The sequence below is a fragment of the Acomys russatus genome, chromosome 11 (assembly GCF_903995435.1).
Source record: "Acomys russatus chromosome 11, mAcoRus1.1, whole genome shotgun sequence".
NCBI classification, from domain to species: domain Eukaryota; kingdom Metazoa; phylum Chordata; class Mammalia; order Rodentia; family Muridae; genus Acomys; species Acomys russatus.
In genome coordinates, this window is record NC_067147.1 from 52,872,501 (window position 1) to 53,014,940 (window position 142,440).

Here is a 142,440-nt window from a genome sequence, read left to right on the forward strand (position 1 = left end):
CACAATAAAAACCTTCCCCTCGACCATTCTGGGAATGACACTTGCCAGCAGTCCCCAGAGACTCCACCAGAGCGATTAACACACAATCAGCTCCCAATGCTCCTCGGAGATAAAAAGACTTCTCCTCCACCAACCTGCCTGAAGATCAGCATTCCTGGTACCCACAACCCCTGCTTCCCTTTATAAGCCCATTTTGCCCTTGAAGCTCAGGGTCACTCTCCTAACTTGCTGCATCAGGAAGGATTGTGATCTGAAGCTCTGAGGCTGTAATACAGGACGCTGTGTTTGTTGCATCGGTATCGAGTGCTGGTGGTCTTTTCTGGGGGGGGGGAGGTCTCGCAATCTGGGTGATCTCAGCATTACACTGAGCAACCTCGGTTCAAAGGTGTGGTCAAAGGGAAGGTATTTTATTGTAGATATGAGTACAGAGGTGGTGGCCCATGCCTTTAATCTCAGCACTTGGGAGGCAGAGGCAGCCAGATCTCTGTGAGCAAGTCCAGGATAGTCAAGGCTACCACAGAAACCCTGGCTGGAAAAACAAAAACAAAACAAACACACAGAAAGAGCACAGCTAGAGGCATATGGACGTATCCAAAGCAGAGAGAGCATGCAGTAGACTAAAACATGGTCAGGACACGGAACATGGCCATGAGAGAAAACGGAGGATGGGGGAGAGAGGAAGGGAAGAGAGCGAAGGCAAAGAGGAGAGCGCCAAGAGAGCAAAGACAGGGCCTGGCCAAAAGGGCAGGGTTATATGGGCATGGGGAGCTGAGGGGAGGGAAGCCCATGGGAAGATTAGAGTAGGGCCAGGGAGAAAGAGCTGAGAAGAGAAGAAGTACTGAGTGAGCCTGGAGGCTGGCATGAACTTCGGTATGCTAACAGGCACCAAGGTAGCCATTTGTCCTGCGTTTCTTTTGGACTGACAGCTACTACACAGGAAAATCTCTGAGACCTTCTGGGTCTGGCAGGTGAATGCTGGTGCTGTTTTGGGTAGCAACTGAAGATCCAGTGCTGTCCTGTGTGACAGCTGAGGACCGAAGACCTCTGCCTCAACAAAACCATCAAGGAGCCTAGGGTAGCCACCCAGGTGGAAGGGACGTCTCTGTTGTTTTATTTGATGTAGGGGCCATTTGGATTGTATTTCCTGCTTAAACTTATCTTTATCATGTCTCTGTGGGTGTTGATGGCCAGATACAGATTTCTCCGTTAACTAACAGCGAGCAGCCAGCACTCTTTTGTCTTCCTGTCTTGATGCCTCTCTCTTGCTCCTCTCGCAGTCATCTCATCCTCTTCTCCTGCTCCCTGGCCCCTTTCTTCTCATGGCCACATCCATTCTGTTGGCCATGATCAATGACTACTTTCTTTCTCTGCTCTTCTAGATGCTTCTGACTATCCCCTCCCTCATATCTACAATAAAAGCCTTCTCCTCAACCACACCTGGACAGTCATGAGCTCAGTTTATATAGTACCCACCCATAATTAAAATTGCCTTAATTTCTGATTTTCTTTGTCCTGTAAAACTACACACATATACGTATATGTATATATACATATATGTGTGTGTACATGTATGTCGATATATGTATCATGTGAAACTACCTCCATGTTGGAAAATGGAATTTGGGGTAACCTACATCTACATTCCCGGTTCTTGGTCACTCAAAACGCTTTCTCCACATTTTCATGCCCATGTTTTTCAAAGAAGAGACCCTCTTCCAGTAGGTGTCTTGGTCTTCTGGTTTTTACAATCTTTCTACCATCCCCCTTCCACAATGTCTTATGAGCCTTAAGTGCAGGGGTTGTGATGTAAATACAGTAGTTAATAATTGGGAGAAGACACTCCACGGTCAGTTGATCTATGCATTGTGACCGGTTCTGACTTTCTGCAATGAACTCTGGAGGAGGATGCTCTGACGTCATACTCCTAATGCCAAGCAGGTGTCTACAGTGTAGCCTGGATCCTGAGCCATGAGGACCACCGGCACATGGCTGCAGGTTCATTCACTCTTCAAAAGCCCTGCCTCTCTCCCTATACAGCCTCGCCCACACCCTTCTGCACGTGGGTCAGGTGGCGTGGCTTGCCCTTTCTGCACAGGCTGCAGGGGTCTTGATGTGGCCAACACCTTAGTCCACCTGTTCTGGGTAAGCTCAGTTTCAAGGGGCAGGAGTTAGCCAGGAGTTCCATCCGTCTGATGAGGAGCCTCCACCGTCCATCCCACCTGACTTTGTCCTGCCCTCCTCACTTCTCCATTGCCTTACCTCCCTTTGCGTGGCCTCGTGCTGGCCAAATATCTTAAATACCTCACTCCATCTTCAGTGCTCATACTCAGCGCTGGGTTCTCTCCTTGGTTTTCCAGTTCCACCGAGGCTGGCACTCGTCACTGTAAGGTGAGCGCCTGAGTGTGCAGGAGAGGGTTAAAGGTCTCCTGTGGACAGATACGGCCTTGTTTCCCACCTACCTGGGGCTGATCATTAACTTATTACTTATATATAAAGACCTGTCAGTGCTGGCAATGGGGACAGCGCTGCCTTACAGCCATGGCCACCACAGCAAGTGCCATTACCAGCACTGAGGGTTCAGAGTTGTCTTCGTTGTCACAGAACATCAATAATGCTGCTGACATCTCTGTCATTGTCATCTATTTTATGGTGGTGATGGCTGTTGGAGTGTGGGTATGTGGGCGCTCAGTGGGATTTCTGGGTGGACACTAAGAGTGCAGAGGAGAACATGTCACGTTGATGTGTGATTTCCAAGTATCATTGTCATTCTGCCTGCATAACCGGCTTGTGTGTGTAGGAATAGTGCTTGCAAGACCATCATTTGAGCACAGCTAGGGCTGGGTGCTTGCTCTGCCTGGCATGCCCACAACCTGTCATCAAAAAAGGAATTGCTGCTTCTGTTAGCTCATTTTAGTTACTTCCCTTTGTTGTTTATTCACTTTCTCACTGAGTGAGAAATTTAGACCATTTGTATTCTGTAATTCTCTCTTTTTAGTATCAAGTTTGAGGCTAAAAATTTTCTTCCAAAGACAGCTTTCAAGCCACATACTATGATTTCATGAGCTAAAATAAATACCAGGTTTTCAAGTATAATTTCTTGAAGTCCTCAGCTGCGCCATTATAAAACCATGATTTGTATGTTCCTCAAAACCTGATGCTGTGTCATTCTATGTAAAAAGGCATGTCTCTGGGGGGAGTGCAGAAATATCTGTCAGCCTGCTGAGTGGAACAGCTGGGGTGTGTAGGGGTGGGGGAGTCTCCTTGCTCTTGGATGCACCTGTGGTTTCTAACCTTCCAATGGTTTCCTTTCTGCTCAGGCAATGGTGAAGACGAACCGGAGCACTGTTGGAGGCTTCTTCCTGGCGGGTCGAGCTATGACTTGGTGGCCAGTAAGTGGATCCAAGGTTTCTGGAGATGTGCAGTGACTGACAAGTCATGGTGGTGGCACTTGCTTCTCTCTCTCTCTCTCTCTCTCTCTCTCTCTCTCTCTCTCTCTCTCTCTCTCTCACACACACACACACACACACACACACACACACACCCACACACACACACACACACACACACACACACACACACGAGTGGGACTTGGGGTTCCAGAAAGACTCTACCATATAATCTATTGAGAAAGCTTTAGTCTGGCCCGGGACACCTACCGCTTCAGTTCTATTACACTAGTTCTCATGAAAAACCTCCTTAGCATTTATTAGCTCCCTGAATTTCTCCTCTGCTCCCAACCGTGAGCGAATCCTGCTCCTCTCTGGGAGATGACCTTCTGGGACCACCCACATTGGCGTCATCTCCCTCCCTGATCACCCAAGTCCTGCCTTGGGCATCCTGTTCTTCTGTTCTGCACGCTTACTGACTGCAGCTGTGTTCACTGTGATAACGTTTACAATGATTCTCTTGGACCATTGTCCACCAGTATTTTCTTTCTGAGTTTTGGTGTACAGCTTCCTCAGCCAGTTTTTTTTTTTTTTTAATTGCAGTAGAGGCAGCATGTTCCTAGACCACATCAGGGTTAGGTTCGGTATAGAGTAAGTGCTTAGAATACGCTCCTTTCAACAGATATTCTGCCTTATTTAGATAACATAAAACTATCTGGTGAGGAAGGTAGGAACAGATTTCCTTGGGTTACACAGGCAACTAGGTGCTGCCTTCCTGCTACTCTTCTTGTGAAACATGTGATTCTCAACTAATCCTAGTCACAATCCAGCTCCACCCCTTCCTGACCCCAAACACTGCATACAAAGAGTGAATGTGAAGGATGCAGAACAGAGGCAAAGATGGTGCCACAGGACCCCATGTTCCAGTTTGGTTCCCAGGGCCAGTGCTGGTCTCTGACCAATGAGGGGGCGCTCTCTTTAAAGTCTCCAAACTTTAAAGACACAGAGCAGTGTGTGGAAAGGAGAACTAATGAGAGTGGGGCTATTCCCATGAGGAGAGAAATCCCCTCTGAGGAAACTTTGGAGTCTGTCACCAACTCAAGAGTCAAGTGCTGGCAGGAGATCTGCAAGTTTGGGCTCCACTCACAACACATACAGGGAAACAGCCATGTTCCCCTAAGATGGGCTCAGCAGGTCTTTCTGTTAAAGGCCTAATTGTTAAGTATCTGGTGCTTTAGAGGTTGGAGTCTCTTATGCACACACACAATGTGCCTCCAACACATGCACCTGTAGTCGGTATGCTGTGGCATATGAAACTGATGGCTGTGGTTCCTGTACAAGAGGATGGGACGCTGAATTTTAAATTCCACATAGTCCCAAATTTATACATCTTACTCTTCACATTAAAAATAAATTTTTTTATTAAACTATTCACAGTATAGGAAGTGTTCTTGGCTCACAGACCACAGAAGAGCTGGTAACCGGCTAGCGTTTGTCCATGCACGATTACTTGTTGCTTTTGCTCCCAGAAGCAGCGACTGAAACATCTCGACACCTTCCTGTTTCCTAGCGCTCTTGTTTCAGGCTTCTGAACCGAGCTTTGGTCTGATCCCTTGCCTTGCAGATGGGCGCCTCTCTGTTTGCCAGCAACATTGGCAGTGGCCACTTCGTGGGCCTGGCTGGCACAGGTGCAGCCGCAGGAATCGCCGTTACAGCATTTGAATCCCACGTAAGTGTCAGCAAATTCTTTTTTATTTTAAGTCAAATCCATGCCTCTGTATTTTCAACAAAACTTATCTCGGGGTTCCCTGGGTCTGTGTCAAATGTGCTCCTTTTGTTCTCCTTCTTATTTTCCCCTCAGGAGTCCACTCTTTGTAGCCTCGTTCTTTCCCTAGGCAGTTCTTCCTTCCAGAATGTCACTTTTGTGCAGTCCAAGCACAAAGAGGAGTGAGTGGCACATGACATGTTGGAAGGGGAACAGAGGAATGGAATTGACTGGACTAGAGCATGCACGTAGGCAATCCTCAGGAACCACTTTTGAAAGAGAGATCACACAGGAGGCCCACCCATCACAGACAAGAGTAGGGGCTGTTGGCATGTACCGTGAGGTTTTACAGATGCTTGGGCCAGGATGAGTAGGAACTCCAGTGAGCTCTGACTAGGCAATGGCAGTGTGGTATGGAATGACTGTTTTCAAAGATGGCGCGTCAAGCCTATGGGACCTCATGACTGACCTCCTAACTGTTCCATTGCCATTTTACAGAAAGCTCTATCCCTTAACCACACCCAGATTCTTAAGAATGAGGAACACGTCTTCTCTCCACGCACACCACTCTAGCACACAGCTGGGCGTGTGGTGAGGGTGTCATATGCAGTTCATGAGTGTTGTTTGAAAGAAGGAAAATCCCAAAGGTTCAATTTTACCAATAGGGACTCAAGAGCCAGATGCTGGGGTGAAAGACTGCTAGCTCAGAGAGGCAGAGAAAGCACCCGGTTGACCCGGTTCTGGGACTCAGCCCACGTCCCAGAAGGAAAAAAATTTCTCCACATAGTCTTGAAAACCCTTCAACTCAATGTCCCTCCTTTCTGTTTACAACTGGTCAGCTGGTCCCTCTATCTGACTCTTGACCTGTGGCTAATTTTATTTAATCCTATGTACAGAAATCTCTTGGATTGAAAGTGTGTGTTAGGGCTGAGCCACACTACAAGTTCATGTGGAGGTCAGAGCACTCTTTTCAGGATTCTGTCAGGTGGGCCCAGGAAGTGACCTTGGGTCACTTACAACTGCCTCTGCCTTTTCAATGCTAAAGGTTGTTTTGTTTTGTTTTTTCTATTTTTACCTCACAAATATCAGAACATACCCAGACTTTGGTCAGTTAAGCCTTGTGGAGTGGGATTTTTTTTGATAGTGCCATAAACCGTACAATGAAGACTGCTTCCATAGGCATGAAGAAAATGAACTATAACCCAATGAATACACTATTAGGTTGCAGACATCTAAGTTTTATTTATTTATTTGCTTGTTTGTTTATTTATTTTAGCTTTTGATGTTGAATTTCTTTATCCGGATGAAGCTCAGATCCTTCCTGCCCTTGACATGACAATGATAACTCTGCTGGTCATACCTGCCTCACTAGCTGTGGGAGAGTGTCAGTGCCGTGTGCAGATGCCATCAAATCTGCACTTTAATTCTGTGCTATATCGATAGCTCTACTAGATTTGGCAAGTCTTAAAGAGAACTGGGGGTGCTCTTCCCTTTCCAAAGGGCACTTTTCTCATTGCTTTGACACACATCTATGATTCTCCAATTTAAGTTCAATGCTTTGACAGAGGTTCTAGAATATTTTATTTTAGTCCAGCTCAACTCAAAACTCCTTATCTTGTGCTTGCCAAATATCAGATATTATATTGTGTAAATACTGTGTTAGACAGGAGCTAAGAGAAGTGGTTGTTTGTTGTTTGTTTGTCTTGAGATTCAGAGGTCAGAGGTCATAACAGAAGGCCACAGGCCAAACTCTCTTTAACTTAATGTTGCTCTTGGTTTGTTACAGTCGTTTCTCTTGCTGCTGATTCTGGGGTGGTTTTTTGTCCCCATCTACATCAAGGCAGGGGTGAGTACGTGACGCAGCTGTCACACAGTTACCAGCCTACTTGGTCTCCATGTTAAATATTCAAACCTGGCTGTACTAATGCTAATAACATACAGAAGGAAAAATATCAAATCGCTTGCCCACAGGGTCTCCCAATATAGAATGTGTTTGTCACTGGGTAAATTTAGTGGTGGCCCTGCCTAATGATCACTATGATAAATGTAAGCCTGAGCAGGGAGCAAAGCTGGAGTCACAGGCATGTTTCAAGAGAAATGGTGACCTGGCTTAAGTCTTAGGGGATATGGCTGGCTTCTTCAGGTAGAAAGACTCACTGATGGAATCCATATATGGAAGCTGAAAATCTTCCTTGTTGGAGTATTTGGAGGTCAGTTAAAATTAAAGCTAAAATGGCGAGTTCTGTGGGAGAAGAGTAGGGAGAAGTGCACGTGTCCGTAGGCACAGTGGGGTTCAGTTATGAAGGTCTCATGTGCATCCTTACCTGGGAAGAGGAATGAGGGCGATGGAAGAGGGGATGGGACAGAGAAAGCAGGAGAGGGAGACGGTCAGAGGATGCTATGTACACGGGCAGAACTGTCACAGCGATGGAAGAGGGGATGGGACAGAGAAAGCGGGAGAGGGAGACGGTCAGAGGATGCTATGTACATGGGCAAAACTGTCACAGTGAATACACCGCTTCATATAAGGAAAATGTGCTGATAAGAACGCAGTGATAGAGAGCCTGGAGAGAGATGGAGCAATTGTTAAGAGCACTGGCTGCTCCTGCAGAGAGCCCAGATTTGATTCTCCACACCCACAAGGTGACTACAACTATCTGTAACTCCAGTCCCAGTGACACCAACACTCTTTTCTAACCCCCTCAGGCACTGCACACATAGAGTACACAGACAGGAATGTAGGCAAAGACTCATACACACATAAAGTAAAAAATACAGTGAAATGAAGTTAATATATACTTAATATAATGGCTAAATTTTTAAAATGATTTTCTATTTTAAAAAGGTGTTCTAGGGTAAGAGAGATGTCTCAGTAGGTAAAGGCACTTGCTCCAAGCCTGACCACCTGAGTTCAGTCCCAAGGACCTGTGTGGCAGGACAGAAGCAACCCCTGCAAGTTGATTCTGACTTACACACACACACACACACACACACACACACACACACACACAGAGAGAGAGAGAGAGAGAGAGAGAGAGAGAGAGAGAGAGAGAGAGAGAGAGAGAGAGAGAGAGAGAGAGAGAGAGTTGATTCAGCTCCCCTCTGTCATTCTTGCTCCGTTGATGGAGGAACCATGCATTCTGGCCCCCAAATTTCAAACCTGAAATTATTCATGCTGCCTTTACTTCTAATCTGCTAACTGCCATGCCACAGGTAACTAAGACGTGGCTTCCCTTCCTCCCTGTTTCCTTCCTTGAGCCTCACAAGGGATTGTATGAACTTTTAATCATTATTTTTGGGACATGGTCTCATGTAGCCCAGGCTAGCCTCAAACTTGATGTGTAGCCGAGGAGGATGTTGAACTCCTGGTCTTTCTGCCCATGCCTCCTAAGTTCTGCAATTACAGGCATGTGCTACCATTCCTAGCCAAGGCTTCATGAGCATTAGAGAGAGAGAGAGAGAGAGAGAGAGAGAGAGACAGACAGACAGACAGACAGACAGACAGAGACAGAGAGACAGAGAGAGAGAGACAGAGACAGAGAGAGAGAGAGAGAGAGAGAGAGAGAGAGAGAGAGAGAGAGAGAGAGAGAGAGAAAGCCAGAGGACAGCCATGGGTGTCGTGCCTAAGGAACCATCCACCTTGTCTTTTTGAGGAAGGGCATCTTACCAGCCTGGAACTTGGTGATTAGGCTAGACTATCCATATAGGAAGTCTGAGGCATCTGCCATGTCTGCTTCCTCAGTACTAGATTACAAGCTCACACTACCATGCCCAGCATTTAACATCGGTGCCGTGGATCTAACTCACGTTCCCCTGTTTGCATGGCCAGCACTTCATTATCATCCCATCCCCAGATTGTGTGGACTTTTGATCAAGTCCATTGTCCAACCAGATGCCCAAGTGAAACTTCATAAAATAGGAATATCTGATCATGACCCTTGAATCCTTGAATGCCCTGCACCTCCCGTTTCCAATGTATTTAATTATTTTTCTATGTGTATGCATAGATATGTATGTATATTTGTATAGTGTGTGTGTGTGTGTGTGTATGTGTGTGTGTGTTGGTGCCTGTACTATGTACATGCAGAGATGAGCAGGTTGGTCAGGACAGAGAACTCTGGGAGAACCAATATGGCCACCCTGCTCTCTGGAAACATGGCTTAGGGGCCTTGTATGACTCTGAGGATGAGCAGTGAACAAACCACTGAAAAACCAAGTGGCCAGGTGAACTTTCTTCAGGATGGTTGTCTGAAAGCTTACACTGGATGAGGAGCCCCTCCCGTGCACAGCCACAGGTGGTGGCAACTTCATCTGTCCCTGATATCCCTGTTGAAAGAACGTGTCCTTGTTTTCAGAGCTCCTGCCCCAGGACACATGTGTGGATTGTGCTGTAGCCTGCCATCTCCTCAGGGCTCTCAGGTGGCAGCCAAATATTTTGCTGTACTGCAGTATTACTAGTAAAGTTTTCTTGTTGCGTGTCATCCGCTGAGTGATGCGGCAGGTTCTTTATCTGTACTTTTGTGCTACCCTTCTACTTTAGGAAAAGGGAAATTCAGAGACTGTCATTTGCTAACAGTCACGTGTGTGGTAAACAGCAGAGCCTGGAAGAGACTGTCATGCTGCCTCCAGTGCCTGAGTTCATCCCAGAATCGTCACTCTGCCAAGGAACTGTGTCTTTCCTGCCTCTGTACCCTCCTGATGTCGCACACGGTGTGCAACTGCAAATCTCACATCATCTCAATGCACTAGGCTCGGAGGTGAATCCCCGTTGCTGTCTCTCTCTGCAGGTGACGACCATGCCAGAATATCTCAGGAAGCGGTTTGGTGGGAAGAGACTCCAGATCTATCTCTCCGTCCTCTCCCTCTTCATCTGTGTGGCGTTGTCAATCTCGGTGAGTTCCCGGCCTCCTGGCTATGGAGAGTCCACAGTTGGCTTGTTGGGGCCAGCTGCTAGAATCAGAGACTGGTGTGCATCGACTGCTGATTGCTTCTGCCTTGCCCGCTGCACAGTCACTTTCGTTACAGTTTGGTTGTCAAACACTTGATCCAGGAGGGACGTGCTTTGTATCATTAAACCCACATGAGTTTGCCTTATCAAAGGCTGCACTTGCAAAACTGTATCATGAACGAGGATCAAAAGTGATTATTCCCTTGAAATTATCTCTGATGACAGCTGTCAGGATTTGAACTTTGGGCAGCACGTGCAGAAAGAAAGTGCCCTGTTTATCCTTACGTATCAATGTCCAATTAAACACCTGGGGTCACAGCCCGGGCACAGGTGTCAGTGCGAGGAGAGAACAGTTGCTTTCCCCGTTAGGCTGTCACTGTCATGAGAAAACCAGCTGCTGGCCTAGATGCTGCAGGCTTCCCTCAGCCCTGCGCACACTTTTACCCTTTACTGAGCTGAGATCGACATGAACAGAAGCCACCACACTCCAAGAGACAAGAGTGCCTACATTAATGCATGGCTACTTTTGAAGATATAAGCACAGCCAGGGAAGGTGTCAGTACCTGCCAGGGGGAATTGCAAATGGCCTTTCCTTTACCCAGTCCCTGAGGCTGGACCCTTAGTAGAAGCAGAAGAGCCTGCAGGGGCCTCGTGCTTCTGCCTTGTCCACTGCACAGTAACTTTCTTGGTGCCAGAGACACTGTGTTCGCATGTTCTCTGAGTGGGCGGGACTTGCTAATCTCCCAGGTCCTCTCTGACATCTACAGCTTTATGGTTCCAAAGATCGTGAGTGTGTGTCAAAACAGAGGGGCGGCAGTTAGAGGCTCCCTCGAGGAAACTGGCCTTTGGAGTGCAGGGTTCTGGGTGGTAAATGAGAAGTGGGATGCAGGTAAAGCTGGGTGGGGTACACGGAATTCGTGCGCAGGTGTTTCCATGTGTGTCTGTGATCGGCTGGTGGTGCAGCAGATGTCCTCTTATGCCTACAAGGTTATGCCTGGAGTGACGCTAATGAGGGTTACCTGAGACATGTTTGTTTATATACACTAATGTCCTGATAGCCAATTCTATCCTGGCTACTCCTTAAACAAATCATTATAAGAACTTAAGATGGAAGAGTTTTCAGAATCTGGCCTGGCAGGATTGAGAAAAGATGGACCCTGGGTTCTCAACCCCAATAACATGTGATAGAGGCTCATTAGTGGGCACGGCGTCCTGGAATCCCCAAGGACTTCAGTTCACAGTCCCTAAAATGCTGCTGTTCTTCTGTAAAACCACAAAGCTGGGAAATCAACATATCTACAAGCTGCTATTTTACTGAGATATTAAAATGGCCCTTCTAGCAAAAGAAAAGCCTGTGCCACTAAAATTCCTCTTTATTAGGAATGTTTCTTTTTCTTTGTTTTTTCCTTTTTCTTGAGACTTTTTATTACTATATTTTTAACTTCCCACCCATAAATTTATTATTTTATTGAAAATAAATTTTTTCACACAATATATTTTTATTTTGGTTTCCCCTCCCCCAGTGCCTCCTAGATGTTTCTATTTTCCCAGCCACACAAATCCACAAGCTTTATTTTCTCTCTCATTAGAATGAAACAGCCATTCAAAATAATAAGAATAAAAGGGGAAGGAGAAATAAAATAAAAACAAATCATATTAAGACAAAACAAACAGAAAAAAGGGCAAAAGAAAATACACAAGAAACATGGAGGCACACACATTTGCACACACAGAAAACCTATAAAAAACAAAATCAGGAACCATAATATATAAGGAAAAGATCTATAATGTTAAAACAATAAATAAATAATGCTCAGATGAAGCATTGTGAGACAACACAAAAAAAAAAAAAAAAAACCTCCAAAAATTCCATTGAGATTATATTTCCTTTAGTAATATTCTTTTGGCCATCTACTGCTGGCCATGGGGTTTGCCCTGAAGTATGATTTGTATAGTCAGTGGGACTCCATTGGTGAAAACTAATTTTTCCTTAGTGAGCGGTTACCAGTTGGTGGTAGCTCATTGGGTTAGTTTGTCCACTTCCCCCATCAGTGCTGGGACTCTATCTAGCCAACACCTGTGCAGGTCTTGTGCATGTAACTACACTTTCTGTGAGTCCATATGTGTGTCAATCCTGTTGTGTCTAGACGGCTTTGTTTCTTTGGGATCCTTTGCTCCGTCTGGCTCTTACAATCTTTCCTCCACCTCTTCCTCTTCTTAAGAATTCCCTGAAGCCAGCCTGAAGGGAGGGATTTGATGGAGACATCCCATTTAGGATGGAGTGTTCCAAGGTCTCATGTTCTCTCAACATTGCCCAGTTGTGGGTCGATTATCTGATGATGGCTGAGTGAGACACTGACTTATGTGTATAGCAGAATGTTGTTGGGAGTCATTTTATTGGTACGTTCCTTTAGGAGAATATTAGTATTTGGTTTTCCCCTAGGACCTGAATATCTCAGATTCTTGGCCACTCAAGTAATGTCATTTATGGATTCCATCTCATGGAGTGGCCCTTAATCCAGACCTGGTAGTGGTTGGTTACTCACACAACTTTGGTGCCACTACTACACCAGCGTATCTTGCAAAGCAGGTCACAGGGTTTGCAGCTGGGTGGGTGTTTACATTTCTTCTCTGGTAGTGTGCAGAGTACCTTCCAGTGCTATCAACACTATCAAAGGGGGGTGAAGGCTCTAGGTAGGCACCAGATCAGCGTCTCTGTGTTCAGTGGGTTGTACAGATGTTGTCTTCAGCAATAAGGCCTCACCATCAGTTTGTGGAGACCAAGCAGTACTTCTGGCAATAGTTGTTTAGGGTTTCCATGTGGCCTGTTTGCCTAACAACTCAATTAGCTGTAACCTGTTCCTGGAACTAGAGGTTTCATTTGATGGAAAGAGATGTTTAATTGGGGCTTTGTCTTTTTTGTTCTTTGGTTAGCCCAGTTTAGATATCTTTCATACATGTGAATATTTTAAGAAGTTTCTGCTGTAGTAGATTTCCACATGACCTCTCAAGCAGCTCTTATTTTTATTTGTCTTTCCCCACTTTCCCTCCCTTAGTCCCATCTCCCCACCCCTTCCCAATTTGATCCTCCCACTCCAGTCTCTCCTAATCATCCATCGAAATCTGTTCTATTTCCCCTCCCTAGGGATATTCACTTCCTTCCTAGTCCCTTACTCTGTACCTAACCTCTGTGATTATACAGATTGTGGCCTGCTGATTGAAGACTTAACAGCTGTCATCCACATAGGACTTTATACACACCATTTTTCTATTTTGGGGTCTGGGTTACCTCATTCAGGATGATTTTTTTTTTTCGTAGCACCATCCGTTATCTGCAAATCCCTGATTTCATTTTTTTAATGGCTGAGTAATATATTCTATTTTGTGAATGTACCACATTTCATCTGTTTATGGTCATCTAGTTTGTTTCCAATTTCTGGCTACTATGAATAGAGCAGCCACAAACATGGCTGAGCAAGTGTCTCTGTGGTAGGCTGCAGAGTCCTTTGAGTATATGCCTAATAGTGGTATAGCTAGGCCTTAAAGTAGATCTACTCCCAGCTTCCTGCAGAGCCACCACACGGATTGCCATAGTGGCGGGACACATTTACAGTCCCACTAGCAATAAATGAGCTGTCATTTGTTGTATTGATCTTGGCCGTTCTGACTGGACTTAGATAAAAGCTCAAAGTAGTTTTGACTTGCAGTTCCCTGATGATGGAGGATGTTCTGCCTTCTTTTCAGCGTTTCTCAGCCATTTGTCTTTTCTTAGCTCTCTGTTTATAGATGTACCTTATGTTTAATTAAGTTACTTGTTTCCTCGATGTTGAGAGTTTTGAGTTCTTTGAATATTTTGGGTATTAGCCTAGATCTGTAGTTGCTAAAAGATAACTTTCGCCAGCATTTGCTTGGATCTCCTGCTGGGTGGAGTCTGTCAGAGGACCTCTATGGTGGGCTCCCTTCCTGTTCTCTCTCTTCAACTGCTTCCAGAGTCCATTCTATTTGTCGTTCTGAATGAGAATTAAGCATTCTCCCTAAGGCCCTCCTTGTTATTTAATTTTTTTAAAGTCTGTGTATTGTAGTGTGGTTATCCTGTATTACTGGGCTAATATCTGTGTATATGTTAGTATATACCATACATGTCTTTCTGGGTCTGGGTTACCTCACTCACAATGATTGTTTCCAGTTCCATCCATTTGCACACACCTGGAATCCCAGCACTAAGGGAGGCAGAGGCAAGAGAATCTCTGTGAATATGAGGCCAGCCTGGTCTATAAAGCAAGTCTAGGACAGCTAAGGCTACACAGAGAAATCCTGCCTCGAAACAACAATTTTAGTTTTAGTTTCATACACACATATATTTAAATCTCAGAAGCTTAATTTAGTGGGTTACCCTTTATTTTACTAAATGTGGGGTTTACTTCTAGAGGTTTCTCTTCTGCACGGGGCCCTTTTCTGAAAGACAATTTTGTCAGTAAGGTCTGAGAAGTCATTTGGCTTCTAGTCATCTCCTTTCAGAACCCACCACGAGGGGCGGGGCTGAGGCTCAGGGAGCAGAGGTGCTTGTTGCCAGGACTGACAGCAAGAGTTTGAATCCTGAGACCCACACGATGGAAGGAGAGAATCAACTCTCACAATCATCACCCACATGTGCATGGACACACACACATACACAACTGTAATAGTAAAGATGCCCAGTGACTGCACATACCGTGTTTCCAGCTTCCACTTGGGAGGCCAAGGAGACAGGATGATATTTGTCCAGGAGTTTAAGGCTAGCCTGGGCAAGATGGAGAGACACTGTCCAAAGGGAAGACAGGAAGAGAAACCCAGAAATATTTACTTTCATCCAGCAGTCATTAGGTCAAATCCTCCACCAGTCTCAGCTGTAAACCTAAGACTGGCCACAGTCTTTGTAAGCGAGTGCTGCTGGGTACTGATGCTGCATAATTCCAGGGCCCTCGGGTAAGTTTTGTTTCTCCTTGCATCCTCTCTAATCTTCATGCCTCTCAGATCTTGCAGCTGGGGTTGGTTTCCCCCACATCTTCTGTTACTGACCCCATGGACTTACCTGGACACTGTACTTTAGTATTTCCTTGCTGTTTAGTGTAAAGATTCCTAGAGGTTCACAAACTATCATGCTAACCCCATCATCTTCCCAGAAAGATTTCCCTATATTTTCAGTTATTCCAGATTTATATCACTAATTAGAATCCCGTGATAGCTTTACAACGAAGTGCCTAAAAGTGTGACCTTTGGACATAGGAACCAATGAGCCCCAACATTACCACTTGCTGCCCGTGTGATGTCAACCCCATCCCTTAAGCCTCACTGTTTTTCTGACATTTGACACATTCTTCAAAGGCTTAAACATGCATTTAACTCTATGGCAGCTAAAGTATTTCCAGAATGAAGAATAAAAATATTAGCTCATTTATCCCTTGAAATAGACCAATCCCATATAAAATTATAAGGGTGTGTGTGTGTGTGTGTGTGTGTGTGTGTGTGTGTGTGTGTGTGTGTAAAGTTTTCATTGGTAAACAAGAATACTAACACTAATTTGAGGCCTGGGCATGGTGGTATATAGTCTTAATCCCATCCCTTGGGAGGTAGAGGCAGGTGGATCTCTGAGCTGGAGACAAGCCAGGGCTACATAGTGAGATTCCCCACAACCCCGCATCCCCCCAAAAAAGAATTCTATGGTAAGAATGTATGTTGAGAGCTGGGGCAATGGCTCTATGGGTACCAAGGCTTCCTGTGTCAGCATGAGGACAGGAGTCTCAATACCTAGCACCCAAGGAACAATCCAGACATGGTCCAGACACAGTGAGCGCCTATGACTTCAGAGCTGGGGGACAAAGCAGAGGAAAGCAGGAAAATCGGTGAGCTGCTGCATCACCCATCTACTGTGGTTCTCTGGAAGATCCTGTCTCAAGGAGGGTAGATGGAGAATGACAGAGCAGAATATCTGATCTCCTCCTCTGCCCTCTATGCACATGTAGGTGTACACACTGGCATGCGCACACACACACAGACACACACACACATCACTCATACACACTACACACACTTATAAAAAGAATATATTTTGTGCCAACATAGCCAGACATTCCCATAAGCGACTAATGAGCATTCTTAAATCTCATGGTACAGAAATTCTTAGGCTATGGACCTTACATAACAAGTGCCTCAACGGTGCAACAAACTAAGCACTAAAGATAAACAGTGAGTGAAACTGCTGTGCGAACATCTTCCTGTGGGAACGTTGATGTTAGCGTCTTTAGGGATGAATAGGTGTGACAGCATGGACTCATGCTTTCTATTTGATTGTTAACTGTGTTGCTCCCCGACACTCATGTACTCCAAGTTTGTTGTGTAACCTTGCCTCCCTGATAGCAGGGTAATGAGAACAGCCATGATAACTACAGGTTTTAACTACAGTATCATTAGCTACTTTTTTTTCTTTACTTCAACAAATAGGAGATCACCAGGAAGAGAGTGGGGAAAGAACCCAGACCCTGAGGTGCACGCCTCTCCTCATCATCTCTGTCCCCTTTCTAGGCAAACATCTTCTCCGGCGCCATATTCATCAAGCTGGCTTTCGGGCTGGACCTTTACCTGGCCATCTTCATCCTCCTGGCTATCACAGCTGTTTTCACAATCACTGGTGAGTCCGCTGTGTCCTCGCCCTTCACTGAGCTGTGCCACCCTCTGCTGATCCCACACACGTGTGTGCATACGTGTTCGTGCCTGTGCCATACTGCAGAAAGCATAGCCACCAAACAAGACGGTCAATGGAGGAAACGGTGACATGTTCCCACACTAGAGCGAAAATGGTCTTGCCAGATAACTTTGCACGGGGACCTGCTCAATGGGGGAAGCTGGGGGATTATTAAGGAAAACTTTGTGATAGTAAACTTTTGCCCTTTCTCCTACTTATCATTTATAAATAAGCCTAAGAGGGAAACTACCCTGTAAGAGACACTTTGAATTAGACAGATACAACATAAGGCCATATATGGTGTCATGTCCTCTAATCCCAGAGCTAAGTAAGGAAGCTGAGACAGGAGGATTGAGAGTTCAAGGCGAACCTGGGCTACAGAACAAACCCTGGATATAAAGAGACAAAGGGTAGGAGGAGAAGGAAAGGGGAGATGAAGAGACGGGAGGAGAGAGAGGGGAGGGACGGGGAGGGGGAAAGGGAAGAGAAAACAGAATAAAAAAGAACAAAGCAGGGCTGGAGAGGTGGCTCAGAGGTTAAGAGCACTGGCTGCTCTTCCAGAGGTCCTGAGTTCAACTCCCAGCAACCACATGGTGGCTCACAACCATCCATAATGAGATCTGCTACCCTCTTCTGGCCTGCAGGTGCACATGTAGGCAGAGAACTGTACACATAATAAATAAAATCTCTAAAAAAAAAAAAAAAGAACAAAGCAAGAGAAACAGTAGAACTAAAGACAGAAGTATAGAAAAGATAATGGTGTGGAAACAGTTATTTAGGCAGGTATTGTGGCTCACACCTATACTCCCAGAAAACGGAAGCTGAGGCAGAATGATTTCCAGGAGTTCAAGACAGGCAAGGCCAACATAGAGACTCCAGGCTGGCCTTGGCTAAAGAGTAAGCCCCTATCTCAAACAAAACAAAACGAAACTGAAAGTCAAGCTTGTGACTTAGCCAGGTGATTTTTTTTATTCTCTTGCTTTGTTTTTGGTTACAAAATCTAAGTTACTCTGTCTGTCCTTGAATTGATTCTGGGAATAAGATGACCTTAAGGGAATTGAACTCAGGACCTCTGTAAGAGCAGCCAGAGGTCCTGAGTTCAATTCCCAGAAACCACATGATGGCTCACAACCATCTAAAATGTGATCTGACACCTTCTTCTGGCATGCAGGTTCACATGCAGATAGAGCACTCATATACAAAAAAGTAAATAAATCTGAATTTAAAAAAAAAAGAAAGAAAAGAAAAGATGGCCTAAGCCTTGCAATACTTTTACCTCAACATCCCAGGTAGCTGGGATAACAGGCTCACTCCTGGCAGCCAGGAGCTTGGCCATTCCTCCTTGTGTTTAAAAAAATATATATATATGTTTCTTTATGCATTTGGGCTGGAGGAGAAGCCAGCTATGAGGGCAAATGCGTAACTACATGGGAATGAAACCCTGGCTCCTCTCCGTTCCTCCACAGGGGGCTTGGCATCCGTGATTTACACAGACACTCTCCAGGCCGTCGTCATGATTGTTGGATCTTTCATTCTCATGGTATTTGGTAAGCCAGGACCCTGTGTACAGATGCCCGGACTCTTGTGTCTGTCTGTCTGCTCATCAGTGCTTCCTTCAAAGTCTCCTGGGTCACGTCTTCCTGTCACTTATGTCATTCCATCACAGAAATATTTGCCTAGCTTCTTTCTTGGTTTATTGCATAAGAAAAAAAAGAGGAACTAAGAGAGAGTTTTATTTCCTTTAAACACATTGCTTGGGACAATTATCTGATTTAACCTGTGTTCCTCTGTGTTCACAATGGATGAAAGCCCTTGGTTGATAACTTGAGAGGAGTATCGGCAGATCAGATTGAAAGCATAAAAACTGTTGATTTCTGTTGTAGTTCTATCAATAGGGTAACAACTATTAAAGAGGCCATTGTAGCTGAGTGCAGAAAAATCCTGAGCTAGACCACTCTGTAAGTAGAAAAGCAGGTTAGTGGAGAACAGGCTGCCAGGCCATCACACAGGAACTGAGAGCAGCAATTCAGCAGGAAAGCAAGTGGGTTGTATTTGGCCCTCAGCAGGACGGGGTCCTTGAGCGGCTGCAGGCTGTTCTGGGTGATAGGGAACCATACGCACTGTACCCCCATCTGTGGACTGTTAGTAGCTCCACACGGAAGTAGTGGCTTTCCTGACAAACAGAACCCTGAAGAATAAGGTTTTCTGGGGAATGCTGCTTCTGTTTATTTGGTACGAATTCTCACATTCATCTAGTAAGAACCAGACTGGGTTGGACCCAGGCCCTCATTTAGGACATGGTCAGCACTGCCATTTTGGGGCCCACATTATGACCTAAAAGCTATGCATGTGAGAGAAAGAGCAATGAGGGGTACAGGGCAAGGATTATAGCGGAAAAAAGAGAAGAGGGAAAATGATGTTTAAAAAAAAATTTTTTTTTTGGTTTTTTGAGACAGGGTTTCTCTGTGTAGCCTTCACTGTCCTAGACTTGCTTTGTAGACCAGGCTGGCCTCAAATGCACAGCAATCTGCCTGCCTCTGCCTCCTGTGTGCTGGAATTAAAGACATGGGCCACCACTCCTGGCTTATTTCAAATTTTTAAAAAATTACTAAAATAAAAAGTATTTTGATTTATCTGGAACTTTCACTAAATAGAGGAGTAAACATTAAAAAAAGTTTCAGGTAACTATCAACTAGTTGTATTTATTTTATATAGCAGTCTATTAAAAGGGAGTGTCTCTGACTCTTTTGCCTGCTCTTGGGAGCCTTTTCCTCCTCCTGAGTGGATATGAGGGTTTGTACCTAGTCTTATTGCATCTTGTTACACTGTGTTCAGTTGTAAGGTCTGCTCTTTCCTAAAGGGAACAGGAGGAGCAGTGGAGCTGGAGGAGAGGGGAGGTGGGGGGGGGGGACTTGGAGGAGTGGCAGGATGGGGCTGAGCTGGGATGTACACTCTAAGTGAAAACCCACTTCATTCAGTACATTGTTAGAATGCACAAACATGGCTTGGCTATTTCTTTCTGATTCTCACTGTATCTTTCACCAGCTCATTCTCCTATCTTGTTGGCAGGCAGCAGTAATGAACCATCAATGTGCAGGTCTTAATTTTCTTCTACACTGAGGTGGCTTAGCCAAGGTCAGGTTACCCTGACTCCACCTCCTCCCCACTGGAGCCTCATGGGCCTTGTAAATCAGTGCTATCTCCTGGCTTCAAGGGGGCAGGCATTCCTTCTTTCCTGCTGGGAGAGAATGTTGATACAGATAAAGGCATCTCCCTAAAACAGGATCTTGTGTGATGTTTTACAGATTAAAGGGGGTCTTTTCCTTCCCTGCCATGGAAAGGTACATTGTAAAAATGAACAAACAAAAACAAAAAGCCTCAGCATGCACCTGGTGCTGGTGTGATTGTAGCCTTTTGACTTTAAAGTCCTACCCTGCCCTGTTTTAGCTGCCAAGAGCTTTTCTGAGGTTCTGTTCCATTCTTTGTCAGTGAGCTAAGTAAAGGACCTACTATGTTCTTAGTTGGTTTAATCAGCATGGTGATCTGTACCCTTCTTGCACAGATTATTTTAAAATGATACTTTGCCTAGATAATCCATGAATGTTGCAGAAGAGGACAAGGTGAGAACAAGTGTCTCTCCCTGGTCTGAAGTCGCCAGGTTCCGTGCAATAAGCCACATGAAAACAACCCTGAGCGTGCAGGTATCCACACCCGTAGCTCAAAGTATATGAAGCAAAAACTGAGAAAACAGCAAATCCACACCAGTATGGCGACCTCAACACAGTCTGGATACATTAGCCATAGGGCTATGGAATGAAATCCAGTTCCTTTACCCAGCTGTACGTCAGATGTCTCATGGAATACTAGTCCCTCCCCATCATAGACAACAGGAATTCAAACAATCCCATCATGCACAGCAAAGGTTTTTCCACCGCACAGTGCCACACTGGAGACAAGTGTTAGAAACAGTTCTCTGTGTACATTATGTGCAGTTATCCAAAATGTCTACCCTCTTCTCATTCCTTGGTCTTTGTGTTTTGAACTTAGTGGTGACATCAGAATAGTTTCTCCAGGCCTCACTAGGCTGATAAATGTTTGCATCATCTGAACTCAGTAGCCCTGATGGACAGGCTCATCTTTCTCATATCAACTGTTGTTGACTCCTGTCTAGCCACTGCAGACCCACGATGTCTCTCTCACCATTTCTCCTCAGCTAACTCGCTGCCTCTAACCCCCTTCCTCTCTTCCCATTCTGCATACATATGTATATATACATATATAATAATCACAATTAAATATATATCATAATTATATAACAGAAAACATAGTCATATAAGCAAAACTTGATGTGCACAAGGAGAGCCATTGCTTTCTGTTCCTCTCAGAGGAGTTGAGATTCCTGGTGCCTAATTCCACTGCGATTGCTCTGCAAACTTAACCATCAGGCTTGTTTCTGCTTTGCGTGGCTGTGAGACACCAATGGCAGCCTGTTGCTCAATATTTTTAATTTTACCATGATGTTAGATAATAAACACACATGGTGAAGAAATCATAAGCAAAAAGTGCAATAATTATTTGTGTTGTGAGCTTTGTGAAGTTTGACCTGTTGCCAGTGGAGAAAGGCATGGGTCAAGAGGGAAGGTCCCTGAAGGTTTGAGGGGACCCCACTTCAGCGGATAATCATAAACAGCCGCTGTCTGCGATGTGCAGGAGACGTTTTACTTCTGTGATGCTTTTGCAGCATTTATTGAAGTTGGAGGCTATGAAAATTTTACAGAGAAGTACATGAGCGCCATCCCATCTGTGGTTGAGGGGGACAACCTGACCATCAACCCCAGGTGCTACACGCCTCAGGCAGACTCCTTCCACATCTTCCGAGATGCTGTCACTGGAGACATCCCATGGCCAGGGACTGCGTTTGGGATGGTTATTACAGCTATGTGGTACTGGTGCACAGACCAGGTAAGAGAGTAAGCGTGTGTGTGTGTGTGTGGTGTGTGTGTGTGGTGTGTGTGTGTGTGTGTATGTGCATTCAATATGTGTATGCTTGCGTGCAAGAGAGAAGGGGAGAGGGTGATGGAGAGGGAGAGAGAGACAGAATTTATGTTGCTCTTTTCATCTCACAAAAAGCACTAAGTTCTACTTTCTACACACAAACATCATTTTCAAATCCAACCATTTTTACAAGACTTATGAAGAACAGATGCCTGGTGCCATACCCTGTCCTATATCATGTTCCTCAGAAGGAAATCACAGCAGGCTCCTCCCACCAAGTGTTTGCTGTTCACCACCATTCTTGCACAGAAAGAATGCTCTGTGAACCATAAGCGCAGACGTGACCTCAGATCTCACGAGAAATAAACGGTTTCGGGTCCCACCCTTTGCTCAGCCCAGTTTAGAAAGAAAGCAGGCTGAGCAGAGCAGGAAGCAGAATTCCCCCATAGCCTCTGCTTAGGCTCCTGCTGCCATGTTCCTGCCCCGAGTTCCTGCCCTGGCTTTTTCAGTTATGGACCTATAAGCTATAAGATAAAACCAACCTTTTCTCCCCCAGTTACTTTCGGTCGTGGTGTTTTATCACAGCAATAGAAACATTAACTAAGACAGAAATCCGGGTCATGGAGTGTTGCCATGACAGACCTGGCCATGCTTTTTGAGGAGGAGTGTGGTAATATTTGAACGCTGCACTAGAAAACACACTGAGTGCTCAGAGCTCAGTGGGCTTCTTGCACAGAAAGAGTGGTCTTGATCCATAAGCACAGACTCTGAGGAGATTAGAAGATAGGACTGTGGAGAGAGGGCAGACGGTGGAGGCCTGCCCTAGGAAGCTTCAGAGGGAAGTTTGAGGGCCCTTCAAGGACCCCATCAGAGCCGTTAGATGTTTTGAATTCAGAAACCATTGAAATGAAACTTTTGCTCCATTAGGAAGTAGATGCTGGTTGGCTGGGGCTGAGAAATCAGCTGTGATTAAGAAGCAACCAGCATCAATGAGGTAAAATCTTCCGGGAAGTCTTTTCTTAGGGTCAACGCAGATGCTGTGGTCCAGAGGCAGTCCAGGCTATAGCGAGCACTAGCAACCAAACTGAGACATGTGTAATGGTTTTCCAGGTAGTTCTGGTTCTGAAGGCATAAAGGCGTCATGGGGAGCCTCTGAGACTTGGCTGTGTGAGAGTCTAGGAGAAGCTATTGGTAAAAGTGCAGCCTGGGTTACAGCAGGGCCATGGAAGAAGCGGAGGCTTGCTACGATGCGACAAAGTCAGAGTCGCCCAAGAGGGGCCAGACCATGATTCTGGTGAAAGCGCAGCTCAGCTGCAGTGGAGACGCCAAGATCATGAGATGGTCACCAAGGACAGAATCGGGCGTGGGGTGGGACCTGCCTGATCCCAGGCGACAAGCTGGAAGACAGCGTGGACGTGATTTTCGGGTTGTCTCACGACTATACTGTGTTCTTCCGGCAGGTCATTGTGCAGCGCTGCCTGTGTGGCAAGAACATGTCCCACGTGAAGGCCGCCTGCATAGCGTGTGGGTACCTGAAGCTGCTGCCCTTGTTCTTCATGGTGATGCCAGGGATGATCAGCCGCATCCTGTACACAGGCAAGCCACGGACGCACCTCATCTCCATTTTACGCTTGAATTCTTATGAGGGTGTTTTAAAATCTTATTTTAAAAAAAGACTTATTTTCTGTGTAAGGGTGCTTTGGCTACATGTATGTCTGTGTGTCGCATGCATGCCCGGTGCTCACAGAGGTCAGAAGAATCGCATGAGGTCCTCTGGAACTTGAGTTATGAATGGTTGTGATCTGCCATGTGGATGCTGGGAACCAAACCCAAGCCCTCGGCAAGAACAGAAGTGCTCTTTCTGGACTGCTGAGCCATTTCTCCAACACACACACACACACACACACACACACACACACACACACACACAGACACACACACGCCATACTATATAGCCAAAGGACCTGTAAGGTAAAAACTATCCTTTCAAGATCATTGAAGAACTGTGTTGGTATTTTGGTGGGGATTGCACTGAACCTGTAGGTTGCTCTTGGCAGGATGGCTGGTTTTACCATGTTAATCCTACTCACCCATGAACATGGGAGATCATTCCGTATTCCGATAGCTTCTTCTGTTTCCTCCTTCAGCCTCTTGAAGTTTTTATCATGCAAGTCTTTCACTTACTTGGTTAGAGTTACCCCAAGATAGTTTATATATTTTGAGTCTTTTGTAGAAGGTTTTTCCTTGGTTTCTTCTCTGTCCGTTTGTGACTTGTGCGTAGGAAGGCTACTGATTTTAGTGAGTTAACTTTGTATCCAGCTACTTTGCTGAAAGTGTCTAGCTGGTATGTGAGAGATTCCTGGTGGAATTTTTAGGGTCATTCATGTATGCCCTATCACACCCTCTGCAAGTAAAGATGCTTTGACCCCTCCCCTTCTGATTTACAACCCCTTAGTTTGCCTTATTTCTTCATCTAAAACTAAAGTCATGATATTTACTAGGTGTGGAGAGAGTGCCCAACCTTGTCTTGTTCCTGGTTTTAGTGGAAATGCTTTGAGTTTCTCTCATTTAAGTTGATGGGGGCTATGGGCCTGCTGTAAATTGCCTTTATTATGTTGAGGTGTGTCATTTGTATGCCTAACTTCTTTAGGGGTTTTTATTGTGAAAGTCTATTGGGTTTTGTTAAAAGCCTTTTCTGTATCTAGTGAGATGATCATGTGGTTCCATCTTTCAGAATATTTCCATGGTGGTTTAATTTTTAATTTGTGTGAGTTGAACTATATATGCCTATGACTCAGGGATGAAGTCTGCCTTATTATGGTGGGTGACACTTGTGTGTCTTCTTGTATTTGGTTTGCAAATATCTTATTGAGAATGTTTGCATGTACGTTCATAGGAGAAACTGGTCTGTAATCACCTTTCTTTGTTGGGTCTTTATGTGGATTGCGTATCATGGTAACTGTGGCCTCATAAAAAGAATTGGGCAATGGTCCTTCTGTTTCTATTGTGTGGAATAGTTTGAGAAGTATTTGTGTTAGTTCTTCCTTGAAGCTCTGGTAGAATTCTGTGCTCAAACTATCTGGCTCTAGACTTTTTTTTTTTTTTTAATTTGACCAACTTAATTATTCCTTCAATTGCACTAGGAGATATATGTTATTTAAGTTGCTTTTCTGCTCTTGATTGACTTTGGTAGTTGCCATCTATTGAAAAAATTACTCATTTCTATTTTCCAGTTTGGTGGAATACAGGTTTGTTAAGTATATTCTTATAATTCTCTGGAGTTCCTCGGTGTTTGTTACATCCACCTTTTCATCTCTGAATTTGTTAATTTGCATCTTCTCTCTGCCTTTTAGTTAATTTGACTAAGAGGTTGTCAATCTTACTGATTTTCTCAAAGAACCAACTCTTTGTTCTCTTTTTTTTTAGTTTTTGTTTCTAATTTATTGATCTCATTCCTGATTCTTCCGATCTCCTTTTGGGTGCTCTAGAGCTTTCCAGTGTGTTGTTAGTTACTAGTATGTAGTCTCTCTAAATATTTAATGTAGACATTTGATGCTGTGAACTTGCTTCTTAGAATCTCCTTCACAACATCCATATATGTCATTGTGTTTTCATTTTATTCAGTTCTAAAAAGCTTTGAGTTCAGTTGTTCAGTATCTTTGAGTTTGCAAGCTTTTTGTTGTTCCTGTTGTTATTGGTACCCAGCTCTCATCTGTGGCACTCAGGTAGGGTGCAGCGTGTTATTTCAGTGTTCTTGTATCTTGCTTCATGTCTGAATGTGTGGTCAGTTTTCCAGAAAGTTCCATGAGCTCCTGAGAAAAAGGCGTATTCTGTTGTGTTTGGTGAAACGTTCTGTAAGTATCTGTTAGGTCCATTTGATTTATGACATCGGTTAGCTCTGACATTTCTCTATTTAGCTTTTTGTCTTGATGACTTGTCTATTGGTGGGAGTGAGGCACTGAAGTCACTCATTATCACTTTATGAGGGTCAATATGTGATTCAAGCTGCAGAAGTCTTTCTTTTATGAACTAGGGTGCCCTTGTGTTCCGTGCATACATGGCAAGAATTACACTGTCCTCTCAGAGTTTTCCTTCCACCCCTCTTCTGATTAGTTTTGCTTTAAGATCTATTTTGTCAGATGTTATAACAGCTCTACCTGCCAGCTTCTTAGGTCCACTTGTTTGGAATATCTTCTTCCATCGTTTTACCCCAGGGTTGTGTCTATCCTTGATGTTATGGTGTATTTCTTGGATGCCGATGAAGAATGGAGCTGTTTTGGAATCCATTCTGTTCATTGGTGTCTTTACACTGGGGAGTGCCTGCTGTTCTGTTACTTTGCTGTGCTGGCTGCGTTTCCCCTCTTTTAATTTGCTGGTCTGATAATGTTTATTCCTTGTGTGTGCTTAACCACTTCAGGTTGAAGTTTTCTCTCTGGTACCTTCTGTAGGGCTTGATTTGTAGGAAGATACTATTTAAATTTGGCCTTGTTGTGAAATGTCTTTCTTTCTCCATCTATTGTGAGTGGAAGTTTTACTGAGCATAGCAGATTGGACTGGCATCTGTGGTCTATAAGACTTTGTAGAGGGAAGAGATGACTCAGAGGTTAAGAGCACTGGCTGCTCTTCCAGAGGTGCTGAGTCAATTCCCAGCAACAGCATGGTGGCTCACACCCATCTATAATGAGATCTGCTGCCCTCTTCTGGTATGTAAGTGGACATGTAGATAAAGCATCATATACATAAAATAAATAATTTTTTTGTAAAGAGAGAGTTTGTAGAAGATTAGTCCAGGCCATTTTTGCTTTTAGAGCCTCCACTGAAAAGTCAGGGGTTATTCCAATAGGTCTGCCTTTATATGTTGTTTGGTCTTTTTCCCTGGAAACATTTAACAATCTTTGTTTATTCTATACATTTAATGTTTTGACTATTATGTGTTGTGGACAATGACTTTTCTGGTCCAACCTATTTGGTGTTCCTCTTTCTTCTAGTACCTTGATAGGCATCTCCTTCTTTAGGTTGGGGAAATTTTCTTCTACAATTGTGTTGAAAATATTTTCTGGGCTTTTGACCTGGGAATACTGTTGTTAATAGATTTGTTCTTTTCATAGTGTCTTGTTTAGGATTATTGTTGCTGTGGTGAAACACCATGACCAAAGCAACTTGGGGAGAAAGGGTTTATTCTGCTTCTGTTTCCACATCACTGTTCACCATAGAAAGAAGTCAGGACAGGAACTAAAACAGGCAGGAACCTGGAGGCAGGAGCTGATGCAGGGGCCATGGACACTGACTTGCTTCTCCTGGCCTGCTCAGCTTGCTTTCTTGAGGGGATGGGGGCTTTTGGGTTTTTTGTTTTGTTTTTGCAACAGGGTTTCTCTGTATAACCAGCCTAGCTGTCCCAGAACTTGATTTGTAGAGCAGGTTGGCCTTGAACTCACAGAGATCTGCCTGCCTCTGCCTCCTGAGTGCTGGGATCAAATATGTGCCCCACCATGCCTGGCTTCAGTCGGCTTTCTTATAGAATGCAGGACCACGTGCCCAGGATGGCATTGCCAACAATGGGCGAGGTTCTCCACCCTCAATTGCTAATTAAGAAAACACCCTACAGAGAGATCTATTGGAGCTGTTTTCTCACTTGAGGTTCCGTCCTCTAAGATGACTCAAACTAGTATCAAGTTGACATAAAGCTATAAAGTTTTACTAGATTCCTTTCATGGTTTGTGCCTAGATTTTGTTTTGTTTTGTTTTTGAGATTTAGCATTTTTCGTTACCAACACATCCATTTCTTCTCACTTGTTCTCAATGCCTGAGATTCTCTTCCATCTTTTGTATTCTGTGGTGATGCTTGCCTCTGAGGTTCCTGTTCAAACTCCTACATTTTCCATTTCCATATTTTCCTCAGTTTGGGTGTTCTTATTGATTTTATTTCAGCTATAATGTCTTGAACTGTTTCCTTCCCGTGTGTGTGTGTGTGTGTGTGTGTGTGTGTGTGTGTATGTGTAAGGGAGAGAGAGAGAGGAGAGAGAATGTGTGTGTGCAAGCATGTGCATGTATGTGGTATGTGTGTTTTCATAAAAAATATCTATCTAATATATGTTGTAACATATAATACAATTCATATCCCTTTTTAAGGATGTCTAACATATCCATAAAGGCATGGCCCCTTTCATGTGTTTCAGCTGTATTGCTTTTCCAGAGCCTACTGGAGTAGTTTCTGGACTCTAGTGGAGACATACTGCCCTGGCTGTTGTTGACTGAGGTTTTACCCTGGTATCTGGACATCTGTGGTTGAGATTATTGTAATTCTTGATGCTAATATCAGTTCCTGTCTTTGGTGGGTGTTTTGTTCCTTGGATGCTGTTGTTCTCCTGCTTCTTAGGAAAATGTAGTGGATGTGGGTTGCCTGCTCGAGCGCCTCTGACATTCTGACATGGGTGGCCACTGGGGTACTGCTTAAAATGTTTCTCTACGTTTTGTGAAATGACTGAGAATGGAAACGAGGTAGACGGGCAGGCTGAGGAGGTCTACCAGAGGGAAGAAAGTGGAGTGTGCCACCATGGTCTCTGTAGTCCCTTGAGAATGGGGAGGTGGGGAGAGGAGGGGTTAGAACAGTTGATCTGCTACAGAGCTAAGCATGGGGGGAGTAGACTTGGAGCAGAGGAGGAAGAGTTAAGATTGCCTATCTGACTCACAGGCCTTCATGGCTGGCGGGTTTCTAGCCTCCATGTTGCATGGCTGAGAAAACAGGATGCGGTAGTGAGGAAGGCTGCAAGATCGATCCATCAGAGGTTGCACAAAAAGGATGGGGAGACTGTGGCAGGTGGTAGACTCCAGGGATGGGAGAGGGGAGACCAGGGACTGGATTTGGAGGGGAGGGAGAGAGAGTGAAGATCCTCAGCTGCTTCCCCCACACTGGGTCCCCATGGAAAGCTGGGGTGTGATGGGGTCCTTCCATGTGCTCTAAAACAACAGCTGGGACAGATCTTAGGGACCATCCTGCCTGTCAGGTCAATCCATCGGGATCTACGAAAATGAGACAATGACAATGTCCTATTCTGGGTAAAGAGGTACCAGGTCTTTGACATAAAATCCAAAATGTATCTCTATATTTATTTATTTTTGTTTTTTTGAGACAGGGTTCTCTGTGTAGCCTTGACTATCCTGGACTCGTTTTGTAGACCAGGCTGGCCTCAGACTCACAACGATCTGCCTGTCTCTGCCTCCCGAGTGCTGGGAATAAAGGCGTGTGCCACCACCCCCTCCCCACATGGCTGTATCTCTATTTTCTATCAGGTGCCTTTCCTCCCACCCATGGGCTTTCCTCTTTGTCCAGTGGTTGCAAACTGTGCCTGCTGGAGTCCCGCTCACTGAACTCATCTCTGAATATCTCCCCAGATATGGTGGCCTGTGTTGTGCCTTCTGAGTGTGTAAAGCAGTGTGGTGTTGATGTCGGCTGCACCAACTATGCCTACCCCACACTGGTGCTGAAGCTGATGCCCATGGGTAAGTACCAGCCTGGGCTCGCACAGCCTCAGATGCTTGGTCTGTAGATGAGCACAGAAAGGCTGTGATAAAACCCTCGGCTATTATCACTTTACCGCCACTGATTCAGCTCTGTTTGCAGACATTTCCTGGGCACCTTTCACACATCGCCACCCATGTGCTGAGCCTAGATGACCCAGAGATGGACCAGGTGTTTAGTGTTAGGAGAATCTTGACCCTTTAGGCTCAACACTCTTAGAAGAAAATTAACAATATTTATGTGTCTCTTTGCTAATAAAAAAAGCAATGTTGTTAAACATATATATCCAGGTTAACTGTGAGCCAGGGACACACATATATTTGCTTTCAGTCTATTCAATTTGCAATCACCCATTGAATGCACATGTCCTGGACTTTCGTGCGGGTGCCCAGAAACACTCATGGATGAAGTTGCAAACATAAATCTCACTACCATTTAGAATTCACATTTCAGTTTCCTAGCATGTGAAATAGGTTGCACATGTGAAGTAAGTAACTTATTAAGATGCAGGAAAGTGACTGTGGTGAACAGAAGCTGATCAAGGTAGAGAGCTCAGCTGGGACCAGTGGACAACATTTCCAAGGCCCTTTCTCCATCCTGGCACGCATGAACATTCTCAGGATGACAGGAATATAGCCCGCAGATCGGACACCACATTCCCCATATTCTGTCCTAGCAGATGTCGGGCCAGAGGGAACTAGAGCATCCGGTTTCTGTAAGGATTCAAAATGCTGTTTTTCCTCTCCAAAGACAGCAGATACACTAACTAGATGTTTCCACTAAGTCTTTATGTGGTCAAGAGATCATCACAAGGAAAGATGGCATGACACGGTTTCTTCTATTCTAAAACTAGGTTCTAAAAGATGTCATCTGAGTTTCTCTTTGAGACTAAATTCCCCCGTCACATCATTTTGAGATCACCAAGAAGGATGTGGGAAGCTCCACACGCATTTCTATTATATGAGTAATACTGATATCTGCTCAATTTTTCAATGTTTCAAACAAATCCATTGTGTTGGAGAAATCCCCTATTTTTATCCGGCACTCATAAGCTAGGGCATCCTGTCTAACCAGAGCTTGACCCTCTCCTGACCCCAGGACTGCGAGGCCTGATGCTGTCAGCCATGGTGGCTTCTCTCATGAGCTCCCTGACCTCCATCTTCAACAGTGCCAGCACCCTCTTCACCATGGACCTCTACACCAAGATGAGGAAGAAGGCATCAGAGAGAGAGCTCCTGATAGCTGGACGGTGAGGGAACCCGGGCTCTGCCTAGACTCCTCTCGAGAAGGGGAGATGTAGAACTAAAGTTTGCGTATCTTTGACCTCAGTGAAAATAATCATCAATCTACCTTGGGAGGAGGAACGCTAGGGACAATCCGTATTTTTGGTTGTGTGCCTGGGATTTAATGACTGAGCCATTTTTCCAGACCTGCTAGGAACAATTCAACTTATCCTTTCATACAGCCAAAAACTGAGGCATTTAAATGTAATGGTTGTCTTTTCTTTTCTTTCCATTTTGTTTGTGTGTGTGTGTGTGTGTGTGTGTGTGTGTGTGTGTGTGTGTGTGTTGTTTTTTTGAACCAGGGGTTCCCTGTGTAACAGAGCCGAGTACTGGGATGAAAGGCATGTGCCACCAGGCCCGGCTGTTTTTTCATATTTTAAGTGTTTCATGGGGGTTCACATGGTTTTTTGTTGTGAATTTTCCTTCCAGAAGCCCCATCCAATCACATCTTTACAAATTACCACCTACCCTTGATGCTTCATCTTTCAATGTCTCCAGTAATATCACGGAGAAGGGATGATAAATTAAGTTGTACCACCGATGAGATTATAAACTTCACATTCATTAAGGATTGGCTAATAGAAAGGGAAAGACACAGCTAAGGGACTAGGTCAAGAAGTTGCTTAGAAGGTTACGTCAACCACAGAATCCCTAAGCTGTCTGGAGGCCCTGAAGACAAATGAAGTAAAAACAAATCATCAGGACGAAAGGCAGACCCTATTTCCCTCTTCACTATTTTCAGGTACACCCAACATTGTCACAGCATTTTGTAACATGAGTTAGAGGTCACGTATGGCATACACACAGAGGACATGGAAACTAGCTATGCAGTTCAGTGATGTATCTGAAAAGGCGCATGCGTGTAGTGACTGCACACGCTAATAGTGAAAACGATGACCACCCAGAACTGCCTCAGTTTTCTATCTTTCCAAAGTTAACGCCATAACTGCGAATGCTGCTAAGTTGCCCCACTTCACATTGTCATAAATACAGTATAACATCATGTATTGCTTAATGTATGGCTTCTTTGGCTCACGTTAGTTTTGTAACAGTCAGTCATGTTTTCATGTACAATTTGTCTCACTTCCTTGCTGTACGGTATTCCAGCATCTTTCAGTCTCACCATGTACCTGCTGTGTTGTTCATGGACATACTGCTTTGTTTTTAATTCTCACACCTGATCTTCTGCTGCCATCAATCATATTACTATGAAGTAGCTTTCGTTCTGGGCCTGTTCAAACTTACGGTTCTATGGAATGTGGATAAGAGTCTTAAGGAAAAAAAATTGATCATGACAGGGTATTGTGGTAAGATAACAGCAGTTATCTTTTATAGTTATGAATTTTTAGTAATATATTTAGCATATGTTTCCATTAATGAAAACAAGTTATCATTTCCCTTGGAGAACCACTGCAAGTTCCTTCCAGGACTTCTCAGCTAGTCAGAAGAGAACCGGAGCCCTCGCCTCCTCTCTTGTGTGCAATCTGCCCTTTCCCTGTGGCTTTCTCCCTGGGGCACTGGATAGACGCGCTCTCACATAGTCCTGAGAAGCAGTGTTTGTCCAGACCAGTCTTGGAAGAGCACTGCCTGCTTTCTTGTGACGTTCATATCAAGAGAAACTCACCACCCATTTCCACATTTCTCTTGGTTTAAAATACATTTACTAAATTAAACACTTGGAGATGGAAACCTGACGGGCCTAACGTGGTCCAGATCCTGACTAGATAAGGGATGTAGGAGAGAAAATAGAAAGGCACACATAGCTTTTTGTTTCTCTGTTTGGCTGGTTAGTTGGTGTGGTTTGCTCTTCTGGGATGGTATTCAAGATACAGTGTTCCAACCATTCAATACATAATTGGACACAAATCTCACTGAAAAGATAATATGCTTCTTCTTTCTTATCAAATGTTTATCTCCCAAGATATAAATATGGAAAAGGCACATTACAAAAATACTTGCTTCATATAAGCAAGCTGTGCCTCTGTAGATTAGGGAGTTAGACACAGCTACAGCATGTGAGATCACAATCAGACTATATTTTATGAAAGAAATCTAGTTTCAGTAAAAGGAAAATAGAATAGCAAAAGGGATAAAAGTAAGTCAGAGTGAAAAGATGGCAGTGACCTGGCAAGATGTCAGGAAATCTCTTGTGGAGGTGGCACTTGAGCAAAGTCCTGAAGTGGGGGAAGGGGAGGCCAAGGCCCTGTGAGTCATGTGTGTGGCAGTTTTGCTAACGCGCCCAGGGAGCAAGTGAGAAAATAGAAAGGGCTCAGCTGACCAAGGTCTTCAGGCGCCGGGTCATGCCAGGCCATGTCAGTGTGTGACAGGAACAGTAAAGTGGGCTGGGAAGCATCTGGTTTTCTTTCCAGAGGGACAGCAGCAATAATAACAGTGTAATTTATTCAACCTTTACTGTGTTCTGGGCTGCATGATTGTCACATTTAAGCTGTGTTACAAGGTGGCAGAGATTTTGTAGAGTGTAGTGGACATTAGTGTCTCAGTCTTCTACCCAAAGACGCCTTCCTCTGTTCTCCATCACCTTGTCCATATTTCAGATGAATATGGAGATGATGAAATTTCATGCATAATCTGGTTAACCATATTTGCTCATTTATTTATACACAAAGCAAACCCTGTGTTTAGAAAACTTTACAGCTCATCTTTATGAATCCTAGGATCTTCTAGTCAACATTTTAACCAACCCTTTCTGTCAAGAAAACACAGGAACTAGTATTTGTCAATACATGTATTGTTTTTTATCAATTCATCTAGCATTATGGGAAAGAGAGAGGATGTTTTAATCCTTACTTATGGAAACAGACTTAGTTATCTCTAGCTTTAAAAAAAGATAAAAATTGGATTCTACTTTATTATACAAATAACTACTGATTAAGAGAACTAATACAGTGTTTATTTCTGAGATGTACATTAAATAAATATTAACCAACACTGACATTTGACTGTTTTATGAGGAACCATTAACCTTAGATGAAGCCTTTATGCCTTGTGTAGATAAGTATTGTTGCTATTGCATTAACAGATAAGTAGCATAGGATGGGTTCGTATCAGATCAGGGAGCGTAGTTTCGTTTTGAAATAGAATGAATGGCAGGAGGATAAATTCAAGCACTCAGCAAATATGCCTGTGGTGCTGTGGTTTACTATCTGAATTATTTTTTTATAGGTTGTTTGTCTCTGTGCTAATTGTCACCAGCATCTTGTGGGTCCCGATAGTAGAAGTATCTCAAGGTGGACAGCTGGTCCACTACACAGAGTCTATTTCTAGCTACCTTGGGCCTCCCATTGCAGCTGTCTTCCTGCTCGCCATCTTCTGTAAAAGGGTCAATGAACAGGTAAGTGAAGAACGGGGAGGGGTTTCCCTGCTGGTCTGAGAAGTCTGTTCCTCTCACTGGCAGCACAGGATGCTTTCTGGCTACTCTGTGTGTGCGCCCAAGGCCTGCCTCAGTTTCTGCTGTGGTCACCACAGTGTCTGGTACTTACTAAGTCATGAAGATGTTCCTGCTCCCCGTTAGCAGCATTCATAAAATGCCATGTGCACGGTGCAGTGCTGGGGAGCACTGGCGCAGCAACTGGACTGCCAGCGTCCCATCAGGGCTCCACTCTGTGCAATGAGGATGGTAATAGTGTCCATTTTATAGGAGTTTCCAAGCGCATTAAATGAAATAGCATAGAAAATACTTTCTGAATCACTAGTTAAAAATTAAAATATGGTCATTGTTATTGCAGCATGAATAGTTGATCTAATCCCTTATATGTTTCTGTTTACTGTGTTATGTGATTCTTCAGGCAAGTGACAGGCTAGTAGTTCTTAGTATCTAGTGATTTTTTTCATCTCTTCAATATGTGTAATATGGATCATAATCCTCTTTGGTCTACAAACTAAAGCACAGGTTTTGATTCTACACATAAGAAAAGAGTGAGGAAAGTTTTCAGTGTTGACAGTGGAGTCCTGCAGTTGGACACTCAACAGTGTAAGGTTTTCCAGAACCACAGAGGGCGACATCCCACTGACAGCTAGTGTTCACAATTCTCCCTGTGTGCTGGTGTGCACCTAGGAAACCGGTGGTGATTAATTATGACATACTTGAGTGAGCGACTCACATTCCCTAAGCACTCTGTTCTTGCTTTGTTTTTAACAGGGAGCGTTCTGGGGTCTGATGGTTGGACTCGTGATGGGCCTTATCCGCATGATCGCAGAGTTTTCCTATGGGACGGGGAGCTGCCTGGCGGCCAGTAGCTGCCCCAAGATCATCTGTGGAGTGCACTATCTGTATTACGCCATCATCCTCTTCTCTGTGTCTGCATTGGTTATCCTGGGAGTTTCTTTCCTAACAAACCCCATTCCCGATGTACATGTGAGTGATGCACAGGATGGAAGTCACTCGCTCTCAACAGCTGTGTAATGACAGCTTCAGCCAATGCCGGGCTAGTGCAATTATTCCATTACTCAGCTAAACAATTTGAACGAGTGTGTGTGAAGCAACAGTGTATTAACAAGAGGCTAAAAATTGGGCCTATGTTTTCAAGGCCACTGAAATGTTCCTACAGGTAAAGGGGCTTGCCAAGTCCCTGAGATCTACATAAAGGATGCTAGGAGGGTACCAACTCCACAAAACCATCCTCCAACTGCCACGCATGCCTATGAAAGCACCTACCAACACGCATTGCACAGAAATAGTGAAAACCAATGAGCATACTATCTCACAAGCTTCATGATGCAGGTGCAGAGCACAGCTGTGCCCTTGTCACAGACATTGGGAAGGAACTGTCACTCTTGTCAACAGACGGAGAGAGATCTTACAACAGATCCGTCCATCTGAGCCTCTCCGGGCGTGAGTTGAAATTCAGATTCATTATAGAAGTTCATGTATATATGTCTTTTTAAAAATCAGACTATCAGTGACCAAAGAAAGGAAAAATAGAACAATAAGGTCCATCTTTGTCTTTCAAGATGGCAAAAAAAAATGCTTAATATTACTAATATAAAATGTTGGAAGAGATTTAGTAAAATTTCAGCATCCAAAATTACTGATAAGTGTGGGAATTTATGCTTGGTAAGAATGTCATCATGAGCTATTTAACAAGCGTTAACTCTCACAGTTTGTTAGTCCTAATCGCAGTTTCAGGAGCTTATGCAAAGATACTTGTACAAGTAGGAAAAATATGTGAGTCAGCATTATCTGTGCAAATGTCATTGACTTGAAAACTGGAGTACAACCCCAACTGCCATCACTAGAAGATGACTCTGTAAAACAGTGTGCTAAGTATTTCACAGGCAGTTGAAGGCAGCTTTTTACTTGCTTTGAGACCATCCATAAATCTGTTCAGTGGAAAAAATGCACATAGGATAACATGAGATCTTGTAATATCACTTAGGAATATAATTGAAATTGTGCAGGCACGTGTGTGTGTGTTCACGTGTGTGTCTACATACAAACACAAACATATATATAGACAACTGAAAATTTCAGCACCATAACCTCTGGCACAGTAGCTATGACAGTGTGAAAGCCATACAAATGTTTGTCATTTTTCAGCCTACATGTAATAAACAATATTACTATGTAAATATCTATTATAGTTATATTTTATATATTACATATTGTATTTGCATAATAATATTGTTTGTTACATTTAGTATATAATATGTACATGTGACACATTTACATACTAATGTTGTTTATTAGTAACATATTTATGCAGTATATACCTTTCATGTATTTTCTACCCATTGCTCAATCTTGAAGCAATACATGTTTGCAGTTTTAAGGAGGGACCAGTAGATAATGTGTGAAGTTGCAATTCAATGCCTAAAGTTGTGAAATGACTTTACCAGTGACATGTCATCAGAATTCATAACTAAATGTTTGCTCTGAGTCTTGGATATAGGCTGAATGAGCACCAGGAAATATGTCATGGTTTCCAACCCAATGCACATAATATTGGGTTCCTTTCTGCTAATACAAATAACCATAATTTATTATTGATTTTTCTTTATAAAACTTTTGTCTAGAGTTCATGTTTTGTTTTATGCTTATGCCAAAGGAGTTGAACTTTGAAAGCAGGTATGTTGGTATCAGCAGAGATGTCGTAGGTGGTCGTGTAATGCTGTAGGCCTCACCTAGGAGAGCAATACTGAGATATCCTGGGACAGAAGCTTTGAGCCAAGTCCGTGGTAGCCCAAACTAGGCCAGGAGTCAAGAAGTCTCTCAAGAAGATAGCTTTAATGAAAAAGTAGAGGGCATGATGGTGCCTTAACCCCACCCCTTGGGAGAGAGAGGCAGATCGGACTCAGAGTTCAAGGCCAACCTGGTCTACACAGTGAGTTCCAGACAAGCCAGAGGTACATAGTGAGAGCCTGTCTCACAAAAGAATAAAGAAAAGAGTGGATTTAACACACGAATGTGGTGAAGCCTCTGGAGCTCTGGCAGGGCATCCCAGCGTGATGTGAAAGCGACAGAGCCAATAGCACATTTCAGTAGGATTGGGGACACTGAAGGGAAGCGTGACTTTGAGACTATGATGGTTGTAACCCTGTGGACATTTGGACCAATTTCCTCAGAATAGCCTTGGGTGTGTCTTAGTCATCCATTGGATCCAATCACACTCCCTGCATGAATGATAAAAATATTACGTGCCAGCACATATCCCGTATGTTTTCTGAAGTGTCAATCAATACACAAAGCAGGAGAATCATGATCACACAAATGCTAGTCAAAATTCTATGAAACTTAAAATTTTAAAATAACAACAGTGGGCAAAGTCCCTAGGCAGGATAGGACTGAGATGTGTCATTACACGTGGAACTCAAGAACTGAACAAAATAGCCGTCTAACCCCAGTAGATGCAGAATTACAACTTACGATGTGTCGAGGGACAATAGAAGCCCTAGTCATCACGGAAGAGGAAGAGGAACGAGAAGGGAGGAAGGTCACACACACAGGTCGGGTCAGAGAAACAGCTTCTTGCGTCCTATAGAGCAGTGGAGTGGAGATTCCGCACAGCAATTTGGTGTGTGTTTATAAGGAAACAGAGCAAAGGAGTTAAAAGTTCTTTAACCTCCATTTCCTCCTCACTCACAAAAGTAAATGTTTAAGGAAATGAAAATGCTAATTTCCTTGATTTTGTAATTACATGTTGCATATATGTATCAAATTAGTGCTCTGTGACACGTAAGTATGTATAATTATTATGTGTTGAGTTAAACTTTTAAGCTAGGAATGATGCTGCACCAGCACCTGGGATGTGGGGGTGGAAAGATCAGAAGTTCAAGGCCATCTTCAGCTACATGGCAAGGACAAGGTCAACCTGGGTTACTTACATGAGACCCTGCATAAGATAGATAGATAGATAGATAGATAGATAGATAGATAGATAGATAGATGTAAAAAGCAGTCTCTAGCCAGACTGAAAATAACAATGAATTTACTATTAACAGTTGGACAGTAAGGACAATGAAATAACAATAAAGTCACTATCCCTGCTAAACTGTAGGACAATGAGTGAAGCCACGGTGTAAGGCACCCTAGCCTGGTCCCCTACTTTTCTGAAAGTAAGAGGTTTAGGAATCTTGAGCTTTTAAATGCTTCCTGAGGAATGAAAAACAGAAATGATTTTAACTGGTTCCTGGGTTTTGGAAAGTGTGATATGGCAGAAGGACCTTCCATTACAACCTCTTTTGTGCAGCCCAGTTTTTTAGTTATACAAACATGAGCCTATTCTTTGGTGTTTGCTAACGTGTACCTTTTGCTCATGCTTGCTGTGGTCTCCGCTCAGCTGTATCGCCTGTGCTGGACTCTTCGGAACAGCAAGGAGGAAAGAATTGATTTGGATGCAGAAGAAAATGAGGAGAAAGGAGCTGATGATGGGCGTGAAGGAGGTAACGCCTCACTTACATGTTGGTTTTCACAGTGTGACTTAGTGAGGATTTTTATATACCCTCTTAATTAAAATATAATTACATCACTTCCTCCTTCCTTTTCCTCCCTGGAGCCCCCAATCCCTCTCCCTCCAAATCCTCCCATGAATTATAGCCTCTTTTCTTTAATTAATATTATTACATATATGTATGTGTATTCACAAATACATCAGTACAGCCTGCTGAGTCTGTTTCTGTTGTGTGTATCTGGTTTCAGGGCTGACAGCTTTGTATTACATAACCAATTAGGGGCTCATCCCTGGGAGAGGTTATTTCTCCCATTCTTGGCCGACATTAGTTGCCTTAGATTTTGGCCTAGGAGTGGGACGAGTGAGATTTTTATTGCCCCTTTCACATTAACAAATCTATTATTATTGCCATTGTTCTTGTCTTGTTTACATAACCTGAGATGGCTGGTTGTATGTTAACTTGACACAAGCTAGAATCATCAGGGAGGAGGGAGCCTCACTTGAGAAAATGCCTCCATAAAATAGGGTTGTAGGCAAGCCCAGAGCACATTTTCTTAATTAGTGATTGAAGAGGAGGGCCCAGCCCACTGTGGGTGGGGCCATGACTGGGCTGGTGGTCCTGGGTTCTATAAGAAAGCAGGCTGAGCAAGCCATGAGGAGCAGCCCAGTAAGCAGCATCTTCCATGGCCTCTGCATCAGCTCCTGCCTCCAGGTTCCTGCCCTGCTTCAGTTCCTGTCCTGACTTCGTTCAGTGATGGATGGCTACCTGCAAGTATAAGGCAAATAAATCCTCCCACAGCACCCCCAACTTGATTTTTGTTCATGGGGTTTCATCACAGCAATAGAAACCCTAACGAAGACACAGCATCTTCTGTGAATGAACATCACAGCCGACTTCCTGGTATTCTGGCTCTCACGGTCTTTGTGATTCCTCTTCCCAGATGTTCACTGAGCCATAGACACAGGAGCTGTGATGCAGACGCAGCCGTTAGAGCTTGGCTTGATCTCTGCATCATGTCAGGTTGTAGTTTCCTGTAATGACTTCATGGACTGAGGAGATAAGCTTCTTTGATGAGGGATGACCCCTGCAGTTATCCAGTTCCCAAGAAGTTTTTGTTTCCATAACAAACTAGAACATTAAAATCTCACCAGCCCAATAATGAAGACAGCTTGATGGATATGAAATCCACTCAGCGACATTAGCATCCCCTGTCCATCCATGTTCCTTACTACACGCTGGGTGCTGAGATGACTTTCAGTTACCTGTTAACTTCTCCATCTTCATACCTCGTGATTAAGTCTCTAGCCCCAAATCCTCTCCAGCCTCGTTTCTTACTATTCTTTCCAATACACCAAAAGCAGGAGGGATGCATCAATTTCTCTACATACACCAAGATCCTTGCATATTGTCACAAAGATTCACTAGAATAGTTTCACAAAGCACAATATTGAAATTGTATCACCAGTTTTGACAAGGGTGGGGGGGCATGTTTTGAGACGGGGTCTCTTGGTGTAGCCTTGGCTGTCCTGGACTCTTTTGTAAACCAGGCTGGCCTCGAACTCACAGTGATCCACCTGCCTCTGCCTCCCAATTGCTGGGATTAAAGGCATGCAACACCACTTCTGACTTAGTTTTTTAAAACGAGCTTAAGATCATCTTTTCTTCTGTTAACCTGCCTATCAACTCAATAGTACGTTTATCTGGATCTCTAAACGCTCTTTCTTTTTTCTTTAATTACAGAAACCTATTGTATATTAAGGCTAGTAAAGCCTCTGTAGTATTGCATGCAAAGCACTCCCCATGTCCCTCTCATTTTGCCACTTGTGTTTATTTACTTCTGAGTATATTTTTCAGAATTTTATATATTTATATATGTACATATATGTATGTATGTATGTACGTACGTATATGGGTGTTTTGCCTGCATGTATGTCTGTGTGAGGGTGTCAGATCTTACAGTTACAGAAAGTTGTGACCTACCATGTGGGGCCGAGAATTGAACCCAGGTCCTCTGGAAGAACAGTCAATGCTCATAACTACTGAGCCATCTTCTCCAGCCCAGTTTTCAGATTCTGTATAGTCAAATTTGTACATACTTTCTTGGGATTCTTGTAGTTTTTATAAAAATAAACACTCAGTGTTTAAGACATCTGTAGAGCATTGGACAAGGCATTCTACGCATCTTTGGTGATAGTTTATTTTTCTTTCTTGTTCCAGACCAAACTGAAAAGCCTCATGGATGTCTCAAGAGGACTTGTGACTTATTCTGTGGTTTGCAAAATACAGAGCCCAAGCTGACGAAAGAGGAGGAAGAAGCTCTGAAGAAGCAGCTGGAAGACACTTCAGAGGATCCCTTCTGGAGGACAGTAGTGAACACCAATGTCATTGTCCTCCTGGCTGTGGCAGTGTTTTTCTATGGCTATTTTGCCTGAACACTATCTCATCCACAACAATATTGGTTAAGCAAAGGATCACTGTGTGCATTTTCATTTTACAGTTTATTATCTTGCAAAGGGGCATTTGCAACTGGTAATTTTATCTAATAAGGTGACGTCAGACTTGATTTTTGTTGTCACTCCTTGTAAACAAAATAGTTTACAATTTATAAAACCACTAAAGTGACTTCATAATAAGAAAGTGAAGTAGGCAAAGAACCTAAATATCTTTTTATACTTTTATAAAGTATCATTACCGACTAAAATTTTATAGATTTAAGAAGCATAATGTGATGGTTTCACATATATATGTTGTGAAAGTGTCACCACAACAAAGTCAACTGGCACATTTGTTGTGGAAATTTTGGTTTATTTAAAAATTCAGTTATGGCCAGGCATGGTGGCACATGCCTTTAATCCCAGCACTCTGGACCCAGAGGCAGGCGGATCTCTGTGAGTTTGAAGCCAACATGGTGTATAAAGTAAGCAAGCCTAGGACAACCAAGGCTACCCTGTCTCAAAAAAAAAATTCAGTTATATTATATAAACATGTTTTTGTTTTAATCACAGGGGTGGGGTATGGGACCTGCTCCAATTTGTCCACAGCTGCTAAGTCTCCTGAGAGGGCACACGATCTTTATCAACAGGAAACTGCCTCATGGGGAGGCATGGTCTTTGCCAGTTGGAAAACATCCTGATATGGACTTTGAGAGGGTATAAATACAAGAGCCCAAAGAGAAAAAGAAAGAAGAAAAAGGGCTGCAAGAAGAATGCTTGGAGGAGATGGTCAGAAGAGGAAGAGGGTCTCCTGCTGCATCTGCTGGCTGGGGATGCTCATGACGACCCTAAGCAGCAGGAAGCAGCCAAGGAAAACTACACCCCATCTCCTCACTAACCTTTTTTCCTTCCTGCGTGGTGCTGGGGTGGTGGAAAGGACTGGAGTGGAGAAAGGAGAGAGATAAGAAACCAAAATAAAAATAGATTTAAAAAATATGCCTGTACATCCATAACCTAGCATACTTGCTCTTTTGTATTAAACAAGGAGAAAATACTTAATATGCTCTCAGCAAATTTGAAATACACAGTACATCGTTACTTTCCCTAGGTGTATAGATCTAATGTGTTATTGGATCTCCATAATGCACTCATCTTACAGCTAACACCTGCACCCTTTATCGGACACCTCATCTTTCTGTCCCATCTTTGAGCTCCTGGAATGCACCACTGCTCTATGCAGTTTGTGCTGCTGCATCAAACACAAAATATTCAGAATTATGAAAGAATTTGGTTTTTATAGATCTTCAGATGAGAAAAGACTGTACTTAAGAGCCAGAATCTGGAGAGGAGATGTTGCTACATCATTCCATGGCAGATGGTGGGTGATGGAGATCATCTGTGAAAAGGGAAAAGGGACTAAATTTGTCTTTTTTATCAGGAGCCCAATCCTGCAATAACACTAATTCATTCCTGAGGGAAGAACCCCCATTAGCGCTCACTGCATTGAGGTTTCTCCTCTTTGCACTGACACTGAATTGGTTTTTCAACATATGACCTATAGAGGATCTATTCAAATATAGAATTACACGCTATCCATTACATTCAAATTATACCAGTTTCATTCTGGTAACACCAAAGGCCCTAATTTGTTTGCAGAACAACTCAGAAGTAAAGAAAATATTTGTGTGACATAGCTAGGAATGAGACTCAAGGAATAACACATTCTAAAACAAGTCCCTGCTGCCATCCTGGGAAACCAAACATGCTGCTTCCAAAGCTCAGAGGTGGAGTCATCACAGCATAGACACATGGCATAGAAAGCAGTCACTGGTCGCTAGTTGGTCTTAAGCCCACAAGGTAATGGCCTTTGCCCTTATCCCCTGCTTCTCTGGCACACTGGGGCAGAGGCTGGGCCCCCAGGGCCTCAGGCAACTATGTCTGCACCCTCTAGAAATATAACCATCCATGGGGATCTACGTGTAAAGATGATCACTGCTGCATTGTTTGCGATGTCCTAAGATACTTGACATTGTCTTCCCTTTGGAAACAAATCCCTTAGTCCAACCCAGACTAAGAGAGAGGATTACACTTGGGCATAAACAAAATGCGGATCACACTACTGGGATCTCTCTTAGAGACTGTGAACCACAGCAGAGACACTCTAAGGAGCCTAAGAAGAAAAGAGATCTAACTAGTTCACAGGGCGTGGCTGAGTGAACAGAGAGTACGGCATACGCCTAGAGGGTAATAAAACAAGCCAGCATGGATTGATACCGAGCATTATGTAAGAGAAAAAACATGCACCTGTTTCAATGATGCCATAGATGGGCCAAACCTAACCCGGAGCAACAGTTATCACAAGGCTTGCCCTTGGGGACATTGACAAAAAGCAGTAAGAGTCGGGCCAGTGCTGTACATGCTGATTGGGCTGCAGGCTATGGGAGAACAAGCCTGTGGAAAAATTCATGGAGCTCTACAGTGAAGGTTGTGAATTCCACTGTTTATACTGTTTCAAAAATAAAAATAGAAGAAATAACATAAAATCGATGTTATACCTTCAACCAAACCACCAACAGCAACAAAAACAGATTTTTTTTTTCTATCATTGTCCTGGTATAAAAGGAATAATAAAGATTTGTCTTTGAGAAGGTAAAAAAAAAAAAAAAAAATTGTCCATCAGTAAGCTATCTGCAAGAAATACATTGTGAAGAAAATAGCAAACTGTAGACAAATATATAAATTAATGATAAAATAAGGATGACAACATTGTCTGCTGATGTTTAAATATTGCACTATGAGCTCGGGAGATGGCGGAGCAGTTACACACTCTGGCTGCTTTTGCAGACAATCTGAGTTTGGTTCCCAGCATCCACTAAGGTTGCTCACAACTCCATGGAACGCCACGTCCAGGGAATGTGATGTACACGTACATACGCTCACACACACAGAGTCACACACACATAGAAACGTATCTCTAAATAATGTGCGTATACATATGGCGACACTTGTGCGTGTGCATGTGAACATGTATGGAAGATGCCGATCATTTTGATCAAATAGCTGCAGTTGAAGATAAAGGCACAAAAGCCTTTGGAGTGGGTTCGCTAGTTCCCTGAGCAGAAGAAAATGTGCAGAGAAGATGACCCATGAGGAGCTGGGCCTGATTCCACACGGCTGGCAGGGAGGATGCTGTACAGGAGCAGCCAGAAAGGATGCTGGAGAGCAGAGCTGGAGAGATGAGCAGGAGTGTGGCCTCCAAACCCCCGGGAGCCAGGCCGGCAGAGGGGCAGTGGAGTCCATTGAGCAGCTGGAGCAGAGAAAGACCAACCACACACCTGGATGTGACTGTCTTCTATGCCTTCTATTAGGACTTTGATTTTGATATATCATTGCTTCTCAACTTTTTTTCAATTACGACCACTTATCGCAGAGAAAACTTTTATATAAACATACAGGATTTTATACGAGTGAGAGCATATATTCATGTTTTATAACAGTAGTATTTTAGGGACATTCTACTTTAATAGGATCTTTAACTATTTCAATAACTATCACATAACATACGCATTATAATTTATTTGTTTAATCAATATCATATTTTCAGTTTTCCCAGTGTTGTCTTTTATAAAGACCACTATCATCATTGAGTATACACTTATTTTTCAATTCTTTCTGACACAACGCATCCCCAGCAGACTTTCCTCTCCCTTCTCTCCTCCCATCCCACCTCTTCCTCCCTCTCTCCCAGATCCACACCTCCTCCATTTCCCTTGAGAAACAAGCAGGCCTCCCAGGGGTATCAACCAAACATAGCTCTCCTAGTTAGAATTTCTATTGCTACAGTGAAGCACCTTGACCAGTCCAAGCATGGCTCCACCCACAATGGGCTGGGCCCTCCTCCATCAGTAACTGATTAAGAAAATGCCCAACAGCTGGACTTCATGAAGGCAGTTTCTCAACTCGGGTCCCTCCCTTCCAGATACCTCTAATTTGTGTGTCAAGTTGACACAAGACTAGCCACCATGAATGACCTCTTTGTCAACTCACACACACAACACACAAACACATCTCTAGTAAGTCATAAGCTTTGTCTCTTACTCGTCCCCAAGTTCTCACATTAAAAACATAAGTAACTGAAGTCCTGCAGTCTTTACACATTCAAGCACATTAAAATTTGAGTCTCTCTCTAAAATAGCCAGTCTCTCTAAAAATCCAAAATTTCTTTTAAAAGTTCAGTCTTTCAGCTGTGAGCTACTGTAAAAATCACAATTAAATTAAATGCCTTCTTTCAAGAGGAAAGAGCCAGGGTACAGTCACAATCTGAACAAAGCAAAAACAAACTCTAAAAGTGTAAATAACTCAAAGTCCAATATCTGGGATTCACTCACGGTTTTGTGGGCTCCTCCAAGGGGCTCAGGTCACGCCTCTGGCTCTGCCCTCTGCAGCACACACAGCCTGTCTTCTAGGCTGGTGGCTCCACTCCTCAGCTGCTGCTGTTCTTGGTGCTCTTCTCGTGGCACTGGCACCTCCAAAACGCTGGGGTTTCCTGCTGCAACTGGGCTGCACTTTCACCAACAGCCTCTCATAGGTTCTCTTCACAGTGCCAAGCCTCAACTTCTCTGCATGGCCCCTTCAGTCCTGGGCCTTCAGCTGCCACAGAGGCTGCACCTCCACCAGTGGCCTCTCCTGGCCTCTCACACTGCCAGGCCTCAGCTGCTCTCCGTGACCCCTCCGTGCCTTCAAAACCAGACCCACCTGGGTGATCCTTACACATTACCAAGTCCGGCTGCCAGCACAAGGTACAATGGTGGCTGCTTCTGGAACACAGTTTCTCGGTGCTCTCAGGAAAGCATGCCCCAGAGGATTTCACCTCAGTGATGCTGGTCTCTTCTCAGTCACCGCTAATTTCTTCGCTCCAGCTGATCAGCATCCACTGTCCCAGTAATGCCAAGGTTTCGCTTCCTGGTGCTGCCTCTTGTTAATCAAGGCTCACTCTCCAGCCCCAGCTGACCTGAATGAAAGCTTCTTAATTCAAAATAGCAAACAATCCTTGTTTGCACACTGCCGCCAGACCGCCTAGCAACCTATGACGTCATGTCTTTAAGCTTTCCCTCTAAAACCTCAGAAGCCAGGGCTGTATTTTCTGCACTGCTCTCAAGGTTCTTATCTTCCAAGCTCCTACAGAGCATCCCACTGAGCTCTCCTAGCTGAAGTTCCAAGTCTTTCCACAATCCTCCCCAAAACCCGGTCAGGTCGGCCGCAGCATCAATACCCCACCATGTTGGTAACAACTTGTCTTAAAGTTTCTATCGCTTAACTCTGATGCCCCATATTTGACCATGTCCCCTTGATGAGGAGGCCTGGTGGCACTCAGAGGAAGGATAGCAGGCCTCCAAGAAGAGACTTGATACCCTATGAGCATATAGAGGGGGAGGAGGTCCCCCTCAGGCACAGTTATTATGGAGGGGAGTAGGGGGAAAGCGGGCAGGAGGGAGGAATGGGAGGATACAAGGGATGGGATAACAATTGAGATGTAATATGAATAAATAAATATATATGTTCCTATCGCTGCAACAGAACACCGTGAGTAAAAGCCAAGTTGGGGAGACAACGGTTTGTTTCTCTTACACTTCCACAGGGCTGCTTTTCACTGAAGGAAGTCAGGACCTGAACTCAAACAGCACAGGAACCTGGAGGCAGGAGCTGATGCAGAGGCCATGGAGGGGTACTGCTTGCTGGCTGCCTTCCCAGTCAAGCCACTTAGCACACTTATGGGAAGACATCTGTGTAGTACATTTTCTGTTAGTGGCTCCCCCTCTTGGAGAGTAAGTCAAAAGAAGAAAACAATTGTTTACTCAAAATCTTGTTTTGTTCAGTAACACATAAGCTGGGGGGGGGGGGGGGGGGGGTTGCTGCCAGGACTCATGAATGGCATCATTGGTCAGAAGCTATTGACATGAGACCACAGTGCCCCCTGGTGGTGATAGCTAGTTAGGGAGGCAATTAATTCTGCAGAAGTTACTGAGAAAGGCAAAACATTTTATTACAGATTTCAGTCTCCGCCCATCTAAGATAGGAGGTTTTAAAATAGCATGTTTTCTCTCTTTTGATCTCCTGGATCAAAGTGCACCATTAAAGAGAAATGGAGAAAGCCTCGGGCCTCTGTCACATTCTGTAGTTGGGTTCTGTCAGGGAAGACGTCACTAGACACATGTGTTCATTAAAACAGCATTTCTTGTAGGAAGCCATGCACAATAAACTCAAGAAGCAAGGCGAGATGCCTTTACCTACTAGAAACTGCGGCCACTTGAAGTCATGTACTAGTCCGTCACACGATCTGTGAGTGACAAAGAGGGCAGAGGAGAGCATTCATATTTTAAAAGAAAAACATCAACTCATTGTGCAGCTGGAGCTTGAAATTAACAACCAGGATCAAATGGAAGTGTGCTTGAAGAGGTTGAACACCTCATGAAAACCAGACACTGTGGCTCACCCTGGCTCGGAGCGACAAGCAGCCACCGGGAGAATCCTGCATACACAAATACACGTGAGCACACCCACAGAGCCACACACACGGATACACATGAGCACACCCACAGAGCCACACACAGGGATACACAAGAGCACACCCAAAGAGCCACACACAGGGATAAACAAGAGCACACCCACAGAGCCACACACACGGATATACAAGAGCACAGCCACAGAGCCACACACATGGATACACATGAGCACAGCCACAGAGCCACCCACAGGCACACACACGAGCACACCCACAGAGCCACACACAGGGATACACATGAGCACACACACAGAGTCACACACATGAATACACAAGAGCACAGCCACAGAACCACACACAGGAACACACACAAGCACACCCACAGAGCCACACACAGGGATACACATGAGCACACCCACAGAGCCACACACAGGGATACACATGAGCACACCCAGGGAGCCACATACAGGGATACACAAGAGCACACCCACAGAGCCACACACAGGGATACACATGAGGACACCCAGGGAGCCACACACAGGAACACACACAAGCATACCCACAGAGCCACACAGAGGGATATTCACGAGCACACCCACAGAGCCACACACATGGATACACACGAGCACACTCACAGAGTTACACACACAGGGATATAATGAGCACACCCATAGAGCCACACACACGAACACATTGCCATTGCAGTAGTGAGGATGCAGTGAGGTGCCGCATTCAGTTGAGAAAAGTGAATGGAGTAGACACTTAAAGCTTCTACCTCTGCGTGTGAGGTGCCTAGAAGAGGCCACTCCATCTTCACAGAGGGGAGGAGACTGAGCAACCTGAGAAGTCACCAACTCTATTTCAACCATAGGAGAGAGGAGGCCACAGAGCCAGGGCTGTAAGATGGCAGACATGGCTGTGAGAGAGACTCACGAGACAACAACAGCAAGTGCTCAGAGCAATCGCATGCTGGGTTGGCAAAAGCAAGCGAGCGAGCTCCCGGGAGCAGCCCGCTCGTGTTCTGCATGGCTGACAAATAGGTGCCCACCACCCACTAGTGCCCCCAAGGCTCAGAGCTGAAAGCACTGGCCCCACTGTGCCCCCTCCACTCTTTGGGGGTTGTTCTCTGTCCTCCCATAGGGGCAGGAGTTCCAGCACCCGGGCTCATGTCTAGGTCCCGGGGACCTTGCCATGTTAAGCAGGTCAGGAGAGGATGCTCTATAGTGGAGCCTTGACCAGAGCAGCATTGGGGTGCAGGGCGGGGGAGGGGGGGCGGGGGAGCTCCATGTTAGGATTGGTAAAACTGGAAATTTCCTGTCCTGGAGAGGAAAGGAGATTTTCCGCCCGCGTGGGCGTGTACACACACGCGCGCGCGCGCGCACACACACACACACACACACACACACACACACACACACACACACACACAAGAAATGAAAGGAAAAGCAAAGAAAAGGGGAAAAAAGCCAGCTAACAACAGAATATACAGGGTGCCACCTCGTGGCAGAATCTGGAAAAAACAGCAGAATTTCAGTCAGCCCCCCTTTAGATGGGGAGGGATGGAGTGGACAAGAGGGTGCCAGGGGAAGACAAGACAAAATTTAGATACCAGGAAGAAATCAAGAAATAAAATAGCTCCCTGGGCCAGACTTGCCTATAAACATTCAATCATTCACACAAGTTGGCCAGCCATTCATTCAAGTAAGACGGAGAGCACATCTCTGTGACAGGCAGACCCAGGATACAGAGTCCCCACTATTGCCATCCCAACTGTGTTTAAGGACCAGCAGGAGAGTTTCTCTCCTAAGTTTTTTCCCATCTCCCCCATCCCCCAAAAGATCTCCTGACTCTCAAAAAAAAAAAAAAAAAAAAAATTCCCTCTGGCCTAACCCCCTTGTTCAGATTTTTAAAATTGACCACAAACTGATAGGATATATGCCTGTGGACATTAAACTATATGTATTCTCTGCCCTTTTTGGGAAGATCAGGAGTTAGGGGTTTTTCAAATAGCTTATCGAAGTGCGTGGGTGCTCTCCTAAATAGATCTAGAACTCCCCCACCCTCATTCCACGTCCCCTATGTACTATTCATTTAGTGTATGTGTTTTACAAATCCTAGGACTGTGGGGCATATACAGCTGAGTGTGACACCAGGCCTTGTCCTGTAGGAGCCTTTTCTTGCATTGGTGGGAAAAACCTGTGTCAGCTAACACCAGGTTTAAGAACCGTTGACTGTCACCATGGTTAGCTTCCTGAGTGTGCATGGGGCATGTACACACACACACACACACACACACACACACGTAATAAGCATGCATATGGTAAAGCTACTGGGGAGATGGAATTGTACATGTAATTATTTAAATATTTAAGTAATATTTTGTCAGGCTACGTGTGGCGGTTTATAATCCCAGCACTATGGAGACTAAGGTAGGGTCCTTATGAGGATGACAAAGGTGACACCCCTGATAAAGGCCCATTCCTCTATTGCCTGCAGAATTCCTCTATCTGGGACCATGCATCCAAACACATCAAGACATCATCTAACCTCAGAGTGAAGAGGCACTCCTGGGCATACACATGTGCGTGTACACATACACACACACACACACACACACACACACACACACACACACACACACACACACACTCACACACCAGATTTTGTTTTGTATTTGTTCTGTTTCTGGATAATTCCACCTCTAGATGGGAGAGACGCTTCCTGAATCATTTTTTCCTTATGACTGGACATTCGGGCAAAGACCTTTAATGCCTGCAGAGCTAACTGCCACATGCAGGCTCCCAGTCCTGGCTAGCAGGATGCATTATTCTGAAGGTTTCCTCCACAAAGATACAAAAATGGCTCAGAAAGAGGGGTAGCAGGTAGGGGCTTGGAATGTCCACTATACCAAGTTCTTCAGTGAAACAGGGACAGCCGGAGTCAAAAGAAGTAAGAGGTCTCTACCAGGAGCACCCACTGACACACCTCCTAAGTGGCCTAGGATGAATCCAGGACCGTCATCCTCCAGTGGAAAACAGGGTGTCTACCACCATGGTCTCCTTCGATTTGTTTTGTTTTGTTTTTTCCTATTTTTGTTTTTTTCAAAACAGGGTTTCTCTGTGTGGTCCTGGTTATGTCCTAAAACTGGCTCTGTAGACAAGGGTGGCCTGGAACTCACAGAGACCTGCCTGCCTCTGCCTTCCAAGTGCTGGGATTAAAGGTGTGTGCCACCACCGCCCGGCACACAGTTCCTGGAGAATCAGTAACAACTACTATGACCCTCAGGAGCTGAAAGCTCATTTTTTTTTTTTTTTTTTCTAAAACTGACAACAGAATGAGCTAATAGGGAAAAAATGGCATCCTCCTCCAATGGCATGTGGTTCCACTGATGTGCCTGAGGGGTGTTGGGAAACACGAAGCCTCTGCGTGTGGTTATTTCTCAACCTGGGTGCATGGCCTGTGTGCACTTGTTTTTTTGTTTTCGTTTCTGTTTATTTTTGAGAAAGGGTCTCACTATACATTTTGGGCTGGTCTGAAACTTGGTAAGCAGACCAGGCTAGCCTCTAACCCACCGAGAGCCACTTGCCACACATGCAGAGTGCTTGGCATGAGGCTCATCTGTACAGTGAGCTCTGTTATACTTTCAGGAGTATTATTTTATAATTTTACTAAACAACAGAAAAAAATTTTTAAACATAAATTTAAATGTAGTACTGAGAAAGGTTACAAGGCCATGACCGTGGCCTTATAAAGCCCCATTTAACTGGGGCTGGCTTACAGTTCAGAGGTTTAGTCCACTGTCTGAATGACAGAAAACATGGCAGCACACAGGCAGGCACAGTGCAGGAAGGGTATCTGAGAATTCTACATTTGGACAGGCAGGCAGCAGGAAGAGAGGGTGACACTGGGCCTCACTTAAGCATCTGAAAACTCAGAGTCCACCCCCAGTGACACACTTCCTCCAACAAGGCCATACCCACTCCAACAAGGCCACGCCCACTCCAACAAGGCCATATCTCCTAACAGTGCCACTCCCTGTGGGCCTATGGGGCCATTTTCATTCAAACCACCACCACCTCATGCTTATGAAAAACAGTATACATGCACAGAAGCAGGAAATAGAACATTTTTTCATTTAAAAATATTTATTGAGCATGTACTATATCCTGCACATAGTTTACACATAAGATGCTACAGACTGCTACCCATGCAGAGCCCACTGCATACACTACCGCCACCAGTCCTTGCACTAAGGCACAGGGGCTCAGCTGTCTCTAACACCAGAGCACAGCTCTGCAAGCCACAGTCTACAGGGGCAGCAGCTGGCCAAGGGCATCAAGGACACCACTGACACAAGGTGTGGGCATCACAGTCACAGGTCAACAGGCTGAAATGTGTGTCTGAGGAATCTACAGCTACTCAGAGCTGGGGTCACAGTCACAACTGGCAGCCGACAGGCACCACAGGATGAACACCTACATACACAGCCTACGAGAGAAATGACACTTGGAGTGAGGGGCCCAATGTCACCTGCTAGTTGGAAAGGGGACAGGTGTGCATGGGACAGGTGCGTCTGGATGTCACAGCGCGTGGCCAGATGCATCTTATTCCACCAAGATGCACACTGTGACCATGACTCCCAAGCAGTGTTCAATCGTCACCTCCAGATTGGAAAGACTTTCTCTCCAACCTGTAAAAGAAATAAGAAAAGGTCAATTCACCATTTCTGTTTGATTAACATACAGTACTTCCAAACAGTTTAACTCTGGATGTTGTGGCATTCCAAGCGAACAGATTTAAATGACAAACACTCTGACAAGAATATAAAATTACCACAATTTAAATAAAAGGCAACCGTTTGATTGTTTTTCTTTTCTCTCCTACATTAACTCTGTATCCAAAAAAAAAAAACAAGCTCCAATTTCCAGTAGCCTTTGAGACTTGAGGCTTGACACCCCACCCAACTCTGTGCACCTCATGTCATTCCACATGTGAAATATGTCCCTCACACCTCCACACCTCATGCATGGCTCTTCCAGAAAAAGTGCAAGTAGTGGCCCCAGGCAGGTGTGGACTCCTCCGCCAGCTGTGTCACCTGATGATTACACACTTACCTTCTTACTGTCCACCTGCTATTATATGAAAGAGAAATAAATCTACCTAGCAGTAACACCTTTGGCCTGTGTGAAGCCAGTGATACAGGAAAGGCTGGGCCAACCATGGCAGGAGACACGCATCCGTCATCATTCTTAATGACCCAGAACAGTCTCCCTGAGATCCAGCCCCTATAAGATACGATTACAGGAATAAGTATCTTACTCTTTGAGATGTGGGGTCCAGTGTGGAAGTGACAGCCCAGCTCAGAGAGACGGACATGTGCCTTCTCCATACCGGATTTCTTTGTAACACAACAGAGCCCGTGACCACATCTCCTATGTGGACTGGGACTGGGTCGTCCATCATGAACAAGGTCTGCTTCCAGTGTGTGGTCCTGCAAGACAGGAGCAGGCACCTAGGAGCCTCATCTGGCAGCCCCAACGAGGCCCTCTGCGCTGGCAGCCTTCCTGCCTTGGAACCCAGGAACACGGAGCTTAGTCTCATCTTATACAAGGCGCAGTGCCACTCTCCCACAGCCAGCCCTATGATCTGAAGTCCTTGTGGGGTCAAAACCACAACACCGGGCTGATACCCTGCTCCAGATGCAGCGGAGATGACATTACAGAGACGGCTGAAAGGTCCACCTGGGTGGCCTGCTGACTACACTGGGCTCTGAATCCCCAGCCCCAGAGGACAGGAGTGCACTCGGTCACTGTGCCCCTTTCTAGGCTGCTGATGCCTGATTGAGTCACCACAGTTAATGAGGGGCACATACAATGGAGCCAGGACAGAAGACCATTTCTCAAAGAGATGAGTTTAATGTAAGCCAGTCAACTGCAACACCACAGGCGGGCAGTCCCAGGCTCTGGGACTCTCGTTTCTTTGTTTCCGTGCCGTATCTAGCTCTTCTGGTCTCATGTCAGCCCATGCGCCCAAAACATACAGCATCCCTTCTCGTGTTGCTCTTTGGTTCTGTTCACTCTTCAAATGTCCCTGGTTAACCTCTCCTCCCTGATCTGGGGCACAGGGGTGAGGGCAGGGCACACCAACCTGATCAACGTACACCGCCATTACGGGAGAGTAAGAGGTTGGACGGCATTGTGCCAGCCAAAGGATGTGTTCAAACTTGTGGGCTAAGGGGCTAGGAGAGGCCAGGGGAGCAGAACCTCAAGTCTATGATGCACTTTTACACTGGGGAAGCATCTCAGGCGCACTAACTTGCTGGTAGAGAATAGCCAAAGCAGAGATAAGAGGCAACCCTTTGCAGTCCACCTGGCTGGCCAAGGGTGCCTGGAGCACAGCACACCAGCCTGCTTCCATCTACTCCTTCTCCCCTGCCTCCCCCAGTAGCGTCACTCACGGGTGCAGCGGGCCTGTGCTGAGCATCTGCTGTGGCTGGCCCTCCTCTAGGCTTTGGAAGTGCACACTGAACCAAGCTGTGAAGCCATGCAGGGTACCAGCCTTTTGGATGTCAAACCGCAGCTCACCACGCATGGTCTGCACCCAAACATAGGAGAGCATGTTGGTGCCACAGACTAGCGCCAATCCCAATACCTTAGCCCTGACTTCAACCCCGCAAGCCACTCTGGGTCACGTGGATGGGGCTCCACCAACCACATCCATCCCGAACTCCTACACCCACACAACAGTCGCCGGACTTAGCCAACCATGGCGAGGGTGTCAAGAATTCTGTCACTGACAGCGGCTGTAAACAACTGAAAGAATTTGTTACCCAATCACTGGGCCACAATAAATGGGATACAATATGTTAGGATGCCAAGAACATCAAATGTAATATAAAACTATCTGAAGACAGTGAAGAGATTAAGCATAAAGAATTTTAAAACATGAAAGGCAAAACCAAAATAGAACATAAAAGGGGAAAACAGTCTCAAACGGAGTATAGCAGTTCATTTATTGGTGTAATTCAGTCATCACAACACACACACACACACACACACACACACACACACACACACACACACACACACACACACACGCTTGCTGCATGTCTGCTATCAGTACCCAGTGTCTTGTGCAATTATTTAATGTCAGAAGCAGGTCGGTCTCTCACCTCCAGGTCAGAGATCTGCACAGTTCTCATGTCCAGCTGCAGTATGGTGCATGGCTCAGACAGACAGTCTTCTGGCTTCAAGATATGGTTAGACTTTGGCTTCGAAAAAAACTCCTTGATTGCTAAAGACCTGGGGGGGGGGGGGTCAAGGATTTAGCTGTAAATATACTGGGCGCAGTAAGTGAGCACTGAAGGCGCCGCCTAGAGGATCATCCCTGCTAGCCCAGTTCCTCTGCTCTCCAGCCTCGCTGAGCCTTACTAGCTGGCCCTCAGAGGCTGCCTGTCAGCGGCCCCTTCCTTATCAAGTCAAATATAGGGACCCAAGCACTCAGAAGCCAGCCATGACAAGTCGGGGAGGGGAGGGGGGGAGGAAGGGGGTGGTTCTCATGTGGCTACCTTGGCATTTCAATGTAAGTGTCTCAAAAACACTTTCTGTGGACCTCCCACTATGCGGAGAACTCAGCTGATGCCCCCTAAATCTAGCTAGTCCCAATGCCTACTGGCAGGACTAGAGGAGGCGCCTGTGTCTCGTTCACGGGAGGAAAAACCAAACTGTTCCATAGCAAGGAAGTTCAGCAACAGACAAAGAGCGGCACCCAGAGGTGCTGCACAAAACCGAGTGCTGAGACCCACTCCTACTGTCCCTGTGCACGTGCCCCCCCCCCCCCCCCCCAATGTCAGCCCCTCCTCCCACCACCCTCTCACTACAGCAGCTGTTGAATCAAAACAGCACCTGCAGTAACTTCCCAAATAGCAAACATGCAGATCTTTTAAAAAAGGATTATAGTTTTATGTTCAAATTTCTTAATGTACTTCTGATGATAATTATGAATATGTCCAAATAACACAAACTGTAGCCTGGTATGGTAGTGCATGGCTTCAGTCCCAGCACTTGAGAGGCAGAGGCAGGTGGGTCTCTGAGTTGAGGCCAGCCTGGTGTACAAAGTGAGTTTCAGGACAGCCAGGACTATACAGAGAAACCCTGTCTCAACAAACAAACTAACATAAAAAAAGAATAATTCCTGTACTTTGCCTCAGCATTTTGGTGACTTAGGTGACCTCCCCACATACATATTAATGCTTATGTAAATTAGGGTCCTTTCTGTATAAATGCTTTGTCCTGTCAGCTTTACTACCTAATTTTTTTATTACCTATCTCTAAAATTCCATGGCATTTCTTTCCTTCTTTCAAGGCAGAATCTTATGTAGATCAGGCTGACTACAAACTCTCTATGTAGATAAGGATGATCTGAATTTCTGATAGACACACAGAAATCTGCACACATTCCTTCAGGAAGCCATTTGTTCCCAATGCCTTTCATGCATAGCCTGAGCACTACCTGAGCAAGAGCAACTGTGATGGTTTGAGTGAGAATGACCCTATAAGCTCATAGATCTGAATGCGTGGTCACCACAAAGTGGAACTGTTTGAGGAGATTAGAAGGATTAGGAAGTATGGCCTTGCTGGAGGAAATGTGTCACTGGGGGTGGCCAGGTCCTAAGGATGAAGATGCAGCTCCCAGTGACTGCTCCAGAGCCGTGCTCCCCATCATGGCAATGGACTAAGCCTCTGAAACTGTAAGCCAGCCGCCAGTTAATGCTTGCTTTTATAACAGTTGCTGTGGTCACAGTGCCTCTTCAGAGAGACAGAAGAGTGACTGAGACAGACACAGTAGGCACCACAGAGTGGATAACCAGCACCTACTAACAAGGCTCTGATGCTCTTGACAGAAGATGTCTGTCTCGCCCAAAACAGTGTAGCACATGCAGATGACTGCCACTCAGCAAGACAGGTGATTCAACACTGGCTCATCTGATGAACAAAGTGCCATTTAGCAATGTTGGAACAGTTGGTGGTAATTTTGTTGGATTTTTCCCCCCTGATCTATTCAAGCTCTTCGGCTATGATCTCAGCGAGACATGCATCTTTTTCCTAAAGGATTCTAAATTAAGATTCTTGCTGGTTTCTGGCACACAAACTACCAAACTTTATAAATTCCAATTCAGTGTTTATGTCACTCTGTTGGTGACATAGTGATTCCTCTCCAGCTCAGAGAGAGACCCCATGTTCCCGACACACATACACACACACACACACACACACACACACACACACACACACACCACGTGTTGTGTGCGCACTCCTATAGTGAGTGCTGATATTTCAACACAGACCTCTTAAATCCACACAGAATTAGTTTTAATTCCTGGTTTGAAGGAGGAAGGAAAGATGCTCTCCAAAGGGACAATCAATGACGAATGTGAAGACTCGGCCCTCACTGCTTCCAACTCAGATCCACCTTACCATCCTTAGCCATCTTGCTCTCGCTGCCTCTGGTCCTACACAGTAGCTTTTCTGGGCAGCACTGTTTAGTTACTATAGTTCCACCATAGCTTTTTGTTTTGCTTTATTTTTATGAGTCAGGGTCTAGAATTTGCTATGTAGACCAGGCTAGCCTCCAATGTTGCTGTGACAGGTCTAAAATTTGCTATGAAGACCAGGTTAGCATTGAACTCACAGAGACCAGAGATCTGCCTGCCTCTGCCTCCAGGGGTACCTGGATTAAAGGTATATGCCACCATGCCCAGTCCTCCATCATGGCTTTTAAAAGTTTCTCTACTTTCCTAAGATAGGTAAGGGGAACCCATTTCTCTCTGGGGCACTGGATAGGTAAACATTGCTTAAAATCAGTTAATATACTATTACTTCTGACCTTCATTTTCCTGAAGATTTTGGTGAGAAGGCTATTTGATTCTGTAACTAGTAGCTACTAGACTGTCTTTCTGTTCTTTCCTTGAACAAAACCATACCAGGCTTCCTTGAAGGAAAACATTATCAAGTCTAACAACTAAAAATGGCACTTAGGCCAGCATCCGCCATCTGGACGCCTGGAGAAAACAGGAGAGAGACCACAGCTGACTGAGCTAGCCAGAGCTGTTGATAATATTCTGTATCAGACTTTCAGCTAACATAAGCACAGATGATGAACTCTAAAGGACTCTGTAAACTTTGGCTAGCGTGGGAACACTTCCCCTGGATGTCCCCTGGAGACTCCACACCTGTGTTAAAAAGAAAACAGTCTTCTAAACCACCTGGGGGGGTCACATATCAGATCTCCTGCATGTCACATATTTACATTACGACCCACAGTAGTAGCAACTTTATTTAGTGCCAATGGAATAATTCTATGGTTGGTGGTCAGCACAGCATGGGAACTGTATCAAAGGTCACAGCATGAGGAAAGGTGAGAACCACTGGTCTAAGATAACCTCATTGACTTCAATGATTGGGTAAATAAGAGGTGGAGCTGTGATTGGTCCAAACACTTTCTCAAGCTATTTACACTTAGTCTTCTCTGGCTCTTTTTGGTCACTCTACTATGCTGCCCTAACTGGTATTGATGCAGCATTAAAAGGCTTCATTTGAGTAGTTTCTCTCTCTCTCTCTCTCTCTCTCTCTCTCTCTCTCTCTCTCTCTCTCTCTCTCTCTCTCTCTCTTTCTCTTCTCTCTCTCTCTCTCTCTTCTCTCTCTCTCTCTCTCTCTCTCCCCTCCCTCCTTCCCTCTCTCCTCTCTCTCTCCCTCCCTCCCTCCTCCTTCTCACTTTCAGTAACACAGCCTGAGCTAGTACTACAAACAAGAGAGATGAGTGAGAGTGACAAGGACAGTAGAGTGTTGATGGCCACTCAACAGTCAACAGGCCAAACTGTGTGAGAAGCAAGGCAGCCAAGGGCTCAACAGCTAGCGAGGTCACAGACACCAAATCCACAAAGGTATTGGTAGTTAGTTGTCCCAACGTCTGAACTTCCTCAAAAGGCACCCCCCAACAGAGATACACGCAGCAGCTAGGTCCTCCGATGTGCATCAGCCACATTAGGCAAGAGGTAAGGGGGCTGAGGCAGCAGCAGAGTGGCTGACAATGCATCCAGGACAGGAAGAAAGGCAGCGGAAGAAGAAAGAAACTGGGTAAGAGTGGAATCCCAGTGACTTGTCAAGTCCTCAAAGCCAAGGATCTTGGGTTGAGAGCTGTACCAATGGCTGCTGCCAAGGGCTAAGGGTCCCTGTAGGAGGCCCGCTCTTGGACTATGAAATAGAGGGTAGCGCTTTCTGCTGCCTCCATCCACCTCCTGCCACCATTCAATGCTGTCAAACAGTGAGGAAAGGAACGCTGCCAGAGGCTGTCACTTGAAGGGCTTTCCCTTGCCTGTCTACCCACGGCTCCTGCCTGGGCATAATGAAAGAACTGGAGCCAGGTGGTTAGGAACACTGTGTCCTGCTTTCCAGGTGAGCCTGAGACCCACAATATACAGTACCCTTCCCTCTCAATTCCCTTTGGGATGTTAAATAAGGGAAAAATGATTTCCCATATTAATTAGGGAAAGCATAATGCTTTTATATTTGCTTTTCCTATTATTTTGGCTTTTTAATTAAAAAGATAAAACAGAATGCCTGTAGCAGCATGCTTTATTCCCAGTCCCTCTCACCCTTCCTCTGGCAAGGCCACACCTAAGCCTCCCAGTTCCACTGCTGCCGACCGGAGACCAAGTGTTCAAATATCAGAGCCTATGAGGGACATTCAACCACAGTCCACTCCCATAGGCTCATATCATAATACAAACACACTTAGTCCAACTTCAAAACTCCTGGCAGTCTTCAGAGTGCCAACACCATGTAAAGGCCCAAGGTCCCTTCTGAGCTTCAAGGCGATCTCTCAACTGCCAACCCCTATCAAAGCGAAAGGCAAATACATACTTGTAAAATACTGGCAAAGAACATATTACCATCCCAAATGGGAGGAATGGAGGCACGGTGAAGAAATGCAGGAGCAAAGCGAGACCAGAACTTAGCAAAGGAAATGTCGAATCCTGCAGCTCAGCGTCCAGTGCCTGACACTTCTCTTTCAAAGGGATTACGTGGCTCCACCCTTCCAGTCTCTCTCTCTCTCTCTCGTTCCTCTCCCTAAATGCAGCTCTCCTGGCATCTACAACATCTTGGAGTCTCCACTGCACCACAGTTCAATACTTCACCCAATGGCCTCTCAGGGAAGTGGGTGAGGCTATGTTCTCACATCCCCCCACCCCCCAGTGACGCACTTCCTCCAACAACGCTGTATCTCCTAAGCCTCCCAAACGGCGCTATGGTTTGGGCACCAAGTGTTCAAATACCAGAGCCTATGAAGGACATTTCTCATTCAAACCACCACAGGCACTAGTAGTTGTGTCTCAGGGACCATTCTGGAGCACAGTCATTTGGGGAGGCTCCGTCTCTGTGATCCAAGGCCTGTGCTAGAGCCAAGTCTCACTCTCAGTGGAGACTTTCATCTCAGGACCCACTTCTCCATGGAAGCCTCGATTCCTGTGTTTCAGGACAGGCTTGCTCCCGGAGGGGCTCTTCCCACCCCCCACCCCCAACGTCAAAGTCTGCTCTAGGGAAGAGCGTCCTTCTCGAGGAGTGGAGCTCTCTCCGAGCTCCTTTTGCCATACTTCCCCTCAACAGTGAGGAGCTGCTGCTTTAGGTTCTAGTGCGGGGGGGAAAATAAGTGCGAGTGTGGTCCAGAACACTGAGAAAGTGGGAAGGAGCTTGCGGCTGAGGAGGGAGTAAGGAAAGAGCAGGAGTAACGGGCAAGACAAAGCCATCCCAGCAGGCGCCGACTAGCACGCGCAATGGCACCACTGCCCTTCCTTCTAGTATCAGCTTCATGGGGTAAACCTTTTCACATATCCTTTACTAGGGAGTGGAAGTACAGTGTCTCACGACATAGCCTTGGCTGGTCTGGAACTTGTGAAGTAGAGCAGGCTGGCCTCAACTCATGGAGATCTACCTGCTTTTGCCGCCTGAGTGCTGAGATTAAAGACCTGTAGCAGCACACCAGCCTCTTTTGACATATTCTTGCATCCACTGCGTTCAATTATAACAGATTACACTGTGGGTAAAGATGGCTCCTAAGAAATCTTCCACCTATTCTAGGAAAGGGACCAGCTCAGTTCACGCCCGTGGTGGACAATCTGGCTCTAGCCACTTGGCTCTATCTGCCCTCTATCAAAGAAGGTGCACTTCCTTCCCACTTTTACTTGTACATAAGCTGAAATAAACCTTTACTCCTTGCTTGCTCTGCCTGTGTCCTGATGCAAATTCTCCAGGAATACAAGAACTGAGATGCTGCCACAGCTGAGACTGGCGGGAAGGCAGGAGGAGGCCTGTCTCCTACAGCAAGCTCCCCAATACATAAAGAGCTCAGGGGTCAGGAGGGGTAGGCAGAGGAAGGCAGAGGAGACGGAAACAAGAAAATCTCAGCGATGTCTGTGACTTCATTTTGGGTCACTGGTCCTTCATAAAGAAGGAGAAACTGTGCCTTCCGCAGAGTGAAGATTCATAAGACCCACCCCAGGGAAAGCAGAGGCGGCACACATCAAGACCCTCATCAGCTGGCCGCCCACCCAGCTCCCGTCCGCTTTCCTACACACGGGGCAGTCCTGCAAGTGCAAGTGGTCACGCACACCTACTTGAGTGCACTGAGGTTGAACTCGTACGCGTTGTCCCAGAAGAGCACTTTGCTGTGGTAGTCCTTGTCAGCGCTGCAGGGCACCAAGTGCAGTGCGGCCGTGGTCGGCCAGATGATGCCATCCTCCTTTAACCACGCATCCCGGGCATACAGGATGGACTCGATCATGAACTCAAACTGCACGGGAGGAAGAGAGGCAAGGGTGTCACTGAGGTCTCACCCAGCAAGACCAGAGTGCTCCATCTCATGTTGGGCGTTTCCGTTTTACCCCAAAGCTATCCCAGCCAGGCCAGTGGATCACATGAGAGAACCTGGGGATTATTCTGCGCCCTTAGAAACCGTTATGTATGCATCATGTCCTAGCTGGGAATCTGTCGCTTCCCACTCAACTGGGATCCAAGGGGAGCTAACAGCCAATAAGAATTCTCACATTTGCCCCAGACTGGCACTCAGAGAAAACCTACTAGATTTTAAAGTGCCCCTAAGTGCCACATGGCTTTACCTAACAAGCATGATCAGTCTGTCTGGAGTATTCCCAGAATTTTCACACAACCCTCTGGTCAAGCACTTAACTGTGGGTCCCTTAGAAGAGCAGGCACTTTACCCCCCACCCTCAAGCCCTCAGGGAGGCCATCAGGGGAACCTGTCATCTTTAGGACTCAGTTGGACCAACATAAATAGGCCAGGTTTCCTTTTGTACCTAAACTCAATTCAAACTCAGGAATAAGAGAGTCAGGGCAGAGGCTGAAGGCTACTGCCAGCGGTCCCTCCGCTTTCAGCCGTGACGGGTGGGGATTAGCAGCAGGCTTGTGTTGTCTTAGTAATCTGCCCAAGTTTTACAACAAATAAAGACCGTAAGGATTTACACAATCTAGAGAAGGGAGCACAATTCAAATCACAAGAAAACCCAGGCCCTGAAGGAACTGTTTTCTTTCCAAGTACTGTTCTGCATGCATTCACATGTATGTGCGCACATACAAAAGACAGATATGGCCTTTACATTTTATTTTCCGTCATCAGATAGAACTGCCCTGACATGGTATACACTCTACATGAACTTGGGCACCCATGTGATGTGTCCCTACAGTCATGACAGGACAAGCAGTAGCTCCCCATTCACACAAACGTCTACTGGTGACCATGCCCTCCCACCCTGGGGCTCAGGAAACCCTCCCTCGTCTGAATGGAGTCACACAGTGGAGTAGCCTTTTGAACTTGGCCTCCTCCATCCAGCGGGAGGCCTTTGGGGCTGTCCACATGCTTTGAGCCTGGCTCCTCTGTATAGATTTGCCAGCCTGACCATTAAACCGCTGAAGGGCATATGGGTGTTTGCAGTTTGGGTTAATTATAACCAGAACTCATATGGTTGTGCGTCCAAGGGGCGTTGTGAGAACACAGCTTGCACTGCTCTGGGCCCATGTAGGTTAACCACTTCATCTTGGTGAACCACGGAAGATCGCAACTTTCATGGGAACTTCCACTTTGCCTAAATTGCTGAAACCCTGTATCCAGACGGGACTGGAAGGAGAATGTTCAGCTGCGATGGCAAATAAATACCTTTAATCCCAGCACTCAAGGAGGCAGAGGCAGGCGGATCTCTGTGAGTTCGAGGCCAGCCTGGTCTACAAAGTGAGTCCAGGCCAGCCAAGGCTACACACAGAAACCCTGTCTTTAAAAACCAAAACCAACCAAACCAACTAGCCAAACAAACAAAAACACAAAAGGGAGGAGGAGGAGCAGAGGAGGAGCAGGAGGAGGAAGAGATGGTGGTGGAAGAGGAGCAGGGGGAGGAGAAGGAGGAGGAGGAGTCAGCGGCTCAGTCGGGGCCAGCTCAGTCTGCAGTAACTTCCCCTGGCCTCTGCGCACTCCTGCAGCTGCAGCAGGAAGGATAGGTAGGGCTCCTGGATCGTATGAGGAATAGAAACCATGTCACTGCTACATAAACACATATTGGACACAGTCTACCTTTTAAAACTCATGTTATTCAGCCAAGAATTCAGCCAGTTTAAAGAAAAACACCTTAAAACATAGCTTTTAACATTCATATGACTTGTCATAACTGTCTCTAATTTTCTCATTTGAACATTTTGTGGTGAATATTGCCCAATCTAGCCTCAAATTATAATCCTTCTGCTTCCAGCCCCCACGTATTGTGGTTGTAGAAGCAAATCCCACACGCTGCTGTCACCAACATCTCTCAATACAGATTCCTGTTCACATCCATTTCTATAGGACAATACAATTTACAGAATGTTTAAATCAATGTGTGCATTTGTGTGGGCACACAGGCAGAGGACAGCCTGAAGGAGCCGGTTCTCTCCTTTGACCCTGTGCATCCCAGGCTTGACGGCAGAAACCTCTACCAGCTGAGCCATTTGCTAGTTTCATTTAAAGAATTTTTTTTTAAAACAACTTGACATATCCCGGCTTGGTCGGCTTCAAAGAACTGGAACAACCTACACTGCTGAACGGCACACGATCTAACTCCTTAGAGACCATCCCACATGCCCTCCTGTCTTCAGGCAGCTGCACGGCTGGGCCTCCTCATCACATCCCATTGGACGCCCTGACTCCTGATAGCGCCTCATCAAGAAGTCAACACTCCCTGTCTGTAACTGTGTGCCAGGTTCCCAACACAGCCGCCTCCACGCGGGTACTTGAGACACAGTCCCCAGTCTTGGATCAAGAAGCACTGGTAAGGAACTAGCCTCCACATCTCTGGACCCCCAAGGCTCCTCTCTTCCCCATCCCTGCCTCTCAACCCCAAAGAGAGCTAGCAGGGGCCTCCCTTCCACAGGCTTACTCTGCCCTCTTCTAGCTCACACAGCTGGGGCAATAGCAAGTGGTCAGTAAATGAGTGTTGGCTGAACGAACGCAGGCCTCAGGGTAAAGGCGCATGCTCACTTCATGGCTAACAGCAGCATCCCTTTTCCCATCATCCTATAAATCTGTGGATGTCAGCACATATCACAGACATCAAGTTCCCAAATACTTTCACCTTCTGACAAAATAATCCAGCAGGCCCAAGTCCAACGCCCTCAGCCAGCACTCCGTCCACGTCTGCACTGTAGGCAGGGGGCAGCACTCAACAACCACTTAGTATTCAAAAGGTCTTGCCAGAGGCATAAATTACCATCCAGAGATGATTTTGTTGGACTTTCATACAAAGGCTAAACTTCAGGCTTTAGTGCACAAAACGCCTTGGGTTTCACAATACCGAACACAGCAGGACAGAGCTAAACACATAAACACTGCTGACCCTGCCTCCTAGCGGAGACTCCTCTAAAGAAGTAATAATGCAATGTCACTTACGCTGGTGGCATGAATGGTGAGTGTCATGGTGAATATGTGAACAAGTAACCAGGTCCATCTGAGCCCTTCTATGATGAACTGGGACCATGACAGGCTCACAGACAGTAACAAGGCTAGCCTACAGCAAGGGGGCCACGAATGGCAACACCACTGGATGAACAAATAGCCCTAACGTAGCTGGGCATGGTGGTGCACACCTTTAATCCCAGCACTCGGGAGGCAGAGGCAGGCGGATCGCTGTGAGTTCGAGGGCAGCCTGGTCTACAAAACAAGTCTAGGACAGCCAAGGCTACACAGAGAAACCTTGTGTCAGGAAAAAAAAAAAAAAAAAAAGCCCTGACGCTCTGAAGACACCCCAGGAGAGAGAAGATGATTTGGAGAGCTCAGGGTAAAGTGGCACTCACTCGCTCATGAAGTATTTTGTTGCTGTTGTTATTTTCCAGACACTGAGCTGGTATCATTCAATAAATAAAAAAAAATATAAAAAAATTAAAAAATTAAAAAAAAAAAAAAAAACCACCTCACTTCAGGGGAAAAAAAATCACAATCGTAATTTTCAAAGATTCCTCAGATGGGAAGAAATGAGACCCCACCACACCCACAGCCCACCACAGGCCAAGCGTTACCAAGAGGCAGGTCCCCATCCACTCGGACACCAGCACGTCCACCTTCTCGGGCAGCACCACATCTTCCACTTTCTGCTGGAACACGGTGATGGTGTCAGCAAAGCCGTTCTGCAGGACCAGCTGGCCTGTGTGCTGTGCCATCTCACTAGCTTCCACGGCATACACCTGCAGTGGTAAAAAGGTGACCCTTAGCACCCGAAGATGTCATAGCTATGTCACAAGGCCATGGCACAGCTTAGCACAAATATGAAGAGAGGAGAAAAAGGCTTCCTTCAGGGAGCCAAAGGCCTGTATTGGGGCAGGTAACCATGTGAGGCCCAACATAGTCATAAGCACCCACCTTTTTCTATCGTGAACTAAAGTAACATCTCACAAATGTCCCGCTAACAGAACCACTGTCACTGCTGTTCTGTCTTGCTGCCCTTGCACTGCTCGTGGTCAGCACAGTAAGCCAGTCTTAGCCATAGATGGACCAGCTTGCCTACTTCCTTCCCATGAGCCTAAACTGCCATGAGGCTAAAACAGCATCCTGAAAGGAAGAAATATGACGGCCGCCTGTCAAGTCAGCCACCACTCTGGCCCACAGTGGGCACAGATGGAGGCAGACGCAGGCACACTTACTGCCTTGGGCCGTGCGTGATGGGCACAGAAGAGGCTGATGATTCCAGTGCCACAGCCCACGTCCAGGATGACCTTGTCCTTCAGGGACTCCTTGTTCTGTAGGATGACACTGTGGTACTTGGTTGTCCGAGGCTGGTCGGCCAACATTTCCAGGTGAAGTTTCTATAAACAACACATCAAGTGTCATCGCAAGGGCCTGGACCTGAACCACAGACACAGGGACGCAGCTCCTGCACCCTGTCCCAACTCCTAAAGTATTAGCAACAAACGGGCTTTCAGATCAAAAGATCAAACGCCAAGAGATTAAAGGTATCAGTGAGATGAGCAGAAAAATCAATGTGGACCACATAGAAGAAAAGAAAAAATATCCCCACATGTACTTCCCAAGGCTGGAAGGACTTTACCTCCCAGCCAGGTTCCATCAAGAGAAAACACCGGGCTTACTGCAGCAGGTGTCCTTGTGACAAAAGGGCCCTCCCCACAACATAGGGTGTCAGATTCCCTGAAACTGGGATTATAGATGGTTGTGACCCACCATGTGGATGCTGGGAATCAAACCTAGGGCCTCTGGAAGAGCAGCCAGTGCTCTTATCCACCGAGCCATCTCTCCAGCCCATAGACTAAGAGCTTTAACCATATGCATGCAACAGTGTTTTTAGCTTTAATTATAATGTATAGCATGCCTAGGCGAGCCCCAAAGCACATGCTTTCCTTTACAAGAGTTGCCTCGGTCATGGTGGCTCATCGAAGCAGTAGACCAGTGACTGAGGCGACAGATCAGCTCTTTGGCTTTCCTGCTTAGCATCTCATCTGCCCCATCCACCTCACAAGGAGACAGTTTTCGCCTCGTTTTTAGCAAGGGTGAACCTTGGGCCAGAGGGTTACTGACATCCAAGTGGGATAATAAGAAGACCTCAAGCAGTATTACTGTTAGCTGAGTTATGTAACTTTTGTATCTCAATTTTAAAGTGGGACATCCTACTCTTTTTTAAACACCGAGAGAAGGAGAGTTTAGAATTTCTTGCTCTAATACTACTTTTAGCCTGAGTCAGCAGATGACAGCTCACGGGTCAATCAGCCTATCAAAGTGGCTTTTACCTTTAAAAAAAAAAAATGTTCTTATTTTTAAGGAAAAGAAAAAAACCATACTTCGATGTTGAAAGGCACACAAATTTCAGATTTCTATGTCACTCACAGAGCTCTGTGGTGTGTCACCGCAGCCACACGCACATCAAGTATCCAGCACAGCAGCGGTCCCTCCGTGGTGACAGAGACCCCGGTGCCTCTAAGTCAACAGGAAGATCTGCATGTCCACTTTAAACACTAGGAGGACAACTCACACACACACACACACACACACACACACACACACACACACACACACACACACACACACACACACACACAGCTCCACAGAGAATTTGGAAAGCAGTACCAGCGTTCCGTAGCTGTCAAAGTACTCCTCGTCTTGCCAGGTGTCCTCAGGGTCATAGTCCTCGATCTGCTTGCCAAGGTGGTTTGCGGGGACGTACCCACAGCCGCCTGCACGCTCCCCCCACCACCAGTCAGCTGTGGTTTGTCTCAGGACAAGAATTTTTTCTCCTCTCAAAAAACTGAGCTGGAAAACAATCGCCAACACCGACAGAAGTTATAGCGTAAGAAAAGAGTCTAATTGATCGGCATTTATCACCAATAACTGGGTACTAAGTCCCCAGTGTTGGTGGCCAGATCACAGTGACCTCAGTGATTACTGACGACTCACAAAAAAATGATAGCAAGATATAAATTTTGTATGGGCATCCATCAGAAAGAACATAGCCTAACCAACATTCTTTTCTGACAATTACACGTGTGTGTGTGTGTGTGTGTGTGTGTGTGTGTGTGTGTGTGTGTGTGTGTACATACTTGACGTAGTATATGTACTGGGGCCAGAGAATTTGAGAGTCAGTTTTCCCTCTACCACATAGGCTCCAGGGATCTGACTCAGGCCGCTAGCCAGCACCTTGCCCCACTGAGGTATCTTGCCAGCGAGTTCCTAACACTCTTCTTTAAAAAGACAGGCAGCTGTGTTAGGAGTCTCTACTTAGACTCCACAGATGTGCTCCTACCAGACTCAAGAATGTATGATGGTCTGATTAACGTCGCTGTCCCTTGAGCAGGGGGTTCTATACCAAGTTCTCCAGGCAGGGGGGCGCTTCCCCATCCTCCTGCAAGCATCTTTGCATCCTGCTGGGGTAGTCTGTTGGGCTAAGGAGTGACTAGTCAGGGTTAGTACCCAGACCTTCTTTAACTGTACGCGTATGAATTTCACCGTGAAGTACGTTGAGATTCCTAAGTCACAGTACAGTGGGTAATCAGAGATACCTGGGTCTCGTCAGTGGCAGTATAGTCGGCTATGGCCACGAACTCCTCTGGCTGCAGTTGCAGCTGTGCCCCATCCTGCAGGAGCTGCATCTCCCCGCCATAGTGCACGGGGTCTTCCTCCTACCGCGGCCAAGGAGAGACACAAGGACAGCCCTGTGAGCTTTGTTGTCACTGTGAGCTTTGTTGTCTGTGTTTGTCTCTCTCTATGTACCACCTGATCGGAACTGTTTCAAATAAAGATTCATGTGAGCAAGACTTATTATTCAAATAACCTGAGTCATTTTCTTTCTTTTTTTTTTTTTAAAGCTTTATTTATTTATTAAGTATACAGTGTTTTGCCTGCATTTGCACCAGAATAGGGCACGAGATCTCATTTTAGATGGTTGTAAGCCACCATGTGCTTGCTGGGAATTGAACTCAGGACCTTTGGAAGAGCAGCCAGTGCTCTTAACCTCTGAGCCATCTCTCCAGCCCATAACCTGAGTCACCTTTGTGAGCATACTTGAGGGCTGTCACCTTCGGTCCACCTTTGTGTCTCCAAGACAAGATGACTTAAAGAGAATGTCAGCTGAAGTAGGGGGGAAGAGGGGTGCTGGTCTTTAGCTTCACCAGCTCTGCTTCCTGGGAGCGACACTCCAGTGAGGAAGACACTACTGCAAGGTGGACTCCAGGGACCCCTTCAGACCTAAGGACGCTGATACTAGGTGGATATGGCAACAGCCCATGGAAGGTGCTAGAAATCGGCACAAGCCTCGAAGATACCAACAGAACTCAAGCAACCCAGCAAGGACCTATGGGCTGAGACTCAGCAAGTCCATAGTTTGTGCCCTATAGAATAAAGACACCTTAAAGACATAGACTAGGGGCTGAAGAGATGACTCAGTGGTTAAGAGCACTCACTGGCTGCTTTTCCAGAGGCCCTGAGCTCAATTCCCAGCACCCATATGGAGGCTCACAGCATCTATACTGTAGTCCCATGGGATCCCATTCCCTCTTCTAGTGTGTAGAGAAAATACCCATATACATAGGAAAATAAATCTTAAAAAAAAAAAAAAAAAAGACATAGACTGAAGGTGCCATGGACTCAGACCATACACTCTAGTGACATAACCTTGACCCAACAAACATGTACACCCAAACCTAGGCAGAGGAGTAATTTGCTTAAGCAACATATAAACACACAAAGCACAGAATAAAATGTATCTTGTAACCTCATTCCAAGCACGCTGCTGCTTATCTTCCCTGACTTAGAAAGTACCTGCCACCATGCTGCCCACAGAACATGTTGAAAGCTGCTCAGGCCGGGAATGCTTCCCACTGAGGCAGGATTGGAAAGCGGGGAATTGGAAAGACTTGGGAAGGAAAAGAAGCCCCTCGTTCCAAAACCTTACGAGAATCAGGAACTTCCAACACAGGCTGGAGAGATGGCTCGGTGGTTAAGAGCACTGGCTGCTCTTCCTGAGGAGTCAAGTTCAATTCCCAGCATCCACATGGCAGCCCACAACCATCTGAAACGCCAGTCCCAAGATCTGACAGCTTCTAGCCTCTGCAGACACTGCCTGCTGTGGTACACACACATACACGCAGCCAAAACACCCATATACATAAAGTAAAAATAAAGGATTTTTAAAAAGACAGTGACCTCAATGCAAGCAACAAAATCAAAACTACCTAAGAGATATTTATCGTCTCAAAGACATCTCAAATTCTGGAGTTAAAAACAGCAAACTACGCTTACTTAGGGCCTGAACATTTGTGGCCTTTAAGTTTAACCATATTAATACATTTCTGTCAACCGTAACTATAAACAGTGTGCCTCATAAAGCTACCTTGTGATTCTAGTCACAATAAAAAAACTCTTTCCTGAAAAATAAGTCACCCAGTTCATGTCTTTTTTTTTTTTTTTTTAACTCTACTTAATCTTAAAACTCCTTAATCTTTAAACTCCCTCGTCAGTTACATCCTTTAAACACTGTAACTTCAAATGCCCGAGTGATCACCTATCGCTCTCTCAGAATACAGGAGCTTTATCTAAAATACGTATTCTCCCTTGTGTGTGTTCAGTACACTCGCTAAGCCTGCTTCACTCTGACTCATCCAAAGGTTCCGTTCTGCATCAGTCAAGGATCTAGCTTTACCTGGGTGGATACACAGAGCCGAGAGCAAAACACATCACACTTTGGGCACCTGTGCAATAGGAATAGCCATTGAATATACAGGCTGCGTTTGGTTTCTTCTATTATCAGTTATTAATTTCCTTCAACGCAAATCACCCTGTGTGTACCTAAGAAATTCCTCAGGATAAATTCCTCAAGTGTAAAGCTGGTAAAGACCGCTGTGTCTTTTTGTTGTCTGGGGTTGTTTGTTTCCTGTTGGTTCCAGGCTGGGGCTCACTGTGTAGGTCTGGCTGGCCTGCAACTCACTGTGTAGACCAGACTGGCCCTCAGGGCGGGGCTCTACCTCGAAAGTGCCAGGATTAGAGGTGTATTCCACCACACGCCGCCCGAGACTTTCACTTGCAGGGCTTTCATCTCTTCACCAAATGCCCCGAGGACTATACCAAGACTCCATGAGCCCTGCTCCACTGAGTGGGAGCTCCAAGGCTCTATTTCCCTCGTGAACAACAGACACTGACCACTTTATCTCTGCGGTTTGATGGGTGACCATTACTGTTTTGCATTTCCACTTGCCGACCTCGTGGGCCATTCGTGAGTCTCTAAACATTTACTAGCCCTATTTTAATTTTGCTAATTGCCCGTTTGTACTCCTGGCATTTTCCTTACTGCGGTAAGTGAATTGTGGTAACGTGAATTGCCTTCATATGGTAAGTTTTCCTCTGGCCTGCCCTCCACCCACCATAGCACTCTCTCCATCTATTAAGTAAGTCTTTGAGACCCGTTCCAGGCACATTCACAAGCACATGTTCCTCCCCCCACCCCACCCCCGCTTCTCTCTCACTCTCTCCATCTTTCCTTCCCTCCCTTTCTTTTTCTAAGTAGATTTTCCCCTTTCAATATAGCTAGTTTGTACATGCCTTACATGCTCCCCCTTTTTTTTTTACAGTTTACTTTTCTATACAATGTCTTGTAGAAAATGCTAATGTTTTCATAAAATATTGAATTCTGCTTGATTCTGGTTTTTCTCTCAGCATCATTTCTACCACCATAAAATGTGCCACACAAAAAAAACTTTGTGCATGTGTATCCTTATCCAAAGACTTTATTCCAACAGGACAGACTGCCAGGCTCAATGGGTAAGCCTTTTTCGAAGGTTAAGTCACACTTTCACAATTCAGGGCCCTCCCGTTGCCTACTTTGCCTGCAATGGGGTGTCCTCTGCCTCAAAAGCTGGCACACACAGACATCACCAATGCTTCAACCTGGGCCAGAGACTGGTATACAGGGTGTCTCGGCCACTGACTTTTGATTTCACTACCGTGTCCTCAGGGCTTTTGTTTACATATCCTGACTGTAGCTTGAATCTGCCCTTCTGTAAGAGACATGTTTACTTATTCTATTTACTTACTCTATCTTTATATATTTCATTTCCCTACGAAGCCTCTATGAGACCGAAGGAGAGCTTTTTACAATACAGAGCTTCTCCAAGATCTTGAGCCAATATTTTTCCAAATACATTGTTTTTCTCTTTGTTTGTTTACGATTCATAAAATCAGTTGGGTGGAGGGCGAGAGGGAGGGTCCAGTGAGCGAGGTCTCTTGTGCAAACACAGCAGCCACATTAAAAAGCCAGGTCTGGCTATGGGCACCTGTAGACCCACCCAGCACTGCAGGGAGAGGGGAGTGGGTCACTGCAGCTTACAGAACAACATGCCTGACATAATGGGCAGAACACAAGGAAACACAGTCCTCAGTGGAAAAGAAGAAAACCTAAAGCCATCTTCAAAAACTAAGGCCTCAAGAGCTAGGCATTGTGAAGGACAAATTTAATCCCAGCACTCGGGAGGCAGAGGCGGGCAGGTCTATGTGAACTCAAGGTCAGTCTGACCTACACAGAAAGTTCCAGGCCAGGAATACAGTGTGAGGCTACAGTCCCTCCCCCACCCACCCCCTTCAAATAAATTAAGACAAAACATTTTCATTCAAACCAAGTTTGCCATAACATATCACAATAAACTCATGCTACTAACAAAAAAAAAAAAAAAAAAAAAAAAGTCAAGGCTGAAGAAAATGAGCCTCCAAGGAAATTTAAGAATGTAAGAAAAGGCAAGAGAGGGCTGGAGAGATGGCTCAGAGGTTAAAAGCACTGACTGCTCTTCCAAAGGTAATGAGTTCAATTCCCAGCAACTACACGTTGGCTCACAACCATCTATAACGAGATCTGTATACATAATAAATAAATAAATCTTAAAAAGAAAAGCAAGAAAAGGCAGGAGAAACCACTTCTCATTACATCCTTTCCACAGTGTAAAGCCAGAAGTGACGCTCTCTTCCGGAGTTCACAATACGTGCCAATTAATGTATGTTACAATGGACTGGAAACTAGAAAACAAAACTAACTCTTCCGATTTTCATACTGCGAAGCAGGAAGTCTGGAACAGGTTATGTGCTCGGCAACACCCTGGAGAGCTACGAAGGCAGTGTTTTAAAAGATACCGCCAGCAAACCAATAGACACAATATGTAAAACTACATCAGTTGTCATAGTAACCCAAAGCTGGGCAGAAATGGGCAAGTGTACAAACAAGAACTGCAACAACCAGAAAACAAACAGCAAATGCATTAAAATTAATTGCATCAGTCATTACATTCAATATTAATGAACTAAAACACTCCATCGCAGGGGCAGAAACTAAGAACAAAGACCCCCACAAACAATATAAACATCCCAGGCACAGTGGGTACGCACAGGCAATCCCAGGGCTCAGGAGACAGAGACAGAAGGATTCCCGGAGCTCTCTGGCCATGCAGGTCAGGCATTAGCTGTTGAGCTCTGGGCCAATGAGAAGCCCTGCATCAAAGGAGGCAGGTGGTATTCCTGAGGATGACACACAACCTTGTCCCTCTGGGAAGCACACACATACGTGCACATACACATGTGTGTATATACATGCACTCATGAAAAAGATTTAAGATAAAAAAAAAAAAAAATAACAATTTGACCTCAGTGACAGTGAAGGGACACTATATCCAACTGCAGAACCCACGGTCTTTGGAAGGATGGCCACGTCACTCAAGAGAAACAATCAGTTCCATGAAGCGGGCTGCAGTAAATTTCAAAGGCTCAAATTATAGAGAGCATGTTACTTTCTCACGCCAAAACTCAGTAATAAAAGAGCGAGGAGAATCTCCCAAATTTGGAGCCAACCGGATGGCTCAGCAGACAACGGTGCTTCCCACACAAGCACCTGACAACCTGGGTCCAACGCTCAGATCCCGTGAAAAAGTGGAAGGAAAGAATAAACCACTGAAAGACGTCCTCTGACTGCCACATATACCCCATGGCATATATTCACATACATGCACACGCGTGTGCACAAATCAATAATAGTAAAATAAAGATAATTCCCTAATACTTAGGAATAAAGTAAGATATTTCCAAATAGTCTGGAAATTTTTCTAATACCCATTACATTATGATGAGTAAAAATATAAATTCCTTGTATCAGTGCAGCGTCCCTAGTGGGGGGCGGGGCAGTATTAACAGAACTGCTGTCAGGCATGGTGGCACACGTCTTTTTTAATGCCAGCACTCAGGAGGCAGAGGCAGGCAGATCGCTGTTAGTTCGAGGCCAGCCTGGTCTACAAAGCGAGTCTAGGACAGCCAAGGCTACACAGAGAAACCCTGACTGAAAAAAACAAAAACAAAAACAAAAGAATTGCTGAGCCACTAAGAGGCACATGTCACTGGGACAATTAGAAGAAGCCTTTTCTATGGCGTCTAACTGACCACAAGTAAAGTGTTATCTATGACACCATCATGGGCTACTGAAGACCCCTGAACTGGGGAAGTCACCTGGAAACTCAGAGTTACGTGGTCCTTCTGTTCTCAAAGCTCCACACAGCTATGGCTGAGTCTCCAACTGGAAGCACCAGGAAGGCAACAGAGACCTGCTGCATACCACGGCGGGAGAAATGTGAAACACATCCGAGCCCAACAAAAGGGAAACAGAGGGAGATGTAAACCTGCCCACAGCAGCCCTACACAAAACTCAGTTGCCACACAGCCACAGACATAGCAGTAGCGGGGCCAAATCGCCCAAGGAACATTACACAGCAAACCCGCTTACACAAGCCTCAGAGACACACACAGCAACCTCACACTTTGTTCAGGGACCCTTCGCTTTGTTTGTTTGATGGACAAAGGCTCTCACTGTCTAGTTCTGGCTGGTCCGGGGACCCTTCTAAGGTCATAAAGGTACAGACACAGTACAGAAACATACATAAGCAATTGTTTGCCTCTAGAAATGGAAGGAGTGGTTGTGAGTTTAAGAACAGACTATGGCATTAATCTTATTTGTGTGTGTGTGTGTGTGTGTGTGTGTGTGTGTGTGTGTACACGAGCATGCTTTGAGGAAACTATGACAAAGGATGAAGTACTCATCTCTGCAGAACATATACTCAATCTCTACAATACTATTTTATAAGTGTCTTAATATTTACATTTCTCAAAAGAAAAGCTAGTTCATGGAATTAAAACATTTTGCAGCTGAAAATGGGGATTAACAAAATGATGAAATAAATAAACCTCCTACATATAAAAACATCCAAACATACAACCCAGTACCTGGGCACAGAGGCACCTTTAACCTCAGGATTCAGGAGCCAGAGGTGGGCAGGTCTTTGTGAACTTAAGACTAGTCTGGTCTACATACCAGTTCTAGGCCAGCCAGGAATACACAGTAAGACCCTATATCACTACAATAAATAATTAAATAAATTCAAATCCAATGGGTAGAAAATCATTAGAATGAAAAAAAAAATGCTGAAGCTGACACCACAGACATGAAAATCTTTTATTTTTAAAAGCATTTTATTTGAATATTCATTTTATTAATTGTACATAATCAAAATTCCTTAACATGGAAGGAGACCTGTTCTCTACTAACATGAATCAAATTGCAGAAAACACCACGCAAGGACAGATCTTCTCAAGTACCAAACACTTCCTGGTCCTAGGCCTAAGACCAAGCAAGCACATGTATAAACTGTGATGTTTAAGGCATGCTAAAGAGTTCCCTGACGTGTTTATGGCACCACTCAGCATAGTACCTATGATTAGGTTCATCCCCCTGCCTCAGTGGTCTTTAAATTCAAGCATCCTCCTGTTAGCCATGACCTTGAGAGACAAGAAAAACTGCATCACACCTATGAGTGGCGCTTGCTTCTCTGGACGATTGTTACACATGGCTCTTACGTACCAAAACCGGGATGACCTGTGACTCATTTCCGTGACATTCACCTGGAGTCTCCATAACTCAATAAGGTCAGGCTTCATTACTGCCGCTTTGTTATTTCATTTCCCCTTCCATGGCAACTTGAAAAAAAGAGAAACACAAGTGTTTGTTATACTGCTTGATAATTAAATTCCTTTCAGCTCTACAGTTCACTGTGTGTGTAAAGCAAGGTACAGGACTGGAGTTCACCATCACAATTCTTTAGAGGGCTTTAAAAATTAAAAACTTCAAATACTGTGTGCTTCCTTCTTTATTCTGTTAGGTATTAATTTTGTTCCTCTGGAGCCTATTTTTACTTAAAATAAATCAGTATCAAAAAAATTTTAGGAATTATTAACAGCTTAAACTCGAATTTAAACCCCTTGCTTCATAGTTGACCTGTTCCACTGGCAGAAATGAAATCTGCATGACCGAACACCCTCCTACTTTTTAATTTTGTGTTTTCAGGGGCAGTGCAATCCTATTGGCTCTGAATTAACTTCTACGACATCAATTATGTGTTTAAACGCCCGCTGTACTTCTGGATCTGGGCTTCATACTTCGTAACAATTAGAATTACAAATAATTTACAGTCACACCTTCGGTGAAAAGCTTGGGAACAGAATTAGGTGCGTACCTGGAAGAAAGAAGACAACCCAGGTCAACTGGGTGAGACATTGAGGCCAAGAATTTAGAGACGTGGGGGGGCGTGGCTCAGGATGCAGAAAACAGGTGGGCGTGGTCCTGAGAGGGCGTGGCTCTGGGAGCCAGTGGAGGGACTCTGGGGAAAAGGGCTTGCTGAGAAAGGAGGCTGGAATAGACCCTTCGAGAGGGCACTCTAAGTCAGGGTTAGGTTAGGGGGCGGAGGCCCCAGTACGCAGGAGACACATGCATGGAAGATCTTTTGCCTAACATGTCCAGCCTCACCTGCGGTCCAGCTGTCTAAGCTTTCCATTAAGAACCTACCTCGGCCGTGTTTCTCCGCTGAATTCTAGGGTACACCGGGAAGGGATAGAGGATGCCCACCCGATGCTTGAGCCGCCGCCCTAGACCTGCGCACGCGCGGAGCCCCTGGGCTGGCCAAAGCGCACGCCCCGCCCAGGGCTCGGTGTCCCGCGCAGGCTCAGTCCGCCTGAACTCGGTGTGCTTGGTGTACAGAGCCCTTGAGGCAGGGGTTCTCGAAGCGAGCTTGCTACTTAGCGCAGGCGCATCTTATGTCTCTGCTTCCGGCCGGTAGTCCTGGGCCTCAAGGTTGCTGGAAGCAGGTGAGGAAGTGCAATGATCCGCTCACCGGCAGCAGCTGTGAAAAGGCTGGACTTTGGTAGGAGGCCACAGGTGGTGTAGACCGCGCCCCAGAGGATTCGAACCAGGGCAGCGGTCGCCAGGCAGAAGAAGCAGGAGTGCATGCCAGTGCTGTCCTGAGTGCACCTGGGGCTGCTGTTGTGTTTGATACCCTCCTGCCTTCTCGGAACGTCAGATAAACCTAGTTTTGATCGATTCGGCTTCTGCGGAATGGAGTCTCCCTACAGGATCTGGGACCAAGTTTTGTCTGGGGTTGGAGGTGGCGCCCAACACAGCTGCTGAGGCACATTACACACCAGAGCCCCCAAGGGCTGAAGATCTTGTGCTGAGTGGGAGGGGGGAGGCGCTTTAGAGAGTGACACTGATATCAGGTGACCCTAAGCAAGGCTTCCTAAGCTTTCTCCACTGGCAATACCTTTTCTACCCAGGAAAAAATTTTATGTGACTCTAGGTATCTAAAATAGTCGTACAAATCAAAACATTTCCTAATAACAATTCAGAAAAGAATTATTTTTATTTTTTACAAATTTAAATTTTTTATTTTATTTATTTATTCATATTACATCTCAATGGTTATCCCATCCCTTGTATCCTCCCATTCCTCCCTCCCTCCCATTTTCCCCTTACTCCCCTCTCCTATGACTGTGCCTGAGGGGGACCTCCTCCCCCTGTATATGCTCATAGGGTATCAAGTCTCTTCTTGGTCAGAAAAGAATTGAAGACTTAGTATACACATAATTTGACCACTTATTAGCAACAAAAGCAGATTTCTAGTTAGTTGGATGTATTTGTCCAAGTAATTAAATTAATTAATTAATTTTCAAGATAGAGTTTCTCAGTGTAGCCTTGGCTGTCCTGGACTCGCTTTGTAGACCAGGCTGGCCTGGAACTCACAGCGATCTGCCTGCCTCTGCCTCCCACACTGGGATCAAAAGCGTGCGCCACCACACCCAACCTGTGTTTGTCCAATTTTAATCCAGATAACTATAATTTGAAATATGCTGAGGTATGATGAGAAAAACATTAAAATTCTTTGCTTCCTGTAATTAAACCGTGATGCTTGTGAAACACCCGCCTCTCCTAAGATAATGCTTTCAACCCCGCTGTGAGGCATCTCAGGCAGCATTCAGTGACTTGCATGGCATGTGCGGTGTAAACTGGGCCTGTGGTACCTTCAGCTGCCGTGGAGTTGCACAATGCACCGTGGGTGACTGCCGCCAGAGCCACCTTGGATTCGGTACAGACCTGAGTTTGAATTCATTCCAGTCCCTGTGTGTTTGGAAGCCTTTTACCGCTGACTCATACATTCAGTTACCGAACGGTGTTGCGTACCACAACTTAGGAAGTTTTTGCTTGGAGCACCGTGGAGTGAAGGAGAAGCCCCCAAAAGAAGCCAGGTTCTGGCTGCTTCTAGGGTGGAGTGGGTAAGGCTGAGCCTAAACTGCAGTGAGATCACAGGCGTTGCCAAGGTGGTGGCTCGGCTCTGTGTGAGCGCGTGGTGTCTTTTTTCAAGACCGAGCCCCCAGTTTTCTGGTTCCACCGGAGGAAGACCGAAGCTCTGAGGCAGGGTGCCACTGATTGAAATCGGTTTCCCACAATCCTTCAGGGTGGAGGGAACAGTCCCCAGAGGCCCCAGAGCAGCAGGCAGGGCATGGAGCAGATGGACCTAATCTTGCAAGCCTGCTGGCTCAGCTCCACTCAGTCCCCAGGCACTGGGATTAACCCTGAGAACCTAAGATAGGAAAGGGTGCCTGTGATGGTTGAATGCAAAACATGGCCTTGCAAGTGCTCCGTAAGAAGTGGATTCTAGGGGCCAGAGATGGCTTAGCAGTCCAGAGCACTTACTGCTCTTGCGGAAGACCCGGGTTCGGTTCCCAGCACCCATGTCAGGTGGTTCAAGCTCCAGAGGATCCACTGCCACTGGTCTCATGGGCAGCTGCACTCACTCGCACATACTACACACAAGCACATACACCCACATGTAATTTTTAAAAATAAAACTAAATCCTTTTAGCCCGGTGTGGTGGCATACAAATGCCTTTCATCCCATCACTTGGGAGGCAGAGGCAGGCAGATCTCAAGAATTTGCGTCCACCCTGTCTACAGTGTAAGTTCCAGGACAGCCAGGGCTACACAGAGAAACCCTGTCTCAACAAAACAACACACACACACACACACACACACACACACACACACACACACTCTAAATCCTCTTTTTTATGATTTATTTTGATTTTTAAAAAAAGTTTTCGGCTGCGGCCTGGCCTGCAGGAGCGCTGCAGGTGGATCCTGCCTTTGCTGCTGCTCAGTGCCATCGCCTTCGACATCGCCGCGCTTTCGGGCCGCGGCTGGCTGCTGTCAAGCACCCACATCCAGACTTCTTCGCTCTGGTGGAGGTGCTTCAACGAGGGCGGCGGCAGCGGCTCCTACGACGATGGCTGCGAGAGCCTCATGCACTATGCATGGGGCCGAGCAGCTGCTGCCACGCTTTTCTGTGGCTTCATCTTCCTGGTCATCTGCTTCATCCTCTCCTCCTTCACCCTGTGTGGACCCCAGATGCTTATTTTCCTGAGAGTTATTGGAGGCCTCCTCGCCTTGGCTGCTGTATTCCAGATAATCTCCCTAGTCATCTATCCCGTGAAGTACACACAAACCTTCATGCTTCATGATAATCCTGCTGTCAATTACATCTACAACTGGGCCTATGGCTTTGGATGGGCAGCCACAATCATCTTGATCGGCTGTTCCTTCTTCTTCCGTTGCCTCCCCAACTACAAGGATGACATTATGGGCCGGGCCAAGCCCAGGTACTTCTACCTACCTGCGTAATGTTGGAGGGAGAGCCAGAGAAAAGCCCTGCTGCAAGATGGGTCCAAAGGAAGAAACTGTTCTTCAAGCTACAAGGAACCTATGTTTGGGCAGTGTTCATATGATCAGAAATGCTGGAATAAATGCTAAGGAAAATGCTTCATAAATAGTATTAAGCTTTATGTCCTATGTTTGTCTTATGCCGTTAAAAAGACATGTTTCTGTTTGCTAAGTATACGCTGATTTCTCCTTATAGCAAATATATATCACTTAAACTGCATTTGTTAAAAAGCATGCCTGTGAAACTTAATAAAGTAGAAATGAAGTGGCTACTGAGATTTAATAATTTGACCAAGCTTCTATTTTTCTGGATAGAATAGATTGTTCTACTAAGGGCTAAAGAGAAGAGGTGCTACTTGTAAAATTTCAGTGAACAACTATTCTGAAATTAATGTAAAAAAAATTTTTTTGAGTTTTTCATTACCTAATGAGCATTGTTTGTGAGAATGTTTTGAACAATTGCTGTTTGGCTAAGCGTTGTGTTGACGTGTGGGAAAGTGTTCTAATGTGACCAAAGCAAGTTATAATAATCAGGCCTCTGTCACTACTGAAATGCTAAGGTAAAATTCTCTATTTTAATGTAGTTTAGAGGGGTAGGGTGTAGAAAGGAGCCACATTTAACAAATGTGCACAGTCTTGTGTGTATATGTTTAGAACCAACATGGACAGAATGAGAGGATGGACCAGGCCTAATTCCTCCTGACTGATGGATGTGATGAAGTCAGGGAGGAAGGCATACAAGGGAGAAACTGTCACAGCAGTGCCATTCAAACATTCTGGGAGAAGAAATGTCAATTTGTCACCCCAGCTTAACTGAACTGTACTGATAGACAGCTGGAATAGATTTTAACTGTAACAGAAACTTAAATATACTTGAAAACCTGGTCTTCCTTGGTAAACAGATCTAAAATCAGATGTAATACATACAAGAGGAAAATTTGGGAATGACTTTCTCTGGATACATACTGGAATTATTATTATTATTATTATTATTACTACCATTTATACTTACATAATGGAAATCAGCTTATTTTAAATATTAGATCATTATTTTGTAAGTTGTGACAAAGACCATTGCAGTGTTCATTACCAGCTTCCCCCAATAAACCAGGTGTTCAAATCCTGAAAAAAGAAAAATTTTTTTTTCATGTTACATCCCAATCACCTCCCAGTCCCTCCCTCCATCCCTCCCTCCCTCCCTCTCCTAGTCCTCAGAAAGGGGAAGCCCTCCTCCCCTACCATCTGACCCCAGCCTATCAAGTCTCATCTGACTGCCTGCATCCTCTTCCTCTTCCTCTGTGGCCTGGCAAGGCCACCCCGCCAGGGAGAAGTGATCAACCTATGGGGGCCAGAGTCCATGTCAGAGGTAGCCTCTATTCCCTATATTATGGGACCCACAAGGAGACTGTGCTGCCTACCTACTGCATCTGAGCAGAGGGTCTAGGTCCTCACCATGCATGGTCCTTGGTTGGTGCATCAGTCCCTGCAGCCCCCCACCCTCCTCTGCCCGGATCTGGTGGCTCCCCTGATCTCCTTGTGGAGCTTCTGTCCCTCCAGGTCCTTCTATCCCTCAACTCTTCCATAAGACTCTCTGCACTCCACCCCCAAAGTTTGGCTGTGAGTCTCAGCATCTGCTTGGATGCCCTGCTGGGCAGAGTCTTTCCGAGCACCTCTATGGTAGGCTCCCGTCCTGTTCCTTCACAAATCCTCTTTTTAAGAAGTGGATTCTAGGGCCCGAAGAGATGTCTCAGTGGTATTTGCTTATCTTGCAGTGGACCTGAATGAAATCCCCCAGGATCCATAGCAGCCCACAAGCACCTGTAATTCCAGTTCCAGGGGGTCTGACTCCACCTTCTAGTTTCATGGGCACCTGAATGCATATAGCACGCTTACAAACAAGCAGGAAAATCCACATTTTTAAAAAAAGTGGATTCTACTGCAACTACCCCCTTCTTTTAACCCCTCGTTGGCCTTACAACCTGCCTGTTAAAGAAGACACTAACAAAACATGTAACCATGTGTAATGAGTATATACATCTTGGCTAGTGCAAAGCTACAAAGTACAACCAAGAATAAAAGGGCAATGAGAGGTTTATTAGCTGCAGCCAGTAAGGGGAGCTCTACCGTTATTCCCAAAGCAGTGCCCTCCCAGAGGACTGCAGGGATCTCATTGAAGAAACCTATAAACTTGCTATAGGAAAGCCCTTCAGAGACAGAGGCACATTTTTGAGCATGCACAGTTTAAGGTCACAGTACAAAGAAAGACAAGAGTCAAGTTTCTGGGCGTACTTAGCCTGAGATCATGGACCATCCATATATTAAGGTTTTGCTCCTTAAGATAGTGAACAGGAACACTTCTCAAAAGGCCTGGTTTTGCCACATAGTTTACCATGAAAAAGAAACTGCAAAAGCGCAGAAATATAAGAGTTTGCCACTAACTGTGTTTCACTTGTGTGGTGGCTAACTAAACTCAGCATGGTCTCTGGGGCTTAATTACAAGAACTCACAAAACTTGTGCCTGGTTTTCTTTTTTGTTGCTATTGTTTTTTGTTTTCTGGTTTTTGTTTTTTTTTTTTTTTTCAAGACAGGGTTTCTCTGTGTAGCCCTGGCTGTCCTGGACTCACTTTGTAGACCAGGCTGGCCTCGAACTCACAGTGATCTGCCTGCCTCTGCCTCCCGAGTGCTGGGATTAAAGGCATGCGCCACCACGCCCGGCCCAATGCCTGATTTTCTTTAGATGTGTCTCATTCTAGACGAGGTAGCTCTGTGTAAAGTGCCCCACCACGCTGAGACCAGACTCCAGCCTTACAATTGTATAATCCCACAGAGCAACTCATGTCCCAGGTCTATGGGACCGGTGACCTCAGCTGACATTGTGTGCAAGAAAGAGTTAGCCAGCCGGAAGCCTAACTCCCTGCATGTATGAGGTGTAATAAAATATAGCCGGGCTTTCCCGGCCCCTCTCCATCCATCCCTACATTTTGGGATAGCTTGCAGCCATAGCAGCTGTTAGTGAGAGTGTATATTTCCTATGCGTGTGGAACTGGGCAGTGGAAGTCACTGGTGAGAGAATTCTAGCCGGTTCTTAAGGTCTTTAATCATCTCTGGCAGCTACGAGGAAAACTGCGTGAAATTTATTAAATGGAAGATTTACGATTGGTTATGACTTATGAGGGATCCGACAAAGGTTAAGTGATCCAAATTGCCATGCAAAGGTCACTCTGCTAACTTGTGAAGATCTCTTAGAAAAAGAGTAAGGGTTGGGGATTCAGACCCAAGTTTTCTGCTTTAATAAACACTATTGGTTTATTTGGCTTGTAGTTCTGGAGGCAGGAAAGGCCAAGACCAAGGGCTACACGCAGCAGTCCTCCTGCAGTGTAGCGACAGCAGGAAAGAGTGCTAGAGAAAGCCGGATTCACTTTCATAACAAACACACTCCGGCAACACAAACACAGCAGCGATAAGGGCACCAGTCCTGTCATGGGAGAAAACATCCAACTGTAGTCACTCTTCCAAGTCCACCATGGCGTACATCTTCTCTTCCCCTTTGGCCATTATCTTTCCTACAGGACTTGCTTTAAATACAGATAGAGGTGAGGGCTGGGAACAGAGTTCAGTTGGTGCAGTGTTTGCCTGGCACACATGAAACCCTAGTTTACCCCAGCACCTGCATAAAACAGGCATAGCAGCATATGCCTTAATCCTAGCAAGCAGAGGAGAAGATGGATTCATAAGAATTCAAAGTTCAGCCAGGCGGTGGTGGCGCACACCGTTAATCCCAGCACTGGGGAGACAGAGGCAAGTGGATCTCTGAGTTCAAGGCCAGCCTGGTCTACATAGAGACTCCCAGACTGGCTAGAAACACACACACATACACACACACACACACACACACACACACACACACACACACACACGAGAGAGAGAGAGAGAGAGAGAGAGAGAGAGAGAGAGAGAGAGAGGGAGAGAGAGAGGGAGGGAGAGGGAGAGGGAGGGAGGGAGAGAGAAGAGAAAGAGTGTGAGAGAGAATGGTCAGGGGTACATACACTAAGAATCCGCATCTCAAGAACAAACGAATAAAAGGTCAAGGGCATCTTGGCTACATAAGACCATACCTAAAACTAAAACAAATAAGTAAATACAGAAAGCAATTCAACAACTATACATATACATAATTTACAAAAAGAAGTATCACTAAAAAGTTACAGGTTTAGAAAACCAGACATGGCAGTACATGGTTTTAATGCCAGCACTCAGGAGGCAGGTAGAGGATCTCTGAGTTTGCTACTGGGCTGACATACATACTGGAAAATGGCTGAGTCCTGGCAAGCTTTTGTGTTAACTGGACACAGTGAGAGTCATCTGGAAGAGGACTGTGAATTGAGAAAAACGCGTCCATCAAGTTGCTGCTGGCAAGTCTGTGAGCATTTTCTGGATTAGTGACTAATGTGGGAGGGCCCAGATCCCTGCTCCTGGCCAGGAGATCCTGGGTTCTATAAGACTGTAAGAGGCAGAAGATCAGGGAGTTTGCTGTGAGACTGTGCCTTCTAGTAACGTCAGAACCCGCACTCCTAAAATCTCACCAATACGGCTGCGCAAGCATGAGTTGAACAAGGATGACACCAGTGCCACTGGATTGGGGACACCAGTGCCACTGGGTTGGAGAAAACCAGGAGACCCCAACCCTAGGCAACCCTAGGCAGCTGAGGAAACCTAGGAGTGGGAGAGGTGAGCTTCCCCAGGAAAGAGCACAGTAATTAGTTGTCCAGTGCCAAATACTCAGCCCTGAAAACATATATACAAGTAACATTATAGGGACTGAGTAAGTTATATTTAAAATATATATTTATATACAGATATTTATATAAAAAATGCATGCAATAACAATGAGTGAAAAGAGACCGTGCACTTAAAGGAGAGACAGGAAGGGCATATGGGAAGATTTGGAAAGAGTAAGGGAAGGGAAAACTATAATTATATTTTTAAAATCTCAAAAATAATGCATTGAAGGAAAACAAGTTAAGGAATAATATCTAAAAAGAATCTGTAGTGTTTGATTTCTGGAACAGAGGAATCATCTGGGATTAACAGGAGACCAGAGTTACCACTGTGAAACCTTTGCTTTACTGGGACAATTGATGCTGGTCAGCTGGGGCTGAGCCATTAGCAGTGATTTAAGAGACCAGTACCGCTAGGCATGATGGCGCACGCCTGTAATCTCAGCACTTGGGGGAGGCAAGGCAGATGATCTCTATGAGTTCGAGGCCAGCCTGGTCTACAAAATGACTCCAGGACAGCCAAGACTACACAGAGAGACCCTGTCTCGAAAAACCAAAACCAAAACGATCCAAACAAAAGAGACCAGTGTCACTTAAAGTGAACCCTTCTGTGCGTATTTCCTCAGGACACAGCACACAGAAGCTACGGTCGGAGTGGGTGAGGCTACATGTCATGCCGTAAGGGGTCATGGAAAGCAGCTGAGGCTTGGCACTGGGCCTTGAGGTCCTGAAGAGCGACCAGGTGAGGCCAATGAGAAGGGTGGGCCACAGCTGCAGTGGACTCCAGCATATTGGAGATTCCAGAACCGTGGGACAGCGGCAGCCAGAGCATGGAACCAGCCTGAGTCCATGAAGTGATATGCTGTGGAGGGCAGAGCTGGCGAAGTGGAGCTGCCCTAGGCCCTTTGGAGCCCAGAAGATGTAAGAAGGACCCAGACACTTTTTTATATTCTTGGACTTTGGTCTAATTATGACTGTACCCTGGTTCTTCCTCCACACTAACCCCCAGACAGGGTTTCTCTGTGTAATAGACCTGGCTGTTCTAGACTCGCTCTGCAGACCAGGCTGGCCTCGAACTCACAAACATCCGCCTGCCTCTATCTCCCTAGTGGTGGGACTAAAGGCGTGCGCCACCACACCCAGCTGGCTCTTCCTTCTGGAAGAAAGTATTTAACTTATCTTTTATTTTACAGGTGCCTATAGTTGAGAGACTTTGGACTTTTAAAAAAACTTTCAAAAAGACATTTTTAAAAACTTGGATTTTTTAAAGTGTTGAAGACTTAAGACTGCGGGAGTTTTAAAGTTGCTTATGTTTTATATTATGCTAATAGGATCTTGTGGTGATTAAACAAAAAAGGATTATGGTTTGATAGGAATGCGTTGGTGTGAAACTGACTAGAGGCCAATTGTCCTGGTTATATTTTTGTGTTAACTTGACACAAAAACCTCAACTGAGAAAAATACCTCCATCACCTTGGCTCTGGGTAAGTCATTACTTTTTTAAAATATCATTTTTATGCATATGCATGATTTGCCATATATAGAGAGAGACAGACAGATATAGACATAGATAGATATATTTGTCTGTGCACCACATGATGCAATGCCTGCAGAGGCCAGAAGAGGATGTCTTATCCCAGCCACCATGTGGGCACCGGAAATAAAATCTAGATCTTCCAGAACAGTCAATGATTTTAATCACCCTGGGGCATTTTATTAACAATTGATGTAGGAGGAGGGCCCACTTCACTGTGGTCAGTGCCACCCGAGCAGGGGGTCCTGGGTTATATAAGAAAAACAGAGCTGGGCGTGGTGGCGCACGCCTTTAATCCCAGCACTCGGGAGGCAGAGGCAGGTGGATCGCTGTGAGTTTGAGGCCAGCCTGGTCTACAAAGTGAGTCCAGGACAGCCAAGGCTACACAGAGAAACCCTGTCTCGAAAAACCAACCAACTAAACAACAACAACAACAAAACAAAACCAAAAACAAAAAAAAAAAAACAAAAAAAAAAAAACAGGCGGAACAAGCCATGAGGAACAAGCCAGTAATGTCTTCCTCCACGGTCTCTGCTTCAGGTCCTGCCTCCAGGTTCTTGCCTTGAGTCCCCGCCCTCAGTGATGAACCTGGAAGTCAGATGAAACAAACCCTTTCCTTCCCAAGCTGCTGTTGGTTAGGGTGTTCATCACAGTCCTAGAAACCCAACTAGAACAGGCTGCCAGCTACATCTCAGCCTTCTTTTTGCTGTTGTTGTTGTGTGTTAATGGGTGTGCACGTGAACGTAGAGGTCAGTGGACACACTCACAGGTTCCTTTCCTTTAAGAGTTCTCATGAGCCAGGAACTTGCCAAGTAGGCTAGGCTCTCCAACGCCTTTTCTTTCTTTCTTTTTTTTTTTTTTTTTTCACTTTGAAATAGGTTCTTTTTTCTAAAAAAATATTTTATATAATCTTTAATTTATGTGCATTGGTGTGAGGGTGTCAGATCTTAGAGTTATAGACAGTTGTGAGCTGCCATGTGGGTGCTGGGAATTGAACCCGGGTCCTTCGGAAGAGCAGGCATTGCTCTTAACCACTGAGCCATCTCTCCAACCCCCTGAAATAGGTTCTTTCTTATTTGACCAGACTGGTCTTGAGTTCATGATCCTCCTGTGTCGGGTTCCTGAGTAGCTGGGATTACAAACCTGTCCCTAAAGAGCCAGCATAAACACCCTTTCTGTTCCCATAAAGACAGGGACATTTCCTGGAGCTGCCAGGCCTGAGTGCTGAGCACATGCCCCCTGCAGGGGTTCCCTGCCTGGGGTAGACACATAGCTATCATGCTAGGTGCAGAACACTGGGACACATGTGTCACTATGCCAAAGGTGGGGGACGTCACTGATATTTATGTTGCCAAGTTGGTCTTGAAAGACACCTGGCTCCTTACTGGGCCTGTCTTGTATCCCCGTTGCACTGCCTAGGCGACAGGTCACACACGCAGACACACACACACCAGACATACATACACACAGACACACACACCCCACACATGCACATGCATATAAACACACATTGGTAGAACACACACAAAAGCACACATGCCCACGCATGTACATAAACACAACAAACACACACGCATGCACTGTGTCCCCACTATATTGCCTAGTGACACAACATACACCACACACATGTGCATGCGCACACACACACACACACACACATACACACATGCATGCCACCAATAACCCAGCACACAGACTGAAACTGAAGCTATCAAAGCAAGGGCTAAGCAAACATGAACTTTGTTATTAAGGCAGCAGGTGGCCTCTCTCTGGGAGAGTCTACAGGCATTGGTGACTGTGATCCTTGGAGGGTGAGTTTTTGTTTTAAAAGCTCTGGTTACATAAAATCTGTCTCTGTCTGTCTTTGTGTGCTGTGGCTCATTGAGAGGAAGTGCCACACAGACAGGAAGCCGGTGGGAATAATAGGGAACAGTGGCAGCCAAGGCCATGCCAGGAACCACCCGGAGGCTGAATTCAGAAACACGGTGCAAAAATCCTGCTCAAGAAATCTTGAAGAATGCTTCAACAGGTAAAGATGACATTAGTTAAATACGTGACATAAAATATTACATAAAGGATAACAATTGAGATGTAATATGAATAAATTAATAAAATATATTTTAAAATATTACATAAATATAATCAAAATACATTATACGCATGTACAAAAATGTCACATAAAACCCATTGTATGTAATTAATATAGGCTCTAAAAATTATATAAGATATATTCAGAAGCACAATAATAATTTTAAGTGCTATGCATGTTAACATATCACAAAATATACCAACTTACTCAATTTTATTCTTTTAAATTTTAATTAATTTATTTAGAGTCTCACTAAGTAGCTTTGGATGGCCTAGAAGTCACTTTGTAGACAGACAAGGCTAGCCCTGAACTCACAGAGACCTTTGTGCTTTTGCATCTCACATGCTGGGATTAAAAACATACGCCACCATGCCCAGCTGGCTACTTTAAAATCTAATCCCCAAGATAGTTTGTCCTTCCCATAACTTGAGTATTTTCTCCTTTTTCATTTATATTAACACCCAGTTGCATTATTAGATTCTAATTGTTCCGTATTTAAGTCTGTGAAGAAGGCCGGCTTCTCCCCACTTCTGCCACGCTCAGTGGAACTCTATCAAAATCAAGCTATAGACCTCTCAGTTTTTGTAGATCTGGCACTCAACTGTTCACTTGGAGGGATGTAGCTGGATGCTGGATGATATTCTGGGAGCACAGCCTCCTAAACCACGGACAAAGCCAAAGCCACAGTACTGTGTGGAGAATAATGTTTCCCACTGAGTTCAAAAACAAAACAGGATAGGGGGAACCTGAGGGTTTTCTCTTCTTTTCTTTTCTTTTTCAACCTTAAATGTGCTGTGATTTGATGGCATCTCCCAGATTCTTTAAAAAAAAAAAAAAAATATATATATATATATATATATATATATATATATATATAAGTTTTTAAAGTATAAGTAAAACAAATACAGAAGAGCTCCACAAAGGTAGAATGCAGTTTTTCTTTGGACATCTTCACCAGCATTAGTTCAAATCTCTCTCTCTCTCTCTCTCTCTCTCTCTCTCTCTCTCTCTCTCTCTCTCTCTCTCCTCGGGCTTCGAGAAATTTTATGAGTCCAAGTACATGTGATGCAGCAATGGCTCACAGGGTAGCTTCACGTGGCTGCGCCTCACGCCCCCACCTCTAGCCGTTTCCCAGACACAAATACAAAAACAATAGTCCTGTTGTGTCCGCACTGGGCCCTTTTGTTACTCTCTGGCTCTGCAGATTCAGAGTGGAGAAATGGCAGGACCCTGCTTTCCGCTCCGAGCTCCTCATTGAGTATGGTCTTCCAGGTTTACTGACTTCTGGACGGAGACAGATGTTTTCGTGGAATTTGGTACAAAAATAATAAATGGTGATACGTGTGCATGCATACATTCTATACCAACTGGGCGTGGGGAGGACTCCCGGACTCACAACACTCGAGCGGGCCTATGATTTGGCCTGCATGATGGCTCCCAGCGTGTCTGGCTCAGAAGGGCGCCACTGTTGTTTGTCCCTCCTTGCTTTCTCTGACTGAGCAGTTTGCGCGGCCCTCACAGTTTCAGGTTCATCTGATAAGACATGCCCAGTAGCTCTTTTAACATTAGTAACCGGGCGCTTCAGGCTATGCATGAATTCATGAATTCACGCCAACTGCATGTGCACATGTAAACTCATAGGCTACTCAAGAGGAGAGCTCTGAGATGCTATGGCTCCCGGCTGGGCAGTGGCCTCCTGCTGGGCAGGAAGGCAGTTGGCTCCTGTCCTGTTCTTCACACTAGAGCTTTTGTCTTTTCCTCTGCTTCCTTCAGAACACAGAACCCCATTCTCTCCCGCAAGGTCATCAGGCACTGTATCCAGCCTCATGAACAGCTTGGTGGTGGAGGCCTTTGTGTGAGAAAACAATGCTGCCTTTCCTCTTGCAAATATCAGGCCGGGGTAGCCTCTTCCTCCCACTGATCAGATCCAGGGTCTTGCTGAATGTGTGGGGATGGGGCAGAAGGCACAGAAAACCTCTAAGGCACCGGAAATGATTGTGGCCAAGATGGCAGACACTCTGGATCTCCTAAGAAAGCTGCCTGCTGGCCCAGGAGGAAAAGTCCCTTTTCCAACATGTCAGTCCTGGGCTCTGTAGACAGTACTCAAGAGCCAACTCCTCCAGTTCCCTTTGTCATCGTGGTCAATCAGAGGCCACATTGGTTCCAATGACATCCAGACATGTTATAAAACATACAAAGCGGGATTTGAACCTTCATTACTAGCTCCCAAACCTTCCCAAAGTCCCGTGACTGGATGTGGATCAGTTCTATTGGTGATCAATGCAATCTGTAACTTGCTTTTCGCTCTTGTCAGCTGCCCTCACGATCCACAACTGGTATATTCTATCAGGGACGCTCAGGGTCTCTCCTTTTTTCTCTCCAGTGGCAGCCGTTCTGGTGCCCCTGTCTCAGATCTGTCTGAGACCCTCAGAGGATCTCTGCTACTTTCATTGGGGGTGGATGGTCTGCTCTCATGTCTCCTGCCTCAGATCTCTGCCTGTTATACCGGAAGTGGCTAGTCTCCCTCTTTGTCACTTCACTTTCCTGAGTTGGACTTCTCTCCAAGATATACATCTCACAGTATCCAGAGATGGCCACCCATCGCCCAAGGCTCCTGTAATATTTGTGGTAGCTCATCTGGGATTTGAAGACACACACACACACACACACACACACACACACACACACACACACACACACACGCACACTGGGATTTGATGTTCTCTACTTAAAAGTCAGTGTAACTGACTGAAAATGGTCGTGGACGGCTTAGAGATACCTCGATCATCTGGGTACCCCGAGAACCTCAGAAAGTGAGGGACTCTTCCCAACCATGATTAATTATCATGGCCAACCCCCTTAGTGAAGCTTCCTTGTAATTTCTGTTGGGGACTAAGAAGACTAGGAGACCTAATCGTTGGGAACCAGTGAATTCGATCTCTTATAGGGAAATGGCAATTTGCCCCTGTAAAAGGAAAGGACTAGAGCACAGCTTTATGCCTGTACCCCAAAGCTAATAGATGCAGCCTTCTTTCATCAGGGAAAGGGTACATTCCCTCGTAGGAGAGCTTTAGTCTACCCTAACGTGTCTGGTCAACTTCTCTGGTCTCGGATGTTCAGGTGACTTTTGTCATTTAGCTCCTCCCCCGGCCTATCTAAACATGAGGGTCAAGGGGACATGTTGTGGCTCGACTATCCTCTTCTTACTTAGTGAGCCTGGGCCAATGCTTCTGTGTGACTTGTCAATAGGACTACTCACTTCAGGGCAAGAGCCCACACTAGTCGAGAGCATTCTGAAGCTCATGTGCGGTGTTGCTGAAGATGGCCAACGGGAACACAGACTGCTGTCTGGGCCCATTTCATGCCTTGACAAGGGGCACACTTTTTTTTTTCTCTGTGTGAAGAGCCCCGCACAGGCTACTTTGAAAACATTTCTGGCTTAAACAACTCATAACCTTTTACCAGGGTGGAGAGAGAGGCCCAAGACAGAGGTGGCACATCTTCAGTCTTAACAAAGGCTTTCCCATCGGTGCAACAAGTAATCAATGTACTGCATGTTGGCCCCCAGGTATAAGCACTGCACAGCACCAACACTCACAGCATGCCACGCCTATAGGAGGGGCCAGGGAGCTGGCAGGTGAGCAAGATGCTGGAGAGGTCTCCTTGGAAGCCAGCCCCAGCCTCAGCCTCCTGCACCCAGCACTAGAAGCTTCCGGTTGTTGGCTGCATATCTGCCGTTTAAATCAATCCCTCCATGGCTCACTCCTCTTTCCACCCCCAAGCCTTGCCTTGGGAGCCACATCAATATTCACGTAACAAATTTAAAAGGCACGGAGAAGCTGACTCCACACTTCCTGCCCATCAGGTCCATTTCCTTTCTAGATCACATCCAATTGTGGCTGCCCAGTAGCTCCCCAGGGTACCCAGTCAATGGGGCCCTGTATGCAGGCCTGCCTGTCCAGCTTCTCCCTACCCTTGGCCCCCATTGGCAGCTTTAGCCTGCAGTGGACTGCGCCAAGCCCACACCCAGTCTTCTCTGGAGGAGGAATAAGAAGCTGCTCTGTGTACACTCCTGCCACTTGGACACTGACGCTAGAAAGGAACCAGCAGCAAAAGGTGACCAGGAGGTGAGAAAGAGCCATTTACGGAGGATTCAAGAAAAAAAAATGCATTTTCTTTCCTTGGAGGGTGAGGGGTCAAAGGGGGATAGGGTGGGAATTGAGCTTTTTTAAAAACTGTTTTAATGCCCTTTGGAGACATTTGGCAGCATTTCAAAACTGCCGATGACACTCTGTGACTTAAGGCTGACTTTGCTGTGTTCTTATGACTGTTGTTGACATGGTCTGTGCTGGTTTAGTTCTCCTTAAGCCCAGAGAAGACAGGTCATTTTTTAATGATTCAGAGTGATGGCTGAGGTTTTCTGAGATGGCACACAGTGCTTCTCTAACTCCTAAGTGGAAGGCTTTTCTTTCCTGGCACAGGGTTACCCCAAATTCTCCACCAGAGCTCTCCTTTGCGGGAGGGGGGAGCTTTTCCTGGGGCCCTGGAGCACCCCTTGGAGCTTTTCCAGCTTCCCTATTTGAAATGCAAAGAGCTATTTCTCCAGACACTAGTCAAAAAAAAAAAAAAAAAAATTGCAGAATAGCTAAATCTTCTCAGATAATTATGAATTGGGACAAATAAGTGGGGGTTAGGAGTGGCTTCTGATTTTCCTGTTATCCCCTCCTGGGGAGGGGCAGTCTCTGTGACAGTCTCTTACCCTACACACGGCATCATTTAAAGAACCTCAGGTCCTGCATTTTCTTTATAAAAGACTAACGCAGAATGTTCAAATGGATGTTCGCTTCCATTTGTCTTAGAAGACAGAATATAAGTCAATAGTTCTTCAGTTGAAAAGAAGAATAGGGGCAAATTTTGAATTTGTAATGTGAAAAAAAATCAAATTTTATGGAGTTTTCTGGCATACGGGATATATGTCGCTCCCTTTATTTTTAAGCCTTAGTCCTTATCCACAAAAAAGATCCCATAGCCTTCCCCTCCCCCAGCCACTAGGACTTTGAGAAGTATCAATACGATTCAGAATTTCTCGGGAATTTTAAATCAATTTTTAAAGAAACAATAACTATGCTAAGTGCGAACAACATTTAGAGGGTAGAGGCCAGAAAGATCCTTATTTAGAAGAGAGCCTGGGTCAAGGAGGCTTCATCTCAATCTGAAAGAAAGAGAGAAAGAGAACAGGAGGGGGAAGGGAGGGGGAGGGAGGGAGGGGAGAGGGAGGGAGGGAGGGGAAAGCAAGCAAACAGTCAAGCAGTTCTGTCACTCCCTCTCCACTGCACTAAACTTATTTCCTTTCATTAAACAAATAAACAAAACAGTAACTGGGGCTGGAGAGATGGCTCAGCCTAGCATCCACATGAAAGCTCACAACTGTGTGTAATTCCAGGGGATATGTCACCCTCTTCTGGCCTCTGCAGGTGCCAGGCATGCACACAGTACAGAGACACACATGCAGGCAAAACCCCCGTAAACATAAGGTTTTGTTTTTAACTAAAAGACCAGCGGTAACTGACAACTCAAGTGAAGAAACCAAAAGAGAAGAAAGTATTATTTAGTCCCTCTAGGTTTTTGGATTTCTCTGAGGTGTTTTGGGTGTCTTTGGAAAGCACACGCAGAAAAAGCATCAAAGAGCAAAATACAGGTAAAACCCTTCAATTTCTTTCCTTTGAGAGACCATTAATAAAACTTTTTCAAAGTTACTAAAATTTTGTTCTAAGATGTAACATGGAAATGACTTGTCAACTTTTTTTGTTATTGTTTGTTTGTTTGTTTGTTTTTAAACTATGACAGTGCAGGTTCTGACTTAAGGATCAGGACTCAAGGCCAGAGCCATCAACTGTCTCTGCCTAAGTAGCTGTTTCCTGAAATGTGCCACAAGCTGCTTTGGTTAACTGGGTCACTCCGAGACCTGAGCAGCCATCCCCGCATACTCTTCAGCCCATGGCTGCGGCATCAGGTGCTGACTGGAAGGGCTGCTTGCTTCTTACAGGCAGGCCTGTTCACAAAGATGTCGCTGTATTCTAAGGACGGGTGAAGGAGTAAGCATGGGACGCCTGGCTGTGCCTCGGTCTTCCTGTGTCAGAACACCAGTAGAAACAGATGACCTTGGGGTACATATTTCTGGAAGGTCATTTCACTGTTTTTTTTTTTTAATTGGTAGTATAACCTTTATTTTACAGATGAATTCTACATGGTTTTGTTTTGTTTTTGCCAAAAAGCATCTCACTCATATTTTTATTTAAATAGCTTAAGCTTACATATTAATTCAAATGAAAATAAACTCGTTGTCTTAGTGAGGGTTTCTATTGCTGCAAGGAAACACCATGACCAAAGAGCAATCTGGGGAGGAAAGGGTTTATGCAGCTTAGGCTTCCACGTCACAGTTCATTATCACAGAAAGTCAGGACAGGAACTGAAGCAGGACAGAAGCCTGAGGGCAGGAGCGGATGCAGAGGCCATGGAGGGGTGCTGCTTACAGGCTTGCTCAGCCTGCTTACTTCTAGAACCCAGGACTGCCAGGCCAGAAATGGAGCCACCCACAGTGGCTCCCCTATTAATCACTAAGAAACTGCCTTACAAATGGATCTTATGGAGGCATTTCCTCACGTGAGGCTCCCTCCTCTCAGAAAGGGCTTGTAAGACCCATGGAAGGATCTTACTACCGGGGAGGTCCCAATTGAGAGACACGGAGATCGGCTCAATGCAAAAGCAAGAAGCTTTATTGATCCAATGTGATGGGGTCATCCTGCACCACAAGGAGAGGCGACCCCGAACAGCAAATGTGGCGGGTTTTTATACATTCATAACCCGGCAGCTTAAGCAACAGCAGTTACACACTTCAGGATTAGCAGAACAAAGTAGACCTTTATTTAAACTGATTGGTAAATTCAGAACAGGCGAGTGCCACAGTGCTATTTTGGACTTGGGACTTCTCACCTAGCCAGGTGGCTGGGGTCCTTAATATTTGTGGGTTTTCCTGGTAGGGAGGGGCAGGTGGGGCAGCCTGTGGCAGTGGAATCTTATAGACTTTGGCCTACCTAGTTTTAATGGAAGGTCTTAGGCCTTGTCTGGTTTCTTCAGGCTTTAGCAGTGTGGAGTGATATAAAACCAGCCAGGACACTCCGTACTTGGTCCTCAGAATCTTTCGGAAGTGCCTGCATTTTCCTTCCGAAGCCCTGACATCATTGCTTTATGAAGATACTGTATAAACACGCTTTTAAATTGTTCATCGATACTGAGTTGTTTATATTTACTTGCTACTAGTAATCTTAGTGTCCTTCTAAATGCCTACCAGCTGATGCTATATTCTGGAAACCCCCCAGGATTGGGGCTGGCCACCAGGGAAACCTGGAATCACTCCCTGACGCTCTCCATCAGCAGCTTTGCTAATTTCTCATTGACCTAACCCAACCAACCAGAGGCCACTGGTCTGGGAAACTTAACCCTGTGGCCCGTGGAACACAGAGGGGGAAGTGGTGGGCCTGGGAGACAGAGGATGAGCTGTGGTCAGCGCGGATTCACAGGGTGCCTCTTTGCCCCTCCTCTGGGCTGAGGCTTGAGAGCAGTGCACTCAACTTGCCAAAAGCCGGAACAGAAAACATTGCAAGGGTCTCTTTCTCTGCAGCATCCAGGATGTCTGAGCTGGAGAAGGCCATGGTGGCTCTCATTGACATCTTCCATCAGTACTCAGGAAAAGAGGGCGACAAACACAAGCTGAAGAAGTCGGAACTCAAGGAGCTCATTAACAACGAGCTGGCCCACTTCCTGGAGGTAGGCCTGACAAAACCCATCACCCCAATGCCTCTAAGTCTGCTTCTGTTCTCTGGATACCCTGCGTCGTTGCTCCTGGGTGTTTGCTCAAACAGCTAAGCCCTCAAGGTATTAGCTCAGGTGGGCTGTTTTTGTCCCTTAAATAAGGAGCCACAAGCGATGATGGCACAGCAGGATAGTAAGCCACTCAGGAGTAACACGTACTAGCTGTCAGCTGTGGCACACATGGCACAACTGTCACGGTGGCACACGGCTGTAATCCTAGGACTTCGAAGGCGGAAGCAGGAGGCCAGCCGGGGCTATGTGGGGATAACAACTCGCAAAACGAAAGCAAAACAGGGCCAGTGAGATGGCTTAGCGGGGTAAACACACTTGACACCAAGGCTGATGATCTGAGCGTATGTATGCATGTGTATACACACACACACACACACATTTTTTTTTTTTTAAAGCATGAGACATTCTGGGGAAAAAGAAATCCTTTGGTTTCTCCTCCAGCTGTCTGGTATTTACTACTACAGAGGCAAGAAATGCCAAGACATTAAATAAACATTTACTGATCACTCAATAATTCAATACTTGAGAGACACGGGCCTGCAAAGCACCTGACCTAGCATATGCACGAGTGGACAGTTGACTGAGGGAAAGAGGGGGCTCCCCAGGATATATGACATTTGAAGAGACGTGAGATTAGTTTGGAGCCCACTTAGGAAGCCGCAGAAGGGTTCCTGGCAAGCTCCCTTCTTCTCGGGTACTTAATATTCTGGTGGCGGAAGCCTTTGCTTCCCTACCCACCATCTCTTCTGCCCTTGAATGAGCCTCCTAGTGTTTCAACGGCCCAGAAACCAAATGCTCATGTGGAAGAGACTTGTACTCCATCGGCCACCCAGTGCTTCCCAGGCCCCCTAAACCAAGGCTGGCTCGTGGCACACCTTGAAGGAGAAAAGGCTGCTGGTATACAATGGGGCCTGCCACAGGGAACACCCTGGGTTGTGGAAGAAGCAAATCGCACAGACAGAGGAAAACTAGTCAGTGTTTGGCCAAGTGCCAAGCTTCGGTGTAACTATACAGCACAGCCTGTCACAGGGTAACAAGAAGCTGCAATCCAAGTTAACTGGGTATATGTTGACTCTTTTATTTATTTAATTAATTAATTAATTTTGGTTTTTCGAGACAGGGTTTCTCTGTGTAGCCTTGGCTGTCCTGGACTCACTTGTAGACCAGGCTGGCCTCGAACTCACAAAGATCCACCTGCCTGTGCCTCCCAAGTGCTGGGATTAAAGGCATGCGCCACCACGCCCGGCTTATATGTTGACTCTTACGGACCCGGCTGGCTGAGGTTTTCCTTGCTCCAGTGCAACCGAATTATCTCCTTGCTGTGTAGGGAGGTAGCAGGCCGGTGGGCTTGCTGGAGAAATCTCCGTATCTGTTTTGGGGATACATTTCTCAGGCACTCAGAGCCACGGGCACAGCTACTCCATGTGTATCATCAGCTACAGCCCCCCCCTCATCCTACTTTTTGACTTAATGGAAGTCTTGATTTCTTTAAGGAGCACATAAGGATGGGATGAGCACGTCAAGCTCTTCACATATGATCAAAGTGCAATAGATGGCAGCTTAAAATACTCGTTATCAGCATGATTTTAAACAGAAAAAAAATTAGCATGTAATGTCACACTCATTAATGGTAACTCATTATGATATCAAGGTGTCATACATGTTTGCTGGCCTGGTTTAACGAAAGATTCAGAAAAAGTCAACTTGGAGGAGGTAGTTTATCCTCTCTCTCTCTCTCTCTCTCTCTCTCTCTCTCTCTCTCTCTCTCTCTCTCTCTCTCTCTCTCTCCTTGGTTTATTTGAGACATGGTTTCTCTGTGTAACAGCCCTGGCTGTCCACGAACTCACTCTGTAGACCAGGCTGGCCTTGAACTCACAGAAATCCACCTGCCTCTGTCTCCCAAGTGCTGGGATTAAAGGCGTGCGCCACCACTGCTGGGCAGGAAAGCTTTGTTCTGGCTTGTGGTTCAGTGCGCGGTTGTCAGGCTCCACAGCTTCAGGGCTGTTGATGAGGGTGGCCATCACGGTGAAGAGCTTTTCACAGTGAAGAGCAAAGCTCTTCACCTGAGGGTGGGAAGCAAAGAAAGGAAAGACATGATCCAGTGACCTAGCTTCCTCCCACCACGCCTACCTCCCAAAAGTTCTACCATCTCCCAGGGATGTCACAGGTTGGCACCAAGCCTCCTACACATGAGCCTTTGGAGGCTGTGTAGGGTCAAAATCATAGCACGTGTGGTGTAAAGAACCACACTGTTGCTATTTATCTTTGGGGGGATGTTTAAAAGCCCTTGCGAGAGCCTGGGAATCACCATCTTTTACAGCTGAATCATGTTTAGGGAAGCGCATGGCTTCTCTACAGAGCTCACCTGTCAGGGGAGGTGGGGGAAGGTGTAAGCTCAAACAGTCCCTACTGAGGCTATTCAGCTGCTGAGCCTGCATTCTTCCCACGTGTTTTCAGGCCTGCGGTGGTTGGCCCATCAGTTAGTGGCCTTCCCTGCCTGCCTGCTTTGCTCATCTGTCAGTAGCAGCCTCGCCATTCATCTGGCTTTGGCAGCAGGAAGCCTACGACACCTCGGAAACTACTTTTGAGGAAAAAGAACATGACAGATAGCAGCTCCGACATGCTCCCAAGTGGTACTCTAGTGAATGCTAAAATCCACACGGCCCCCAAGCATGTGCACACTCAGGAGGACTGAGTTCCTACCTTCCACGTCACTGACCTAGGCTGAGATGGACTGCACATGTGGTCCAGGTACAGGTTGTTTCCTCTTGTTCCCCATTTTAAAGTAACCCTGTCCCACCAGACCAAAGGGAAGAAGAGGAGAGCAGACCCCCCACCCCACTTCCTGTGGCTGACTGTCCCCCATTCCCAGAAGGCTGCTACACATTTTCATTTCCTGTACTGGAGTTCTTTTCGGGTGCAAACTGACAGCCGAGGACTTTTAATACCATTTTGATGGCTCCGTATTCCACCTAAAGTGTCACCCTTTCCCTTAGGAAATCAAAGAGCAAGAAGTTGTGGACAAAGTCATGGAAACCCTGGATGAAGATGGAGATGGGGAATGCGACTTCCAGGAATTTATGGCCTTCGTCTCCATGGTGACTACAGCCTGCCACGAGTTCTTTGAACATGAGTGAGGCAGGGGGCAAAGGAGCTAAGATGTCCCTGCGGCAGACAGAAAGGTCAAAGAGGAAGCAGAGCAAAGGCCTGCAGGCTTCAAGGAGCTGAGCTCTCTAGACACATAGAACTATTTAGGAGGCTTGATTTCCTCTGGGAACGCAAACCCAAAGCCCATCCCAAGGGCTGCTTTAAGCTAGCGCATCCTTCTTTCTGTTACCTTAGGCATCCCTGTGAGCTGACTGGTCCCAGGGAGACTGTTGGGTAGAATCACTTAGGGGGATAAAATCAATGCTGCAGACCACCATGTCCCTGCAGAAGCATCACACGGAAGACTCAAAGCATACAGCAGTTCTATAGGACGGCATTCCTAATGCCTCCAATACACTTACACACCCAGATCTGGGTCCACTGTCGCCTGAAGATGCCGCTCTTCCTTACAGCTGCTCACCATCTGTGCAAATGATGCTCCAGGAAGCAGACAGTGTGAGCAAACATACACCCTCCGCCAGCCCAAAGGAGCACAGCCACACCTAAGTCCCTTCCCCCACTGTGAGCCGTGATTACTAAGTAAATATTCAATGCCAACAGTCCTAACTAGAAAAGAAAGAAAGAAAGAAAGAAAGAAAGAAAGAAAGGAAGGAAGGAAGGAAGAAAGAAAGGAAGAAAGGAAGGAAAGGTCTCACAGATTAATTATTAACATTCTAACTCAGCACTGAGAATCAAAGTTCTATTCAGTGGACTTCTGCTTGTAGAATGACCCTGTGGTTCCTGGGGGACACGTACACAGGAGGAGAGTGGCCAGAGCAGGATTGCTAGAGGATGGAGGGCCCCTGGGATGTCTTTCTGATGCTAAAGTCATGTCTGAGCTGCTGGTACCTAGGGCTTGCTTACCACTTAGTGAGGCTGAGAGTAAAGGACTGTGGGAAGCGGAACTTGATGCTTTCTAGCCTGCATATTCAAATACTGAAGGTTCAAATAATCCAAGGCACAAATAAATAAAAACCACGCTGCAAATATGAAAAAGCCATTAGAGGACAATTCTAATTTCTCTTGCCCATCCCTTTTTTTTGGTACTGTTATTATTATTACGTTTTTTTTAAGAGAAGAGATTTAGAAATTCGTTAAGTCAACTGAGCAATGCCCTTGTGTAAAATAAACTCATTGTACAAATTCTCCATCACCACTGAACAAAAAATAAAAACAAAGTACTAACGAGACCAGGGCAAGGGCTGAAAACCCCTCAAGCGGGACTGCCTTGACCTCACCCTATCCTCAGACACTGCCCAAGGCTAGGTGAGAGGCAGCCAGGGCTTCAGGAGGCTCTAGAATGTTCATAGGCTGCACAGAATCAGACTCTCCCTGACCAGAGGGTACGCTGTGGCTCTTATAGGCAATTTTCTAGTGGCCCTGCTGGGTCACATGTTAGCTTTCTTGCCACTGTGACAGAACGCCTGGCACAACTAAAAAAGGAATAAAGATTTATTTAGCTCATGTTTTCGGAGGTTTCATCATGGGGGGAAGGGCACAGTGGAAGAGCTCACACCATGGCAGATGGGGAGTAGAGGGGAAAGGACAGGAGAGTAGGTATACCTTCCAAGGTATGCCCCAGCGGCCTACGTCTTCCAGTCAGACTCCCCTCCTGGAGACCAGGTGGTCTAGAACATGAGCCTGTGGAAAATATAGAGTGGGCGCAGGAGGGTCCTGGGGACCAGAAGCAGAGAATTGGCAATGAACTGGGCTGGACTGTAAGAGGCACATGGTAGGTACTTTGGGACACAGGAGCTACCAGGACAGAAGACCAGGAGCCATCAATACGGACTTCTGATGTCCTCTTGTCCCAGCCATATGCTGCAGTCCTCACACGACACTTCCCACATGGTTGGGGCATCTGCCTATTCAAGCCTCCTGACCCAGTCAGGAGATGTGGTGACCACTTCCTCTTTAAGAGCCTCCTTGGAGACGACTGCCCATGTGACTGGAGTTGGGCACCAATTTCATGCCAATGCAAGCTCCCACGCTATGTATCACCCAGCCATAAATGATCCTCTATTTGCTGGCGGTGGGTGTGGCACTAGATGCTGCTCTAGTCTTTGACCACAAAGGTGGCCAAGAACAGCACAAAAAGAGGTATCTCAGCCCGTTCCCCAGGGCAGTGACAGTGTGAGAGTGGTACCCAGTACTACTAAGTGGCTGGGACTGTGGCCTCTCCCATATGGCCCTTCTGGAGGTAATGGATAATCAGGCGCCACAGCTGTCACAAACTCTGACCTACCTATGCTACCAGGAGTTAAGTGAGGTGAGGTGGACGTGCCACTGTGGAACTCAAAGTCGGCATCTGGGAGGTGACTCAATGCGCACTGGTGAGGTGGTGCTGGCACAGCAGCGCAGGAAGTGCTGCATGCAGTTGTGCACACCACACAATGCTGTCATTAAGACATGGAAAGAATGTATGTGACAGATTCAAAAGTCTGTAATTTATTAAGTACAAAAGCAGATTATAAAATGAGTATATGGTCCTAATTTTGAAAAAAAAAATTAAAGGTTAAAAATCCCTGAGATTCCTGCCAATACTAAGGCTGCTATCACTCGTAAGGAGGACTGTAGAAGATTTCAATTCCCTTTCTTACACTTTAATGTGTTTTCGAGATTTTATACGATAAGCATAATTGTATTTATATTTCTGAAAGAAATAATGCATAATAAAATACATCCTATTTGGGAAAACTTTTAAAATGTTTTCACACATTTCAAAATGCAGAATTACAAAGTCAGTAGCTTTTATTAACATGATATAAAAAAATTAGTGATATACAGATTTCCCAGAGAGTAACTTTAAAACATTTTAATACAATTCTTAAAATTTTAACTTACCAGATACGCTCTTACTGCCACTGAGTTTTTAATACAAAAAGTTTACAAGCACTGTTTGCTATAAAACTACAACATTGAGATGGTGGATAGGTAGTTCTGGTCCCTTCTCAGTCATCTACTGTGAACCTTCATCAGTCTGTTGCTAATAAGTTACATGGATTCTGTACATAATTATAACAGGATTATTAAAATTCCAGTATGTTTCAACATCCTACACCACAGTCTGATACCATGAGCAGAAAGGGCTACTGCACATAGTGCTTCCGAAGAGGGAGACGGGAGGGTAGACCAGTTAGCTCGATTCACTGTAGCAAAATCCAGGCTAACTCTAGAAAACTCTAGTTGTTTCTGTGAAGCAGATATGATTCATAAACTTCTTCACCCTTCAAAGTCCCTAAACCCCAACAACATTAATCTTTGATTAGTTATATAAAAATAATCTTAGATTCATGCTTAACTTCAAATTCTTAGAAGTATCTAAAGGATTTTTACATTCTGTTTTCTGACTTAAGTACAATATTAGATCACTCGGATTTCAAGTTTGGATCAAATAACTAAAAATGGTTTGGCCAAATTTTATAGGCACATAACTCAAATGCAAAGCCAAGAGGCTGCAGCTACGTCCATCCTAGACAGACAGGCTCCCATGGTGACTCAACTGTGTAAGAGGCTCAGCCAGCACATGGGTAAAAAGACCTTAGGTTACCACTCACACTTCCAGATCTGTTCATAAAAATAATCCGTGTACTTCAGGAGAAGACTGACTGTTGTGATGTCATGAGAACTTGCAGTTTAAACGTCACTAAGTTACAGGCTACAAAAGTGATTTTAAATTAAATGCTGGTTTCTCTGAAACAGGATCTAACTAAACAGTCCAAAATGGCACTTGCTGAGCATTAGTGGCAACATACATAGACAACCAGGCACACCTGCTTCAATAAACAAAACGGAAGAAAGAAGGCTGTGTGGCTCCGCAGAGTCCTGTCTGTCAGCGTGGAGAGCAGGGCTGCTCCTTTCAGCCTTCCTAGGAAAGCTTGGCTCAAAGGTTCTCTCCAGCAAAGACTTTGCATATATGCTTGTTATTACAAGTGGGAATAAATAATCAGGAAATTATATATTTAGAAATCAGGAATATATCTAGCTTTAAAAAGTGCAAGCTTGCAGTATAGAAGAAGACAGCTGTGGTGTTGGCAATGTCCACAGCGTGACACCAGGCTGCTCCTCCCTTTCCCAGTCAGCCATGTTTTGGTAAATATACTTGGCAGATCCAAATCACTTCCTTAGTTGATTCAGAAAACGTAACATGACAGTCAGGATACTGCTGAGAGGATGTGAAAAGCACACGCGGGGGTGACCTGATGGAGCCTGGGATCCCTTCTCCCAGGGCAGACACAGTGCAGCTTATCTTTGCCTTGGACCTCTGCTGGTTCGTACACCCAGCTCTGTCCAGCGAGGCTCACATATTGTAGGCCACATAGATGGGGTCCAGCTGGTCAGCCAGGAAGCCATCTCGCAGGTGCATGCGTTGCTTCTCACCCCGAGAGTTGATGGGGATCACTCCGGGATCCACGATGACCACCACACCCACCACAAGGTAGTGCTCCTCCAGCACGACATTGGTCACCAGGGCTACCAGGTCCAGGGCATCCTGCTCCAGACCGTCCAGCTCCACCACCACCACCAGCAGATTGGTCCAGGTGAACACGGCACTGAAGGAGAACAGACAGTTGCAGAGTCCAACAGCACCGGGAACAAGCAGGTACTGGGACGTATGGCAAGGGCACACAGACAGCTGCTTAGGTTCACTAGCTCAGTGCTGCTGTTTAACGCCATTGGTCATCTTAAGGCCAGGCTGACCATATCTTAGAGGAATATCTACTCTAATGTTCCTGATAAGAATTGAGAACAATCAGCACTTGATACAGAAAGCTGGGCTTGTCCCAGGGCAGGCTCCCCACAGCATGAAGAGATCGTGGCTCACCACTGTTTAAAGGAGAAAACCCCATCTAACCTAGAAATCCTTCAGAGTGAGACCAATGGCAACCTCACGTTCTGCCTGTGTGCCGAAGACGGCTGTGTGGTTTAACCCTGACCAGGAAAAAGGAAAAGACAGAGAGCTGTTCTCTGGTGCTGTCTTGCGGAAATGCGGCTAGGAGAGTAGGAAGGAATGCAGGCAGGCCCTTCAGGGAGAAAGGAGAGGACCATCCAGCTCACCAGGGACCATAATCGTGCGGGGACTCTGCCCAGGGGAGAGTGGCACCTGGGCCTGTCCTTGTACGCAGCACTCATGCCCAGGGAGAGGCGGGATGGACAGCACAGGAGACCCCCTCCATCAGCTCTTACCATTCTGCAATGCTCCTGTGTGCACGGATCACAGAGGTTTCTATATCGATGGGGTGGTACCGCATGCCTCTTAGCTCTAGGGTTTCATCCAGAGACCCAACAACATACAGTGCATCATGTCGCTCTGTGAACACGGGTACGTGAGTGCTTAGGAAGCAAGTTACACAGTGAACCTGCCTACCCTGTGTACAAACCCTGGAGGCCATGACGCCAACATCTCTTGGCTTCATGCCAAGTGGGGTTGTAGAGATGCCAACAGCCTCAGCAGTTACAATAATGTATGCCAATATGTTATAGCTAAGTCATTTACCTATAGGATGGTATCGCAGTCGTAGGCTACAAAAGTTCTGACTTGAGCTGTCAGGCCTGCAGGGGCTAGACCTCTGCACAGTGGCCACAGCTTGGCCCTATCAGGGTGGAAAGGGACCATATATGACTGAGAACCATGCAGAGCACACTATACTTATAAAAAATGCAGGTTCTGGGACAGCTATGTCACTTGGGAGGACCTGACAGCTTCTGACTAATGGCTCCCACCACCCTCACCATATCCTCTGCAGAGGCTAAGAATCTAAGGAAGTGAGGGGCAGCAACAGGGGGAGGAAGAGAAATACACAGAGAAAAGTGTTATTGGGACCTGTTCCTCACCCTACAGTGAACAAATCACAGCTGGTGGGGTGGGGTGGGATGGGGGGGCTAGGTAACCGAGGGCTCCCACAGTCTAGGGCAAGGCTCCCAGGCTTTAGCAACAGAAACCCCAGTCCCTGCTGTACTGAGGCAAGCCCTCCATCAAAGAGCTCTCACCTCCACTGGCATCAGTCAGCTCCGTCCTACGAAGGAAGCCAAGGTAGCCAGTCCTTGCCCAGATGGTCTGCGTGTCTCCAAAGCTCAGCCGGGCACTGAAGTGGTCAGCATGAAGTGTCTCCTCCCCATAGACTGTGTAGTACCCAGTGGCATTGTGTGGACTGCTCACCCAGATCTAGTGGACATGGGCAGTCAAGGGGACAAGCAAACCTTTGAGTACCGATTCTGTCCTTCGGAGTCTACGGCCCAAGATGACCTCAAGATAATACCCAAAAGGGAAGGGTGGCATTTCCAATGTCTTATTTGGACAACAAGCATAGAGAGCCAGCACAAATGTGACTAATTACTGTCATTCTTTCTTCCTTTTTTCTTCCGTCTTCGCCATCTCCCCTTCCTCCTCCTCCTCCCTTTAGATAAGGTCTTGCTATGTAGCTCAGGCTGGCTACATCACATTTATAGGAGTCCTCCTGCCTCAGCTTTCTGTCTGGATATGTTTCCACTTCTATATATCAGATGACAGTGACAGAGAGAGAGAGAATGGAGGTAGGTCTGATGTTCACAACAGGCACGGGTGAAAATACACTCTGGGTGGAGAATATGTTACTCGTGCCTGAACAATGTAAATGGTTCACTGGTGTCCAGAACACCCCACGCACCTGTGGCCGGGTCCATTCATGCAAGATTGCTAACATATGAGTTGATATGCACTCACGTATGCATATGATACATACGCATTCAAAGTCTGTGTGTGCCTATAGTTCTCACGAGTGTCAAGGGCCTCTTAAAAAGAACCCCCCCAGAGCCCACTAAGCTGTCCACACTAACAATGTCACACAACTTCCAATAGAGAAGCAGAAAGGAGGCAGCTTCCATGAAGTAGGTCTCCTCCCTACTCAGCTCAGACCTCACAGTCTTGTGGAAACTTCCTGGCAGGCTCTCCTTGCCCTTACCTGCTTAGTGCCTATGGATAAGGAGCCTTACCTGCCCACTGCCCATATGTGAGGACCCCTGTCTTTCCACTGTACACAAGTGAGGGACCCCCAACAACTGCTTGCTAGTGAGTCAAGGGCCTCATTTGCCTGTCACCTGTGAGTGGGGTGTGGAACCTACCTGCCCACTCTTTATGAGTAAAGTACTCCTATCCAATACCTATGAGTAAGGGACCCCACTTTCCCTCTGCCTGTGACAGGCCATACCTACCCACTCTCCATGAGTGAGGGACCCCACCTGTTCACAGCCCATGAGTGAATGGGACACCTACCTCTTACCTGTAAGTGAGGGGCTCTCCTGCCCCACTGAGGAAGGCACCCACCTTATCTACCTAATGCCTGTGACAGGCTCTGTGTACCACAATTTCCTCACATACGGCTGAGTCTGTGGGACACCAAGGATACTGGAACAAAGCCCTGTGTGGCCTTGATCCTGGGGCTGGTGCTTGATTGATACTAGGTCTGTGACCTTGGCTCTGATGCAAAGTCAATTTTTAAGGAGTGGCTGACCAGTTCTGCCGAAAGCAGGTGTTCCTGCTCCACGGGCTGCTGTTGGTTCTAGGTTACTCTCCTGGCATCCCAGTGCCCTCCTAGCTTTGTGGGTGGGGTGACCCAATGAGCGGCCTCTTTCCTCACATACTGTGGAACCGTACATATTAGTAGGGACTTAAAAGGCATGTGGAAGCACTTAGGAGTGCTCGCTGCTCTTCCAGAGGACTGAGTGTGGTTCCAAGCAGCTGTGGCAGGAGACTCACAACCACCTGCAGCTGCGGCTCCAAGAAAGACACAGCCACCTGCACTTGTTGGCACACACCCACAGAAGAACACACACACACACACACACACACACACACACACACACACACACACACACACACACACACACACACACACAGAGTTTAGAACTCCTGAATTCTAAGGGAATCTTGAGAGGAGGGGAGGGAAGCCAGGCTTCTAAAACACTGATGCCCAGCCTCGGCCAGCACTTACTTCACCCAGATGCGAGTCTCCAAGGGGCCCTTTGGTCTCAGTATGTGCAATGATGACCTTCACTCCCGGGAGGATCTGGAAGGAGGAAAGCCGTAACAGGCCCCAGTGAGAAAAGAAAACCTCTGGATGTCTGACACAGCAGTGCTGCCAAGTCCCATTCTCACATACCTGTCCCTATCTGCCACCTAAGCTGACACCGGCAGTGAGCAGGGCTGACTACAGATCAGGAGGTTTAGAAGCTGTTCTGGATTTGGTGGGATTTTTAGAAGAAGAGGCACTAACAGAAATATGCTGTGAATCTGAACGGATCAGGCCAGTTCCTAAAAACAAAGGGCACTCTGGAGAGCATACTGGTGCTTCTCCCTGCAGCAGGCCAAGCGCATGCTTCCCTGTCTGTTCTCACCAGGCTTGTTAGTGCAGAAGCGCACCTGCCAGCCACTCTGTGCTGACTCAGGCCATGTGCCCTGCTGAGCTTACTTACCACACTCAGTCCGGGGTCCTGTCTGGGCCTGGGTCAGATCTCGCTGCTTCTGAAGTGCAGCTGCCTGCTCTGTGTGCCCAGTCTCCCCATGAGTGACACAGAAGTGGAGGATGGGCTGAGGGAACTCATGAACACCAGATGCCGGGCATCGCCTTGCTCTACACTCTGCTTGTTCTGTCTCCAGACACACTGCTGGAGCCTCTACTCTCTCCCTTTGTGCCCCCCTGAATCCTGAAACCAAGGGACTCAGAACACAAGTCCATCAGGCCCGTGTTACTCCTGCAAAGCAGTGTGTACAATAATTATGGTGCAGCCGTAACGGCAAGGTGGGTACAGGCATCAACAGGATTCCCAAGGGGAGCCATGAAAGGAAACTCGTCAATGGCTGGCTTTCGTTACCTCCTTGCCTCCTAAAAGACAGCTGTGGCCTGGGCAGTAGCCAGTGAGGTTTGGGGTGACCAAACTCCATTTTCCACCTCTGGGGTTACCCCTGGGAGCCTCTGATAATTCTGAGGTAAACAGGTTGCTGTGCAGTTGGGCAGGCAGCACATGTCCACTCCACTGGCTGTATGATGCCTCCCTGCCTAGTCGGCCTTCCTTGACCTCCCCTTGCTTCAGAGGATGTCTGTCTTCCAGGGTTTGCTCTGCTGACCCCACAGTGGTTCACATTTCTTTTTTTTTTTTTATTTACTTTTAATCTTTTCTGCCTATTTTTTCTTTCTTTTTTTAAAATTTCTGTTTGTTTTATTTTTTATTAATTTATTCATATTACATATCAATTGTTAGCCCATCCCTTGTATCCTCCCATTCCTCCCTCCCTCCCGCTTCCCCCCCTACTCCCCTCCCCTATGTCTGTGACTGAGGGGGACCTCCTCCCCCTTGTATATGCTCATAAGGTATCGAGTCTCTTCTTGGTGACCTGTTATCCTTCCTCTGAGTGCCACCAGGCCTCCCCATCCAAGGGACATGGCCAAATGTGGGTCAGAGGGGAGGACATCCTATTGAGACTTTAGGTGAGAGAAGCCTGGGAGAATGAGGAAATAGAAGGATCCAGAGGGTCCTGGAAAACTACAAGAGGCACTGTATGACAGGTGGATCTGGGCCCTGGGGTCCTCCTCAAACCATGGCACCAGCCAAGGAAAATATAGGCAGTAAACTTTGAACCCCTACCCAGACTAGCCGATGGACAGGACATTCTCCACCGCTGAGCGGAGAAGGCGATCTGACTTTCACACAAACTGTGGCTCACATTTCTATGTGGGAATTCTCAGGCACATTCAGCTCCTCCCAGCCACCTGGAGGTTTCTCGGGGCGGGGAGGTGCTCAGTAGGCCAAGGCTGGTTTGATGGCAAATCTCTGGCTGTGCCCTGGTAGGCTGCTCTCTACTGTCACCCTGGATCAGAGCATTCATTCTTCCTCATCTGCAGTCCAGGATCAAGGCTGCCCTTTGTGACGGAAGTGTGAGACCCTTGATCCACAGCCTGCCCACCCCACCCCCTGCTAGCGTCTGCCAAGAGGCAGTTCCTTCTCTGCTCCATACCTGGGCACTCCAGCTATGGCTCTCTGCTCTGAGGATTCAAAGGTCTGATCTCACAGTTCTAGGCCTCAGTGGTCCATCCCACTCCCCACGCGGTACCATAGTCACTAGGAGCGTGCATCCTAGTACTGGCCACACCACAGGGTCTAATAGTCCAACTTCTCCTACCTTTCCAGATTCCATCAGCGGTAGACTATGTGGAGAACCTCGTTCCACCAAACGAACTCTAAAAATTGACAAAGAAAAACATTTCAGAATACAATTTATAGTAGTTTTTTAAAAAGCAAGTCACATGTGTCTGAGTGACCCCACAATATTGTTTCTTGGGTGCAAGTATCCCTGCCTTGGCCAGCATCATTACCACACAGGAGGCGGGAGATACCTTTTGGGTAAATCCAGCTGGCAGTACTTAGTCACAGGGTATGGACAAAGTCATGCAGACAGGGAGGGGTCAGTACCTGTCATGGCGCAGTGCCCGCATGTCCACATAGACGGTTGTGGGATCCGGGCCTGTTGTGCCCTGAAAGGAAAACGACAGGACGTCTTTCAGAATTCTTATGTTCTGCTCAGTTTCGCAGGCGTGTCCATGTGGTAGCTCCTCCCAGGCTGTCTGTGACACCGGAAGAGAGGCTGTGCATCTTCCACCAGTGTGCGTGGGCTCATGGTCCCCCATGGCAGAGTGATGATGTCCATCCAACATCTACTTGGCTAGATACACTGAGCAAAGCTAGCTATGAATGAGCTGTCAACCCTGAGAATTTGTATGTCAGTTCTGATAAAATTTCTGTCCCTGCTAGCTTCTGCTATGCTGAAACCACAGTGCAGATTGGGGGCATTTTCAGCTAGCATTAAGTCAGGGCCTGCACCTCACCAACTCTGAGGACTAAGCAGACAGTCAGATGAGCCACACAGCTCAAGTGTCATCCCAGCAGGGTGTGTTAGTGTTGTCATTCAGCAGGGATGATGATGATGATTACTATTACTAATACACTTATTTAATTGTGTGTGTTTGTGTGTATACCAACATGCCTACAGCATGTATGTGGAGGTCACAGAACAACTTGAGGGAGTTGGTTCTCTTCTTCTACCCCCTGCGTGTCTCAGGGACTGAAGTCAGGTTGTCAGGCTGGTAGCAAGCACCTTTACCCGCCGAGCCTCTCACTGGCCTGGCATTACCATTTTATTGACGAGGAGTATCAGTCAGATGGATATCCTGGTCAACATCATCCCCTGAAGATTCTAGATAGCATGACCTCTCACCAGCCTTTTACATTTGGTTACAAAGGAGCTTGTGTCAAGTCACTAGCTCTCATTGTGAATAAACTAAGACTGTAAAAGAAACGTGTATTCTGGAATCCACCAGGCCACATGAACTCATAGAAGCGGGGTGGGGATGGGGAGCTGTAAGGGGGTGACAGACATGGAGACATTAGCAAGGTTGAGGGGCTAGGGCAAGGTCCTACCTGCTCAGCTAGTTTTCCCAGCCTGTTGGGCTGACAGAGGCCAGGGCGGCCAGCAGAGGGAGACAGGGAGGAAATAGCACAGGAAACAAACAGAAGGCCACAGGCCACATGAGAAACACCGTGAGAGAGAAGAACACATCACTGTATCTTAAAGAGCAAACACAGATGTATCATTACAAGTTCTGCCATTGCACATGGCCCTCACAAGCTGACAAACAAGTCCAATGCTCTCCCATTTAGAGCTAGAATCAGGTATTTCTTCACTCATTGTCACCAACTTTGTACATCAGTCACAGTGGGAAGATCAAGCCAGGGGCCCCTAGTCTCTGCTCCACACAGTCATCTGAGACTTAAAGCAGTCAGCAGCACAGTCTTTTCACGGTTAAGTGGACATTGCCCAAGAAGGTAGGAAACAGGGGGACACCTTGTAGACAGCTGTAGACTCTAGCGCCAAGTCCCGCCCTGCACATGCAGCCACCCAGAGACCAGGGCACGCGCTGAGCCTGTTTTTGGAATGCAGAAAGGGCGTTTGCAGTACTGGAGTGTCAGGTGTCAGGTCAGCATTTGGCTTTAAGATATTCTCAGAAAGAAGTGAAACAGGGGCTAGTATAAAACCAGAAAGCAAGGACAGCTAGTGAAAACGCCTTGTGATGCCCACGTGGACCTAAACTTCGCTTAGATTACTACTTTATTGACAGTCCTGAAGTGGCCAAAGCAGATCATCATCTTTATTAGTGCTCCAGTCTGAGATTTATACATACATGATGTGTGTGTGTGTGTGTGTGTGTGTGTGTGTGTGCTTTAAAGGCAGCATCTTTCTATGGAGGCCTGGCTGGCCTGAAACTTGCTTTATAAACATGGCTGGGCTCAAACAGAGATCAACCCACCTCTGCCTCCTGAGTGTTGGTATTAAAGGCATAAACAACCACACACAGATTTCTTAAGAAAGCAAATTCCTTCTTGTTTTTTAAAATTAGCTGCATATTACACATGACTTACAAATGCTCATAGGTACAATAGTCACTGATTTTTCTATCTAAACATTGCTGTTCATCAGAAAGAAAAGGACATCTTTCTAAACAAAGCACTCAGTCTTCAAAGCTGACTGGCTCTGTGGAAATGTAACATCCACAGCTCCAAGGTGGAGATATAGCTAGAACTACACACTGGTGTCAGTCTGCAAACACGTTATTCCCTGGTGCAGGTGCCAGCGATCCCAGGTGCAGCCGACTTACCTGGAGGCAGATGGCCACATTGACCCTGCATCCAAACGTGGTGCTCACAGCTCGGGCAGGGAGGCCCAGGTCTTTGAAAAGCTTGGAAAATGACTGGGTCAATGAGATCCGGGGCCGTTCCTCAGCCACTACCATGCACGTACGCACACATGACAGGTTTACCCCCTTCATCTGCAGAAGAGCAAAGAGTCATCCCACTGCACACACAGTCTGGGGCCCTCAGCACTGACTACCTAAAGGACTTTCCGGGACGCCCCAGGGGTCTGACCATGGACTCCATACATAAAGACAAGTCTGCCTTCATCTGGGGGATTCTAAGCACAGAAACACTGCTGAGTCTCCTGAAGAGTCTGTCGCCAACCCTCCTTCCTGCCCCTCACAGACCCTCCTCTCTGGCTGGGGAGGAGAGCTTGGCAGAGGCCCGTTGACTTGGAAGAGCCGCTATGGCTGTGATGGCCAGCTTAGCACTTACCCTGAGGGCCCCTGTCTGTGCACCAAGGCCCTTGGTGCACATCTCCATCACTGAGTAGGAACAGAAGGTAACTCGGGCCTTGTACTGGCTGACGGCAGACAGCCAGAGGGACACGTTGCTCTCCAGCTCCAGTGGGGGAACAAGCACTGACTGGTGTCCGGAGTAGACGCTGTGAGGAGAAAGGACCGTTGGAAAGGAGACAGCATGCCAAGCCCCAGGCATCCTTGCTCCTTCCTCACGTATAGCATTGCTCCAGCCTGGATGTAAACAGGTCTGTTCAGAACTGCAGGGGGAGGTTAGCAGAAAGACACTGTAGGGTGTGGTCCTGGTATCCACCCAAACACTCAGAAGCATCAGAGCTATGTATGGAAGAGGCCTCCTACTACAGAGGTGGGTCGCTCACTGCCTTATAGCATTTGAAAGAACCAGAAGATTCTTCCCAGTCACTAATAATAGATAGTGTTTTATTTAATGAAAGATACTTTTATTCTTTTCCTTTTTTCATTATTATTTTGTGTGTGCGCGTGTGCGTGTACATGTCTGTGTGTGTGTGTGTGTGTGTGTGTGTGTGTGTGTGTGTGTGTGTGTGTGTGTGTGTGTGTGTGCGTGCGCACTTCATTGAGTCTGTTCTCCTTTTACTTTTATGTGGGTTTTAGGGATTGACCCCACATAAAAGGAGTTGCCAGAACTACACAGTAAGTGTCTTTACCTGCTCAGCCACTTTTCTTTCTTTTTCTTTCTTTCTTTCTTTTTTTCTTTGTTTCTTTCTTTCTGTTTTGTGTTTTTTGTTTTGAGAAAGGGTCTCCTATACAGGCCTGGCTGGCCTCAAACTTAGAGGTTCACTTACCTCTGAATCCCAAGTGCTTTGATTGAAGGCATGCACTACCATGTCCAGTTATTTTTACACTATATTAAATTGTAAGGCCAGATGCTAGCCACCTATTCCCTGAACAAACCCATTCACACTTCTAGGCTTCCAAGACACTCAGAAAGCCATTGGAGGGGCTGACGTTCTGAGGAAGCATTGGGGCCACACAGGCCCAGGAGCGATGGATGCATGCCCTCACCTGCACAGACACCACAGTGCAAAGCCGAGGCCACAGTAAGGGTCCAGGCAGATGGCGATCTGCCGTGAGGGGTAGAGCTCGCACTGAAGCTTTATGGAGCGGCACAAGGCACTTGTGGCTGCATGTGACATCTGCAGGAGTGAAGAAAAGGCCTGCTCAGGGCTGTGAAGGAAGAAAGGGTTAGAGGCCACATCTGCTATGCATTGTGGTTGGCTGGGCATGCAGCTCCATCTGCATCAGCATGTGCCAAGTTACTTTCTGAGAAGATGGCTGGCTCCTGCCCCTGCCACAGAGCCTGAATAACCCACAAAAAGCACACAGGGACATCTCTGAAGCAAGAGTCCACGGCAGTAAAGCATTCTAACTGCACTGTTACAAGATGATTTATTTGTTTTCCTTATGTGTATGTGTTTAAGTACATCATGTGCATGGTTGCTGTCCGCGCAGGTCAGAAGAGGGCATCAAGCCCCCAGGAGCTGGGAGTACACGCGGTTATGAGCCACCTGAAATGGGTGCAGGAACCTGGGTTCTCCGCAAGCACAGCAAGTGCTCTTAATGCTGAGCTCTCATACCAGGCCCTGAAAGTTTACTTTTAATTCACATTAAATAAACTCAGCAAAGCCACCGCAATCCAGAGACCAGACACTGCCATAAACAGCAAAGGTGCAATGTTCTTAGGGGTCTAATTTTGGGCTTCATCAATGTTTAACACAAAATTTTTTAAAACCCCACAATATTGTTGCTTTGTGCTTTGGAGAAGGAACATCGGCCTAATGCTACAACCCCCATCCTCCCTATCTGTAGCCTCACTCCTGCTGTTCCCTCCGTGTTCCCGTGACACTGAAGCCAACACAAGCTCATGGGGTCCTACCTTAACGCCAGCTAAGATCCCGGTTGTCGACACACTGAAGTCCAAGTATGCAAGCACATCTGGGGAGGGCGGTCTAAAAATGCTAGCTACCTTCTTTTTTGGAATGTCATCTGTTAAACAGAAGATACCAGTGGCTAATGTCACACAGCCCACACAGGTAGAAGCTCAACTTCCCCAGGCAAGAAGTAGACATGATTTGAGCCCAGAGACAGATCAGTCACAGAAGGCAGGCTACCAGAGAGCAGGCTATGTGCGCTGTTCACATGTGGGAAACGATGCCTGCTGCAGGCTCACCAAGTCTATTCTGCAGGCGTGGAGCCCAAACGCTGAAGGGAACAGAAGTCACTTCACTGCTAAAGGTGAAGGTCAGAGTTCTACGGCCATGACCATGGTGTAGAGGCTGTGACAGGGCCACAGTTCATGAGGTAAGCACTGCTGCTGTCTACTGTACAAACGGGCACAGGTTCAACAAGGGCAGTCCGAGCTCTTGAGACTGAAAGATTCTGCCCAGCTGGAGCTCAGAGCCTGACCCCTGCTCTTCATGCCCGACACAGAGTCAGGCATTCAGCCATATTAGCCTCCGGTTTCCACATAAAGTAGGACTTCAGAATGCAAGGCTACAACGGGAAAGGGGGGGGGGTTCCTGCCACTCAGAAGTCAGCACCTGATCCCTACGCAGTGCCGGGGATCTGCTAGGGACAGCGGTTTACATCTGCAGACACCTGATCCCTACATAGTGCTGGGGATCTGCTAGGCACAGAGGTTTACATCTGCAGACACCTGATCCCTATGCAGTGCTGGGGATCTGCTAGGCACAGAGGTTTACATCTGCAGACACCTGATCCTACGCAGTGCTGGGGATCTGCTATGCACAGAGGCTTACATCTGCAGACACCTGATCCTACGCAGTGCTGGGGATCTGCTAGGCACAGTAGTTTACATCTGCAGACACCTGATCCCTACGCAGTGCTGAGGATCTGCTAGGCACAGAGGCTTACATCTGCAGACACCTGATCTCTACACAGTGCTGGGGACCTGCTAGGCACAGTGGTTTACATCCGCAGAGCTGTTCTTACCCCTCATGCTGACTCAACCATAAGACACAGCTTCTTCCCAGCTGGTGCGAAGGCATCTCAGGGCATGGTGGCACTCACCAGTGACAGTGACAGGGATCCTAGGGGTGCACAGTGAAAACTGTGGCCCCAAGGAATCAGCGAAAACATGTAGACAACTGCCAGCTCAGTATGTGGGCATGAGGCAGTGGAGATGGGATTTCTGCCCCTAACACGTGAGGATGGAGACTGCTGATGGGAGCCCCAGAGCTGAGGAGACCTCATTTCTTGGACAGAGAGCCAATCCGTGTAAGCAACAGCGGCACCTACTGACCCGCTACCACTGTGCCTGCTCAGTCTACCAGGTAAATTCAAGAACGCCTCTTGTCATTTCCACAGGCTGACCCATTTACCTGAACGTCTAGTTGTTCAGAATGTTATTATTTTATGTGTATATACCTATGCCTGAGCGTATATACGTGCATTATATACATGTAGAGGTCAGATGAGGGCACTGGATCCTCAGCCAGGAGTTATAGGCAGTTGTAAGCCTCCATGCGGGCGCTAGCAACCACATCCCAGTCCTCTGCAAGAGCAACAAGCGGTTGCAACCACTGAGTCATCTCCCCAGCTCCTTAATGGTTAGTTTTTTGCATAGGGTCAACAATGTAACTCCAACAACAGAAAGCTCCAGGAAAGAAAGTGACAGTTTGTCTTTGCAGGGACAGCTGCTGGAGACACATACCTGTATCTAGGATGGTTGGCCAGGTCCTGACATCTACAGCGGCAGCTGCTTCTTTGGACTTGAGCAGCCGTGTAATGGCCTGTGTGCTAAGGACACATGCAGACTTGCTGACCTAGATCACACAGAAGCAAGCGCCCAAGTCAGCTGTAAAGCCTGGCCACTCACCCACACACCACCCTGCAGAGGAGACCAACGTGACAAGCGCCATGACTTCCCACCCAGGAGGACATGGCCTGCCAGTAGGGTGAGCTTACCTCAACAATCATCTTCACAGTGGGCAGTGTGGTGCCAAGGTTCTGGGGGTGTGGTGGTCGCACAGTGACAGGCACGCAACCACAGTACAGGCAGCCATAGAATGCAGCAATAAGATCCACCCCTAGGGAGATAAGCACATGGTCAACACCGGGCTCAAGAGAGTCCTCATGAGGACAGCCTACAACATCTGTCCACAGATAGAAAGGGGACAAGCGGGCAGGATTTCTTTTCAATACAGCTATGGCTAACTCCAAATGGGTATTTATCAGTAAGGACAGAGAAGAAGGTGCCCCTACACCCTGAGGGGAGTCTCAGGAAGGGCCAAGGGGATGCGGACTGGGGTACACAGGGTGCCCCATACTGCAGCAGGAAGATTCTGGCCCTGTGCAGGAGACCTTTGGCCCATCAGACCCAGGAGGAGTCAGAAGGGCTGGGCAAGTCTGTATATACAGGCCTCAAAGACAACCTCTGTGACCAACTGCTCACAGTAGAGGTCCCCAGCCTCCATACCAAGAGGAGCCATTCCTTCAGACACCTACAAAGGCTTTAACAGTTTATCTCAAGGCATATTAAAACGTATTAAAAAATGATACCGGTAGAAACTATAACTTTTTAAAATATCAGACAAGGACAGAAACTTTAAAAAAAAAAAACTTCATTTCAAGATAAAGATGCAGCTTGAAGGAGCACAGGACAACAAAGTCTTAGGATGAAGCACAAGGTGACATTTACAACTCTGAGTGGTAGAAGGTTAAGAGAAGAGAAATGTCCGTTACTGAAGACAGGAAAAGATACAGAGAGATGCAAGGAACAGAAGCACACAGAGAAAAGCGCACGGGAAGACAGTGTTTATGTGAGGGGAGAACGAAGCTCCGGTGGCCGCTGCGTGAGAGCAGCACCTGGCGCAGCCCCGATGAAAGGGGGAGACCGAGCCCTTGCCCAGCATGTGCAGGGTCCTGGCTTCACTTCACTTCTCAATGTCACGAAAAGAGCGGGTAGGGTATGAGGGACACACGCCCCAAACTTCACCTTCACAAGGTGGTTGAGGTGATGTCATAATTCCTTTGAGAACGCTGCATGTAATGGGGGATGCCAAAAATATGTAGTAACAGGACATTCCAATCCTGCCGTGTCCTAAAGCAGTGATTCTCAACCTATGGGGTTGTCACCCCTTTGGGGGCTGAATGACCCATCAGATATTCACATATAAGATACGTACATTCCGATTCATAACAGTAGCAAAGTTGCAGTTAGGAAGTAGCAATGAAATAACTTTATGGTTGGGGGTCACCACAGCGTGAGGAACTGTATTAAAGGGTCCCAGCATTAGGAAGGCTGAGAGCTACTGTCCTAAAAAGAATCAGAGGCTTTGGAGTGAGAAGGCGGCCCTAGAGACGAGGTTCAGTGAAACCCTATAGTCTGAACAAGAGTTGAAGGGACGCTATGAACAAGGAGCTCTCTAAGGAACACAGCTATACTTCACATTCCAGCCCTGCTCATGGCAGCCAGCAGCAATAGTTGCCCCTCCCCGGCCCCTCGTTCTGAGATGCTGTGCCTCGAAGGATGAGAGCCTAGCTCTAGAGTAAGAAGGATGCGCCTGTGTACCTGCTACCCTGACAGCAAAAAAGCTGCCACGGCCGCTAGGAACAGGGGTCCCACCCAAAAGGCTCTCAGTGGCACTGGCATCACAGGAATGGGGAGGGCAGAGCTCAGTTTCAGGAGGTCAGGAGAGGGTGTTGGGTGTTCATGTACCTGGGGGATAGACCAGAGCCACGTGGTCCCCAGCATCCAGTCGGCCCTTCTCCATCAGCGCAGCAGCCACTCTCTCCGCCCTCTTGTGCAGCTGGATGCAGGTTGCAGTGCTGGTGACTGTGCCCTGGAGAAGAACCAGGTTCACGGGTATGCTGATGCGTTCAGACAGAACAGTATGTGCTCTGGAACCTGTGTGCATCGCTCTGCACACCAGCTCCTGGGGTCAGGAGTCAAGTGATATCAGCGCTAGGAAACGCTGGGCCTGCCACATGGGTGTAGTAGGGAGTTGCACCTCTCTGAGTGGCCTGGCCTGAGCTTAAAAGGGTAAGTAAGCACTTCACTCCTACCTGACAGAGCAAAAGACTGTAAGAACCCAGGATGTCCATCCTGGGACCCATCTGAACCATGAATCCTTGCCCTGAAACCTGCCTCCCCGGCCTCCCTACTTGGAGCCTGCAGGACACTGCCCTCTCGTCCCTGCCCAGAACCAGTGCTCCAGCACTTAACGATTCTCTCCCCACAAGCTGACTGCATCTTTGCTGACAATTAATCACTATCTGTCAGCATGACTTAGAGTTCAATTATAAAATGGATGTCTATTGAGATATACCAGAAAGCAAGACAGCCTCTCACGTAAGAAACTTTTCAGCAGAGAAGCGTATTGCTTAGACACAGAGGGCATCGACAAGCATCTCTGAATGATTTGAGCATGGAGGCACAGTCTTGTACCTGCCCTTGAGGCTGAGAAAGGAAGATGGAGAGCTGAAGACCAGCCTGGGATATACAGCAAGGCCCTGTCAGATACAAGTAAATAAAAAGAAATATCTCTGAATGAGCAAAGAATACCAGGACCTGCTTTGCATTTTCTAAGATCTTTATGGGACAAGAAAAGAATCAAGCTCTCTTAAAGTATGTTTGATGTGGCTGGCAGGGGAGCCACACAGGCTTTCATGTTTGCTTCTGTGATCCTGCAGTGTGGGGAATACAGACCCTCCTGTATCTTTGTATGGTACAGAACATTAACAGACAATGTGACAGAGAATTTCTTAATCACACAGGAGAAGCAGTCTGGAGCAGCAAATAGTGTTTGTCATTTCAAATATGTAAGCAAACGTACAAAGACTAAATGTGTAAGTATTACCATGTAAATGTTTTCTTTTAGCTCATAAACCCAAGAGCATTTGCACAGATAAAATTCCTAGTAAGAAAATAGAGTATTTCCAGATAAATGCAAATCAAGACTTTGTGTCAATTGTATAAAGCACACATAAGTGGATATTAGCCCAACATAGATGTCCTCTGAGAGACTCCACCCAGCGGGGGGACTGGGATAGATGCTGGAACTCGCTGCTGGACTCTGGGTGGAGCACTGAGAGTGGTATGGAAGAAAGGGGGGATGGAAGGATCCAGAGGGTTCAGGAGCCCCACAAGGAGACCATCAAGGCCTGCGGATTTGGAGACAGGGGGCCCTGCACAAACTGTTGCACCGACCAAGGATAATGCACGCAAAGAACCTAGACCCCCTGTTCAGATCTAGCTAATGGACAGCTCATTCTCCATGGTGGTGGGAGGAGTGGGGACTGCCTCTGACATGAACTCTGGTGCCCCCCACCCAATTTGATCACTTCCCCTTGGTGGGGAGACCTGATGGGCACACAGAGGAAGGGGAAGCAGGCTATCTGGATGAGACCTGATAGACTGTGGTCATATGGTGGGGGAGGAGGCTCCCTTCTGTCAGAGCTCTAGGGGAGGGGAATAGGGAGGAAGAAGGAGGGAGGGAATGGAAAGATACAAGCAAGGGGATAACAATCAGGATATAATCTGAATAAATTATAATAAATTAAAACAAAACAAAAGAAAAAAGAAAATCAAAGCACAAGTAGAGAGAACAATGCCTCAAGAGGGACTAAGGTCTAATACCATTCTACTCTCCCAACAAAATAATGACGATGTGGAGGACAAATGGGAAAACCCCCAAGAGTCCTGCCCTCACCTTGGCATTCAGCAGCAGGAAGAGTGGGTGGTCAGGAGTGGTGTGAGCCCGCCACTGCAGCACATCTGCCAGGAACAGGAACTGCACAGAGACAGGAGGGCTCACACTTGCCCCATCGTGGCTGCCACCTGCCCCCAGGAGCTACCCAGTACCTTCCGAGCCTGGTCACTGTCCTCCAGGTGGGCCAGCTCTCTCCCAGAGGCCTGCGCAATCCTTTTCCCAGCAACCAGGTTCCCAACGATCATTGAAGCCGGTCCAACTTCTACAACAGAATCCCAGGGACAGGTTGGGAACTTCTAACCCGTAACTGTCACGTGACTCCACTTATATGTAACACTTGTTATTCTGAAACATAGTTGGGTACTTAACTCTTTCATTTAAATGTAAATATTCAGATCATTCCCAAATATAAACTATGCCATATAATGTTAACTAATTATCAATGTTTATTGCTTTTCTATATTTTACGTATAATCAGAATTCTTGGGAAAAAAAACCAGTTCTTGAAGTGTGTTATACTTGAGATAGTTTATCTGTTTGGTAATCAGTAAAAGAAAGTTAGCCTTTCCTAAACATTTATATAACCAAGGCAATAAAAAACTAAATATACTAGTTAAACTGGCCTTTAAGCTTAGTTGTTATGTTAAATCAGAAACAGAAAACTGTCCCTTGAAAAACTTCCATTCCTGTAACCTAGTGGCCACCAGAGATTCCTTCAATTCTAGAGCCTAAATGCCCTGGCAGCACCCCCTTCTGTTGCCAGGAGCAGGTGCATACACCTTAACCCCAGGCCCAGAGAGGTAGACAGTCACTACTGCAAGATCCAGTGCAGTGCACCCCAAGCCAGTCAACACCAGTCAAGGCCAGACAGCCTTGTTGTTAGGCACAACTAACCTGGCTGCTTCTGGCGAGGCTTGGGGAGATTGGTGACACAGGTGTGAGGGCACATCAAGACATTGCAAGGGTGTAGCGTCCCTTCCAGAAAGCGCTGCTTGGTTTCAGAAATGTGAATTCCTCCGAGAGGAGCCTTGGGCAAGGTGTTGGCAGGAACCAGGGCCAGACAGTACACGCCCACCTGGTGGATGCTGTCGATGGCCTGGAAGGCAAGAACTCTGCTGAGCGTGTGCTGCCAGCTCAGGCTGGGGAGAGCTGGAGGGGGGCCACACGGAACAGAGAGCTTAAGTGCAGACATCCAGCGGGTAAGTGACCTCTGAAACATCTCATCACGCCAAGAGGACAGAGAGCATGCTTAGTTGTACCATGAGACACACAGAGTTTACATACACAAACACATAAGCCTACGTAACTGCTTTTATAGCTCAGTAGCCACAAAGACACGGTGAGGCCTCCGGCTGGGGAGAAGTGAGCAGAAGGGACAGAGGCTAGACATCCTGAACTTGGAATTATGTCTACATTTCAAATACAACTAACTTAACAATCAAAACCTCCATCAGAAGTCAGCTGGCAGCACAGCTCGGAGGATCAATTTAATGTGGCTTTAAACAGTCTTGACAGTTGGTCCCCAGGGAAATGTATGCAAAGGAGGAGGCCTACAAAACCATGTGAGCTGTTCCCAGCTCTCCTGTCTGGGTCAGCATGGAGGCCACACTGTGAGACGCTGGGCCCAGTGGCCAGAAGTCGGTGAGTGACAACACCTGGCTGTTGGCAACTACATTAACAAGAGAATAATGAGTTAAGCAGAAACACTATGGTCTTGCATAAGAATTCTCAGCATAAATTCAGAATACGGCGAATCTTACAAACAAGCTGACAGATGCCATTTTCCACTCTGCCCTCTGAAAAGAGTGCAGGGTGATGACTAGATGATAACTAGTGGTGACTAAGTGAAAACTAGTGCTAACTAAGTGACAACTATTGGAGATGGAGTGATAACTAGTGCTGATGAAGTGATAACTAGTGGAGATGGAGTGATAACTAGTGCTGATGAAGTGATAACTATTGGAGATGGAGTGATAACTAGGGCTGATGAAGTGATAACTAGTGGAGATGGAGTGATAACTAGTAGTGACAAAATGATAACTAGTGGTGACGAAGTGATAACTACTAAGGTCAAGCTCACAGACAGCGGTCTCAATATCCCACTCAGGACTGCACAGGACCCTTGTGCCTGGCCTACCTGTTTCTGCTACAGCCTCAGAAACCACAGACATTATCAAGTGGCTCCCATTGACCTTTGAATGATAACAGCCATAGCTACAACACACGGAAACATAACATTTATACCCATGAGTTCATGAGGAAACAAACAAGCCAACTCAGGGTCACCCTCAAAGCGTTCATTAATCTGACATCTATTAACCGTCTTTTTTTTTTTTCCCTCCCCTGCATGTTCTAGTTAATGATGGAGGACAGATGAAAAAGTCAGTGTGACAAACACAAAACTGACAGATCACAAGCACAGGATGGACGTGTGAAGGCCGACAAAGGGGAGCCCAGACCCCTGAGCCACCTTCCAGAGAGGGCTTGCCAGAAAACCAGCCTAGTCCAAACAAGCCTCCAGACCCACTGTGCAGGAGCCACAACCACAGCTACAGCCACAAGACATGGTGCACAAGGCCAGGTCCAGTGAGACTGCGGAAATGCCACCCCATAACCTGTTTTCCTCAAATTAGTCACAAAAATGACAGGGGGCAGTTACAAGCTAAAAAGAGCATGTCCTACCAATCAGTCATAATTTATGACCTTGTTGTGATTGTGTCAGACTAAATAGTCACTAGACAGTTGGGGAAATGCGAACAGTGAATAGATAGTTAATTGTACTTATAAACTACTGTTACTTTTAAAGATATGCTAACAGTATTGCCAAGGTGCAGAGCAGACACCAAGCAGACTGACAGGACTGTGAGGCCGCTCTACCTCTTAGTTTATACTCAGTACCAGGAACGCTCTGTAACAAAGGAAGTGTGGCCTCTCTGACTTTCGGGGCATATCTGATTGCCTGCAATCATCTGTCACCTGTGAGCCCCCAGGTGCTGGAAGCAGCAGCAGCCACCCCAGCACACCCACCCACCTGCAGCACGCGGCTCATCCACTGGAAGCTGTCCTCCTCTGAAGCATCGGGCCGCTGCTCAGCCACCAAGACAATGCGGTCATCATGTAGCACAGTCACAGAGAACACAGCGATCCTGAGGCAGGACACAGGCAAAGTGACTACACAGAAGAAACTGGTGCAGAGGTGTGGTAAACAGACTACTTACTGTTAATGCACAAAGTGACCAGTCTTTGAAACAGTTTCAACTCACAAAATAAACACTGTAGTACTGAGCACAAGTTTTTTCTTTAATTCTTAATTCTAATGTTAATGTAACATTTCTTTGTGAATAACTCTTTAGAGGTTTTACTTTGCAAACAAAGGATCAAATATTTCAATAATTAGTTAATTAATCCGAATCGTTACTGAGCTTTTTGGACTTGTGTCTACTACCTAACTTTACGAATTTCAACAAGTCCTCTTCCATTAAAAAGAAAAATTCTAAGGGCTAAAGAAGTGGCTCAGATGGCTGCTCTTCCAGAAAACTCAGGCTTGATTCCAAGCACCCACATAGTGGCTCATGATCTGTAGCTCCAGTCCCAGGGGATCTGATATCCTTTTCTGGCCTCTGTGGGCACCAGGCACACATGTAGTACACAGACACGCATGCATGCAAAACATCCACACACATAAAATAAAGATAAATATATTTAAAAGTATGTTTTAAAAACTTTGTTTTTCGGGGCTGGAGAGATGGCTCAGTGGTTAAGAGCACTGGCTTCTCTCCCAAAGGCCCTGTGCTCAATTCCCAGCAACCACACGGTGGCTCACGGCTATCTGTAATGGGATCTGATGCCCTCTTCTGTCATGCCCTCTTCTGTCATGAAGACATACATGCGAATAAAGCACATATACAAATAAATAAATATATATTTTTAAATTTTGTTTTTTCTACATTTTTCTACAGCCGTGTACCCGGCAGCATGTGTGGAGGTCAGAGGAGAACTGTGAGGAGCTTGTTCTCCCCTTCCACCAGGAAGGTTCCAGGGTGAAACTCAAGTCACCAAGTTTAGTAGTAAGTACCTTTATCTGCTGAGCCATCTCACTGGTTCAAGTCTCCTCCTCCTCTCCCTGCCCCCCACACCCTCCCTTCCTTCCTTGCTCCCTTTCTTGTGTGTGTGTATACGTGTGTGTGTGTGTGTGTGTACGTGTGTGTGTGTGTGTGTGTGTGTGTGTGTGTGTGTGCACATGTACCTTTTCCTTGCTTGTGTATATATTTGCCTGTATGTACAAGCACCTTTTGTTTTGTTTTGTTTTGGTCTATGAAAGCTATCTCTGCTCTCTCTCATCAAAGTTAAAAAGTTGGGTTCCCCCACCAAACCCCTTATACTAGAATGTCTACCATTTAATCCTGGGTCACCATAGACGTATGTTCTCCTAGCTTCTCCTTCAGCTAGTATGCCCACAAATTCTGCAGCACAGCATACACAGCCCACTAACACATTATTTTATCCAGCAAGATTTTCTCAGTGCTGTCTTCCTGCCATTCTTCCTATAGCACTCCTAAATCTCTAGTACCTTGTCCAAAAGTTTTTCAGTATGGAATTTATTCTGACAAGACTTCTGAAATCCATATGCCTGAGACTCCACAAGTTAAGGGACAATGTAGATTGGCACCATGCTGGTTAGCTTTTTTGTCAGCTTGACACAGGGTAGCGTTATCTAGGAAGAGAGAATCTTAATTGAGAAAACGTCTCTATCAGACTGGCTTGAAGGCAAGTCTGTTGGACCATGTGAGATGGTTCAGCCCACTGTGGGCGCTACCATCACTAGCTACGTGGTCCTAGGTTCTGTAGGAAAGCAAGCTGAGCAAGACATGGGCAGCAAGCTAGTAAACAGCATCCTCTGTGTCTCTGCTTCGGTTCCTGCCTCCTGGGTCCGGCCTTGAGCTCCTGCCCTGGCTTCCCTCTGTGATAAACTGTGAGGTATAGATGAGATAAGCCATTTGCTCCCCAAGTTGGTTTTGGTCATGGTGCTTATCCCAGCCATAAATATTAGGTTAGAACTTTAAAACACCATTGCTCCCCCATCTTATCACATCAGTTCCACTGTGGTAGGAGGTCTGTCACATTCTATTCGGCATCCTCAGAGCTTCCCAAGTAAGAACAGCTGGCTCCCCAGGCTGGAGTGTGCCAGCCTTCCATTTCCTCAGACAGCTCTTCAGCTCCACGCACACCCACCTCGAGCTGCTAAACGGATTCTCTTCCCCTCTCGCCTATCCCTTTTCCAAACTCCTTTCAACATTCTATTTCTTTCTCCTGGAGTAATTTTTTAATCTGATTATTTTATATGACTTATAATGTTCATTCACCGAGGTTCCTGTACTCCTCGGGCCCCTGGAACAGACAGGCAGGCTACCTTGTGTGCAGAACAAAATCACCCCACATCAGTGAGACACTTGGCACAATAGGGCATGAAGACATAGTGTCCTCACCTCACTCAAAAGCAGGGAGCATATTTCCCTGACGAGCGTCCCCAGGGACATCTCTGCCTACAGCATCTGAGTTTCTACTCCGAGGGACAAGCCACCAGCAAGGTATCTGTGCCCACTTGGTATGACTCCCTGACTACGTCTTTAATGCATGTTCAAGGACAGGGCCTGGCCTGGCCTGGCCTGGCTCACAGGTACACTAACTAAAGTAAACAAAGGCACATGCACACATATTTTTGAGAAGAATAAAACTTTAAAGGCAGTTGGCTAGCCAGACCAAAAGGAGAAGAGCTTCCTGCAGGACAAAGACTCAGTGGGAAGAGCTAGACAAAGTCACAGGCCCAGAGGTACAGTCATCTACTCGACAGAAATGAGTGTCTAAAATCTCTGCCTAATGAATATTCCAGGGACAATGAAGGGGCTGGTAACCACTCCCCTCCCAGCAGCTGGGGCCACTTATTCTTCTGCCCAATTATGTATTTGGACCTTACCCTCCTTTTTGAAATTGTTATATATATATATATATTTTTTAATGTGTATGGATATTTTGCCTGCATATATGTCTATGTGCCATGTGCGTGCATGGTGCCGGAGGAGGTCAGAACAGTGTGTGAGAGCCCCTGGAACTGGAGTTACACCTTCCACATGGGTGCTAGAATCGAACCCAGGTCCTTTGGAAGAGTAGCCAGTGCTCTTAACCACTGAGCCACCTCTCCAGAGCCATACCCTGCCTTCCTCTCTTAAGGAACTGAAGACACACTGGGAAATGAAGACATTTAACTCTGTTATCACAAATGCAAATGGTTTTTTTTCCTCTTTCTTTGTGTAACTTTTCTGATAGATATACATTTTTAAATTTTGCAAATTCAGGTTTACTGGCCCCTCTTCTCCTATACAGACTTCCCAGATTTTAAGGCCAGAGGAGACCTAAGACCCAGGGGCAGCGTCTCCAGTGCATCACCTGCCTCTGTAGACAAACTTCATGGGCTCCACAGCCAGGGCAGTCGCCACAATGTCATCTGCATTATGTCTGCGCACTCCTACGACCATCAGCCCATCCAGCTTGCCCACGACGAAGACCAGGTTATCCTGAGAAAAGAGCGTGGTCAGACCTCACGAGAAGGACTTGACAGCCCAAAGAATCAGCATCTCACACAGGGTTAAAAAAAAAAGTGACTGCACCATTCAGTACTAGGTCAGGTGGGACAAGCGTGGCACTGAACGGTGGGGAGATGGATGTCAATGCAAAAAGGGCTCTAGCGTCGCGGTAAGCATGTGAAGGCCTCTGAGACTCCACAGCAAGAGCAAGGCCTCCCCGTGTGTCGTGTAACCCCAGCTAACTGCAGCGACAGACACGGCCACGTGATGCCAGCAGATACCAAGCAGTTCTCGCTGCAGACACCCACGAAGGGAGCACCCCAACACACACAGCGACGACCAATGTGTCTGGGAAAGAATAAATCAAACCACCCACCTGAGGAAAGGCAGGCCGAGATGCTACAGAATGTACTCATTGTAGCACTGGTTTAAATATCAAAACTTGGAAAGAATGACAAAAAGGAGAACACGCCCACCTTGCTTCCCACTGAGGGCCCACTGCAGGTCTGTGACTGGAGAAACACTACGCACAGGTAAGGGACAGGCATGGTGGTCAGCATGAATGACTGAGGCCACCCTGAGAGCCAAGGACATCGGGGACAAGAGCACGTTTGCAATGAAGCGTTCCTTTTCTCCAACACTCTGTGCTGCTGGACGGGTACAGGAGGTCATACTCACAGGTCCAATAAATCCCAGAAGGCCTGTCCTGGTGAAAGGCTGGTCAGAGACAGGGACTCCATCTGCAGTGGCCGGGACAGTCTGCCAGAACAGGGAAGAGGACGTCAGGCAGCAGACAACTCACTGACTACTAGAGAGACAAGGTGGGCAAGCGGAGAACTCAGTGATGGCCAGACCAAGAGCGGGCTCATGCCTTCAACGCGTCCCTTGGCGATGACGCTCAGGACTGCAGGGTTTTAAAGACAAAACCCACAATTATATCAGTAAGGGGGCTAGAGCACCCTGGTAACGCCTGTCTTCTGCAGAGCTCAGCAGCATTTTTCAAATACCTCAAGATTATATTTTATTTACATTTCCTCTTAGTTATTTCAGTTTTAGCTTGCACAAACATTAATAATTTTGGTTAATACATCTGGACCACAGTCTGGGTCATGGATAGTCCCAAAAGCACTGCCGAGGTGGCTGTGACTGGGGAGAGAGGGAAGGGTGAAAGGCCGAGAACAGTCTTAGCAGATGCAAAAGAAAGTCAGGACAAGAAGGCGTTACCTTCGTCATTTCAAATACCACACTCCACCTGCGGCCCAGGGTTTAGTGCTCCACTCTCTCACCCTGACTGCTCGATGAGTGGATATCCACCTAAGCGGGGCTCCAACAACTCTCAGGGAGCTATGTGCCTAGTTGCTGGCATCACCTGTCCTTACAAACTTACTGTGAACAAGGATCAGAGTGTCAACGCAGCTGAGGTCCTGTCCATCAAAGCCTGTGGGGCACATGAGTCGGGCCCCACCAGCTCCTTGTAGGCCTCCACTCCACCCTGTACCTTTGGACCCATCAACACTCATGGGATTTGATTTCAAGATAAAGATCAGGAAAAGGATACAAACCTCAAATATATTCTTTGTGATTCCAAGTAGTCCATAATATGCTGTCCCAGTTGCAAAAGAATTGACACAGATTTCTCCAATTTCATCAGTTTTACAAAGGTAAGGGGCACCGTCTACCTTCACAACACACACACTAGCTGAACAGAGAGAACAGTTCAAAATCATCACAGTATACATTTAAACAGATCGTTCACAAAAGTTTACTTGCTCGTATATTTGTGGGGTGTTTCTCATTTGTTTGTTTGTGAGACACTATGTAGTTCTGGCTGGCCCAGACCTCTCTATGTAGACCAAGCTGGCCTAGAACTCACAGAGATCCACCTGCCACTACCTCCCAAGTGATGGGATAAAAGGTACGCATCACCATGCCTGTCACTGCTGCTGTATTTGAAGTTATAGAAACAAGACATTACATGTGCAGCAAATTCTTATACTGGAGAGTCACGGCGTGGACAGTACTAATACTAGTTATACGCAGTGTCAGGACTAGAGATACAGCTCAGTGGTAGAGTGCTTGCCTAGAGTATAAGGGTCCTGGGTCCATGGCCAGCACTAGACAGACAGACACAGCCCCCACACACATAGGCGGACAGACAGACAGACAGACAGACATGCAGGATTTAGGGGGAGGGTCAGAAGTTTAAAAAGTAAACTACATCTATATAATACACTCTTGATCAACACAATATCACTTCCCCAAGTACAGGGAGATGAGTATTTACTTTCAGCCCCACAGTAACATTCTCGGGTATGCATGGAGATGGGCTAAAAGTCACAAAGTAGCACACATTACTACAAATCCCCTTGATACTGTGGCAAGGACGAATGCCAGGAGGCCAAGCAGTGCAGCACCAGTGCTGGGATAGGACACTGTTAGACCTGACTACGCCCATGAGCCCAGTCAATTAAGCAACAGCCAAATGCTGGGCAGGGCCCAAACTCCAGAGAGAATGCCAAGAAGTACATGCACTAACAGTCATTGTGTGGCGATTTCGTCAGAGGTCAAACTCCTGTCCCAGACTGAAGTTTGTTAAGACACACCATGTTTTAAAGGGAAGGGAAACATTCCATGCTGCAAGGAAACTCCATTAAATCCAGGAAGTAGGCCATTGAAAAGTTTCAGGAAACCCCTGAAACTCACCAGACTCACTAGGCCCTCTCCTCCCAAAGCTCACATACAACCTGCAGGGTCTCAGGAGAGGCTTGAGCTGCCTGAACAAGCTGCTCTCCAACCTGTTAAGCTGCCTGCAGGTTGTACACTGTGTCCCGGGTTTCCAGCTCTTGTGAGCAGTCATCTATGCTGGGTGTGGCTTCTAGTCGTCCAGCTGTCTCTCTGAGTCATTTCTGCTCCTGTAACTAACCCATTAAAGCTCACTGGTCCACTGGCTTGGACGGTGGTGGCATCCTTACGTTGGTCTGTTATGGGTTAGCTATCTGGGGTGAGTAGACGCTTGTTCATTTTCTCCCAGGAAAAGTGTCACACAGCAAATGTGTAGGCACATCTGGCACACATAAGCACAGACAAACATCTGGGAGCACATGTATAGAGGTATGGGAGCGTGCGTGTAGATATGTGACCAGGGAGTGAACAAACACATGAGACAGGTGTGCATGTAGGACAGCAATAAAGGAAAATGAACATAACTCTGAACATTCCTCATGAGTTCAAAGTAAATAGCCAGGGCTGGTGAGACAGCTGTGCTCAAAGTGCATGTGGGGAAGCAAGGAGACCAAAGTTAAACCCCAGAGCCCATGTTAGAAAGCCGTGCATGGTGGCATTTTGAAAAGTTCTAATACTCAGGAGAGAGAGAGAGAGAGACAGGAAGGACTTTGAGGGTTGGGAGCTAGCCAGCCTCGCCTAAACAAAGACCTTCCAACCAAATGATACACTATCCCTAAATAAGGCTTAGAGTGCCTAAGCATCACCATCAAGGCTATCCTCAGATCCCCACGTGCACACACATACACACACATACACACCAGCACATACATATTTCCCCCTCCACATACAAAGGCTACACAAGATATAAACACCACTCACAATCCCCACAATTTACAATCTACTTGTTCTTCGCCACAACATGGAATGATTACTCCATTCTGCTTTCATTACTGTGTTGCTACTAGGTAGCCCAGGCAGACCTCAACACCAGCTGCCTCTGCTTCGGCGGCATCCCAAGTACTGAGATTACCCATGTGAGCCGCCACACTGTTGAAAGTGTTTTAGCGACAAATTCAAGCGTTCTACAAGACTGTTTCTATGAGGGAGTCAACTTACAGGAAGAAACGTAATTCACATGAATTAAAGAGGGGAGCTAAGCCTCTGTGCTCCTTCTACTCAGAACTCTACCTACACGTGGGGCCAGTCTACTGAAGCTGTGTGTCAGGGCTTTAGCACTTGTCATCAAGGCTGCCTAGGAAACACTGAAGCTTGAAGCCAGTGGGTACCAGGCAGCCATTGATGCTGGGGGTGACTGGGTTACCCTACTTCTGAAAGTCACTAACAGTGTGTCCCTGTCAACTTGACACAGCTAGAGTCCTCTCAGAGGAGGGGCCTCAGTTGAGGAATGGCCTAAATCAGACTGGTCTGTGGCCATGGCTGTGATAAGCTGTCTTGATTATTAACTGATGTAGGAGGCCCAGAACACTGTGGTGGGGAAGGGCAGCCTTCCTACAGCAGGCGCTGCTGAGCTGTACAGGACAAGTAGGCAAGCAGGGCAGCAGTCACCATGGTTTTGCTTCGAGCTCCTGCCGGCGTCCTGCCCCTCACTGATAGACAGGAGGTAACCTGACAGTGTAAGCCGAATGACCCCTTTCCTCCGCTAAGCTGCTCTTGCTCAGACTGTCTCATCACAGCATCAGAAAGGAAGCCGGGACAGAGGAGGACACTGCCTGCGGCAGGAAGGGAGAGCAGGCAGCACCCAGCACCTGCAATGAGGAGGGACCTAAGAGCAGCATGAACTGCACCCTCACTTCCGAGTGTCACTGAGGGCTCCTGAGCCAGGCTCTGCCTATTCCCCAGTGGTGCTCTGTTCCCATGGGGGCCGCTCCAATACCCTTCTCACTGCCCTGCCCCAAAAGAGCGGGAGAGTGCACGGGCCAACTTCTGCAGGAGGATGTACCTAACTTTTATTTATTTTTTAAACCAACAGGTATTTCTGAGACATTTCCACTTCTCTGTTACTACTAGCCGCCAGGTGACCTCATCATCCAGACATTTACAGCACCAGTGTTTTCTGAGGTACCCCTATAGAGACTGCAGGGTGTTAAATCCCTCCAAAAGGCATGAGGCTGGAGGCCTGGCACACAGTGAGCAGTCCGGCATACCGGGCGCATTTGTGCTCTCGGCTGTGTCAGTCAGAGCAGGATGGGGATGCACTGACTGCTTCTTACCTCCAGGCATCACCTGGCCAACATCCTGAACAGTGAGGACTGACAGCTTCTCCTCCGTGTCGACTCTAATCACACCGTAGCTCAGGCCGTTCATTGACAGGACAGCTTTTCTTGGAGGAGGTCCTCCCAGATCTGGGGGCCTAGGGAACAAGAGCACCAGCTGGCCTGTTTACGAGACCTAGCACTCCAAGGAGGATGCACTCGGGGTCAGCCTCGCCTGACATTCAACTCCTCACTAAAGCGCCTGCCCAGTGTGTGGGCTTGTCAGGAGAGAGTGCTCTAAAGCTCATGTCCCTCTCTGCAGTGTGGCCTCAGTACTCTTTAGACCCATGACTACAGAGCAAGCGACACTGTGTCACCTCTGAGACAGGTCATCAGAGGTGACTCAATTTCTATCTGGTTATCTTGTGACCTTCACATGGAGCCCGAGGGGAGCCAGATGGGCAGACTAGCTGGGGGAGGCCACTATGCTGCAATGCATATACTGTGCATGTGTGAAGCTGGCTCAGACCCATGGTACCTATGAAACACCCCCTCCCCACAGCAGACGGCCTGATGGACTAGCCACTTACAGTTTCTAAAAGATAAAGATGTTGCTTTGAATGCCATTATTAAAATGAAGTTACTTAAAACTTACATATTTCTAAGTACATGCTACCTTTAAATTATGAGCACAATACACATGTGACCAGGGCTGAGGCAAGTCTGTAGCAATGAGCTGAGGGAAGAAAGCTAAAAGCGGCGTCCTCTGCTGTGAGCTTGTGGCCTGCAACCCCACACATGAAGCTCAAGGGCAGGATCAGCAACAGGTGACTCATGAGCAGGGAAGAAAAGTGTCTTTGGGCCCAACTGCAGTCTGGGAGCAACATGCTGTGTGCAGGAATTATAGGAAGGAGCCCAGGGCCCAGATACTAGGATACCAGCTCGTAGGTGGGGGAAGGAGGGTCTCTCAGGACAACCTCAAGCCCCTTACTCCAAGTTTCAAGATGTGAAACAAAGGAAATACGTAGTGAGAGTTTTGGTTTCTTAAAAGCCCACTTATGTCATGTGAATATATTTTTGTTTTAATCCCAGGTGTGGGATAAGGGGCTGCTTCACAACAGGTGATTGTGATTTGCCTCGTGCGCTAGCAGGGGCATGATCTTTGCCAGCTGCAGATAGTTTAATTCTGGGGACTCTGGAGAGGGTATAAATGGGAGAGCCCCGAGAGGGACTGTGGTGGTGGCTGCTCCCCCTGCTGCTGCTGGTTCGTCCTGCTGCTGTGTTTGCTGGACTACTGATATTCTGGTAAATAAGACTGGACTTGCCCCAAGGAACCCAACATCCCTAATCAGTAGGAAGCAGCCTATAGCGGTCAATGCCCCCTCTCCCCTCTAGCCTTCTTTTTCTCCTACCCAGTGTTGGGGCTTTGGAAGGGATTAAGGTAGATAAGGGTTGGAAGGGAGGTAGAGGCATAAGAACCCAATAAAATAGTTTTTTGAAAAAAAATTCTCCTACAGAAATATTCATGAAAGCAGCTCAGCTTTAGAGTTTAGGGTGGCTGGATGCTTCTTTAGGCAGTTAAATGTCCTCTTCAGCAGACCAACAGCCAGCAGAACCTCTCAGAATAAGGAACTCTTGTTTAGTTATAACTTTTAGGTAACGCCATCATAAATAGAAGACTCCAAATGTGTGTTCACAAGAGACAGCATGCAATTCAGTTACCTGCGGATGGCTACTGTTAACGCTTCAGGAGAGCTGGCACAAGGACAGATGACTTCTGGCCTCAGACCTCTGGACTGGAAGACGTTGAGGAAGGCATCACAGGAAGATATTGACCCTGTGTCAAGCAATGGGAGTGGAGCATGAGAGACAAGTCCAGTCAGGCAGGAGCACGAGGTGCATAAAGCACTGTGCTCACCTGACAACCATGCTGAGTCCTGGCCGCACATGAGCTATTTTAACAAGAACACGGCTACAATGTGGCAAAGCAACACTTTTAGGGACGGTGTGATTACCAAAAAACACACATAATCATTTCCAGCTCACCAACAAGTGAGAAGCTGGCAGTCTCTCATGGGAGGGCGGCTTTTGGTCGTATGTTGGTTACTGAGGTCCTGCCCCCTTGTACCCTTTCCTGGGCCAGTAGCAGAAGCTCTCCTGAGCTTCAGGCTCAGGACCAGCACGGAGCCTGCCAAGTCACTGAGGAACATCTGTGACCAACAAGGCCAGGCCTGCCACTAGATGGCGGACAGTGCGGCAAGTGCAGCTTCTAGCAGTGGCTTTAGAGATGTGGGATCTATACACTTGCCCAAAGATGTCCTGCCTCTCCCTGGTGTCTTCTCCTTTGGGTAGACTCCTGTCATTCAGGGTGGCAGGCCTTCACAGTGGTGTCAGAGATGTGAAAACTTGGCAACAGGTAGGCTCTGCCAGCTCAGGGCTCAAGTATCCATGGCCCTATACCATGGTTTCATTATAAACCTCTCCCCACAAGGAAACAAAGAAGGGAAAAGGGCATCTACATGGGCCCTACACTTCACATGGTTTGGGGAGAGAGGTGTCTCCTAAGGAAGAGAGCAGATTGTTCTGTGTTACCAAGAGGCATCATAACAGCATCATGAGAGCCCAACATATGAGCGGCAAGCTAAGGCCTAGAAGGGAAGGCTAGCTATGTGAACCTGGAGGAACATGGATGGCGGAGACAGGACAAGGCTGTTAGGGCTAACACTTATCGCCAGAAAGAAAATACTGGAGGGAAGCGTGTGCTCAACGGATCGCTGACTGCAGCTGAGCGCACAAGCAGAGAGCTAGAAAGCTATGAAACTGAGCAGGAGTGGGTAGCCATGGATCAGGGGAGGAGACGCCTTGCTTGACTGGAGTGTGCAAAAAGAGAATGATAGGCCTTTAAGGGTACCGTGTGCCTGCTCTGCTCTCCCAAAAGATGGGGTGCACAAAAGAATGGCAATAACTAATTGGTGTCACAAAAGAAACCCCTTGCACAACAAGCGTCACTTGAGGCTCTCCTAGAGGACACCTCCCACAGGCCTTAGGCAGTCCTGGACCTATGAAGCTCACACAAGCAACACAAAAGCAGTCACATTCATAGTTAGACACAGGAGGGTCCTCGGTGCTTAGGCAGCAACCACAAAGTATTCCTCCAGGAGGGCTTGGGCTCGGCCGGAGACACATGGAGAAAGGACAGTAGAGTCCTGTGAAAGAAGTTGGGGGTTGAGAGCCAAGTAAGGGGGAAGGGCAGGGGGCTCAAGAGGTCCCCAATGAACCAGGGACCCTATTTGTAGCATAATCCAGAGACCTCTTTAAAACGCTGACGCACATTGAGGGTTTTAATTGTACTAAAACTGCTTATAAAATTAGTGTCTTAATAAATACACATGCGACCCACTGATGATGAGTCACCAACAAGAGACAGCGTGTCGCAGAACATAATAGGGCATATCACGCAGTGGTGAAGCTTCACTTTTGTTCAACAGCTTCCACTACTCCTGGCAAGTAGGGAATCATGGGAGCGACCGCCACGCATCTACAGTCTACTTACATGGGTTAGCGCCATCAGCCACAATCAACATGCGCAGAGAGCTGAGACAGACATCCCTCTGACCTCGCTGTGCCAAGAGAGACCAGTGCATATCACGGGACTTCACCAGGGCCGCCCGGGCTGCAACGAGAAGGGAGTACAGATGTCTCTGTGCCATGAGGACAGGCACCCTCACACTGTAAAATACTGTTCTACGTCATCATATGCAGAGGCACACACACGGAGGGGGAAGGAGCTGCTGTGTGGACCACAGTCTTGTCTGCTATCGATGACTATTATCCGTTACCTCATGTGCTTCCTAACCTACTCCAAACCTTTTCTTTTTTTGTTTTTTCAAGACCGGGTTTCTCTGTGTAGCCTTGGCTGTCCTGAACTCGCTTTGTAGACCTTTGTGAGGCCTCAAACTCACATCGATCTGCCTGCCTCTGCCTCCCAAGTGCTGGGATTAAAGGCATGCACCACCACCACCTGGCCAAACTTTGTCTTCTTAAAACCTATTTTGAGACATGATTAGATGCAGTAGACTTATTTTCGAGCCTTTTAGTTTTTTATTTTTATTTTACATGTATGGGTATTTTGCTTGCGTGTATGTCTGTGTACCGTGTGCATGCAGAGCCCACAGAGGGCAGAAAATGGCTTACGATTCCATGTAATTGGAGTTACAGACAGTTGTTACCTGCCATGTGGATGTTGGAAAGCAAACCTGGATATTTTGGAGAAGCAGCCAGTGCTCTTAACCTGAGACCTCTCTCCAGCCTCAGTCTTTTAAAAAATCAATTATTATTATTTTATTACTTTGTGAGTATGAGTATTTTGCCTGCATATATGTCTGTGTGCCATGTGTGTGCCTGGTATCCTTGGAGACCAAAACAGGACATAGGACAGCCTGGAACTGGAGTCACAGAGAGTTGTAAGCCACCAAGTGAGTGCTGGGAATTGAACCCGCATCCTCTGGAAGAATAGTCAGCACTCACCTGAGCCATCTCTCCAATTCCCCAGACTTTTTTTTTTTTTTTAATTAGACATTTTATCTTCCTTTTTGAATAGTACCTATTTTATCTCGTGCTGCATGATGTCCCCCCATGGTGCTAGCCCTTGCTTTGTGCTGCATCGTTGCCAGAACTATCACGTCACTTGGTTTTCAGGGTTCTGGCGGCCTGGAGGTCATGAGGTGAAATGAACCGTGATTTGAATGGACGTTGTCAGCTTCAATGAGTGGGCAGAGCTCCGTTAATCCCACTTCCTTCAACCAGGCTTTGTCTGCCTCCATAAAATAGGATGCAAGACATTCTGTAATAGGAATGCTGATCTGGACTATTCCTGCAAAGTATATACTGTCACCAACATTGGTTGGTTCAGTCTTAGAAGCCTGTGCTCTACTAGACAGGGACAAAAAGATGCTGGAGCTGTGCAGCCACAGGAGCAGGGGTTCCTGTTTGGGGCTGAGAGGTACCTACCGATGGGAGGTAGGAAGAACGGGCAGAGAGATGGCTCAGAGGTTAAAAACACCATCTGCTCTTCCAAAGGTCCTGAGTTCAATTCCCAGAAACCATATGGTGGCTCACAACCATCTATACTGAGATCTGGTGCCTTCTTCTGGCGTGCAGGTGTATACATAATAAATAAATCATTAAAAAAAAAAAAAAAAGAACAGGGCACAGGTCTCACAGGTGGCCTACCTCATCCACTGCAACCTGCCTGTCATAAACTGTATCATTTAATCAACAGCCTTGTTCCTGGTGGCTTTCACAGCTCCAACTGCGCGTTAAAACCATCTCAAATTATATGCTTAGGAATACTGATGTGACTGTGAGAGAAACTTCCAAAGAATAAAATTAGGCATTCCTCGTCCTTCAATATAGAACTCAGTTACTCCACTGCAAGTAACTGGCCAGGCCCTGAGTAGATCTGGACCAGGATGGACTACAGAGAGATTCCTCAAATGGCTCTTAGAGCCCACACCTGTATTTCATGTCTTCTGAATTACTGCTTAATTACTTCTTACTGTCTGCTACCTTTATAGGAACACACTTTCTGAATCCAGGAGAGTGGGTTGACCTTCATTAGGGCATATGGGATGCTGACGACGTGCATCCTATTCATGACACTCTGCAAAAAAAAGAAATGGACCAGATCAGAGGAAGGCAGGATTAATCTATGCCAGAGCAAGCAAACCAAACACAACAAAGTGGCACGTCAACATTTCACGAGTGTGGCTCATCTCTTGTTCCCACCCCAGTCACTAACAAACAACACTCACTGTTAAGACTCCATGCCACAAACCAGCATCCCTTTTGAAGTCCAGCACATTCGTTAATGTTTCAGCTGAAAGCGGACACAGAGAGTTAAACTGATGAACAGCTCTTTACGCACATGTCGAGCACATCCCGAGATGAGTACATAACCAGCACACCAGAGCTTCAGGAAACAGAGACGGCACTTCCAAATCCCATGCACCAGTTATCAGCAAGCTAAACTATCTGTTCAGACGCTGGGGCAGAGAACCATGCTGATCTTCAGTTCAAAAGCACAAGGGACACTACAGAAACTACAAAAAGGCCGCTGTATGATTGCGCCATTCTTAGGGGCTGCTCAGAGCCAAGAGGCCAGGATGACAGCTGCCTTGGACAGCCATTCCTCAGCGTCCTACCCAGATTCCCCATTCTCACACCCACAGCCTGCAGTCTCACGTCTTACTTGTACAAGCAGTGGCATGCATGCCAGAAACACTGTTGCACTATGAATAACAATCTCCCTATCCTTGTTAGCTGAAAAGCCACATGAAAGGCAACATGAATGAAACAATTAGCACTGGGTCAAAAGAATTCACAGGACTTGGTTTTATATGACTAACTTTTAAAAATCATTAAAGTCCTTGGATATAATTGAAAATCCTCCTCCAAATCTCTACAAACTAACCCTTGAGATTAAACATCTGTATTTTATATATTTAAAAAATCAGCTCAATTTTACTTTCTAGTTTGTTCACTTCCAGTTTTGCAATGTAAGAAAAGTACCATGAATCTAATTTTAGTATTTAAAATAATGTACTGCATATTGGCCCCATAAATTTATAAAATTATTATCTATCAATATAAACTAATATTAATTTAAACGTTAACAGTGAATTGGGGGCTGCTTCTACTTTAACAAAGGTAATCTAAGATCATAAAGACTATACTTAAGCATTTACATGCATGTCTGCTCAAGCCACAGATCCATTTACTGACAATGAAACATAGGCAGGAAAGGATGTCCCAGGACGGGTGTTTTCTACTTTTTATAACGCAAACTGCACTGCCCTTCAGCACATCAGCAATCCATCCAGCCAGTATGCATAAATAAATCACTGGTGCACAAGTCTCATACGCCACAAAATTAGTGTTAGTATGACTTCATTGAAACTGCCCTAAGGTATGGTAGCCAGGCTCTGCAGAAGGCACCTTATCCCACCCCTCCCCCTCCCCCTGGTCCTGCAAAGGCCAAGACCTTCCTCCGAGGGTACGGGTACGAGTGAACGGCGGCACCCCCTGCCTGGTGCAGCTGCATCGCACAGGGTGGACGCACTATGCACAGCAAGAGATTCTAGGGTGACACTGGGCACATCAGATACCTATGCAGGCAGCGAGAGCTGCAATCCGGAATGTATGACCTTACCTTCCGTGTAGCCGCAGGCCTGCGTCAGAGCTTGGCACTGCGCCAGCAGGGAGGAATGGGACACGGTGACCCCTACTGTGCTGCCTTCTTTGCTGGTTTTATACTGTAAAATTTCAAGGAAGAAAAAGAGTGATTTTATTTCTATAGCCACACCGGACTGGAGGAGGCTGAAGACGCTACAGCAGGAGCAGCTGGAGTCACCGCCCCCTCGGCCCTTCATGTCCTAGCTCTCGCGGGACCTGAGACAGTGCCAGAGCACAACTGTGCACATAGCTGCATCCCAGCAAGGACAATTAGAGATGAATTAGGTCACAGTGAAATTCGAAATGACCCAAGAAAGGTTCTATATGACATTATTTATCTGGGGTAGAGGTAAAATAAGGGGGACACTTAGCCTAAAAAGCATTAAGTAGTTATCTTTTTCTAAAAACCAGGCCCAAGCCTGTGAGGGATGTCTGTGTCCTTACTTCAATGTAGGCAGTCCCGGGCCCTGTGTCCTGGACCAGGGGGTACCAGTCTTTGGGAGGCTTGGTCAGGTGCTTCCCATCAATTACCAGCCAGGCGAGGGGGGGCCAACCTGTGACAGCAAACAGGATAGAGGTGAAAGGCGGTCAGAAGGCTTTGCTCCACACGTGTGGAACCTGTGTCCAGCATGCAGTCACCAGCCACAGGGGACTGTGGGAGTCATGTCTTATTTTCATATCCTTTTACTTAAACAGGTAAACATGGTGCATAACAGGTGACCTGAATTGGACAAAAGCCTTGAAAGTACTAATTTTGCTAAAGGCGCACCAGCCCCTTTGGGTTTGGTTTCTGGCACAGCACGCCTAGAAGGCAAAGCCAAGTGACAGGCGTGGCCAGAACACAGATTCTATGACGTAAGAGCCTCACCTTTGAAAGTAGCCACCTCTCCTGTCGGTGCTTTGGGCAGGCCCTTCTGACAAGCATCTGTGGTCAGGGCCAGGGTCACCCCACAGCTGCCCAGGAGAAATCCAACCTGCTGGCTGCCTGCATCCTGCAGAAGACAGAGCAATGGCGGAGGAGATTGAGTGCTTGTGGGAGGGGAGTGAGAGGCACACCCCAACCGCTGGGTTGCAGGCTGTGATTCCTTCACCGCTGGTAAAACCTCCAAAATAATTCAGTCTTATTATTGGCAAGTTATTCTATTTTCATGAAAATAAGACAAGTATTTGGAATTTAGAAGGCATTTTTGTTTGTTTGTTTATTTACAGGGAAATATAAAGGTCTGCATAGTGGGCTGATTTCTTAGAGTTTATTCTTATAAATGAAACTTGAACACATTTTAATTAACTCTAAATATAACAGAAGTTAATACTGGCTCACGTTTGGAACTTACAAGCAACTGAGGTCTGCCCTCATGACGCTTTCCCTTCTCTCAGATCTGTTTTCACACATGTCCCTCAGCAGCTTGACTTCCATCATTCCCTCATGCAATCTTAAGACTCTCGTACCCAAATGCTTGGTTAGCACATTAGACCCCTGGAACACACTGGCCTTATTTGCGAATTTTATTTTTGGGATTCTTGAGCGCTTGTTACCCATGATGCTCATATTAACAACTGCATGAACACAGAAAAAACAGGACAGAGAAGCCTGATTTTCTAAAACACATGAGTATTCTGCTCAAATATTTTTCAATAATCAGACTACTGATAGTCATTTCCAAAATGGTACAGCCATCAAGAGCAACCAAGTCCCTCACATTAACAACTTACGAATGAAGAAAAACTGCCTACCGCCTACCGCCTGGGGGCACACCCCACACAGATGCTCTAGAAGGTCTCCGGAGGCCTGTTTGATACTTGCCTCCTCCAAGCACCTGTTTAAGCCAACAGCCCACTGTGAAGAGGAAGCTAACCCACAGCACCTAAGGAGCCCAGCAGAGGGCGCTGAGTCCTGGCCCTGATCCACATCTATTACCTTTCTTGTGAGTGGTACTTCTATAGGGACAGGGACCAGCTCCGCCAGGAGACATCCATAAAATGCAACCATGAACATTACAGGGTCACTATTGGGAAACACAAGTGCCACCTACAAGAGGAAAACAACAACAAAAAACTGTGAGATCTCAGGAATGAATGAGATTTTTCATCTTTTAGAATTTTTGTTAGATAGAAATTGATTTTTTTGTTTTTAAAATTCAGTGAAGAAAATTTAATTTTGTTCAAGGAAACATAGAGATGACCTGTCTCAAAAAAAACAAAAATCCAACAAATGTTGTAATTCATTCTTGTCCCTCAAATATTCTTGTTCATGTAACTTTGAAGAAACAGTTGTAGGTGCAGCCTTTACTACACCTGGAACAAAACAGTTCAAAGTTGAAGGCTAAGGCCGCAACTAACACCCATCCACACTGACTGTCACTGTCAATCAACAGTCCTGTCATCAGGGTTGGTGGAAAGTGCCTTAACCCACTAAGCCATCTTGCTGGACCAATTCTATTATTTCGAAACACTTATCTCCTTGCACTTTATTTTTTTAAATATTTAGGTGTCTATTTTATTTCCTATAATCATATGAATATTTATTTGGGTCTAACCATAATCCCAACTGATATCTTAAAAAATACTATTTTGCCAAATTCATAACTTTTTATGGAATAAAATTTTACAAGACCCAAATATAGTAATTGGTCTTGTAATAGTAATAAGCCAGAGTAGTACTTAGCTGAGAGCCTTTGAGAAGGCAAAGAGTGGCTTAGCTTAACCTCGAACTTCTTTTTGTGTTTCTGTTTTCGAGACAGGGTTTCTTTGTGGAGCCTTGGCTGTCCTGGACTCACTTTGTAGACCAGGCTGGCCTCGAACTCACAGTGATGTGCCTGCCTCTGCCGGCCGAGTGCTGGGATTACAGGTGTGCCCACCACCGCCCAGCAACCCTCCACTTTTTTTTTTGACATTTTTTTATTAATTTATTCATATTACATCTCGATTGTTAGCCCTTCCCCTGTTTTCTCCCATTCCTCCCTCCCTCCCACTTCCCCCCTTCTCCCCTCCCCTATGTCTGTGATTGAGGGAGACCTCCTCCCCCTATATATGCTCTTAGAATATCGAGTCTCTTCTTGGTAACTTGCTATCCTTCCTCTGAGTGCCGCCAGGCCTCCCCATCCAGGGGACGTGGTCGGAAAAGGGGCACCAGAGTTCGTGTGAGAGTCAGATCTCAGTCTCCACTCAATGGTGGAGAATATCATGTTTGTCGGCTAGGTCTTGGTAAGGGCTCGAAGTTTACTGCCTATATTCTCCTTGGCTGGTGCCTTAGTTTGAGGAGGACCCCAGGACCCAGATCTGCCTGTCATAAAGTTCTTCTTGTAGGTTTCCAGGACCCTGTGGAACCTACTATTTCCCCATTCTTCCATGCTACTCTCGCCTAAAGTCTCAATAGGATGTCCTCTCCTCTGACCCACTTTCTTGGTAAGTAAAGTTTTTCATGGTACGTATCCCTTGGACTAGTGTTTTGATATAAGTGAGTATATACCGTTTTTCTCTTTTTGCTTCTGGGTGAACTCACTCATTATGATAATTTCTAGATCAATCCATTTGTCCACAAATTTCGGGAATTCCTTGTTTTTAATAGCTGAGTAGTATTCCATCGTGTAAATGTACCATAGTTTCTTAGTCCATTCTTCTACTGAGGGACACTTAGGCTGTTTCCATGTTCTGGCTATTATGAATAAAGCAGCTATGAACATGGTTGAGCATATGTCCCTGTTGTGTGGTAGGGCATTTTCTGGGTATATTCCAAGGAGTGGGATAGCT

At 46.3% G+C, this 142,440-nt stretch overlaps 5 protein-coding genes across 9 annotated transcripts in view; 3 read left to right on the forward strand and 2 right to left on the reverse strand.

Moving 5' to 3' along the window:
• Positions 1-2,510: 2,510 nt before the first annotated feature.
• LOC127195721 (solute carrier family 5 member 4A) lies at positions 2,511-41,133 on the forward strand. Of its 2 annotated transcripts, none has more exons than XM_051153252.1 (15): positions 2,511-2,673; positions 3,318-3,389; positions 5,011-5,115; positions 6,938-6,997; positions 9,939-10,043; positions 16,661-16,766; positions 18,287-18,367; positions 21,562-21,782; positions 23,276-23,411; positions 29,208-29,315; positions 30,433-30,583; positions 33,801-33,969; positions 34,777-34,992; positions 38,414-38,516; positions 40,743-41,133. In XM_051153252.1, the coding sequence occupies exons 1-15, from the start codon at positions 2,539-2,541 to the stop codon at positions 40,955-40,957; spliced, it is 1,983 nt and encodes a 660-aa protein (XP_051009209.1). In that variant the 5' UTR covers positions 2,511-2,538; the 3' UTR covers positions 40,958-41,133. The 2 variants fall into 2 exon arrangements, with proteins under 2 accessions (XP_051009209.1, XP_051009210.1); XM_051153253.1 differs by having other exon boundaries at positions 2,641-2,673; positions 38,414-38,507.
• A 10,452-nt stretch (positions 41,134-51,585) lies between these two features.
• Prmt2 (protein arginine methyltransferase 2) lies at positions 51,586-75,498 on the reverse strand. The gene is made up of 10 exons (XM_051153262.1): positions 75,430-75,498; positions 68,054-68,173; positions 67,125-67,307; positions 65,690-65,851; positions 65,069-65,233; positions 61,132-61,307; positions 54,631-54,760; positions 53,917-54,053; positions 52,779-52,950; positions 51,586-52,149 (listed from the first exon to the last, which is right to left on the reverse strand). The coding sequence occupies exons 1-10, from the start codon at positions 75,481-75,483 to the stop codon at positions 52,117-52,119; spliced, it is 1,332 nt and encodes a 443-aa protein (XP_051009219.1). The 5' UTR covers positions 75,484-75,498; the 3' UTR covers positions 51,586-52,116.
• A 1,224-nt stretch (positions 75,499-76,722) lies between these two features.
• On the forward strand, positions 76,723-80,006 carry LOC127195059 (p53 apoptosis effector related to PMP-22-like). The gene is made up of 3 exons (XM_051152500.1): positions 76,723-76,765; positions 77,925-77,983; positions 79,018-80,006. Exons 1-3 carry the CDS (start codon positions 76,723-76,725, stop codon positions 79,573-79,575), a joined length of 660 nt encoding a protein of 219 aa, XP_051008457.1. The 3' UTR covers positions 79,576-80,006.
• Positions 80,007-91,893: 11,887 nt separating this feature from the next.
• Positions 91,894-99,297, forward strand: S100b (S100 calcium binding protein B). Of its 3 annotated transcripts, none has more exons than XM_051153255.1 (3): positions 91,894-92,142; positions 95,697-95,842; positions 98,896-99,297. In XM_051153255.1, exons 2-3 carry the CDS (start codon positions 95,705-95,707, stop codon positions 99,034-99,036), a joined length of 279 nt encoding a protein of 92 aa, XP_051009212.1. In that variant the 5' UTR covers positions 91,894-92,142; positions 95,697-95,704; the 3' UTR covers positions 99,037-99,297. The 3 variants fall into 3 exon arrangements, with proteins under 3 accessions (XP_051009212.1, XP_051009213.1, XP_051009214.1); XM_051153256.1 differs by lacking the exon at positions 91,894-92,142 and adding an exon at positions 93,647-93,713; XM_051153257.1 differs by lacking the exon at positions 91,894-92,142 and adding an exon at positions 94,086-94,110.
• Positions 99,298-102,908: 3,611 nt separating this feature from the next.
• Dip2a (disco interacting protein 2 homolog A) overlaps positions 102,909-142,440 on the reverse strand; it is an 88,311-nt gene continuing 48,779 nt past the window's right edge. Inside the window, exons 10-39 of one of the 2 annotated variants that reach the window (XM_051153258.1) lie at positions 140,609-140,719; positions 139,559-139,682; positions 139,135-139,244; positions 138,668-138,770; positions 137,271-137,335; positions 137,026-137,119; positions 135,011-135,130; positions 133,180-133,294; positions 131,476-131,615; positions 128,083-128,219; positions 127,199-127,279; positions 126,384-126,511; positions 122,971-123,085; positions 120,834-121,035; positions 120,092-120,201; positions 119,940-120,020; positions 117,947-118,070; positions 116,194-116,315; positions 115,940-116,051; positions 114,143-114,252; positions 113,272-113,402; positions 112,205-112,373; positions 111,733-111,903; positions 110,498-110,527; positions 109,493-109,554; positions 109,203-109,260; positions 107,017-107,091; positions 105,038-105,212; positions 104,234-104,357; positions 102,909-103,599 (exon numbers count right to left, since the gene is read on the reverse strand). In XM_051153258.1, the coding sequence (XP_051009215.1) occupies positions 103,347-103,599; positions 104,234-104,357; positions 105,038-105,212; positions 107,017-107,091; positions 109,203-109,260; positions 109,493-109,554; positions 110,498-110,527; positions 111,733-111,903; positions 112,205-112,373; positions 113,272-113,402; positions 114,143-114,252; positions 115,940-116,051; positions 116,194-116,315; positions 117,947-118,070; positions 119,940-120,020; positions 120,092-120,201; positions 120,834-121,035; positions 122,971-123,085; positions 126,384-126,511; positions 127,199-127,279; positions 128,083-128,219; positions 131,476-131,615; positions 133,180-133,294; positions 135,011-135,130; positions 137,026-137,119; positions 137,271-137,335; positions 138,668-138,770; positions 139,135-139,244; positions 139,559-139,682; positions 140,609-140,719 (3,552 nt within the window). In that variant the 3' untranslated portion in view covers positions 102,909-103,346. The remainder of the gene's footprint in view (positions 103,600-104,233; positions 104,358-105,037; positions 105,213-107,016; positions 107,092-109,202; positions 109,261-109,492; positions 109,555-110,497; positions 110,528-111,732; positions 111,904-112,204; positions 112,374-113,271; positions 113,403-114,142; positions 114,253-115,939; positions 116,052-116,193; positions 116,316-117,946; positions 118,071-119,939; positions 120,021-120,091; positions 120,202-120,833; positions 121,036-122,970; positions 123,086-126,383; positions 126,512-127,198; positions 127,280-128,082; positions 128,220-131,475; positions 131,616-133,179; positions 133,295-135,010; positions 135,131-137,025; positions 137,120-137,270; positions 137,336-138,667; positions 138,771-139,134; positions 139,245-139,558; positions 139,683-140,608; positions 140,720-142,440) is intronic. The other variant, XM_051153259.1, reaches the window with a different exon arrangement.

What these genes read in the sequence shown, in the direction of transcription:
- LOC127195721 (XM_051153252.1), top strand. Translation starts at nt 2,539, where the DNA reads ATGGCCACCACAGCAAGTGCCATTACCAGCACTGAGGGTTCAGAGTTG. An exon ending in GTGTGGCGTTGTCAATCTCG is followed by an intron (nt 10,044 to 16,660) that starts GTGAGTTCCCGG and finishes TCCCCTTTCTAG; the next exon opens with GCAAACATCTTCTCCGGCGC. An exon ending in TTTCATTCTCATGGTATTTG is followed by an intron (nt 18,368 to 21,561) that starts GTAAGCCAGGAC and finishes ATGCTTTTGCAG; the next exon opens with CATTTATTGAAGTTGGAGGC.
- Prmt2 (XM_051153262.1), bottom strand. Translation starts at nt 75,483, where the DNA reads ATGGAGACTCCAGGTGAATGTCACGGAAATGAGTCACAGGTCATCCCG. An exon ending in GGATGGGGACCTGCCTCTTG is followed by an intron (nt 61,308 to 65,068) that starts GTAACGCTTGGC and finishes CCTCCCGTGCAG; the next exon opens with TTTGAGTTCATGATCGAGTC. An exon ending in TGGACCCCACATCTCAAAGA is followed by an intron (nt 52,150 to 52,778) that starts GTAAGATACTTA and finishes TTTCTTTTACAG; the next exon opens with GTTGGAGAGAAAGTCTTTCC.
- LOC127195059 (XM_051152500.1), top strand. Translation starts at nt 76,723, where the DNA reads ATGATCCGCTCACCGGCAGCAGCTGTGAAAAGGCTGGACTTTG. An exon ending in TGTGAAAAGGCTGGACTTTG is followed by an intron (nt 76,766 to 77,924) that starts GTAGGAGGCCAC and finishes TGGTACCTTCAG; the next exon opens with CTGCCGTGGAGTTGCACAAT. An exon ending in CCAGAGCCACCTTGGATTCG is followed by an intron (nt 77,984 to 79,017) that starts GTACAGACCTGA and finishes CCTGGCCTGCAG; the next exon opens with GAGCGCTGCAGGTGGATCCT.
- S100b (XM_051153255.1), top strand. Translation starts at nt 95,705, where the DNA reads ATGTCTGAGCTGGAGAAGGCCATGGTGGCTCTCATTGACATCTTCCAT. An exon ending in AGCTGGCCCACTTCCTGGAG is followed by an intron (nt 95,843 to 98,895) that starts GTAGGCCTGACA and finishes CCTTTCCCTTAG; the next exon opens with GAAATCAAAGAGCAAGAAGT.